The sequence below is a fragment of the Callithrix jacchus genome, chromosome 19 (genome assembly GCF_049354715.1).
Source record: "Callithrix jacchus isolate 240 chromosome 19, calJac240_pri, whole genome shotgun sequence".
NCBI lineage: Eukaryota > Metazoa > Chordata > Mammalia > Primates > Cebidae > Callithrix > Callithrix jacchus.
Genome location: NC_133520.1, coordinates 2,061,762 through 2,205,940, shown reverse-complemented (window position 1 = coordinate 2,205,940; position 144,179 = coordinate 2,061,762).

The following is a 144,179-nucleotide window of genomic DNA, read 5'->3' as shown; positions in this document are numbered from 1 at the left end:
TTGAAGACCGTTCTGTTAGGTAGCTCCGTTTTGGTTTGAGAAGCAGATATTTCTCAATACCGCGTTTGTTTTAATTCACCCGGGTATAACGAAACCAAGCTCCTGGAAGAACCGTGCTTCTCACTCTCTGATTCTGAAGGCGGATTCAACTCCCTTAGCTGAGCGAACACCCAGCAGAACAGTTTACAAGATACGTTCTTTTTGTGTTTTAGACGGAGATTTCCAGCTATTTCTTGAATGCCTGGATTTGGCTGGGAAAATGCGTTTTCCACTTCTTCACAGAAAGGGTTTAGAAACTCCTGCAAACACACATCAGTTTAACTCCGTAAGTTGAATGCACACATTGAAGACCGTTCTGTTAGGTGGCTCCGTTTTGGTTTTAGAAGCAGATATTTCTCAATACCGCGTTTGTTCCAATGCACCCGGGTATAACGAAACCCAGCTCCTGGAAGAACCGTGCTTCTCACTCTCTGATTCTGAAGGCGGATTCAACTCCCTTAGCTGAGCGAACACCCAACAGAGCAGTTTGCAAGATACGTTCTTTTTGTGTTTTAGACGGAGATTTCCAGCTATTTCTTGAATGCCTGGATTTGGCTGGGAAAATGCGTTTTCCACTTCTTCACAGAAAGGGTTTAGAAACTCCTGCAAACACACATCAGTTTAACTCCGTAAGTTGAATGAACACATTGAAGACCGTTCTGTTAGGTAGCTCCGTTTTGGTTTTAGAAGCAGATATTTCTCAATACCGCGTTTGTTCCAATTCACCCGGGTATAACGAAACCAAGCTCCTGGAAGAACCGTGCTTCTCACTCTCTGATTCTGAAGGCGGATTCAACTCCCTTAGCTGAGCGAACACCCAGCAGAACAGTTTGCAAGATACGTTCTTTTTGTGTTTTAGACGGAGATTTCCAGCTATTTCTTGAATGCCTGGATTTGGCTGGGAAAATGCGTTTTCCACTTCTTCACAGAAAGGGTTTAGAAACTCCTGCAAACACACATCAGTTTAACTCCGTAAGTCGAATGCACACATTGAATACCGTTCTGTTAGGTAGCTCCGTTTTGGTTTTAGAAGCAGATATTTCTCAATACCGCGTTTGTTCCAATTCACCCGGGTATTACGAAACCCAGCTCCTGGAAGAACCGTGCTTCTCACTCTCTGATTCTGAAGGCGGATTCAACTCCCTTAGCTGAGCGAACACCCAGCAGAGCAGTTTGCAAGATACGTTCTTTTTGTGTTTTAGACGGAGATTTCCAGCTATTTCTTGAATGCCTGGATTTGGCTGGGAAAATGCGTTTTCCACTTCTTCACAGAAAGGGTTTAGAAACTCCTGCAAACACACATCAGTTTAACTCCGTAAGTTGAATGCACACATTGAAGACCGTTCTGTTAGGTAGCTCCGTTTTGGTTTTAGAAGCAGATATTTCTCAATACCGCGTTTGTTCCAATGCACCCTGGTATAACGAAACCCAGCTCCTGGAAGAACCGTGCTTCTCACTCTCTGATTCTGAAGGCGGATTCAACTCCCTTAGCTGAGCGAACACCCAGCAGAGCAGTTTGCAAGATACGTTCTTTTTGTGTTTTAGACGGAGATTTTCAGCTATTTCTTGAATGCCTGGATTTGGCTGGGAAAATGCGTTTTCCACTTCTTCACAGAAAGGGTTTAGAAACTCCTGCAAACACACATCAGTTGAACTCCTTAAGTTGAATGAACACATTGAAGAGCGTTCTGTTAGGTAGCTCCGTTTTGGTTTTAGAAGCAGATATTTCTCAATACCGCGTTTGTTCCAATTCACCCGGGTATAACGAAACCAAGCTCCTGGAAGAACCTTGCTTCTCACTCTCTGATTCTGAAGGCGGATTCAACTCCCTTAGCTGAGCGAACACCCAGCAGAACAGTTTGCAAGATACGTTCTTTTTGTGTTTTAGACGGAGATTTCCAGCTATTTCTTGAATGCCTGGATTTGGCTGGGAAAATGCGTTTTCCACTTCTTCACAGAAAGGGTTTAGAAACTCCTGCAAACACACATCAGTTTAACTCCGTAAGTTGAATGCACACATTGAAGACCGTTCTGTTAGGTAGCTCCGTTTTGGTTTTAGAAGCAGATATTTCTCAATACCGCGTTTGTTCCAATTCACCCGGGTATTAAGAAACCCAGCTCCTGGAAGAACCGTGCTTCTCACTCTCTGATTCTGAAGGCGGATTCAACTCCCTTAGCTGAGCGAACACCCAGCAGAGCAGTTTGCAAGATACGTTCTTTTTGTGTTTTAGACGGAGATTTCCAGCTATTTCTTGAATGCCTGGATTTGGCTGGGAAAATGCGTTTTCCACTTCTTCACAGAAAGGGTTTAGAAACTCCTGCAAACACACATCAGTTTAACTCCGTAAGTTGAATGAACACATTGAAGACCGTTCTGTTAGATAGCTCCGTTTTGGTTTTAGAAGCAGATATTTCTCAATACCGCGTTTGTTCCAATTCACCCGGGTATAACGAAACCAAGCTCCTGGAAGAACCGTGCTTCTCACTCTCTGATTCTGAAGGCGGATTCAACTCCCTTAGCTGAGCGAACACCCAGCAGAACAGTTTGCAAGATACGTTCTTTTTGTGTTTTAGACGGAGATTTCCAGCTATTTCTTGAATGCCTGGATTTGGCTGGGAAAATGCGTTTTCCACTTCTTCACAGAAAGGGTTTAGAAACTCCTGCAAACACACATCAGTTTAACTCCGTAAGTTGAATGCACACATTGAAGACCGTTCTGTTAGGTAGCTCCGTTTTGGTTTTAGAAGCAGATATTTCTCAATACCGCGTTTGTTCCAATGCACCCGGGTATAACGAAACCCAGCTCCTGGAAGAACCGTGCTTCTCACTCTCTGATTCTGAAGGCGGATTCAACTCCCTTAGCTGAGCGAACACACAGCAGAGCAGTTTGCAAGATACGTTCTTTTGTGTTTTAGACGGAGATTTCCAGCTATTTCTTGAATGCCTGGATTTGGCTGGGAAAATGCGTTTTCCACTTCTTCACAGAAAGAGTTTAGAAACTCCTGAAAACACACATCAGTTTAACTCCGTAAGTTGAATGAACACATTGAAGACCGTTCTGTTAGGTAGCTCCGTTTTGGTTTTAGAAGCAGATATTTCTCAATACCGCGTTTGTTCCAATTCACCCGGGTATAACGAAACCAAGCTGCTGGAAGAACCGTGCTTCTCACTCTCTGATTCTGAAGGCGGATTGAACTCCCTTAGCTGAGCGAACACCCAGCAGAACAGTTTGCAAGATACGTTCTTTTTGTGTTTTAGACGGAGATTTCCAGCTATTTCTTGAATGCCTGGATTTGGCTGGGAAAATGCGTTTTCCACTTCTTCACAGAAAGGGTTTAGAAACTCCTGCAAACACACATCAGTTTAACTCCGTAAGTTGAATGCACACATTGAAGACCGTTCTGTTAGGTAGCTCCGTTTTGGTTTTAGAAGCAGATATTTCTCAATACCGCGTTTGTTCGAATTCACCCGGGTATTACGAAACCCAGCTCCTGGAAGAACCGTGCTTCTCACTCTCTGATTCTGAAGGCGGATTCAACTCCCTTAGCTGAGCGAACACCCAGCAGAGCAGTTTGCAAGATACGTTCTTTTTGTGTTTTAGACGGAGATTTCCAGCTATTTCTTGAATGCCTGGATTTGGCTGGGAAAATGCGTTTTCCACTTCTTCACAGAAAGGGTTTAGAAACTCCTGCAAACACACATCAGTTTAACTCCGTAAGTTGAATGAACACATTGAAGACCGTTCTGTTAGGTAGCTCCGTTTTGGTTTTAGAAGCAGATATTTCTCAATACCGCGTTTGTTCCAATTCACCCGGGTATAACGAAACCAAGCTCCTGGAAGAACCGTGCTTCTCACTCTCTGATTCTGAAGGCGGATTCAACTCCCTTAGCTGAGCGAACACCCAGCAGAACAGTTTGCAAGATACGTTCTTTTTGTGTTTTAGACGGAGATTTCCAGCTATTTCTTGAATGCCTGGATTTGGCTGGGAAAATGGGTTTTCCACTTCTTCACAGAAAAGGTTTAGAAACTCTTGCAAACACACATCAGTTTAACTCCGTAAGTTGAATGCACACATTGAAGACCGTTCTGTTAGGTAGCTCCGTTTTGGTTTTAGAAGCAGATATTTCTCAATACCGCGTTTGTTCCAATGCACCCGGGTATAACGAAACCCAACTCCTGGAAGAACCGTGCTTCTCACTCTCTGATTCTGAAGGCGGATTCAACTCCCTTAGCTGAGCGAACACCCAGCAGAGCAGTTTGCAAGATACGTTCTTTTTGTGTTTTAGACGGAGATTTCCAGCTATTTCTTGAATGCCTGGATTTGGCTGGGAAAATGCGTTTTCCACTTCTTCACAGAAAGGGTTTAGAAACTCCTGCAAACACACATCAGTTTAACTCCGTAAGTTGAATGCACACATTGAAGACCGTTCTGTTAGGTAGCTCCGTTTTGGTTTTAGAAGCAGATATTTCTCAATACCGCGTTTGTTCGAATTCACCCGGGTATTACGAAACCCAGCTCCTGGAAGAACCGTGCTTCTCACTCTCTGATTCTGAAGGCGGATTCAACTCCCTTAGCTGAGCGAACACCCAGCAGAGCAGTTTGCAAGATACGTTCTTTTTGTGTTTTAGACGGAGATTTCCAGCTATTTCTTGAATGCCTGGATTTGGCTGGGAAAATGCGTTTTCCACTTCTTCACAGAAAGGGTTTAGAAACTCCTGCAAACACACATCAGTTTAACTCCGTAAGTTGAATGCACACATTGAAGACCGTTCTGTTAGGTAGCTCCGTTTTGGTTTTGGAAGCAGATATTTCTCAATACCGCGTTTGTTCCAATTCACCCGAGTATTACGAAACCCAGCTCCTGGAAGAACCGTGCTTCTCACTCTCTGATTCTGAAGGCGGATTCAACTCCCTTAGCTGAGCGAACACCCAGCAGAGCAGTTTGCAAGATACGTTCTTTTTGTGTTTTAGACGGAGATTTCCAGCTATTTCTTGAATGCCTGGATTTGGCTGGGAAAATGCGTTTTCCACTTCTTCACAGAAAGGGTTTAGAAACTCCTGCAAACACACATCAGTTTAACTCCGTAAGTTGAATGAACACATTGAAGACCGTTCTGTTAGGTAGCTCCGTTTTGGTTTTAGAAGCAGATATTTCTCAATACCGCGTTTGTTCCAATTCACCCGGGTATAACGAAACCAAGCTCCTGGAAGAACCGTGCTTCTCACTCTCTGATTCTGAAGGCGGATTCAACTCCCTTAGCTGAGCGAACACCCAGCAGAACAGTTTGCAAGATACGTTCTTTTTGTGTTTTAGACGGAGATTTCCAGCTATTTCTTGAATGCCTGGATTTGGCTTGGAAAATGCGTTTTCCACTTCTTCACAGAAAGGGTTTAGAAACTCCTGCAAACACACATCAGTTTAACTCCGTAAGTTGAATGCACACATTGAAGACCGTTCTGTTAGGTAGCTCCGTTTTGGTTTTAGAAGCAGATATTTCTCAATACCGCGTTTGTTCCAATTAACCCGGGTATTACGAAACCCAGCTCCTGGAAGAACCGTGCTTCTCACTCTCTGATTCTGAAGGCGGATTCAACTCCCTTAGCTGAGCGAACACCCAGCAGAGCAGTTTGCAAGATACGTTCTTTTTGTGTTTTAGACAAAGATTTTCAGCTATTTCTTGAATGCCTGGATTTTGCTGGGAAAATGCGTTTTCCACTTCTTCACAGAAAGGGTTTAGAAACTCCTGCAAACACACATCAGTTTAACTCCGTAAGTTGAAGGCACACGTTGAAAACCGTTCTGTTAGGTAGCTCCGTTTTGGTTTTAGAAGCAGATATTCCTCAATACCGCGTTTGTTCCAATGCACCCGGGTATAACGAAACCCAGCTCCTGGAAGAACCGTGCTTCTCACTCTCTGATTCTGAAGGCGGATTCAACTCCCTTAGCTGAGCGAACAGCCAGCAGAGCAGGTTGCAAGATACGTTCTTTTTGTGTTTTAGACGGAGATTTCCAGCTATTTCTTGAATGCCTGGATTTGGCTGAAAAAATGCGTTTTCCACTTCTTCACAGAAAGGGTTTAGAAACTCCTGCAAACACACATCAGGTTAACTCCGTAAGTTGAATGCACACGTTGAAGACCGTTCTGTTAGGTAGCTCCGTTTTGGTTTTAGAAGCAGATATTTCTCAATACCGCGTTTGTTCCAATTCACCCGGGTATAACGAAACCCAGCTCCTGGAAGAACCGTGCTTCTCACTATCTGATTCTGAAGGCGGATTCAACTTTCTTAGCTGAGCGAACAGCCAGCAGAGCAGTTTGCAAGATACGTTCTTTTTGTGTTTTAGACGGAGATTTCCAGCTATTTCTTGAATGCCTGGATTTGGCTGGGAAACTGCGTTTTCCACTTCTTTACAGAAAGGGTTTAGAAACTCCTGCAAACACACATCAGTTTAACTCCGTAAGTTGAATGCACACGTTGAAGACCGTTCTGTTAGGTAGCTCCGTTTTGGTTTTAGAAGCAGATATTTCTCAATACCGCGTTTGTTCCAATGCACCCGGGTATAACGAAACCCAGCTCCTGGAAGAACCGTGCTTCTCACTCTCTGATTCTGAAGGCGGATTCAACTCCCTTAGCTGAGCGAACACCCAGCACAGCAGTTTGCAAGATACGTTCTTTTTGTGTTTTAGACGGAGATTTCCAGCTATTTCTTGAATGCCTGGATTTGGCTGGGAAAATGCGTTTTCCACTTCTTCACAGAAAGGGTTTAGAAACTCCTGCAAACACACATCAGTTTAACTCCGTAAGTTGAATGAACACTTTGAAGACCGTTCTGTTAGGTAGCTCCGTTTTGGTTTTAGAAGCAGATATTTCTCAATACCGCGTTTGTTCCAATTCACCCGGATATAACGAAACCAAGCTCCTGGAAGAACCGTGCTTCTCACTCTCTGATTCTGAAGGCGGATTCAACTCCCTTAGCTGAGCGAACACCCAGCAGAACAGTTTGCAAGATACGTTCTTTTTGTGTTTTAGACGGAGATTTCCAGCTGTTTCTTGAATGCCTGGATTTGGCTGGGAAAATGCGTTTTCCACTTCTTCACAGGAAGGGTTTAGAAACTCCTGCAAACACACATCAGTTTAACCCCGTAAGTTGAATGCACACATTGAAGACCGTTCTGTTAGGTAGCTCCGTTTTGGTTTTAGAAGCAGATATTTCTCAATACCGCGTTTGTTCCAATGCACCCGGGTATAACGAAACCCAGCTCCTGGAAGAACCGTGCTTCTCACTCTCTGATTCTGAAGGCGGATTCAAATCCCTTAGCTGAGCGAACACCCAGCAGAGCAGTTTGCAAGATACGTTGTTTTTGTGTTTTAGACGGAGATTTCCAGCTATTTCTTGAATGCCTGGATTTGGCTAAACAAATGCGTTTTCCACTTCTTCACAGAAAGGGTTTAGAGACTCCTGCAAACAGACATCAGTTTAACTCCGTAAGTTGAATGCACACATTGAAGACCGTTCTGTTAGGTAGCTCCGTTTTGGTTTTAGAAGCAGATATTTCTCAATACCGCGTTTGTTCCAATTCACCCGGGTATTACGAAACCCAGGTCCTGGAAGAACCGTGCTTCTCACTCTCTGATTCTGAAGGCGGATTCAACTCCCTTAGCTGAGCGAACACTTAGCAGAGCAGTTTGCAAGATACGTTCTTTCTGTGTTTTAGACGAAGATTTTCAGCTATTTCTTGAATGCCTGGAATTTGCTGGGAAAATGCGTTTTCCACTTCTTCACAGAAAGGGTTTAGAAGCTCCTGCAAACACACATCAGTTTAACTCTGTAAGTTGAATGCACACATTGAAGACCGTTCTGTTAGGTAGCTCCGTTTTGGTTTTAGAAGCAGATATTTCTCAATACCGCATTTGTTCCAATTCACCCGGGTATAACGAAACCCAGCTCCTGAAAGAGCTGTGCTTCTCACTCTCTGATTCTGAAGGCGGATTCAACTCCCTTAGCTGAGCGAACAGCCAGCAGAGCAGGATGCAAGACACGTTCTTTTTGTGTTTTAGACGGAGATTTCCAGCTATTTCTTGAATGCCTGGATTTGGCTGGGAAAATGCGTTTTCCACTTCTTCACAGAAAGGGTTTAAAAACTCCTGTAAAGACACATCAGGTTAACTCCGTAAGTTGAATGCACACGTTGAAAACCGTTCTGTTAGGTAGCTCCGTTTTGGTTTTAGAAGCAGATATTCCTCAATACCGCGTTTGTTCCAATGCACCCGGGTATAACGAAACCCAGCTCCTGGAAGAACCGTGCTTCTCACTCTCTGATTCTGAAGGCGGATTCAACTCCCTTAGCTGAGCGAACAGCCAGCAGAGCAGGTTGCAAGATACGTTCTGTTTGTGTTTTAGACGGAGATTTCCAGCTATTTCTTGAATGCCTGGATTTGGCTGGGGAAATGCGTTTTCCACTTCTTCACAGAAAGGGTTTAGAAACTCCTGCAAACACACATCAGTTTAACTCCGTAAGTTGAATGCACACGTTGAAGACCGTTCTGTTAGGTAGCTCCGTTTTGGTTTTAGAAGCAGATATTTCTCAATACCGCGTTTGTTCCAATTCACCCGGGTATAACGAAACCCAGCTCCTGGAAGAACCGTGCTTCTCACTTTCTGATTCTGAAGGCGGATTCAACTCCCTGAGCTGAGCGAACAGCCAGCAGAGCAGTTTGCAAGATACGTTCTTTTTGTGTTTTAGACGGAGATTTCCAGCTATTTCTTGAATGCCTGGATTTGGCTGGGAAAATGCGTTTTCCACTTCTTCACAGAAAGGGTTTAGAAACTCCTGCAAACACACATCAGTTTAACTCCGTAAGTTGAATGCACACATTGAAGACCGTTCTGTTAGGTAGCTCCGTTTTGGTTTTAGAAGCAGATATTTCTCAATACCGCGTTTGTTCCAATTCACCCGGGTATAACGAAACCCAGCTCCTGGAAGAACCGTGCTTCTCACTCTCGGATTCTGAAGGCGGATTCAACTCCCTTAGCTGAGCGAACACCCAGCAGAACAGTTTGCAAGATACGTTCTTTTTGTGTTTTAGACGGAGATTTCCAGCTATTTCTTGAATGCCTGGATTTGGCTTGGAAAATGCGTTTTCCACTTCTTCACAGAAAGGGTTTAGAAACTCCTGCAAACACACATCAGTTTAACTCCGTAAGTTGAATGCACACATTGAAGACCGTTCTGTTAGGTAGCTCCGTTTTGGTTTTAGAAGCAGATATTTCTCAATACCGCGTTTGTTCCAATTAACCCGGGTATTACGAAACCCAGCTCCTGGAAGAACCGTGCTTCTCACTCTCTGATTCTGAAGGCGGATTCAACTCCCTTAGCTGAGCGAACACCCAGCAGAGCAGTTTGCAAGATACGTTCTTTTTGTGTTTTAGACAAAGATTTTCAGCTATTTCTTGAATGCCTGGATTTTGCTGGGAAAATGCGTTTTCCACTTCTTCACAGAAAGGGTTTAGAAACTCCTGCAAACACACATCAGTTTAACTCCGTAAGTTGAAGGCACACGTTGAAAACCGTTCTGTTAGGTAGCTCCGTTTTGGTTTTAGAAGCAGATATTCCTCAATACCGCGTTTGTTCCAATGCACCCGGGTATAACGAAACCCAGCTCCTGGAAGAACCGTGCTTCTCACTCTCTGATTCTGAAGGCGGATTCAACTCCCTTAGCTGAGCGAACAGCCAGCAGAGCAGGTTGCAAGATACGTTCTTTTTGTGTTTTAGACGGAGGTTTCCAGCTATTTCTTGAATGCCTGGATTTGGCTGAAAAAATGCGTTTTCCACTTCTTCACAGAAAGGGTTTAGAAACTCCTGCAAACACACATCAGGTTAACTCCGTAAGTTGAATGCACACGTTGAAGACCGTTCTGTTAGGTAGCTCCGTTTTGGTTTTAGAAGCAGATATTTCTCAATACCGCGTTTGTTCCAATTCACCCGGGTATAACGAAACCCAGCTCCTGGAAGAACCGTGCTTCTCACTATCTGATTCTGAAGGCGGATTCAACTTTCTTAGCTGAGCGAACAGCCAGCAGAGCAGTTTGCAAGATACGTCCTTTTTGTGTTTTAGACGGAGATTTCCAGCTATTTCTTGAATGCCTGGATTTGGCTGGGAAACTGCGTTTTCCACTTCTTCACAGAAAGGGTTTAAAAACTCCTGTAAAGACACATCAGGTTAACTCCGTAAGTTGAATGCACACGTTGAAAACCGTTCTGTTAGGTAGCTCCGTTTTGGTTTTAGAAGCAGATATTCCTCAATACCGCGTTTGTTCCAATGCACCCGGGTATAACGAAACCCAGCTCCTGGAAGAACCGTGCTTCTCACTCTCTGATTCTGAAGGCGGATTCAACTCCCTTAGCTGAGCGAACAGCCAGCAGAGCAGGTTGCAAGATACGTTCTGTTTGTGTTTTAGACGGAGATTTCCAGCTATTTCTTGAATGCCTGGATTTGGCTGGGGAAATGCGTTTTCCAATTCTTCACAGAAAGGGTTTAGAAACTCCTGCAAACACACATCAGTTTAACTCCGTAAGTTGAATGCACACGTTGAAGACCGTTCTGTTAGGTAGCTCCGTTTTGGTTTTAGAAGCAGATATTTCTCAATACCGCGTTTGTTCCAATTCACCCGGGTATAACGAAACCCAGCTCCTGGAAGAACCGTGCTTCTCACTTTCTGATTCTGAAGGCGGATTCAACTCCCTGAGCTGAGCGAACAGCCAGCAGAGCAGTTTGCAAGATACGTTCTTTTTGTGTTTTAGACGGAGATTTCCAGCTATTTCTTGAATGCCTGGATTTGGCTGGGAAAATGCGTTTTCCACTTCTTCACAGAAAGGGTTTAGAAACTCCTGCAAACACACATCAGTTTAACTCCGTAAGTTGAATGCACACATTGAAGACCGTTCTGTTAGGTAGCTCCGTTTTGGTTTTAGAAGCAGATATTTCTCAATACCGCGTTTGTTCCAATTCACCCGGGTATAACGAAACCCAGCTCCTGGAAGAACCGTGCTTCTCACTCTCGGATTCTGAAGGCGGATTCAACTCCCTTAGCTGAGCGAACACCCAGCAGAACAGTTTGCAAGATACGTTCTTTTTGTGTTTTAGACGGAGATTTCCAGCTATTTCTTGAATGCCTGGATTTGGCTTGGAAAATGCGTTTTCCACTTCTTCACAGAAAGGGTTTAGAAACTCCTGCAAACACACATCAGTTTAACTCCGTAAGTTGAATGCACACATTGAAGACCGTTCTGTTAGGTAGCTCCGTTTTGGTTTTAGAAGCAGATATTTCTCAATACCGCGTTTGTTCCAATTAACCCGGGTATTACGAAACCCAGCTCCTGGAAGAACCGTGCTTCTCACTCTCTGATTCTGAAGGCGGATTCAACTCCCTTAGCTGAGCGAACACCCAGCAGAGCAGTTTGCAAGATACGTTCTTTTTGTGTTTTAGACAAAGATTTTCAGCTATTTCTTGAATGCCTGGATTTTGCTGGGAAAATGCGTTTTCCACTTCTTCACAGAAAGGGTTTAGAAACTCCTGCAAACACACATCAGTTTAACTCCGTAAGTTGAAGGCACACGTTGAAAACCGTTCTGTTAGGTAGCTCCGTTTTGGTTTTAGAAGCAGATATTCCTCAATACCGCGTTTGTTCCAATGCACCCGGGTATAACGAAACCCAGCTCCTGGAAGAACCGTGCTTCTCACTCTCTGATTCTGAAGGCGGATTCAACTCCCTTAGCTGAGCGAACAGCCAGCAGAGCAGGTTGCAAGATACGTTCTTTTTGTGTTTTAGACGGAGATTTCCAGCTATTTCTTGAATGCCTGGATTTGGCTGAAAAAATGCGTTTTCCACTTCTTCACAGAAAGGGTTTAGAAACTCCTGCAAACACACATCAGGTTAACTCCGTAAGTTGAATGCACACGTTGAAGACCGTTCTGTTAGGTAGCTCCGTTTTGGTTTTAGAAGCAGATATTTCTCAATACCGCGTTTGTTCCAATTCACCCGGGTATAACGAAACCCAGCTCCTGGAAGAACCGTGCTTCTCACTATCTGATTCTGAAGGCGGATTCAACTTTCTTAGCTGAGCGAACAGCCAGCAGAGCAGTTTGCAAGATACGTTCTTTTTGTGTTTTAGACGGAGATTTCCAGCTATTTCTTGAATGCCTGGATTTGGCTGGGAAACTGCGTTTTCCACTTCTTCACAGAAAGGGTTTAGAAACTCCTGCAAACACACATCAGTTTAACTCCGTAAGTTGAATGCACACGTTGAAGACCGTTCTGTTAGGTAGCTCCGTTTTGGTTTTAGAAGCAGATATTTCTCAATACCGCGTTTGTTCCAATGCACCCGGGTATAACGAAACCCAGCTCCTGGAAGAACCGTGCTTCTCACTCTCTGATTCTGAAGGCGGATTCAACTCCCTTAGCTGAGCGAACACCCAGCACAGCAGTTTGCAAGATACGTTCTTTTTGTGTTTTAGACGGAGATTTCCAGCTATTTCTTGAATGCCTGGATTTGGCTGGGAAAATGCGTTTTCCACTTCTTCACAGAAAGGGTTTAGAAACTCCTGCAAACACACATCAGTTTAACTCCGTAAGTTGAATGAACACTTTGAAGACCGTTCTGTTAGGTAGCTCCGTTTTGGTTTTAGAAGCAGATATTTCTCAATACCGCGTTTGTTCCAATTCACCCGGATATAACGAAACCAAGCTCCTGGAAGAACCGTGCTTCTCACTCTCTGATTCTGAAGGCGGATTCAACTCCCTTAGCTGAGCGAACACCCAGCAGAACAGTTTGCAAGATACGTTCTTTTTGTGTTTTAGACGGAGATTTCCAGCTGTTTCTTGAATGCCTGGATTTGGCTGGGAAAATGCGTTTTCCACTTCTTCACAGGAAGGGTTTAGAAACTCCTGCAAACACACATCAGTTTAACCCCGTAAGTTGAATGCACACATTGAAGACCGTTCTGTTAGGTAGCTCCGTTTTGGTTTTAGAAGCAGATATTTCTCAATACCGCGTTTGTTCCAATGCACCCGGGTATAACGAAACCCAGCTCCTGGAAGAACCGTGCTTCTCACTCTCTGATTCTGAAGGCGGATTCAAATCCCTTAGCTGAGCGAACACCCAGCAGAGCAGTTTGCAAGATACGTTGTTTTTGTGTTTTAGACGGAGATTTCCAGCTATTTCTTGAATGCCTGGATTTGGCTAAACAAATGCGTTTTCCACTTCTTCACAGAAAGGGTTTAGAGACTCCTGCAAACAGACATCAGTTTAACTCCGTAAGTTGAATGCACACATTGAAGACCGTTCTGTTAGGTAGCTCCGTTTTGGTTTTAGAAGCAGATATTTCTCAATACCGCGTTTGTTCCAATTCACCCGGGTATTACGAAACCCAGGTCCTGGAAGAACCGTGCTTCTCACTCTCTGATTCTGAAGGCGGATTCAACTCCCTTAGCTGAGCGAACACTTAGCAGAGCAGTTTGCAAGATACGTTCTTTCTGTGTTTTAGACGAAGATTTTCAGCTATTTCTTGAATGCCTGGAATTTGCTGGGAAAATGCGTTTTCCACTTCTTCACAGAAAGGGTTTAGAAGCTCCTGCAAACACACATCAGTTTAACTCTGTAAGTTGAATGCACACATTGAAGACCGTTCTGTTAGGTAGCTCCGTTTTGGTTTTAGAAGCAGATATTTCTCAATACCGCATTTGTTCCAATTCACCCGGGTATAACGAAACCCAGCTCCTGAAAGAGCTGTGCTTCTCACTCTCTGATTCTGAAGGCGGATTCAACTCCCTTAGCTGAGCGAACAGCCAGCAGAGCAGGATGCAAGACACGTTCTTTTTGTGTTTTAGACGGAGATTTCCAGCTATTTCTTGAATGCCTGGATTTGGCTGGGAAAATGCGTTTTCCACTTCTTCACAGAAAGGGTTTAAAAACTCCTGTAAAGACACATCAGGTTAACTCCGTAAGTTGAATGCACACGTTGAAAACCGTTCTGTTAGGTAGCTCCGTTTTGGTTTTAGAAGCAGATATTCCTCAATACCGCGTTTGTTCCAATGCACCCGGGTATAACGAAACCCAGCTCCTGGAAGAACCGTGCTTCTCACTCTCTGATTCTGAAGGCGGATTCAACTCCCTTAGCTGAGCGAACAGCCAGCAGAGCAGGTTGCAAGATACGTTCTGTTTGTGTTTTAGACGGAGATTTCCAGCTATTTCTTGAATGCCTGGATTTGGCTGGGGAAATGCGTTTTCCACTTCTTCACAGAAAGGGTTTAGAAACTCCTGCAAACACACATCAGTTTAACTCCGTAAGTTGAATGCACACGTTGAAGACCGTTCTGTTAGGTAGCTCCGTTTTGGTTTTAGAAGCAGATATTTCTCAATACCGCGTTTGTTCCAATTCACCCGGGTATAACGAAACCCAGCTCCTGGAAGAACCGTGCTTCTCACTTTCTGATTCTGAAGGCGGATTCAACTCCCTGAGCTGAGCGAACAGCCAGCAGAGCAGTTTGCAAGATACGTTCTTTTTGTGTTTTAGACGGAGATTTCCAGCTATTTCTTGAATGCCTGGATTTGGCTGGGAAAATGCGTTTTCCACTTCTTCACAGAAAGGGTTTAGAAACTCCTGCAAACACACATCAGTTTAACTCCGTAAGTTGAATGCACACATTGAAGACCGTTCTGTTAGGTAGCTCCGTTTTGGTTTTAGAAGCAGATATTTCTCAATACCGCGTTTGTTCCAATTCACCCGGGTATAACGAAACCCAGCTCCTGGAAGAACCGTGCTTCTCACTCTCGGATTCTGAAGGCGGATTCAACTCCCTTAGCTGAGCGAACACCCAGCAGAGCAGTTTGCAAGATACGTTCTTTTTGTGTATTAGACGGAGATTTCCAGCTATTTCTTGAATGCCTGGATTTGGCTGGGAAAATGCGTTTTCCACTTCTTCACAGAAAGGGTTTAGAGACTCCTGCAAACACACATCAGTTTAACTCCGTAAGTTGAATGCACACATTGAAGACCGTTCTGTTAGGTAGCTCCGTTTTGGTTTTAGAAGCAGATATTTCTCAATACCGCGTTTGTTCCAATTCACCCGGGTATTACGAAACCCAGCTCCTGGAAGAACCGTGCTTCTCACTCTCTGATTCTGAAGGCGGATTCAACTCCCTTAGCTGAGCGAACACCCAGCAGAGCAGTTTGCAAGATACGTTCTTTTTGTGTTTTAGACGGAGATTTTCAGCTATTTCTTGAATGCCTGGATTTCGCTGGGAAAATGCGTTTTCCACTTCTTCACAGAAAGGGTTTAGAAACTCCTGCAAACACACATCAGTTTAACTCCATAAGTTGAATGCACACATTGAAGACCGTTCTGTTAGGTAGCTCCGTTTTGGTTTTAGAAGCAGATATTTCTCAATACCGCGTTTGTTCCAATTCACCCGGGTATAACGAAACCCAGCTCTTTAAAGAACCGTGCTTCTCACTCTTAGATTCTGAAGGCGGATTCAACTCCCTTAGCTGAGCGAACAGCCAGCAGAGCAGGTTGCAAGATACGTTCTTTTTGTGTTTTAGACGGAGATTTCCAGCTATTTCTTGAATGCCTGGATTTGGCTGGGAAAATGCGTTTTCCACTTCTTCACAGAAAGGGTTTAGGAACTCCTGCAAACACACATCAGTTTAACTCCGTAAGTTGAATGCACACGTTGAAGACCGTTCTGTTAGGTAGCTCCGTTTTGGTTTTAGAAGCAGATATTCCTCAATACCGCGTTTGTTCCAATGCACCCGGGTATAACGAAACCCAGCTCCTGGAAGAACCGTGCTTCTCACTCTCTGATTCTGAAGGCGGATTCGACTCCCTTAGCGGAGCGAACAGCCAGCAGAGCAGGTTGCAAGATACGTTCTTTTTGTGTTTTAGACGGAGATTTCCAGCTATTTCTTGAATGCCTGGATTTGGCTGGGAAAATGCGTTTTCCACTTCTTCACAGAAAGGGTTTAGAAACTCCTGCAAACACACATCAGGTTAACTCCGTAAGTTGAATGGACACGTTGAAGACCGTTCTGTTAGGTAGCTCCGTTTTGGTTTTAGAAGCAGATATTTCTCAATACCGCGTTTGTTCCAATTCACCCGGGTATAACGAAACCCAGCTCCTGGAAGAACCGTGCTTCTCACTATCTGATTCTGAAGGCGGATTCAACTCCCTTAGCTGAGCGACAGCCAGCAGAGCAGTTTGCAAGATACGTTCTTTTTGTGTTTTAGACGGAGATTTCCAGCTATTTCTTAAATGCCTGGATTTGGCTGGGAAACTGCGTTTTCCACTTCTTTACAGAAAGGGTTTAGAAACTCCTGCAAACACACATCAGTTTAACTCCGTAAGTTGAATGCACACATTGAAGACCGTTCTGTTAGGTAGCTCCGTTTTGGTTTTAGAAGCAGATATTTCTCAATACCGCGTTTGTTCCAATTCACCCGGGTATAACGAAACCCAGCTCCTGGAAGAACCGTGCTTCTCACTCTCTGATTCTGAAGGCGGATTCAACTCCCTTAGCTGAGCGAACACCCAGCAGAGCAGTTTGCAAGATACGTTCTTTTTGTTTTTTAGACGGAGATTTCCAGCTATTTCTTGAATGCCTGGATTTGGCTGGGAAAATGCGTTTTCCACTTCTTCACAGAAAGGGTTTAGAAACTCCTGCAAACACACATCAGTTTAACTCGGTAAGTTGAATGCACACATTGAAGACCGTTCTGTTAGGTAGCTCCGTTTTGGTTTTAGAAGCAGATATTTCTCAATACCGCGTTTGTTCCAATGCACCCGGGTATAACGAAACCCAGCTCCTGGAAGAACCGTGCTTCTCACTCTCTGATTCTGAAGGCGGATTCAACTCCCTTAGCTGAGCGAACACCCAGCAGAGCAGTTTGCAAGATACGTTCTTTTTGTGTTTTAGACGGAGATTTCCAGCTATTTCTTGAATGCCTGGATTTGGCTGGGAAATTGCGTTTTCCACTTCTTCACAGAAAGGGTTTAGAGACTCCTGCAAACACACATCAGTTTAACTCCGTAAGTTGAATGCACACATTGAAGACCGTTCTGTTAGGTAGCTCCGTTTTGGTTTTAGAAGCAGATATTTCTCAATACCGCGTTTGTTCCAATTCACCCGGGTATTACGAAACCCAGCTCCTGGAAGAACCGTGCTTCTCACTCTCTGATTCTGAAGGCGGATTCAACTCCCTTAGCTGAGCGAACACCCAGCAGAGCAGTTTGCAAGATACGTTCTTTTTGTGTTTTAGACGGAGATTTTCAGCTATTTCTTGAATGCCTGGATTTCGCTGGGAAAATGCGTTTTCCACTTCTTCACAGAAAGGGTTTAGAAACTCCTGCAAACACACATCAGTTTAACTCCATAAGTTGAATGCACACATTGAAGACCGTTCTGTTAGGTAGCTCCGTTTTGGTTTTAGAAGCAGATATTTCTCAATACCGCGTTTGTTCCAATTCACCCGGGTATAACGAAACCCAGCTCTTTAAAGAACCGTGCTTCTCACTCTCTGATTCTGAAGGCGGATTCAACTCCCTTAGCTGAGCGAACAGCCAGCAGAGCAGGTTGCAAGATACGTTCTTTTTGTGTTTTAGACGGAGATTTCCAGCTATTTCTTGAATGCCTGGATTTGGCTGGGAAAATGCGTTTTCCACTTCTTCACAGAAAGGGTTTAGGAACTCCAGGAAACACACATCAGTTTAACTCCGTAAGTTGAATGCACACGTTGAAGACCGTTCTGTTAGGTAGCTCCGTTTTGGTTTTAGAAGCAGATATTCCTCAATACCGCGTTTGTTCCAATGCACCCGGGTATAACGAAACCCAGCTCCTGGAAGAACCGTGCTTCTCACTCTCTGATTCTGAAGGCGGATTCGACTCCCTTAGCTGAGCGAACAGCCAGCAGAGCAGGTTGCAAGATACGTTCTTTTTGTGTTTTAGACGGAGATTTCCAGCTATTTCTTGAATGCCTGGATTTGGCTGGGAAAATGCGTTTTCCACTTCTTCACAGAAAGGGTTTAGAAACTCCTGCAAACACACATCAGGTAAACTCCGTAAGTTGAATGCACACGTTGAAGACCGTTCTGTTAGGTAGCTCCGTTTTGGTTTTAGAAGCAGATATTTCTCAATACCGCGTTTGTTCCAATTCACCCGGGTATAACGAAACCCAGCTCCTGGAAGAACCGTGCTTCTCACTATCTGATTCTGAAGGCGGATTCAACTCCCTTAGCTGAGCGACAGCCAGCAGAGCAGTTTGCAAGATACGTTCTTTTTGTGTTTTAGACGGAGATTTCCAGCTATTTCTTGAATGCCTGGATTTGGCTGGGAAAATGCGTTTTCCACTTCTTCACAGAAAGGGTTTAGAAACTCCTGCAAACACACATCAGTTTAACTCCGTAAGTTGAATGCACACATTGAAGACCGTTCTGTTAGGTAGCTCCGTTTTGGTTTTAGAAGCAGATATTTCTCAATACCGCGTTTGTTCCAATTCACCCGGGTATAACGAAACCCAGCTCCTGGAAGAACCGTGCTTCTCACTCTCTGATTCTGAAGGCGGATTCAAATCCCTTAGCTGAGCGAACACCCAGCAGAGCAGTTTGCAAGATACGTTCTTTTTGTGTTTTAGACGGAGATTTCCAGCTATTTCTTGAATGCCTGGATTTGGCTGGGAAAATGCGTTTTCCACTTCTTCACAGAAAGGGTTTAGAAACTCCTGCAAACACACATCAGTTTAACTCCGTAAGTTGAATGCACACATTGAAGACCGTTCTGTTAGGTAGCTCCGTTTTGGTTTTAGAAGCAGATATTTCTCAATACCGCATTTGTTCCAATGCACCCGGGTATAACGAAACCCAGCTCCTGGAAGAACCGTGCTTCTCACTCTCTGATTCTGAAGGCGGATTCAACTCCCTTAGCTGAGCGAACACCCAGCAGAGCAGTTTGCAAGATACGTTCTTTTTGTGTTTTAGACGGAGATTTCCAGCTATTTCTTGAATGCCTGGATTTGGCTGGGAAAATGCGTTTTCCACTTCTTCACAGAAAGGGTTTAGAAACTCCTGCACACACACATCAGTTTAACTCCGTAAGTTGAATGCACACATTGAAGACCGTTCTGTTAGGTAGCTCCGTTTTGGTTTTAGAAGCAGATATTTCTCAATACCGCGTTTGTTCCAATTCACCCGGGTATAACGAAACCAAGCTCCTGGAAGAACCGTGCTTCTCACTCTCTGATTCTGAAGGCGGATTCAACTCCCTTAGCTGAGCGAACACCCAGCAGAACAGTTTGCAAGATACGTTCTTTTTGTGTTTTAGACGGAGATTTCCAGCTATTTCTTGAATGCCTAAATTTGGCTGGTAAAATGCGTTTTCCACTTCTTCACAGAAAGGGTTTAGAGACTCCTGCAAACACACATCAGTTTAACTCCGTAAGGTGAATGCACACATTGAAGACCGTTCTGTTAGGTAGCTCCGTTTTGGTTTTAGAAGCAGATATTTCTCAATACCGCGTTTGTTCCAATTCACCCGGGTATTACGAAACCCAGCTCCTGGAAGAACCGTGCTTCTCACTCTCTGATTCTGAAGGCGGATTCAACTCCCTTAGCTGAGCGAACACCCAGCAGAGCAGTTTGCAAGATACGTTCTTTTTGTGTTTTAGACGGAGATTTTCAGCTATTTCTTGAATGCCTGGATTTTGCTGGGAAAATGCGTTTTCCACTTCTTCACAGAAAGGGTTTAGAAACTCCTGCAAACACACATCAGATTAACTCCGTAAGTTGAATGCACACATTGAAGACCGTTCTGTTAGGTAGCTCCGTTTTGGTTTTAGAAGCAGATATTTCTCAATACCGCGTTTGTTCCAATTCACCCGGGTATAACGAAACCCAGCTCTTGAAAGAACCGTGCTTCTCACTCTCTGATTTTGAAGGCGGATTCAACTCCCTTACCTGAGCGAACAGCCAGCAGAGTAGGTTGCAAGATACGTTCTTTTTGTGTTTTAGACGGAGATTTCCAGCTATTTCTTGAATGCCTGGATTTGGCTGGGAAAATGCGTTTTCCACTTCTTCACAGAAAGGGTTTATTAACTCCAGCAAACACACATCAGGTTAACTCCGTAAGTTGAATGCACACGTTGAAAACCGTTCTGTTAGGTAGCTCCGTTTTGGTTTTAGAAGCAGATATTCCTCAATACCGCGTTTGTTCCAATGCACCCGGGTATAACGAAACCCAGCTCCTGGAAGAACCGTGCTTCTCACTCTCTGATTCTGAAGGCGGATTCAACTCCCTTAGCTGAGCGAACAGCCAGCAGAGCAGGTTGCAAGATACGTTCTTTTTGTGTTTTAGACGGAGATTTCCAGCTATTTCTTGAATGCCTGGATTTGGCTGGGAAAATTCGTTTTCCACTTCTTCACAGAAAGGGTTTAGAAACTCCTGCAAACACACATCAGGTTAACTCCGTAAGTTGAATGCACACGTTGAAGACCGTTCTGTTAGGTAGCTCCGTTTTGGTTTTAGAAGCAGATATTTCTCAATACCGCGTTTGTTCCAATTCACCCGGGTATAACGAAACCCAGCTCCTGGAAGAACCGTGCTTCTCACTATCTGATTCTGAAGGCGGATTCAACTCCCTTAGCTGAGCGAACAGCCAGCAGAGCAGTTTGCAAGATACGTTCTTTTTGTGTTTTAGACGGAGATTTCCAGCTATTTCTTGAATGCCTGGATTTGGCTGGGAAACTGCGTTTTCCACTTCTTCACAGAAAGGGTTTAGAAACTCCTGCAAACACACATCAGTTTAACTCCGTAAGTTGAATGCACACATTGAAGACCGTTCTGTTAGGTAGCTCCGTTTTGGTTTTAGAAGCAGATATTTCTCAATACCGCGTTTGTTCCAATTCACCCGGGTATAACGAAACCAAGCTCCTGGAAGAACCGTGCTTCTCACTCTCTGATTCTGAAGGCGGATTCAAATCCCTTAGCTGAGCGAACACCCAGCAGAGCAGTTTGCAAGATACGTTCTTTTTGTGTTTTAGACGGAGATTTCCAGCTATTTCTTGAATGCCTGGATTTGGCTGGGAAAATGCGTTTTCCACTTCTTCACAGAAAGGGTTTAGAAACTCCTGCAAACACACATCAGTTTAACTCCGTAAGTTGAATGCACACATTGAAGACCGTTCTGTTAGGTAGCTCCGTTTTGGTTTTAGAAGCAGATATTTCTCAATACCGCGTTTGTTTCAATGCACCCGGGTATAACGAAACCCAGCTCCTGGAAGAACCGTGCTTCTCACTCTCTGATTCTGAAGGCGGATTCAACTCCCTTAGCTGAGCGAACACCCAGCAGAGCAGTTTGCAAGATACGTTCTTTTTGTGTTTTAGACGGAGATTTCCAGCTATTTCTTGAATGCCTGGATTTGGCTGGGAAAATGCGTTTTCCACTTCTTCACAGAAAGGGTTTAGAAACTCCTGCAAACACACATCAGTTTAACTCCGTAAGTTGAATGAACACATTGAAGACCGTTCTGTTAGGTAGCTCCGTTTTGGTTTTAGAAGCAGATATTTCTCAATACCGCGTTTGTTCCAATTCACCCGGGTATAACGAAACCAAGCTCCTGGAAGAACCGTGCTTCTCACTCTCTGATTCTGAAGGCGGATTCAACTCCCTTAGCTGAGCGAACACCCAGCAGAACAGTTTGCAAGATACGTTCTTTTTGTGTTTTAGACGGAGATTTCCAGCTATTTCTTGAATGCCTGGATTTGGCTGGGAAAATGCGTTTTCCACTTCTTCACAGAAAGGGTTTAGAAACTCCTGCAAACACACATCAGTTTAAATCCGTAAGTTGAATGCACACATTGAAGACCGTTCTGTTAGGTAGCTCCGTTTTGGTTTTAGAAGCAGATATTTCTCAATACCGCGTTTGTTCCAATTCACCCGGGTATTACGAAACCCAGCTCCTGGAAGAACCGTGCTTCTCACTCTCTGATTCTGAAGGCGGATTCAACTCCCTTAGCTGAGCGAACACCCAGCAGAGCAGTTTGCAAGATACGTTCTTTTTGTGTTTTAGACGGAGATTTTCAGCTATTTCTTGAATGCCTGGATTTTGCTGGGAAAATGCGTTTTCCACTTCTTCACAGAAAGGGTTTAGAAACTCCTGCAAACACACATCAGTTTAACTCCGTAAGTTGAATGCACACATTGAAGACCGTTCTGTTAGGTAGCTCCGTTTTGGTTTTAGAAGCAGATATTTCTCAATACCGCGTTTGTTCCAATTCACCCGGGTATAACGAAACCCAGCTCCTGGAAGAACCGTGCTTCTCACTATCTGATTCTGAAGGCGGATTCAACTCCCTTAGCTGAGCGAACAGCCAGCAGAGCAGTTTGCAAGATACGTTCTTTTTGTGTTTTAGACGGAGATTTCCAGCTATTTCTTGAATGCCTGGATTTGGCTGGGAAACTGCGTTTTCCACTTCTTCACAGAAAGGGTTTAGAAACTCCTGCAAACACACATCAGTTTAACTCCGTAAGTTGAATGCACACATTGAAGACCGTTCTGTTAGGTAGCTCCGTTTTGGTTTTAGAAGAAGATATTTCTCAATACCGCGTTTGTTCCAATTCACCCGGGTATAACGAAACCCAGCTCCTGGAAGAACCGTGCTTCTCACTCTCTGATTCTGAAGGCGGATTCAAATCCCTTAGCTGAGCGAACACCCAGCAGAGCAGTTTGCAAGATACGTTCTTTTTGTGTTTTAGACGGAGATTTCCAGCTATTTCTTGAATGCCTGGATTTGGCTGGGAAAATGCGTTTTCCACTTCTTCACAGAAAGGGTTTAGAAACTCCTGCAAACACACATCAGTTTAACTCCGTAAGTTGAATGCACACATTGAAGACCGTTCTGTTAGGTAGCTCCGTTTTGGTTTTAGAAGCAGATATTTCTCAATACCGCGTTTGTTCCAATGCACCCGGGTATAACGAAACCCAGCTCCTGGAAGAACCGTGCTTCTCACTCTCTGATTCTGAAGGCGGATTCAACTCCCTTAGCTGAGCGAACACCCAGCAGAGCAGTTTGCAAGATACGTTCTTTTTGTGTTTTAGACGGAGATTTCCAGCTATTTCTTGAATGCCTGGATTTGGCTGGGAAAATGCGTTTTCCACTTCTTCACAGAAAGGGTTTAGAAACTCCTGCAAACACATATCAGTTTAACTCCGTAAGTTGAATGCACACATTGAAGACCGTTCTGTTAGGTAGCTCCGTTTTGGTTTTAGAAGCAGATATTTCTCAATACCGCGTTTGTTCCAATTCACCCGGGTATAACGAAACCCAGCTCTTTAAAGAACCGTGCTTCTCACTCTCTGATTCTGAAGGCGGATTCAACTCCCTTAGCTGAGCGAACAGCCAGCAGAGCAGGTTGCAAGATACGTTCTTTTTGTGTTTTAGACGGAGATTTCCAGCTATTTCTTGAATGCCTGGATTTGGCTGGGAAAATGCGTTTTCCACTTCTTCACAGAAAGGGTTTAGGAACTCCAGGAAACACACATCAGTTTAACTCCGTAAGTTGAATGCACACGTTGAAGACCGTTCTGTTAGGTAGCTCCGTTTTGGTTTTAGAAGCAGATATTCCTCAATACCGCGTTTGTTCCAATGCACCCGGGTATAACGAAACCCAGCTCCTGGAAGAACCGTGCTTCTCACTCTCTGATTCTGAAGGCGGATTCGACTCCCTTAGCTGAGCGAACAGCCAGCAGAGCAGGTTGCAAGATACGTTCTTTTTGTGTTTTAGACGGAGATTTCCAGCTATTTCTTGAATGCCTGGATTTGGCTGGGAAAATGCGTTTTCCACTTCTTCACAGAAAGGGTTTAGAAACTCCTGCAAACACACATCAGGTAAACTCCGTAAGTTGAATGCACACGTTGAAGACCGTTCTGTTAGGTAGCTCCGTTTTGGTTTTAGAAGCAGATATTTCTCAATACCGCGTTTGTTCCAATTCACCCGGGTATAACGAAACCCAGCTCCTGGAAGAACCGTGCTTCTCACTATCTGATTCTGAAGGCGGATTCAACTCCCTTAGCTGAGCGACAGCCAGCAGAGCAGTTTGCAAGATACGTTCTTTTTGTGTTTTAGACGGAGATTTCCAGCTATTTCTTGAATGCCTGGATTTGGCTGGGAAAATGCGTTTTCCACTTCTTCACAGAAAGGGTTTAGAAACTCCTGCAAACACACATCAGTTTAACTCCGTAAGTTGAATGCACACATTGAAGACCGTTCTGTTAGGTAGCTCCGTTTTGGTTTTAGAAGCAGATATTTCTCAATACCGCGTTTGTTCCAATTCACCCGGGTATAACGAAACCCAGCTCCTGGAAGAACCGTGCTTCTCACTCTCTGATTCTGAAGGCGGATTCAAATCCCTTAGCTGAGCGAACACCCAGCAGAGCAGTTTGCAAGATACGTTCTTTTTGTGTTTTAGACGGAGATTTCCAGCTATTTCTTGAATGCCTGGATTTGGCTGGGAAAATGCGTTTTCCACTTCTTCACAGAAAGGGTTTAGAAACTCCTGCAAACACACATCAGTTTAACTCCGTAAGTTGAATGCACACATTGAAGACCGTTCTGTTAGGTAGCTCCGTTTTGGTTTTAGAAGCAGATATTTCTCAATACCGCGTTTGTTCCAATGCACCCGGGTATAACGAAACCCAGCTCCTGGAAGAACCGTGCTTCTCACTCTCTGATTCTGAAGGCGGATTCAACTCCCTTAGCTGAGCGAACACCCAGCAGAGCAGTTTGCAAGATACGTTCTTTTTGTGTTTTAGACGGAGATTTCCAGCTATTTCTTGAATGCCTGGATTTGGCTGGGAAAATGCGTTTTCCACTTCTTCACAGAAAGGGTTTAGAAACTCCTGCACACACACATCAGTTTAACTCCGTAAGTTGAATGAACACATTGAAGACCGTTCTGTTAGGTAGCTCCGTTTTGGTTTTAGAAGCAGATATTTCTCAATACCGCGTTTGTTCCAATTCACCCGGGTATAACGAAACCAAGCTCCTGGAAGAACCGTGCTTCTCACTCTCTGATTCTGAAGGCGGATTCAACTCCCTTAGCTGAGCGAACACCCAGCAGAACAGTTTGCAAGATACGTTCTTTTTGTGTTTTAGACGGAGATTTCCAGCTATTTCTTGAATGCCTAAATTTGGCTGGTAAAATGCGTTTTCCACTTCTTCACAGAAAGGGTTTAGAGACTCCTGCAAACACACATCAGTTTAACTCCGTAAGGTGAATGCACACATTGAAGACCGTTCTGTTAGGTAGCTCCGTTTTGGTTTTAGAAGCAGATATTTCTCAATACCGCGTTTGTTCCAATTCACACGGGTATTACGAAACCCAGCTCCTGGAAGAACCGTGCTTCTCACTCTCTGATTCTGAAGGCGGATTCAACTCCCTTAGCTGAGCGAACACCCAGCAGAGCAGTTTGCAAGATACGTTCTTTTTGTGTTTTAGACGGAGATTTTCAGCTATTTCTTGAATGCCTGGATTTTGCTGGGAAAATGCGTTTTCCACTTCTTCACAGAAAGGGTTTAGAAACTCCTGCAAACACACATCAGTTTAACTCCGTAAGTTGAATGCACACATTGAAGACCGTTCTGTTAGGTAGCTCCGTTTTGGTTTTAGAAGCAGATATTTCTCAATACCGCGTTTGTTCCAATTCACCCGGGTATAACGAAACCCAGCTCTTGAAAGAACCGTGCTTCTCACTCTCTGATTTTGAAGGCGGATTCAACTCCCTTAGCTGAGCGAACAGCCAGCAGAGTAGGTTGCAAGATACGTTCTTTTTGTGTTTTAGACGGAGATTTCCAGCTATTTCTTGAATGCCTGGATTTGGCTGGGAAAATGCGTTTTCCACTTCTTCACAGAAAGGGTTTAGGAACTCCAGCAAACACACATCAGGTTAACTCCGTAAGTTGAATGCACACGTTGAAAACCGTTCTGTTAGGTAGCTCCGTTTTGGTTTTAGAAGCAGATATTCCTCAATACCGCGTTTGTTCCAATGCACCCGGGTATAACGAAACCCAGCTCCTGGAAGAACCGTGCTTCTCACTCTCTGATTCTGAAGGCGGATTCAACTCCCTTAGCTGAGCGAACAGCCAGCAGAGCAGGTTGCAAGATACGTTCTTTTTGTGTTTTAGACGGAGATTTCCAGCTATTTCTTGAATGCCTGGATTTGGCTGGGAAAATTCGTTTTCCACTTCTTCACAGAAAGGGTTTAGAAACTCCTGCAAACACACATCAGGTTAACTCCGTAAGTTGAATGCACACGTTGAAGACCGTTCTGTTAGGTAGCTCCGTTTTGGTTTTAGAAGCAGATATTTCTCAATACCGCGTTTGTTCCAATTCACCCGGGTATAACGAAACCCAGCTCCTGGAAGAACCGTGCTTCTCACTATCTGATTCTGAAGGCGGATTCAACTCCCTTAGCTGAGCGAACAGCCAGCAGAGCAGTTTGCAAGATACGTTCTTTTTGTGTTTTAGACGGAGATTTCCAGCTATTTCTTGAATGCCTGGATTTGGCTGGGAAACTGCGTTTTCCACTTCTTCACAGAAAGGGTTTAGAAACTCCTGCAAACACACATCAGTTTAACTCCGTAAGTTGAATGCACACATTGAAGACCGTTCTGTTAGGTAGCTCCGTTTTGGTTTTAGAAGCAGATATTTCTCAATACCGCGTTTGTTCCAATTCACCCGGGTATAACGAAACCAAGCTCCTGGAAGAACCGTGCTTCTCACTCTGTGATTCTGAAGGCGGATTCAAATCCCTTAGCTGAGCGAACACCCAGCAGAGCAGTTTGCAAGATACGTTCTTTTTGTGTTTTAGACGGAGATTTCCAGCTATTTCTTGAATGCCTGGATTTGGCTGGGAAAATGCGTTTTCCACTTCTTCACAGAAAGGGTTTAGAAACTCCTGCAAACACACATCAGTTTAACTCCGTAAGTTGAATGCACACATTGAAGACCGTTCTGTTAGGTAGCTCCGTTTTGGTTTTAGAAGCAGATATTTCTCAATACCGCGTTTGTTTCAATGCACCCGGGTATAACGAAACCCAGCTCCTGGAAGAACCGTGCTTCTCACTCTCTGATTCTGAAGGCGGATTCAACTCCCTTAGCTGAGCGAACACCCAGCAGAGCAGTTTGCAAGATACGTTCTTTTTGTGTTTTAGACGGAGATTTCCAGCTATTTCTTGAATGCCTGGATTTGGCTGGGAAAATGCGTTTTCCACTTCTTCACAGAAAGGGTTTAGAAACTCCTGCAAACACACATCAGTTTAACTCCGTAAGTTGAATGAACACATTGAAGACCGTTCTGTTAGGTAGCTCCGTTTTGGTTTTAGAAGCAGATATTTCTCAATACCGCGTTTGTTCCAATTCACCCGGGTATAACGAAACCAAGCTCCTGGAAGAACCGTGCTTCTCACTCTCTGATTCTGAAGGCGGATTCAACTCCCTTAGCTGAGCGAACACCCAGCAGAACAGTTTGCAAGATACGTTCTTTTTGTGTTTTAGACGGAGATTTCCAGCTATTTCTTGAATGCCTGGATTTGGCTGGGAAAATGCGTTTTCCACTTCTTCACAGAAAGGGTTTAGAAACTCCTGCAAACACACATCAGTTTAACTCCGTAAGTTGAATGCACACATTGAAGACCGTTCTGTTAGGTAGCTCCGTTTTGGTTTTAGAAGCAGATATTTCTCAATACCGCATTTGTTCCAATTCACCCGGGTATAACGAAACCCAGCTCCTGAAAGAGCTGTGCTTCTCACTCTCTGATTCTGAAGGCGGATTCAACTCCCTTAGCTGAGCGAACAGCCAGCAGAGCAGGATGCAAGACACGTTCTTTTTGTGTTTTAGACGGAGATTTCCAGCTATTTCTTGAATGCCTGGATTTGGCTGGGAAAATGCGTTTTCCACTTCTTCACAGAAAGGGTTTAAAAACTCCTGTAAAGACACATCAGGTTAACTCCGTAAGTTGAATGCACACGTTGAAAACCGTTCTGTTAGGTAGCTCCGTTTTGGTTTTAGAAGCAGATATTCCTCAATACCGCGTTTGTTCCAATGCACCCGGGTATAACGAAACCCAGCTCCTGGAAGAACCGTGCTTCTCACTCTCTGATTCTGAAGGCGGATTCAACTCCCTTAGCTGAGCGAACAGCCAGCAGAGCAGGTTGCAAGATACGTTCTGTTTGTGTTTTAGACGGAGATTTCCAGCTATTTCTTGAATGCCTGGATTTGGCTGGGGAAATGCGTTTTCCACTTCTTCACAGAAAGGGTTTAGAAACTCCTGCAAACACACATCAGTTTAACTCCGTAAGTTGAATGCACACGTTGAAGACCGTTCTGTTAGGTAGCTCCGTTTTGGTTTTAGAAGCAGATATTTCTCAATACCGCGTTTGTTCCAATTCACCCGGGTATAACGAAACCCAGCTCCTGGAAGAACCGTGCTTCTCACTTTCTGATTCTGAAGGCGGATTCAACTCCCTGAGCTGAGCGAACAGCCAGCAGAGCAGTTTGCAAGATACGTTCTTTTTGTGTTTTAGACGGAGATTTCCAGCTATTTCTTGAATGCCTGGATTTGGCTGGGAAAATGCGTTTTCCACTTCTTCACAGAAAGGGTTTAGAAACTCCTGCAAACACACATCAGTTTAACTCCGTAAGTTGAATGCACACATTGAAGACCGTTCTGTTAGGTAGCTCCGTTTTGGTTTTAGAAGCAGATATTTCTCAATACCGCGTTTGTTCCAATTCACCCGGGTATAACGAAACCCAGCTCCTGGAAGAACCGTGCTTCTCACTCTCGGATTCTGAAGGCGGATTCAACTCCCTTAGCTGAGCGAACACCCAGCAGAGCAGTTTGCAAGATACGTTCTTTTTGTGTATTAGACGGAGATTTCCAGCTATTTCTTGAATGCCTGGATTTGGCTGGGAAAATGCGTTTTCCACTTCTTCACAGAAAGGGTTTAGAGACTCCTGCAAACACACATCAGTTTAACTCCGTAAGTTGAATGCACACATTGAAGACCGTTCTGTTAGGTAGCTCCGTTTTGGTTTTAGAAGCAGATATTTCTCAATACCGCGTTTGTTCCAATTCACCCGGGTATTACGAAACCCAGCTCCTGGAAGAACCGTGCTTCTCACTCTCTGATTCTGAAGGCGGATTCAACTCCCTTAGCTGAGCGAACACCCAGCAGAGCAGTTTGCAAGATACGTTCTTTTTGTGTTTTAGACGGAGATTTTCAGCTATTTCTTGAATGCCTGGATTTCGCTGGGAAAATGCGTTTTCCACTTCTTCACAGAAAGGGTTTAGAAACTCCTGCAAACACACATCAGTTTAACTCCATAAGTTGAATGCACACATTGAAGACCGTTCTGTTAGGTAGCTCCGTTTTGGTTTTAGAAGCAGATATTTCTCAATACCGCGTTTGTTCCAATTCACCCGGGTATAACGAAACCCAGCTCTTTAAAGAACCGTGCTTCTCACTCTTAGATTCTGAAGGCGGATTCAACTCCCTTAGCTGAGCGAACAGCCAGCAGAGCAGGTTGCAAGATACGTTCTTTTTGTGTTTTAGACGGAGATTTCCAGCTATTTCTTGAATGCCTGGATTTGGCTGGGAAAATGCGTTTTCCACTTCTTCACAGAAAGGGTTTAGGAACTCCTGCAAACACACATCAGTTTAACTCCGTAAGTTGAATGCACACGTTGAAGACCGTTCTGTTAGGTAGCTCCGTTTTGGTTTTAGAAGCAGATATTCCTCAATACCGCGTTTGTTCCAATGCACCCGGGTATAACGAAACCCAGCTCCTGGAAGAACCGTGCTTCTCACTCTCTGATTCTGAAGGCGGATTCGACTCCCTTAGCGGAGCGAACAGCCAGCAGAGCAGGTTGCAAGATACGTTCTTTTTGTGTTTTAGACGGAGATTTCCAGCTATTTCTTGAATGCCTGGATTTGGCTGGGAAAATGCGTTTTCCACTTCTTCACAGAAAGGGTTTAGAAACTCCTGCCAACACACATCAGGTTAACTCCGTAAGTTGAATGGACACGTTGAAGACCGTTCTGTTAGGTAGCTCCGTTTTGGTTTTAGAAGCAGATATTTCTCAATACCGCGTTTGTTCCAATTCACCCGGGTATAACGAAACCCAGCTCCTGGAAGAACCGTGCTTCTCACTATCTGATTCTGAAGGCGGATTCAACTCCCTTAGCTGAGCGACAGCCAGCAGAGCAGTTTGCAAGATACGTTCTTTTTGTGTTTTAGACGGAGATTTCCAGCTATTTCTTAAATGCCTGGATTTGGCTGGGAAACTGCGTTTTCCACTTCTTTACAGAAAGGGTTTAGAAACTCCTGCAAACACACATCAGTTTAACTCCGTAAGTTGAATGCACACATTGAAGACCGTTCTGTTAGGTAGCTCCGTTTTGGTTTTAGAAGCAGATATTTCTCAATACCGCGTTTGTTCCAATTCACCCGGGTATAACGAAACCCAGCTCCTGGAAGAACCGTGCTTCTCACTCTCTGATTCTGAAGGCGGATTCAACTCCCTTAGCTGAGCGAACACCCAGCAGAGCAGTTTGCAAGATACGTTCTTTTTGTTTTTTAGACGGAGATTTCCAGCTATTTCTTGAATGCCTGGATTTGGCTGGGAAAATGCGTTTTCCACTTCTTCACAGAAAGGGTTTAGAAACTCCTGCAAACACACATCAGTTTAACTCGGTAAGTTGAATGCACACATTGAAGACCGTTCTGTTAGGTAGCTCCGTTTTGGTTTTAGAAGCAGATATTTCTCAATACCGCGTTTGTTCCAATGCACCCGGGTATAACGAAACCCAGCTCCTGGAAGAACCGTGCTTCTCACTCTCTGATTCTGAAGGCGGATTCAACTCCCTTAGCTGAGCGAACACCCAGCAGAGCAGTTTGCAAGATACGTTCTTTTTGTGTTTTAGACGGAGATTTCCAGCTATTTCTTGAATGCCTGGATTTGGCTGGGAAATTGCGTTTTCCACTTCTTCACAGAAAGGGTTTAGAGACTCCTGCAAACACACATCAGTTTAACTCCGTAAGTTGAATGCACACATTGAAGACCGTTCTGTTAGGTAGCTCCGTTTTGGTTTTAGAAGCAGATATTTCTCAATACCGCGTTTGTTCCAATTCACCCGGGTATTACGAAACCCAGCTCCTGGAAGAACCGTGCTTCTCACTCTCTGATTCTGAAGGCGGATTCAACTCCCTTAGCTGAGCGAACACCCAGCAGAGCAGTTTGCAAGATACGTTCTTTTTGTGTTTTAGACGGAGATTTTCAGCTATTTCTTGAATGCCTGGATTTCGCTGGGAAAATGCGTTTTCCACTTCTTCACAGAAAGGGTTTAGAAACTCCTGCAAACACACATCAGTTTAACTCCATAAGTTGAATGCACACATTGAAGACCGTTCTGTTAGGTAGCTCCGTTTTGGTTTTAGAAGCAGATATTTCTCAATACCGCGTTTGTTCCAATTCACCCGGGTATAACGAAACCCAGCTCTTTAAAGAACCGTGCTTCTCACTCTCTGATTCTGAAGGCGGATTCAACTCCCTTAGCTGAGCGAACAGCCAGCAGAGCAGGTTGCAAGATACGTTCTTTTTGTGTTTTAGACGGAGATTTCCAGCTATTTCTTGAATGCCTGGATTTGGCTGGGAAAATGCGTTTTCCACTTCTTCACAGAAAGGGTTTAGGAACTCCAGGAAACACACATCAGTTTAACTCCGTAAGTTGAATGCACACGTTGAAGACCGTTCTGTTAGGTAGCTCCGTTTTGGTTTTAGAAGCAGATATTCCTCAATACCGCGTTTGTTCCAATGCACCCGGGTATAACGAAACCCAGCTCCTGGAAGAACCGTGCTTCTCACTCTCTGATTCTGAAGGCGGATTCGACTCCCTTAGCTGAGCGAACAGCCAGCAGAGCAGGTTGCAAGATACGTTCTTTTTGTGTTTTAGACGGAGATTTCCAGCTATTTCTTGAATGCCTGGATTTGGCTGGGAAAATGCGTTTTCCACTTCTTCACAGAAAGGGTTTAGAAACTCCTGCAAACACACATCAGGTAAACTCCGTAAGTTGAATGCACACGTTGAAGACCGTTCTGTTAGGTAGCTCCGTTTTGGTTTTAGAAGCAGATATTTCTCAATACCGCGTTTGTTCCAATTCACCCGGGTATAACGAAACCCAGCTCCTGGAAGAACCGTGCTTCTCACTATCTGATTCTGAAGGCGGATTCAACTCCCTTAGCTGAGCGACAGCCAGCAGAGCAGTTTGCAAGATACGTTCTTTTTGTGTTTTAGACGGAGATTTCCAGCTATTTCTTGAATGCCTGGATTTGGCTGGGAAAATGCGTTTTCCACTTCTTCACAGAAAGGGTTTAGAAACTCCTGCAAACACACATCAGTTTAACTCCGTAAGTTGAATGCACACATTGAAGACCGTTCTGTTAGGTAGCTCCGTTTTGGTTTTAGAAGCAGATATTTCTCAATACCGCGTTTGTTCCAATTCACCCGGGTATAACGAAACCCAGCTCCTGGAAGAACCGTGCTTCTCACTCTCTGATTCTGAAGGCGGATTCAAATCCCTTAGCTGAGCGAACACCCAGCAGAGCAGTTTGCAAGATACGTTCTTTTTGTGTTTTAGACGGAGATTTCCAGCTATTTCTTGAATGCCTGGATTTGGCTGGGAAAATGCGTTTTCCACTTCTTCACAGAAAGGGTTTAGAAACTCCTGCAAACACACATCAGTTTAACTCCGTAAGTTGAATGCACACATTGAAGACCGTTCTGTTAGGTAGCTCCGTTTTGGTTTTAGAAGCAGATATTTCTCAATACCGCATTTGTTCCAATGCACCCGGGTATAACGAAACCCAGCTCCTGGAAGAACCGTGCTTCTCACTCTCTGATTCTGAAGGCGGATTCAACTCCCTTAGCTGAGCGAACACCCAGCAGAGCAGTTTGCAAGATACGTTCTTTTTGTGTTTTAGACGGAGATTTCCAGCTATTTCTTGAATGCCTGGATTTGGCTGGGAAAATGCGTTTTCCACTTCTTCACAGAAAGGGTTTAGAAACTCCTGCACACACACATCAGTTTAACTCCGTAAGTTGAATGCACACATTGAAGACCGTTCTGTTAGGTAGCTCCGTTTTGGTTTTAGAAGCAGATATTTCTCAATACCGCGTTTGTTCCAATTCACCCGGGTATAACGAAACCAAGCTCCTGGAAGAACCGTGCTTCTCACTCTCTGATTCTGAAGGCGGATTCAACTCCCTTAGCTGAGCGAACACCCAGCAGAACAGTTTGCAAGATACGTTCTTTTTGTGTTTTAGACGGAGATTTCCAGCTATTTCTTGAATGCCTAAATTTGGCTGGTAAAATGCGTTTTCCACTTCTTCACAGAAAGGGTTTAGAGACTCCTGCAAACACACATCAGTTTAACTCCGTAAGGTGAATGCACACATTGAAGACCGTTCTGTTAGGTAGCTCCGTTTTGGTTTTAGAAGCAGATATTTCTCAATACCGCGTTTGTTCCAATTCACCCGGGTATTACGAAACCCAGCTCCTGGAAGAACCGTGCTTCTCACTCTCTGATTCTGAAGGCGGATTCAACTCCCTTAGCTGAGCGAACACCCAGCAGAGCAGTTTGCAAGATACGTTCTTTTTGTGTTTTAGACGGAGATTTTCAGCTATTTCTTGAATGCCTGGATTTTGCTGGGAAAATGCGTTTTCCACTTCTTCACAGAAAGGGTTTAGAAACTCCTGCAAACACACATCAGATTAACTCCGTAAGTTGAATGCACACATTGAAGACCGTTCTGTTAGGTAGCTCCGTTTTGGTTTTAGAAGCAGATATTTCTCAATACCGCGTTTGTTCCAATTCACCCGGGTATAACGAAACCCAGCTCTTGAAAGAACCGTGCTTCTCACTCTCTGATTTTGAAGGCGGATTCAACTCCCTTACCTGAGCGAACAGCCAGCAGAGTAGGTTGCAAGATACGTTCTTTTTGTGTTTTAGACGGAGATTTCCAGCTATTTCTTGAATGCCTGGATTTGGCTGGGAAAATGCGTTTTCCACTTCTTCACAGAAAGGGTTTATTAACTCCAGCAAACACACATCAGGTTAACTCCGTAAGTTGAATGCACACGTTGAAAACCGTTCTGTTAGGTAGCTCCGTTTTGGTTTTAGAAGCAGATATTCCTCAATACCGCGTTTGTTCCAATGCACCCGGGTATAACGAAACCCAGCTCCTGGAAGAACCGTGCTTCTCACTCTCTGATTCTGAAGGCGGATTCAACTCCCTTAGCTGAGCGAACAGCCAGCAGAGCAGGTTGCAAGATACGTTCTTTTTGTGTTTTAGACGGAGATTTCCAGCTATTTCTTGAATGCCTGGATTTGGCTGGGAAAATTCGTTTTCCACTTCTTCACAGAAAGGGTTTAGAAACTCCTGCAAACACACATCAGGTTAACTCCGTAAGTTGAATGCACACGTTGAAGACCGTTCTGTTAGGTAGCTCCGTTTTGGTTTTAGAAGCAGATATTTCTCAATACCGCGTTTGTTCCAATTCACCCGGGTATAACGAAACCCAGCTCCTGGAAGAACCGTGCTTCTCACTATCTGATTCTGAAGGCGGATTCAACTCCCTTAGCTGAGCGAACAGCCAGCAGAGCAGTTTGCAAGATACGTTCTTTTTGTGTTTTAGACGGAGATTTCCAGCTATTTCTTGAATGCCTGGATTTGGCTGGGAAACTGCGTTTTCCACTTCTTCACAGAAAGGGTTTAGAAACTCCTGCAAACACACATCAGTTTAACTCCGTAAGTTGAATGCACACATTGAAGACCGTTCTGTTAGGTAGCTCCGTTTTGGTTTTAGAAGCAGATATTTCTCAATACCGCGTTTGTTCCAATTCACCCGGGTATAACGAAACCAAGCTCCTGGAAGAACCGTGCTTCTCACTCTCTGATTCTGAAGGCGGATTCAAATCCCTTAGCTGAGCGAACACCCAGCAGAGCAGTTTGCAAGATACGTTCTTTTTGTGTTTTAGACGGAGATTTCCAGCTATTTCTTGAATGCCTGGATTTGGCTGGGAAAATGCGTTTTCCACTTCTTCACAGAAAGGGTTTAGAAACTCCTGCAAACACACATCAGTTTAACTCCGTAAGTTGAATGCACACATTGAAGACCGTTCTGTTAGGTAGCTCCGTTTTGGTTTTAGAAGCAGATATTTCTCAATACCGCGTTTGTTTCAATGCACCCGGGTATAACGAAACCCAGCTCCTGGAAGAACCGTGCTTCTCACTCTCTGATTCTGAAGGCGGATTCAACTCCCTTAGCTGAGCGAACACCCAGCAGAGCAGTTTGCAAGATACGTTCTTTTTGTGTTTTAGACGGAGATTTCCAGCTATTTCTTGAATGCCTGGATTTGGCTGGGAAAATGCGTTTTCCACTTCTTCACAGAAAGGGTTTAGAAACTCCTGCAAACACACATCAGTTTAACTCCGTAAGTTGAATGAACACATTGAAGACCGTTCTGTTAGGTAGCTCCGTTTTGGTTTTAGAAGCAGATATTTCTCAATACCGCGTTTGTTCCAATTCACCCGGGTATAACGAAACCAAGCTCCTGGAAGAACCGTGCTTCTCACTCTCTGATTCTGAAGGCGGATTCAACTCCCTTAGCTGAGCGAACACCCAGCAGAACAGTTTGCAAGATACGTTCTTTTTGTGTTTTAGACGGAGATTTCCAGCTATTTCTTGAATGCCTGGATTTGGCTGGGAAAATGCGTTTTCCACTTCTTCACAGAAAGGGTTTAGAAACTCCTGCAAACACACATCAGTTTAAATCCGTAAGTTGAATGCACACATTGAAGACCGTTCTGTTAGGTAGCTCCGTTTTGGTTTTAGAAGCAGATATTTCTCAATACCGCGTTTGTTCCAATTCACCCGGGTATTACGAAACCCAGCTCCTGGAAGAACCGTGCTTCTCACTCTCTGATTCTGAAGGCGGATTCAACTCCCTTAGCTGAGCGAACACCCAGCAGAGCAGTTTGCAAGATACGTTCTTTTTGTGTTTTAGACGGAGATTTTCAGCTATTTCTTGAATGCCTGGATTTTGCTGGGAAAATGCGTTTTCCACTTCTTCACAGAAAGGGTTTAGAAACTCCTGCAAACACACATCAGTTTAACTCCGTAAGTTGAATGCACACATTGAAGACCGTTCTGTTAGGTAGCTCCGTTTTGGTTTTAGAAGCAGATATTTCTCAATACCGCGTTTGTTCCAATTCACCCGGGTATAACGAAACCCAGCTCCTGGAAGAACCGTGCTTCTCACTATCTGATTCTGAAGGCGGATTCAACTCCCTTAGCTGAGCGAACAGCCAGCAGAGCAGTTTGCAAGATACGTTCTTTTTGTGTTTTAGACGGAGATTTCCAGCTATTTCTTGAATGCCTGGATTTGGCTGGGAAACTGCGTTTTCCACTTCTTCACAGAAAGGGTTTAGAAACTCCTGCAAACACACATCAGTTTAACTCCGTAAGTTGAATGCACACATTGAAGACCGTTCTGTTAGGTAGCTCCGTTTTGGTTTTAGAAGAAGATATTTCTCAATACCGCGTTTGTTCCAATTCACCCGGGTATAACGAAACCCAGCTCCTGGAAGAACCGTGCTTCTCACTCTCTGATTCTGAAGGCGGATTCAAATCCCTTAGCTGAGCGAACACCCAGCAGAGCAGTTTGCAAGATACGTTCTTTTTGTGTTTTAGACGGAGATTTCCAGCTATTTCTTGAATGCCTGGATTTGGCTGGGAAAATGCGTTTTCCACTTCTTCACAGAAAGGGTTTAGAAACTCCTGCAAACACACATCAGTTTAACTCCGTAAGTTGAATGCACACATTGAAGACCGTTCTGTTAGGTAGCTCCGTTTTGGTTTTAGAAGCAGATATTTCTCAATACCGCGTTTGTTCCAATGCACCCGGGTATAACGAAACCCAGCTCCTGGAAGAACCGTGCTTCTCACTCTCTGATTCTGAAGGCGGATTCAACTCCCTTAGCTGAGCGAACACCCAGCAGAGCAGTTTGCAAGATACGTTCTTTTTGTGTTTTAGACGGAGATTTCCAGCTATTTCTTGAATGCCTGGATTTGGCTGGGAAAATGCGTTTTCCACTTCTTCACAGAAAGGGTTTAGAAACTCCTGCAAACACATATCAGTTTAACTCCGTAAGTTGAATGCACACATTGAAGACCGTTCTGTTAGGTAGCTCCGTTTTGGTTTTAGAAGCAGATATTTCTCAATACCGCGTTTGTTCCAATTCACCCGGGTATAACGAAACCCAGCTCTTTAAAGAACCGTGCTTCTCACTCTCTGATTCTGAAGGCGGATTCAACTCCCTTAGCTGAGCGAACAGCCAGCAGAGCAGGTTGCAAGATACGTTCTTTTTGTGTTTTAGACGGAGATTTCCAGCTATTTCTTGAATGCCTGGATTTGGCTGGGAAAATGCGTTTTCCACTTCTTCACAGAAAGGGTTTAGGAACTCCAGGAAACACACATCAGTTTAACTCCGTAAGTTGAATGCACACGTTGAAGACCGTTCTGTTAGGTAGCTCCGTTTTGGTTTTAGAAGCAGATATTCCTCAATACCGCGTTTGTTCCAATGCACCCGGGTATAACGAAACCCAGCTCCTGGAAGAACCGTGCTTCTCACTCTCTGATTCTGAAGGCGGATTCGACTCCCTTAGCTGAGCGAACAGCCAGCAGAGCAGGTTGCAAGATACGTTCTTTTTGTGTTTTAGACGGAGATTTCCAGCTATTTCTTGAATGCCTGGATTTGGCTGGGAAAATGCGTTTTCCACTTCTTCACAGAAAGGGTTTAGAAACTCCTGCAAACACACATCAGGTAAACTCCGTAAGTTGAATGCACACGTTGAAGACCGTTCTGTTAGGTAGCTCCGTTTTGGTTTTAGAAGCAGATATTTCTCAATACCGCGTTTGTTCCAATTCACCCGGGTATAACGAAACCCAGCTCCTGGAAGAACCGTGCTTCTCACTATCTGATTCTGAAGGCGGATTCAACTCCCTTAGCTGAGCGACAGCCAGCAGAGCAGTTTGCAAGATACGTTCTTTTTGTGTTTTAGACGGAGATTTCCAGCTATTTCTTGAATGCCTGGATTTGGCTGGGAAAATGCGTTTTCCACTTCTTCACAGAAAGGGTTTAGAAACTCCTGCAAACACACATCAGTTTAACTCCGTAAGTTGAATGCACACATTGAAGACCGTTCTGTTAGGTAGCTCCGTTTTGGTTTTAGAAGCAGATATTTCTCAATACCGCGTTTGTTCCAATTCACCCGGGTATAACGAAACCCAGCTCCTGGAAGAACCGTGCTTCTCACTCTCTGATTCTGAAGGCGGATTCAAATCCCTTAGCTGAGCGAACACCCAGCAGAGCAGTTTGCAAGATACGTTCTTTTTGTGTTTTAGACGGAGATTTCCAGCTATTTCTTGAATGCCTGGATTTGGCTGGGAAAATGCGTTTTCCACTTCTTCACAGAAAGGGTTTAGAAACTCCTGCAAACACACATCAGTTTAACTCCGTAAGTTGAATGCACACATTGAAGACCGTTCTGTTAGGTAGCTCCGTTTTGGTTTTAGAAGCAGATATTTCTCAATACCGCGTTTGTTCCAATGCACCCGGGTATAACGAAACCCAGCTCCTGGAAGAACCGTGCTTCTCACTCTCTGATTCTGAAGGCGGATTCAACTCCCTTAGCTGAGCGAACACCCAGCAGAGCAGTTTGCAAGATACGTTCTTTTTGTGTTTTAGACGGAGATTTCCAGCTATTTCTTGAATGCCTGGATTTGGCTGGGAAAATGCGTTTTCCACTTCTTCACAGAAAGGGTTTAGAAACTCCTGCACACACACATCAGTTTAACTCCGTAAGTTGAATGAACACATTGAAGACCGTTCTGTTAGGTAGCTCCGTTTTGGTTTTAGAAGCAGATATTTCTCAATACCGCGTTTGTTCCAATTCACCCGGGTATAACGAAACCAAGCTCCTGGAAGAACCGTGCTTCTCACTCTCTGATTCTGAAGGCGGATTCAACTCCCTTAGCTGAGCGAACACCCAGCAGAACAGTTTGCAAGATACGTTCTTTTTGTGTTTTAGACGGAGATTTCCAGCTATTTCTTGAATGCCTAAATTTGGCTGGTAAAATGCGTTTTCCACTTCTTCACAGAAAGGGTTTAGAGACTCCTGCAAACACACATCAGTTTAACTCCGTAAGGTGAATGCACACATTGAAGACCGTTCTGTTAGGTAGCTCCGTTTTGGTTTTAGAAGCAGATATTTCTCAATACCGCGTTTGTTCCAATTCACACGGGTATTACGAAACCCAGCTCCTGGAAGAACCGTGCTTCTCACTCTCTGATTCTGAAGGCGGATTCAACTCCCTTAGCTGAGCGAACACCCAGCAGAGCAGTTTGCAAGATACGTTCTTTTTGTGTTTTAGACGGAGATTTTCAGCTATTTCTTGAATGCCTGGATTTTGCTGGGAAAATGCGTTTTCCACTTCTTCACAGAAAGGGTTTAGAAACTCCTGCAAACACACATCAGTTTAACTCCGTAAGTTGAATGCACACATTGAAGACCGTTCTGTTAGGTAGCTCCGTTTTGGTTTTAGAAGCAGATATTTCTCAATACCGCGTTTGTTCCAATTCACCCGGGTATAACGAAACCCAGCTCTTGAAAGAACCGTGCTTCTCACTCTCTGATTTTGAAGGCGGATTCAACTCCCTTAGCTGAGCGAACAGCCAGCAGAGTAGGTTGCAAGATACGTTCTTTTTGTGTTTTAGACGGAGATTTCCAGCTATTTCTTGAATGCCTGGATTTGGCTGGGAAAATGCGTTTTCCACTTCTTCACAGAAAGGGTTTAGGAACTCCAGCAAACACACATCAGGTTAACTCCGTAAGTTGAATGCACACGTTGAAAACCGTTCTGTTAGGTAGCTCCGTTTTGGTTTTAGAAGCAGATATTCCTCAATACCGCGTTTGTTCCAATGCACCCGGGTATAACGAAACCCAGCTCCTGGAAGAACCGTGCTTCTCACTCTCTGATTCTGAAGGCGGATTCAACTCCCTTAGCTGAGCGAACAGCCAGCAGAGCAGGTTGCAAGATACGTTCTTTTTGTGTTTTAGACGGAGATTTCCAGCTATTTCTTGAATGCCTGGATTTGGCTGGGAAAATTCGTTTTCCACTTCTTCACAGAAAGGGTTTAGAAACTCCTGCAAACACACATCAGGTTAACTCCGTAAGTTGAATGCACACGTTGAAGACCGTTCTGTTAGGTAGCTCCGTTTTGGTTTTAGAAGCAGATATTTCTCAATACCGCGTTTGTTCCAATTCACCCGGGTATAACGAAACCCAGCTCCTGGAAGAACCGTGCTTCTCACTATCTGATTCTGAAGGCGGATTCAACTCCCTTAGCTGAGCGAACAGCCAGCAGAGCAGTTTGCAAGATACGTTCTTTTTGTGTTTTAGACGGAGATTTCCAGCTATTTCTTGAATGCCTGGATTTGGCTGGGAAACTGCGTTTTCCACTTCTTCACAGAAAGGGTTTAGAAACTCCTGCAAACACACATCAGTTTAACTCCGTAAGTTGAATGCACACATTGAAGACCGTTCTGTTAGGTAGCTCCGTTTTGGTTTTAGAAGCAGATATTTCTCAATACCGCGTTTGTTCCAATTCACCCGGGTATAACGAAACCAAGCTCCTGGAAGAACCGTGCTTCTCACTCTGTGATTCTGAAGGCGGATTCAAATCCCTTAGCTGAGCGAACACCCAGCAGAGCAGTTTGCAAGATACGTTCTTTTTGTGTTTTAGACGGAGATTTCCAGCTATTTCTTGAATGCCTGGATTTGGCTGGGAAAATGCGTTTTCCACTTCTTCACAGAAAGGGTTTAGAAACTCCTGCAAACACACATCAGTTTAACTCCGTAAGTTGAATGCACACATTGAAGACCGTTCTGTTAGGTAGCTCCGTTTTGGTTTTAGAAGCAGATATTTCTCAATACCGCGTTTGTTTCAATGCACCCGGGTATAACGAAACCCAGCTCCTGGAAGAACCGTGCTTCTCACTCTCTGATTCTGAAGGCGGATTCAACTCCCTTAGCTGAGCGAACACCCAGCAGAGCAGTTTGCAAGATACGTTCTTTTTGTGTTTTAGACGGAGATTTCCAGCTATTTCTTGAATGCCTGGATTTGGCTGGGAAAATGCGTTTTCCACTTCTTCACAGAAAGGGTTTAGAAACTCCTGCAAACACACATCAGTTTAACTCCGTAAGTTGAATGAACACATTGAAGACCGTTCTGTTAGGTAGCTCCGTTTTGGTTTTAGAAGCAGATATTTCTCAATACCGCGTTTGTTCCAATTCACCCGGGTATAACGAAACCAAGCTCCTGGAAGAACCGTGCTTCTCACTCTCTGATTCTGAAGGCGGATTCAACTCCCTTAGCTGAGCGAACACCCAGCAGAACAGTTTGCAAGATACGTTCTTTTTGTGTTTTAGACGGAGATTTCCAGCTATTTCTTGAATGCCTGGATTTGGCTGGGAAAATGCGTTTTCCACTTCTTCACAGAAAGGGTTTAGAAACTCCTGCAAACACACATCAGTTTAACTCCGTAAGTTGAATGCACACATTGAAGACCGTTCTGTTAGGTAGCTCCGTTTTGGTTTTAGAAGCAGATATTTCTCAATACCGCGTTTGTTCCAATTCACCCGGGTATTACGAAACCCAGCTCCTGGAAGAACCGTGCTTCTCACTCTCTGATTCTGAAGGCGGATTCGACTCCCTTAGCTGAGCGAACACCCAGCAGAGCAGTTTGCAAGATACGTTCTTTTTGTGATTTAGACGGAGATTTTCAGCTATTTCTTGAATGCCTGGATTTTGCTGGGAAAATGCGTTTTCCACTTCTTCACAGAAAGGGTTTAGAAACTCCTGCAAACACACATCAGTTTAACTCCGTAAGTTGAATGCACACATTGAAGACCGTTCTGTTAGGTAGCTCCGTTTTGGTTTTAGAAGCAGATATTTCTCAATACCGCGTTTGTTCCAATTCACCCGGGTATAACGAAACCCAGCTCCTGGAAGAACCGTGCTTCTCACTATCTGATTCTGAAGGCGGATTCAACTCCCTTAGCTGAGCGAACAGCCAGCAGAGCAGTTTGCAAGATACGTTCTTTTTGTGTTTTAGACGGAGATTTCCAGCTATTTCTTGAATGCCTGGATTTGGCTGGGAAACTGCGTTTTCCACTTCTTCACAGAAAGGGTTTAGAAACTCCTGCAAACACACATCAGTTTAACTCCGTAAGTTGAATGCACACATTGAAGACTGTTCTGTTAGGTAGCTCCGTTTTGGTTTTAGAAGAAGATATTTCTCAATACCGCGTTTGTTCCAATTCACCCGGGTATAACGAAACCCAGCTCCTGGAAGAACCGTGCTTCTCACTCTCTGATTCTGAAGGCGGATTCAAATCCCTTAGCTGAGCGAACACCCAGCAGAGCAGTTTGCAAGATACGTTCTTTTTGTGTTTTAGACGGAGATTTCCAGCTATTTCTTGAATGCCTGGATTTGGCTGGGAAAATGCGTTTTCCACTTCTTCACAGAAAGGGTTTAGAAACTCCTGCAAACACACATCAGTTTAACTCCGTAAGTTGAATGCACACATTGAAGACCGTTCTGTTAGGTAGCTCCGTTTTGGTTTTAGAAGCAGATATTTCTCAATACCGCGTTTGTTCCAATGCACCCGGGTATAACGAAACCCAGCTCCTGGAAGAACCGTGCTTCTCACTCTCTGATTCTGAAGGCGGATTCAACTCCCTTAGCTGAGCGAACACCCAGCAGAGCAGTTTGCAAGATACGTTCTTTTTGTGTTTTAGACGGAGATTTCCAGCTATTTCTTGAATGCCTGGATTTGGCTGGGAAAATGCGTTTTCCACTTCTTCACAGAAAGGGTTTAGAAACTCCTGCAAACACACATCAGTTTAACTCCGTAAGTTGAATGCACACATTGAAGACCGTTCTGTTAGGTAGCTCCGTTTTGGTTTTAGAAGCAGATATTTCTCAATATTGCGTTTGTTCCAATGCACCCGGGTATAACGAAACCCAGCTCCTGGAAGAACCGTGCTTCTCACTCTCTGATTCTGAAGGCGGATTCAACTCCCTTAGCTGAGCGAACACCCAGCAGAGCAGTTTGCAAGATACGTTCTTTTTGTGTTTTAGACGGAGATTTCCAGCTATTTCTTGAATGCCTGGATTTGGCTGGGAAAATGCGTTTTCCACTTCTTCACAGAAAGGGTTTAGAAACTCCTGCAAACACACATCAGTTTAACTCCGTAGGTTGAATGCACACATTGAAGACCGTTCTGTTAGGTAGCTCCGTTTTGGTTTTAGAAGCAGATATTTCTCAATACCGCGTTTGTTCCAATTCACCCGGGTATTACGAAACCCAGCTCCTGGAAGAACCGTGCTTCTCACTCTCTGATTCTGAAGGCGGATTCAACTCCCTTAGCTGAGCGAACACCCAGCAGAGCAGTTTGCAAGATACGTACTTTTTGTGTTTTAGACGGAGATTTCCAGCTATTTCTTGAATGCCTGGATTTGGCTGGGAAAATGCGTTTTCCACTTCTTCACAGAAAGGGTTTAGAAACTCCTGCAAACACACATCAGTTTAACTCCGTAAGTTGAATGCACACATTGAAGACCGTTCTGTTAGGTAGCTCCGTTTTGGTTTTAGAAGCAGATATTTCTCAATACCGCGTTTGTTCCAATTCACCCGGGTATTACGAAACCCAGCTCCTGGAAGAACCGTGCTTCTCACTCTCTGATTCTGAAGGCGGATTCAACTCCCTTGCTGAGCGAACACCCAGCAGAGCAGTTTGCAAGATACGTTCTTTTTGTGTTTTAGACGGAGATTTCCAGCTATTTCTTGAATGCCTGGATTTGGCTGGGAAAATGCGTTTTCCACTTCTTCACAGAAAGGGTTTAGAAACTCCTGCAAAAACACATCAGTTTAACTCCGTAAGTTGAATGCACACATTGAAGACCGTTCTGTTAGGTAGCTCCGTTTTGGTTTTAGAAGGAGATATTTCTCAATACCGCGTTTGTTCCAATGCACCCGGGTATAACGAAACCCAGCTCCTGGAAGAACCGTGCTTCTCACTCTCTGATTCTGAAGGCGGATTCAACTCCCTTAGCTGAGCGAACACCCAGCAGAGCAGTTTGCAAGATACGTTCTTTTTGTGTTTTAGACGGAGATTTCCAGCTATTTCTTGAATGCCTGGATTTGGCTGGGAAAATGCGTTTTCCACTTCTTCACAGAAAGGGTTTAGAAACTCCTGCAAACACACATCAGTTTAACTCCGTAAGTTGAATGCACACATTGAAGACCGTTCTGTTAGGTAGCTCCGTTTTGGTTTTAGAAGCAGATATTTCTCAATACCGCGTTTGTTCCAATTCACCCGGGTATAACGAAACCAAGCTCCTGGAAGAACCGTGCTTCTCACTCTCTGATTCTGAAGGCGGATTCAACTCCCTTAGCTGAGCGAACACCCAGCAGAACAGTTTGCAAGATACGTTCTTTTTGTGTTTTAGACGGAGATTTCCAGCTATTTCTTGAATGCCTGGATTTGGCTGGGAAAATGGGTTTTCCACTTCTTCACAGGAAGGGTTTAGAAACTCCTGCAAACACACATCAGTTTAACTCCGTAAGTTGAATGCACACATTGAAGACCGTTCTGTTAGGTAGCTCCGTTTTGGTTTTAGAAGCAGATATTTCTCAATACCGCGTTTGTTCCAATTCACCCGGGTATTACGAAACCCAGCTCCTGGAAGAACCGTGCTTCTCACTCTCTGATTCTGAAGGCGGATTCAACTCCCTTAGCTGAGCGAACACCCAGCAGAGCAGTTTGCAAGATACGTTCTTTTTGTGTTTTAGACGGAGATTTCCAGCTATTTCTTGAATGCCTGGATTTGGCTGGGAACATGCGTTTTCCACTTCTTCACAGAAAGGGTTTAGAAACTCCTGCAAACACACATCAGTTTATCTCCGTAAGTTGAATGCACACATTGAAGACCGTTCTGTTAGGTAGCTCCGTTTTTGTTTTAGAAGCTGATATTTCTCAATACCGCGTTTGTTCCAATTCACCCGGGTATTACGAAACCCAGCTCCTGGAAGAACCGTGCTTCTCACTCTCTGATTCTGAAGGCGGATTCAACTCCCGTAGCTGAGCGAACACCCAGCAGAGCAGTTTGCAAGATACGTTCTTTTTGTGTTTTAGACGGAGATTTCCAGCTATTTCTTGAATGCCTGGATTTGGCTGGGAAAATGCATTTTCGACTTCTTCACAGAAAGGGTTTAGAAACTCCTGCTAACACACATCAGTTTAACTCCGTAAGTTGAATGCACACATTGAAGACCGTTCTGTTAGGTAGCTCCGTTTTCGTTTTAGAAGCAGATATTTCTCAATACCGCGTTTGTTCCAATTCACCCGAATATAACGAAACCCAGCTCTTGAAAGAACCGTGCTTCTCACTCTCTGATTCTGAAGGCGGATTCAACTCCCTTAGCTGAGCGAACAGCCAGCAGAGCAGGTTGCAAGATACGTTCTTTTTGTGTTTTAGACGGAGATTTCCAGCTATTTCTTGAATGCCTGGATTTGGCTGGGAAAATGCGTTTTCCACTTCTTCACAGAAAGGGTTTAGGAACTCCAGCAAACACACATCAGGTTAACTCCGTAAGTTGAATGCACACGTTGAAAACCGTTCTGTTAGGTAGCTCCGTTTTGGTTTTAGAAGCAGATATTCCTCAATACCGCGTTTGTTCCAATGCACCCGGGTATAACGAAACCCAGCTCCTGGAAGAACCGTGCTTCTCACTCTCTGATTCTGAAGGCGGATTCAACTCCCTTAGCTTAGCGAACAGCCAGCAGAGCAGGTTGCAAGATACGTTCTTTTTGTGTTTTAGACGGAGATTTCCAGCTATTTCTTGAATGCCTGGATTTGGCTGGGAAAATGCGTTTTCCACTTCTTCACAGAAAGGGTTTAGAAACTCCTGCAAACACACATCAGGTTAACTCCGTAAGTTGAATGCACACGTTGAAGGCCGTTCTGTTAGGTAGCTCCGTTTTGGTTTTAGAAGCAGATATTTCTCAATACCGCGTTTGTTCCAATTCACCCGGGTATAACGAAACCCAGCTCCTGGAAGAACCGTGCTTCTCACTATCTGATTCTGAAGGCGGATTCAACTCCCTTAGCTGAGCGAACAGCCAGCAGAGCAGTTTGCAAGATACGTTCTTTTTGTGTTTTAGACGGAGATTTCCAGCTATTTCTTGAATGCCTGGATTTGGCTGGGAAACTGCGTTTTCCACTTCTTCACAGAAAGGGTTTAGAAACTCCTGCAAACACACATCAGTTTAACTCCGTAAGTTGAATGCACACATTGAAGACCGTTCTGTTAGGTAGCTCCGTTTTGGTTTTAGAAGCAGATATTTCTCAATACCGCGTTTGTTCCAATTCACCCGGGTATAACGAAACCCAGCTCCTGGAAGAACCGTGCTTCTCACTCTCTGATTCTGAAGGCGGATTCAAATCCCTTACCTGAGCGAACACCCAGCAGAGCAGTTTGCAAGATACGTTCTTTTTGTGTTTTAGACGGAGATTTCCAGCTATTTCTTGAATGCCTGGATTTGGCTGGGAAAATGCGTTTTCCACTTCTTCACAGAAAGGGTTTAGAAACTCCTGCAAACACACATCAGTTTAACTCCGTAAGTTGAATGCACACATTGAAGACCGTTCTGTTAGGTAGCTCCGTTTTGGTTTTAGAAGCAGATATTTCTCAATACCGCGTTTGTTCCAATGCACCCGGGTATAACGAAACCCAGCTCCTGGAAGAACCGTGCTTCTCACTCTCTGATTCTGAAGGCGGATTCAACTCCCTTAGCTGAGCGAACACCCAGCAGAGCAGTTTGCAAGATACGTTCTTTTTGTGTTTTAGACGGAGATTTCCAGCTATTTCTTGAATGCCTGGATTTGGCTGGGAAAATGCGTTTTCCACTTCTTCACAGAAAGGGTTTAGAAACTCCTGCAAACACACATCAGTTTAACTCCGTAAGTTGAATGCACACATTGAAGACCGTTCTGTTAGGTAGCTCCGTTTTGGTTTTAGAAGCAGATATTTCTCAATACCGCGTTTGTTCCAATTCACCCGGGTATAACGAAACCCAGCTCCTGGAAGAACCGTGCTTCTCACTCTCTGATTCTGAAGGCGGATTCAACTGCCTTAGCTGAGCGAACACCCAGCAGAACAGTTTGCAAGATACGTTCTTTTTGTGTTTTAGACAGAGATTTCCAGCTATTTCTTGAATGCCTGGATTTGGCTGGGAAAATGGGTTTTCCACTTCTTCACAGGAAGGGTTTAGAAACTCCTGCAAACACATATCAGTTTACATCCGTAAGTTGAATGCACACATTGAAGACCGTTCTGTTAGGTAGCTCCGTTTTGGTATTAGAAGCAGATATTTCTCAATATTGCGTTTGTTCCAATGCACCCGGGTATAACGAAACCCAGCTCCTGGAAGAACCGTGCTTCTCACTCTCTGATTCTGAAGGCGGATTCAACTCCCTTAGCTGAGCGAACACCCAGCAGAGCAGTTTGCAAGATACGTTCTTTTTGTGTTTTAGACGGAGATTTCCAGCTATTTCTTGAATGCCTGGATTTGGCTGGGAAAATGCATTTTCCACTTCTTCACAGAAAGGGTTTAGAAACTCCTGCAAACACACATCAGTTTAACTCCGTAAGTTGAATGAACACATTGAAGACCGTTCTGTTAGGTAGCTCCGTTTTGGTTTTAGAAGCAGATATTTCTCAATACCGCGTTTGTTCCAATGCACCCGGGTATAACGAAACCCAGCTTCTGGAAAAACCGTGCTTCTCACTCTCTGATTCTGAAGGCGGATTCAACTCCCTTAGCTGAGCGAACACCCAGCAGAGCAGTTTGCAAGATACGTTCTTTTTGTGTTTTAGACGGAGATTTCCAGCTATTTCTTGAATGCCTGGATTTGGCTGGGAAAATGCGTTTTCCACTTCTTCACAGAAAGGGTTTAGAAACTCCTGCAAACACACATCAGTTTAACTCCGTAAGTTGAATGCACACATTGAAGACCGTTCTGTTAGGTAGCTCCGTTTTGGTTTTAGAAGCAGATATTTCTCAATACCGCGTTTGTTCCAATTCACCCGGGTATGACGAAACCCAGCTCCTGGAAGAACCGTGCTTCTCACTCTCTGATTCTGAAGGCGGATTCCACTCCCTTAGCTGAGCGAACACCCAGCAGAGCAGTTTGCAAGATACGTTCTATTTGTGTTTTAGACGGAGATTTCCAGCTATTTCTTGAATGCCTGTATTTGGCTGGGAAAATGCGTTTTCCACTTCTTCACAGAAAGGGTTTAGAAACTCCTGCAAACACACATCAGTTTAACTCCGTAAGTTGAATGCACACATTGAAGACCGTTCTGTTAGGTAGCTCCGTTTTGGTTTTAGAAGCAGATATTTCTCAATACCGCGTTTGTTCCAATTCACCCGGGTATAACGAAACCAAGCTCCTGGAAGAACCGTGCTTCTCACTCTCTGATTCTGAAGGCGGATTCAACTCCCTTAGCTGAGCGAACACCCAGCAGAACAGTTTGCAAGATACGTTCTTTTTGTGTTTTAGACGGAGATTTCCAGCTATTTCTTGAATGCCTGGATTTGGCTGGGAAAATGTGTTTTCCACTCCTTCACAGGAAGGGTTTAGGAACTCCTGCAAACACACATCAGTTTAACTCCGTAAGTTGAATGCACACATTGAAGACCTTTCTGTTAGTTAGCTCCGTTTTGGTTTTAGAAGCAGATATTTCTCAATACCGCGTTTGTTCCAATTCACCCGGGTATTACGAAACCCAGCTCCTGGAAGAACCGTGCTTCTCACTCTCTGATTCTGAAGGCGGATTCAACTCCCTTAGCTGAGCGAACACCCAGCAGAGCAGTTTGCAAGATACGTTCTTTTTGTGTTTTAGACGGAGATTTCCAGCTATTTCTTGAATGCCTGGATTTGGCTGGGAAAATGCGTTTTCCACTTCTTCACAGAAAGGGTTTAGAAACTCCTGCAAACACACATCAGTTTAACTCCGTAAGTTGAATGCACACATTGAAGACCGTTCTGTTAGGTAGCTCCGTTTTGGTTTTAGAAGCAGATATTTCTCAATACCGCGTTTGTTCCAATTCACCCGGGTATAACGAAACCCAGCTCCTGGAAGAACCGTGCTTCTCACTATCTGATTCTGAAGGCGGATTCAACTCCCTTAGCTGAGCGAACAGCCAGCAGAGCAGTTTGCAAGATACGTTCTTTTTGTGTTTTAGACGGAGATTTCCAGCTATTTCTTGAATGCCTGGATTTGGCTGGGAAACTGCGTTTTCCACTTCTTCACAGAAAGGGTTTAGAAACTCCTGCAAACACACATCAGTTTAACTCCGTAAGTTGAATGCACACATTGAAGACCGTTCTGTTAGGTAGCTCCGTTTTGGTTTTAGAAGCAGATATTTCTCAATACCGCGTTTGTTCCAATTCACCCGGGTATAACGAAACCCAGCTCCTGGAAGAACCGTGCTTCTCACTCTCTGATTCTGAAGGCGGATTCAAATCCCTTAGCTGAGCGAACACCCAGCAGAGCAGTTTGCAAGATACGTCCTTTTTGTGTTTTAGACGGAGATTTCCAGCTATTTCTTGAATGCCTGGATTTGGCTGGGAAAATGCGTTTTCCACTTCTTCACAGAAAGGGTTTAGAAACTCCTGCAAACACACATCAGTTTAACTCCGTAAGTTGAATGCACACATTGAAGACCGTTCTGTTAGGTAGCTCCGTTTTGGTTTTAGAAGCAGATATTTCTCAATACCGCGTTTGTTCCAATGCACCCGGGTATAACGAAACCCAGCTCCTGGAAGAACCGTGCTTCTCACTCTCTGATTCTGAAGGCGGATTCAACTCCCTTAGCTGAGCGAACACCCAGCAGAGCAGTTTGCAAGATACGTTCTTTTTGTGTTTTAGACGGAGATTTCCAGCTATTTCTTGAATGCCTGGATTTGGCTGGGAAAATGCGTTTTCCACTTCTTCACAGAAAGGGTTTAGAAACTCCTGCAAACACACATCAGTTTAACTCCGTAAGTTGAATGCACACATTGAAGACCGTTCTGTTAGGTAGCTCCGTTTTGGTTTTAGAAGCAGATATTTCTCAATACCGCGTTTGTTCCAATTCACCCGGGTATAACGAAACCCAGCTCCTGGAAGAACCGTGCTTCTCACTATCTGATTCTGAAGGCGGATTCAACTCCCTTAGCTGAGCGAACAGCCAGCAGAGCAGTTTGCAAGATACGATCTTTTTGTGTTTTAGACGGAGATTTTCAGCTATTTCTTGAATGCCTGGATTTGGCTGGGAAACTGCGTTTTCCACTTCTTCACAGAAAGGGTTTAGAAACTCCTGCAAACACACATCAGTTTAACTCCGTAAGTTGAATGCACACATTGAAGACCGTTCTGTTAGGTAGCTCCGTTTTGGTTTTAGAAGCAGATATTTCTCAATACCGCGTTTGTTCCAATTCACCCGGGTATAACGAAACCCAGCTCCTGGAAGAACCGTGCTTCTCACTCTCTGATTCTGAAGGCGGATTCAAATCTTTTAGCTGAGCGAACACCCAGCAGAGCAGTTTGCAAGATACGTTCTTTTTGTGTTTTAGACGGAGATTTCCAGCTATTTCTTGAATGCCTGGATTTGGCTGGGAAAATGCGTTTTCCACTTCTTCACAGAAAGGGTTTAGAAACTCCTGCAAACACACATCAGTTTAACTCCGTAAGTTGAATGCACACATTGAAGACCGTTCTGTTAGGTAGCTCCGTTTTGGTTTTAGAAGCAGATATTTCTCAATACCGCGTTTGTTCCAATGCACCCGGGTATAACGAAACCCAGCTCCTGGAAGAACCGTGCTTCTCACTCTCTGATTCTGAAGGCGGATTCAACTCCCTTAGCTGAGCGAACACCCAGCAGAGCAGTTTGCAAGATACGTTCTTTTTGTGTTTTAGACGGAGATTTCCAGCTATTTCTTGAATGCCTGGATTTGGCTGGGAAAATGCGTTTTCCACTTCTTCACAGAAAGGGTTTAGAAACTCCTGCAAACACACATCAGTTTAACTCCGTAAGTTGAATGCACACATTGAAGACCGTTCTGTTAGGTAGCTCCGTTTTGGTTTTAGAAGCAGATATTTCTCAATACCGCGTTTGTTCCAATTCACCCGGGTATAACGAAACCCAGCTCCTGGAAGAACCGTGCTTCTCACTCTCTGATTCTGAAGGCGGATTCAAATCCCTTAGCTGAGCGAACACCCAGCAGAGCAGTTTGCAAGATACGTTCTTTTTGTGTTTTAGACGGAGATTTCCAGCTATTTCTTGAATGCCTGGATTTGGCTGGGAAAATGCGTTTTCCACTTCTTCACAGAAAGGGTTTAGAAACTCCTGCAAACACACATCAGTTTAACTCCGTAAGTTGAATGCACACATTGAAGACCGTTCTGTTAGGTAGCTCCGTTTTGGTTTTAGAAGCAGATATTTCTCAATACCCCGTTTGTTCCAATGCACCCGGGTATAACGAAACCCAGCTCCTGGAAGAACCGTGCTTCTCACTCTCTGATTCTGAAGGCGGATTCAACTCCCTTAGCTGAGCGAACACCCAGCAGAGCAGTTTGCAAGATACGTTCTTTTTGTGTTTTAGACGGAGATTTCCAGCTATTTCTTGAATGCCTGGATTTGGCTGGGAAATTGCGTTTTCCACTTCTTCACAGAAAGGGTTTAGAAACTCCTGCAAACACACATCAGTTTAACTCCGTAAGGTGAATGAACACATTGAAGACCGTTCTGTTAGGTAGCTCCGTTTTGGTTTTAGAAGCAGATATTTCTCAATACCGCGTTTGTTCCAATTCACCCGGGTATAACGAAACCAAGCTCCTGGAAGAACCGTGCTTCTCACTCTCTGATTCTGAAGGCGGATTCAACTCCCTTAGCTGAGCGAACACCCAGCAGAACAGTTTGCAAGATACGTTCTTTTTGTGTTTTAGACGGAGATTTCCAGCTATTTCTTGAATGCCTGGATTTGGCTGGGAAAATGCGTTTTCCACTTCTTCACAGAAAGTGTTTAGAAACTCCTGCAAACACACATCAGTTTAACTCCGTAAGTTGAATGCACACATTGAAGACCGTTCTGTTAGGTAGCTCCGTTTTGGTTTTAGAAGCAGATATTTCTCAATACCGCGTTTGTTCCAATTCACCCGGGTATTACGAAACCCAGCTCCTGGAAGAACCGTGCTTCTCACTCTCTGATTCTGAAGGCGGATTCAACTCCCTTAGCTGAGCGAACACCCAGCAGAGCAGTTTGCAAGATACGTTCTTTTTGTGTTTTAGACGGAGATTTCCAGCTATTTCTTGAATGCCTGGATTTGGCTGGGAAAATGCGTTTTCCACTTCTTCACAGAAAGGGTTTAGAAACTCCTGCAAACACACATCAGTTTAACTCCGTAAGTTGAATGCACACATTGAAGACCGTTCTGTTAGGTAGCTCCGTTTTGGTTTTAGAAGCAGATATTTCTCAATACCGCGTTTGTTCCAATTCACCCGGTTATAACGAAACCCAGCTCCTGGAAGAACCGTGCTTCTCACTCTCTGATTCTGAAGGCGGATTCAACTGCCTTAGCTGAGGGAACACCCAGCAGAACAGTTTGCAAGATACGTTCTTTTTGTGTTTTAGACGGAGATTTCCAGCTATTTCTTGAATGCCTGGATTTGGCTGGGAAAATGGGTTTTCCACTTCTTCACAGGAAGGGTTTAGAAACTCCTGCAAACACATATCAGTTTAAATCCGTAAGTTGAATGCACACAGTGAAGACCGTTCTGTTAGGTAGCTCCGTTTTGGTTTTAGAAGCAGATATTTCTCAATATTGCGTTTGTTCCAATTCACCCGGGTATAACGAAACCCAGCTCCTGGAAGAACCGTGCTTCTCACTCTCTGATTCTGAAGGCGGATTCAACTCCCTTAGCTGAGCGAACACCCAGCAGAGCAGTTTGCAAGATACGTTCTTTTTGTGTTTTAGACGGAGATTTCCAGCTATTTCTTGAATGCCTGGATTTGGCTGGGAAAATGCGTTTTCCACTTCTTCACAGGAAGGGTTTAGAAACTCCTGCAAAAACACATCAGTTTAACTCCGTAAGTTGAATGCACACATTGAAGACCGTTCTGTTAGGTAGCTCCGTTTTGGTTTTAGAAGCAGATATTTCTCAATACCGCGTTTGTTCCAATGCACCCGGGTTTAACGAAACCCAGCCCCTGGAAGAACCGTGCTTCTCACTCTCTGATTCTGAAGGCGGATTCAACTACCTTAGCTGAGCGAACACCCAGCAGAGCAGTTTGCAAGATACGTTCTTTTTGTGTTTTAGACGGAGATTTCCAGCTATTTCTTGAATGCCTGGATTTGGCTGGGAAAATGCGTTTTCCACTTCTTCACAGAAAGGGTTTAGAAACTCCTGCAAACACACATCAGTTTAACTCCGTAAGTTGAATGCACACATTGAAGACCGTTCTGTTAGGTAGCTCCGTTTTGGTTTTAGAAGCAGATATTTCTCAATACCGCGTTTGTTCCAATTCACCCGGGTATTACGAAACCCAGCTCCTGGAAGAACCGTGCTTCTCACTCTCTGATTCTGAAGGCGGATTCAACTCCCTTAGCTGAGCGAACACCCAGCAGAGCAGTTTGCAAGATACGTTCTTTTTGTGTTTTAGACGGAGATTTCCAGCTATTTCTTGAATGCCTGGATTTGGGTGGGAAAATGCGTTTTCCACTTCTTCACAGAAAGGGTTTAGAAACTCCTGCAAACACACATCAGTGTAACTCCGTAAGTTGAATGCACACATTGAAGACCGTTCTGTTAGGTAGCTCCGTTTTGGTTTTAGAAGCAGATATTTCTCAATACCGCGTTTGTTCCAATTCACCCGAATATAACGAAACCCAGCTCTTGAAAGAACCGTGCTTCTCACTCTCTGATTCTGAAGGCGGATTCAACTCCCTTAGCTGAGCGAACAGCCAGCAGAGCAGGTTGCAAGATACGTTCTTTTTGTGTTTTAGACGGAGATTTCCAGCTATTTCTTGAATGCCTGGATTTGGCTGGGAAACTGCGTTTTCCACTTCTTCACAGAAAGGGTTTAGAAACTCCTGCAAACACACATCAGTTTAACTCCGTAAGTTGAATGCACACATTGAAGACCGTTCTGTTAGGTAGCTCCGTTTTGGTTTTAGAAGCAGATATTTCTCAATACCGCGTTTGTTCCAATTCACCCGGGTATAACGAAACCCAGCTCCTGGAAGAACCGTGCTTCTCACTCTCTGATTCTGAAGGCGGATTCAAATCCCTTAGCTGAGCGAACACCCAGCAGAGCAGTTTGCAAGATACGTTCTTTTTGTGTTTTAGACGGAGATTTCCAGCTATTTCTTGAATGCCTGGATTTGGCTGGGAAAATGCGTTTTCCACTTCTTCACAGAAAGGGTTTAGAAACTCCTGCAAACACACATCAGTTTAACTCCGTAAGTTGAATGCACACATTGAAGACCGTTCTGTTAGGTAGCTCCGTTTTGGTTTTAGAAGCAGATATTTCTCAATACCGCGTTTGTTCCAATGCACCCGGGTATAACGAAACCCAGCTCCTGGAAGAACCGTGCTTCTCACTCTCTGATTCTGAAGGCGGATTCAACTCCCTTAGCTGAGCGAACACCCAGCAGAGCAGTTTGCAAGATACGTTCTTTTTGTGTTTTAGACGGAGATTTCCAGCTATTTCTTGAATGCCTGGATTTGGCTGGGAAAATGCGTTTTCCACTTCTTCACAGAAAGGGTTTAGAAACTCCTGCAAACACACATCAGTTCAACTCCGTAAGTTGAATGAACACATTGAAGACCGTTCTGTTAGGTAGCTCCGTTTTGGTTTTAGAAGCAGATATTTCTCAATACCGCGTTTGTTCCAATTCACCCGGGTATAACGAAACCAAGCTCCTGGAAGAACCGTGCTTCTCACTCTCTGATTCTGAAGGCGGATTCAACTCCCTTAGCTGAGCGAATACCCAGCAGAACAGTTTGCAAGATACGTTCTCTTTGTGTTTTAGACGGAGATTTCCAGCTATTTCTTGAATGCCTGGATTTGGCTGGGAAAATGCGTTTTCCACTTCTTCACAGAAAGGGTTTAGAAACTCCTGCAAACACACATCAGTTTAACTCCGTAAGTTGAATGCACACATTGAAGACCGTTCTGTTAGGTAGCTCCGTTTTGGTTTTAGAAGCAGATATTTCTCAATACCGCGTTTGTTCCAATTCACCCGGGTATTACGAAACCCAGCTCCTGGAAGAACCGTGCTTCTCACTCTCTGATTCTGAAGGCGGATTCAACTCCCTTAGCTGAGCGAACACCCAGCAGAGCAGTTTGCAAGATACGTTCTTTTTGTGTTTTAGACGGAGATTTCCAGCTATTTCTTGAATGCCTGGATTTGGCTGGGAATATGCGTTTTCCACTTCTTCACAGAAAGGGTTTAGAAACTCCTGCAAAAACACATCAGTTTAACTCCGTAAGTTGAATGCACACATTGAAGACCGTTCTGTTAGGTAGCTCCGTTTTGGTTTTAGAAGCAGATATTTCTCAATACCGCGTTTGTTCCAATGCACCCGGGTATAACGAAACCCACCTCCTGGAAGAACCGTGCTTCTCACTCTCTGATTCTGAAGGCGGATTCAAATCCCTTAGCTGAGCGAACACCCAGCAGAGCAGTTTGCAAGATACGTTCTTTTTGTGTTTTAGACGGAGATTTCCAGCTATTTCTTGAATGCCTGGATTTGGCTGGGAAAATGCGTTTTCCACTTCTTCACAGAAAGGGTTTAGAAACTCCTGCAAACACACATCAGTTTAACTCCGTAAGTTGAATGCACACATTGAAGACCGTTCTGTTAGGTAGCTCCGTTTTGGTTTTAGAAGGAGATATTTCTCAATACCGCGTTTGTTCCAATGCACCCGGGTATAACGAAACCCAGCTCCTGGAAAAACCGTGCTTCTCACTCTCTGATTCTGAAGGCGGATTCAACTCCCTTAGCTGAGCGAACACCCAGCAGAGCAGTTTGCAAGAAACGTTCTTTTTGTGTTTTAGACGGAGATTTCCAGCTATTTCTTGAATGCCTGGATTTGGCTGGGAAAATGCGTTTTCCACTTCTTCACAGAAAGGGTTTAGAAACTCCTGCAAACACACATTAGTTTAACTCCGTAAGTTGAATGAACACATTGAAGACCGTTCTGTTAGGTAGCTCCGTTTTGGTTTTAGAAGCAGATATTTCTCAATACCGCGTTTGTTCCAATTCACCCGGGTATAACGAAACCAAGCTCCTGGAAGAACCGTGCTTCTCACTCTCTGATTCTGAAGGCGGATTCAACTCCCTTAGCTGAGCGAACACCCAGCAGAACAGTTTGCAAGATACGTTCTTTTTTTGTTTTAGACGGAGATTTCCAGCTATTTCTTGAATGCCTGGATTTGGCTGGGAAAATGCGTTTTCCACTTCTTCACAGAAAGTGTTTAGAAACTCCTGCAAACACACATCAGTTTAACTCCGTAAGTTGAATGCACACATTGAAGACCGTTCTGTTAGGTAGCTCCGTTTTGGTTTTAGAAGCAGATATTTCTCAATACCACGTTTGTTCCAATTCACCCGGGTATTACGAAACCCAGCTCCTGGAAGAACCGTGCTTCTCACTCTCTGATTCTGAAGGCGGATTCAACTCCCTCAGCTGAGCGAACACCCAGCAGAGCAGTTTGCAAGATACGTTCTTTTTGTGTTTTAGACGGAGATTTCCAGCTATTTCTTGAATGCCTGGATTTGGCTGGGAAAATGCGTTTTCCACTTCTTCACAGAAAGGGTTTAGAAACTCCTGCAAACACACATCAGTTTAACTCCGTAAGTTGAATGCACACATTGAAGACCGTTCTGTTAGGTAGCTCCGTTTTGGTTTTAGAAGCAGATATTTCTCAATACCGCGTTTGTTCCAATTCACCCCTGTATAACGAAACCCAGCTCCTGGAAGAACCGTGCTTCTCACTCTCTGATTCTGAAGGCGGATTCAACTGCCTTAGCTGAGCGAACACCCAGCAGAACAGTTTGCAAGATACGTTCTTTTTGTGTTTTAGACGGAGATTTCCAGCTATTTCTTGAATGCCTGGATTTGGCTGGGAAAATGGGTTTTCCACTCCTTCACAGGAAGGGTTTAGAAACTCCTGCAAACACATATCAGTTTAAATCCGTAAGTTGAATGCACACATTGAAGACCGTTCTGTTAGGTAGCTCCGTTTTGGTTTTAGAAGCAGATATTTCTCAATATTGCGTTTGTTCCAATGCACCCGGGTATAACGAAACCCAGCTCCTGGAAGAACCGTGCTTCTCACTCTCTGATTCTGAAGGCCGATTCAACTCCCTTAGCTGAGCGAACACCCAGCAGAGCAGTTTGCAAGATACGTTCTTTTTGTGTTTTAGACGGAGATTTCCAGCTATTTCTTTAATGCCTGGATTTGGCTGGGAAAATGCGTTTTCCACTTCTTCACAGAAAGGGTTTAGAAACTCCTGCAAACACACATCAGTTTAACTCCGTAGGTTGAATGCACACATTGAAGACCGTTCTGTTAGGTAGCTCCGTTTTGGTTTTAGAAGCAGATATTTCTCAATACCGCGTTTGTTCCAATTCACCCGGGTATTACGAAACCCAGCTCCTGGAAGAACCGTGCTTCTCACTCTCTGATTCTGAAGGCGGATTCAACTCCCTTAGCTGAGCGAACACCCAGCAGAACAGTTTGCAAGATACGTTCTTTTTGTGTTTTAGACGGAGATTTCCAGCTATTTCTTGAATGCCTGGATTTGGCTGGGAAAATGCGTTTTCCACTTCTTCACAGAAAGTGTTTAGAAACTCCTGCAAACACACATCAGTTTAACTCCGTAGGTTGAATGCACACATTGAAGACCGTTCTGTTAGGTAGCTCCGTTTTGGTTTTAGAAGCAGATATTTCTCAATACCGCGTTTGTTCCAATTCACCCGGGTATTACGAAACCCAGCTCCTGGAAGAACCGTGCTTCTCACTCTCTGATTCTGAAGGCGGATTCAACTCCCTCAGCTGAGCGAACACCCAGCAGAGCAGTTTGCAAGATACGTTCTTTTTGTGTTTTAGACGGAGATTTCCAGCTATTTCTTGAATGCCTGGATTTGGCTGGGAAAATGGGTTTTCCACTCCTTCACAGGAAGGGTTTAGAAACTCCTGCAAACACATATCAGTTTAAATCCGTAAGTTGAATGCACACATTGAAGACCGTTCTGTTAGGTAGCTCCGTTTTGGTTTTAGAAGCAGATATTTCTCAATATTGCGTTTGTTCCAATGCACCCGGGTATAACGAAACCCAGCTCCTGGAAGAACCGTGCTTCTCACTCTCTGATTCTGAAGGCCGATTCAACTCCCTTAGCTGAGCGAACACCCAGCAGAGCAGTTTGCAAGATACGTTCTTTTTGTGTTTTAGACGGAGATTTCCAGCTATTTCTTTAATGCCTGGATTTGGCTGGGAAAATGCGTTTTCCACTTCTTCACAGAAAGGGTTTAGAAACTCCTGCAAACACACATCAGTTTAACTCCGTAGGTTGAATGCACACATTGAAGACCGTTCTGTTAGGTAGCTCCGTTTTGGTTTTAGAAGCAGATATTTCTCAATACCGCGTTTGTTCCAATTCACCCGGGTATTACGAAACCCAGCTCCTGGAAGAACCGTGCTTCTCACTCTCTGATTCTGAAGGCGGATTCAACTCCCTTAGCTGAGCGAACACCCAGCAGAACAGTTTGCAAGATACGTTCTTTTTGTGTTTTAGACGGAGATTTCCAGCTATTTCTTGAATGCCTGGATTTGGCTGGGAAAATGCGTTTTCCACTTCTTCACAGAAAGTGTTTAGAAACTCCTGCAAACACACATCAGTTTAACTCCGTAGGTTGAATGCACACATTGAAGACCGTTCTGTTAGGTAGCTCCGTTTTGGTTTTAGAAGCAGATATTTCTCAATACCGCGTTTGTTCCAATTCACCCGGGTATTACGAAACCCAGCTCCTGGAAGAACCGTGCTTCTCACTCTCTGATTCTGAAGGCGGATTCAACTCCCTCAGCTGAGCGAACACCCAGCAGAGCAGTTTGCAAGATACGTTCTTTTTGTGTTTTAGACGGAGATTTCCAGCTATTTCTTGAATGCCTGGATTTGGCTGGGAAAATGCGTTTTCCACTTCTTCACAGAAAGGGTTTAGAAACTCCTGCAAACACACATCAGTTTAACTCCGTAAGTTGAATGCACACATTGAAGACCGTTCTGTTAGGTAGCTCCGTTTTGGTTTTAGAAGCAGATATTTCTCAATACCCCGTTTGTTCCAATGCACCCGGGTATAACGAAACCCAGCTCCTGGAAGAACCGTGCTTCTCACTCTCTGATTCTGAAGGCGGATTCAACTCCCTTAGCTGAGCGAACACCCAGCAGAGCAGTTTGCAAGATACGTTCTTTTTGTGTTTTAGACGGAGATTTCCAGCTATTTCTTGAATGCCTGGATTTGGCTGGGAAAATGCGTTTTCCACTTCTTCACAGAAAGGGTTTAGAAACTCCTGCAAACACACATCAGTTTAACTCCGTAAGGTGAATGAACACATTGAAGACCGTTCTGTTAGGTAGCTCCGTTTCGGTTTTAGAAGCAGATATTTCTCAATACCGCGTTTGTTCCAATTCACCCGGGTATAACGAAACCAAGCTCCTGGAAGAACCGTGCTTCTCACACTCTGATTCTGAAGGCGGATTCAACTCCCTTAGCTGAGCGAACACCGAGCAGAACAGTTTGCAAGATACGTTCTTTTTGTGTTTTAGACGGAGATTTCCAGCTATTTCTTGAATGCCTGGATTTGGCTGGGAAAATGCGTTTTCCACTTCTTCACAGAAAGTGTTTAGAAACTCCTGCAAACACACATCAGTTTAACTCCGTAAGTTGAATGCACACATTGAAGACCGTTCTGTTAGGTAGCTCCGTTTTGGTTTTAGAAGCAGATATTTCTCAATACCGCGTTTGTTCCAATTCACCCGGGTATTACGAAACCCAGCTCCTGGAAGAAATGTGCTTCTCACTCTCTGATTCTGAAGGCGGATTCAACTCCCTTAGCTGAGCGAACACCCAGCAGAGCAGTTTGCAAGATACGTTCTTTTTGTGTTTTAGACGGAGATTTCCAGCTATTTCTTGAATGCCTGGATTTGGCTGGGAAAATGCGTTTTCCACTTCTTCACAGAAAGGGTTTAGAAACTCCTGCAAACACACATCAGTTTAACTCCGTAAGTTGAATGCACACATTGAAGACCGTTCTGTTAGGTAGCTCCGTTTTGGTTTTAGAAGCAGATATTTCTCAATACCGCGTTTGTTCCAATTCACCCGGGTATAACGAAACCCAGCTCCTGGAAGAACCGTGCTTCTCACTCTCTGATTCTGAAGGCGGATTCAACTGCCTTAGCTGAGCGAACACCCAGCAGAACAGTTTGCAAGATACGTTCTTTTTGTGTTTTAGACGGAGATTTCCAGCTATTTCTTGAATGCCTGGATTTGGCTGGGAAAATGGGTTTTCCACTTCTTCACAGGAAGGGTTTAGAAACTCCTGCAAACACATATCAGTTTAAATCCGTAAGTTGAATGCACACATTGAAGACCGTTCTGTTAGGTAGCTCCGTTTTGGTTTTAGAAGCAGATATTTCTCAATATTGCGTTTGTTCCAATTCACCCGGGTATAACGAAACCCAGCTCCTGGAAGAACCGTGCTTCTCACTCTCTGATTCTGAAGGCGGATTCAACTCCCTTAGCTGAGCGAACACCCAGCAGAGCAGTTTGCAAGATACGTTCTTTTTGTGTTTTAGACGGAGATTTCCAGCTATTTCTTGAATGCCTGGATTTGGCTGGGAAAATGCGTTTTCCACTTCTTCACAGAAAGGGTTTAGAAACTCCTGCAAACACACATCAGTTTAACTCCGTAAGTTGAATGGACACATTGAAGACCGTTCTGTTAGGTAGCTCCGTTTTGGTTTTAGAAGCAGATATTTCTCAATACCGCGTTTGTTCCAATTCACCCGGGTATTAAGAAACCCAGCTCCTGGAAGAACCGTGCTTCTCACTCTCTGATTCTGAAGGCGGATTCAACTCCCTTAGCTGAGCGAACACCCAGCAGAGCAGTTTGCAAGATACGTACTTTTTGTGTTTTAGACGGAGATTTCCAGCTATTTCTTGAATGCCTGGATTTGGCTGGGAAAATGCGTTTTCCACTTCTTCACAGAAAGGGTTTAGAAACTCCTGCAAACACACATCAGTTTAACTCCGTAAGTTGAATGCACACATTGAAGACCGTTCTGTTAGGTAGCTCCGTATTGGTTTTAGAAGCAGATATTTCTCAATACCGCGTTTGTTCCAATTCACCCGGGTATTACGAAACCCAGCTCCTGGAAGAACCGTGCTTCTCACTCTCTGATTCTGAAGGCGGATTCAACTCCCTTAGCTGAGCGAACACCCAGCAGAGCAGTTTGCAAGATACGTTCTTTTTGTGTTTTAGACGGAGATTTCCAGCTATTTCTTGAATGCCTGGGTTTGGCTGGGAAAATGCGTTTTCCACTTCTTCACAGGAAGGGTTTAGAAACTCCTGCAAAAACACATCAGTTTAACTCCGTAAGTTGAATGCACACATTGAAGACCGTTCTGTTAGGTAGCTCCGTTTTGGTTTTAGAAGCAGATATTTCTCAATACCGCGTTTGTTCCAATGCACCCGGGTTTAACGAAACCCAGCTCCTGGAAGAACCGTGCTTCTCACTCTCTGATTCTGAATGCGGATTCAACTACCTTAGCTGAGCGAACACCCAGCAGAGCAGTTTGCAAGATACGTTCTTTTTGTGTTTTAGACGGAGATTTCCAGCTATTTCTTGAATGCCTGGATTTGGCTGGGAAAATGCGTTTTCCACTTCTTCACAGAAAGGGTTTAGAAACTCCTGCAAACACACATCAGTTTAACTCCGTAAGTTGAATGCACACATTGAAGACCGTTCTGTTAGGTAGCTCCGTTTTGGTTTTAGAAGCAGATATTTCTCAATACCGCGTTTGTTCCAATTCACCCGGGTATTACGAAACCCAGCTCCTGGAAGAACCGTGCTTCTCACTCTCTGATTCTGAAGGCGGATTCAACTGCCTTAGCTGAGCGAACACCCAGCAGAACAGTTTGCAAGATACGTTCTTTTTGTGTTTTAGACGGAGATTTCCAGCTATTTCTTGAATGCCTGGATTTGGCTGGGAAAATGGGTTTTCCACTTCTTCACAGGAAGGGTTTAGAAACTCCTGCAAACACATATCAGTTTAAATCCGTAAGTTGAATGCACACATTGAAGACCGTTCTGTTAGGTAGCTCCGTTTTGGTTTTAGAAGCAGATATTTCTCAATATTGCGTTTGTTCCAATTCACCCGGGTATAACGAAACCCAGCTCCTGGAAGAACCGTGCTTCTCACTCTCTGATTCTGAAGGCGGATTCAACTCCCTTAGCTGAGCGAACACCCAGCAGAGCAGTTTGCAAGATACGTTCTTTTTGTGTTTTAGACGGAGATTTCCAGCTATTTCTTGAATGCCTGGATTTGGCTGGGAAAATGCGTTTTCCACTTCTTCACAGAAAGGGTTTAGAAACTCCTGCAAACACACATCAGTTTAACTCCGTAAGTTGAATGGACACATTGAAGACCGTTCTGTTAGGTAGCTCCGTTTTGGTTTTAGAAGCAGATATTTCTCAATACCGCGTTTGTTCCAATTCACCCGGGTATTAAGAAACCCAGCTCCTGGAAGAACCGTGCTTCTCACTCTCTGATTCTGAAGGCGGATTCAACTCCCTTAGCTGAGCGAACACCCAGCAGAGCAGTTTGCAAGATACGTACTTTTTGTGTTTTAGACGGAGATTTCCAGCTATTTCTTGAATGCCTGGATTTGGCTGGGAAAATGCGTTTTCCACTTCTTCACAGAAAGGGTTTAGAAACTCCTGCAAACACACATCAGTTTAACTCCGTAAGTTGAATGCACACATTGAAGACCGTTCTGTTAGGTAGCTCCGTATTGGTTTTAGAAGCAGATATTTCTCAATACCGCGTTTGTTCCAATTCACCCGGGTATTACGAAACCCAGCTCCTGGAAGAACCGTGCTTCTCACTCTCTGATTCTGAAGGCGGATTCAACTCCCTTAGCTGAGCGAACACCCAGCAGAGCAGTTTGCAAGATACGTTCTTTTTGTGTTTTAGACGGAGATTTCCAGCTATTTCTTGAATGCCTGGGTTTGGCTGGGAAAATGCGTTTTCAACTTCTTCACAGGAAGGGTTTAGAAACTCCTGCAAAAACACATCAGTTTAACTCCGTAAGTTGAATGCACACATTGAAGACCGTTCTGTTAGGTAGCTCCGTTTTGGTTTTAGAAGCAGATATTTCTCAATACCGCGTTTGTTCCAATGCACCCGGGTTTAACGAAACCCAGCTCCTGGAAGAACCGTGCTTCTCACTCTCTGATTCTGAAGGCGGATTCAACTACCTTAGCTGAGCGAACACCCAGCAGAGCAGTTTGCAAGATACGTTCTTTTTGTGTTTTAGACGGAGATTTCCAGCTATTTCTTGAATGCCTGGATTTGGCTGGGAAAATGCGTTTTCCACTTCTTCACAGAAAGGGTTTAGAAACTCCTGCAAACACACATCAGTTTAACTCCGTAAGTTGAATGCACACATTGAAGACCGTTCTGTTAGGTAGCTCCGTTTTGGTTTTAGAAGCAGATATTTCTCAATACCGCGTTTGTTCCAATTCACCCGGGTATTACGAAACCCAGCTCCTGGAAGAACCGTGCTTCTCACTCTCTGATTCTGAAGGCGGATTCAACTACCTTAGCTGAGCGAACACCCAGCAGAGCAGTTTGCAAGATACGTTCTTTTTGTGTTTTAGACGGAGATTTCCAGCTATTTCTTGAATGCCTGGATTTGGCTGGGAAAATGCGTTTTCCACTTCTTCACAGAAAGGGTTTAGAAACTCCTGCAAACACACATCAGTGTAACTCCGTAAGTTGAATGCACACATTGAAGACCGTTCTGTTAGGTAGCTCCGTTTTGGTTTTAGAAGCAGATATTTCTCAATACCGCGTTTGTTCCAATTCACCCGAATATAACGAAACCCAGCTCTTGAAAGAACCGTGCTTCTCACTCTCTGATTCTGAAGGCGGATTCAACTCCCTTAGCTGAGCGAACAGCCAGCAAAGCAGGTTGCAAGATACGTTCTTTTTGTGTTTTAGACGGAGATTTCCAGCTATTTCTTGAATGCCTGGATTTGGCTGGGAAACTGCGTTTTCCACTTCTTCACAGATAGGGTTTAGAAACTCCTGCAAACACACATCAGTTTAACTCCGTAAGTTGAATGCACACATTGAAGACCGTTCTGTTAGGTAGCTCCATTTTGGTTTTAGAAGCAGATATTTCTCAATACCGCGTTTGTTCCAATTCACCCGGGTATAACGAAACCCAGCTCCTGGAAGAACCGTGCTTCTCACTCTCTGATTCTGAAGGCGGATTCAAATCCCTTAGCTGAGCGAACACCCAGCAGAGCAGTTTGCAAGATACGTTCTTTTTGTGTTTTAGACGGAGATTTCCAGCTATTTCTTGAATGCCTGGATTTGGCTGGGAAAATGCGTTTTCCACTTCTTCACAGAAAGGGTTTAGAAACTCCTGCAAACACACATCAGTTTAACTCCGTAAGTTGAATGCACACATTGAAGACCGTTCTGTTAGGTAGCTCCGTTTTGGTTTTAGAAGCAGATATTTCTCAATACCGCGTTTGTTCCAATTCACCCGGGTATTACGAAACCCAGCTCCTGGAAGAACCGTGCTTCTCACTCTCTGATTCTGAAGGCGGATTCAACTCCCTTAGCTGAGCGAACACCCAGCAGAGCAGTTTGCAAGATACGTACTTTTTGTGTTTTAGACGGAGATTTCCAGCTATTTCTTGAATGCCTGGATTTGGCTGGGAAAATGCGTTTTCCACTTCTTCACAGAAAGGGTTTAGAAACTCCTGCAAACACACATCAGTTTAACTCCGTAAGTTGAATGCACACATTGAAGACCGTTCTGTTAGGTAGCTCCGTTTTGGTTTTAGAAGCAGATATTTCTCAATACCGCGTTTGTTCCAATTCACCCGGGTATTACGAAACCCAGCTCCTGGAAGAACCGTGCTTCTCACTCTCTGATTCTGAAGGCGGATTCAACTCCCTTAGCTGAGCGAACACCCAGCAGAGCAGTTTGCAAGATACGTTCTTTTTGTGTTTTAGACGGAGATTTCCAGCTATTTCTTGAATGCCTGGATTTGGCTGGGAAAATGCGTTTTCCACTTCTTCACAGGAAGGGTTTAGAAACTCCTGCAAAAACACATCAGTTTAACTCCGTAAGTTGAATGCACACATTGAAGACCGTTCTGTTAGGTAGCTCCGTTTTGGTTTTAGAAGCAGATATTTCTCAATACCGCGTTTGTTCCAATGCACCCGGGTTTAACGAAACCCAGCTCCTGGAAGAACCGTGCTTCTCACTCTCTGATTCTGAAGGCGGATTCAACTACCTTAGCTGAGCGAACACCCAGCAGAGCAGTTTGCAAGATACGTTCTTTTTGTGTTTTAGACGGAGATTTCCAGCTATTTCTTGAATGCCTGGATTTGGCTGGGAAAATGCGTTTTCCACTTCTTCACAGAAAGGGTTTAGAAACTCCTGCAAACACACATCAGTTTAACTCCGTAAGTTGAATGCACACATTGAAGACCGTTCTGTTAGGTAGCTCCGTTTTGGTTTTAGAAGCAGATATTTCTCAATACCGCGTTTGTTCCAATTCACCCGGGTATTACGAAACCCAGCTCCTGGAAGAACCGTGCTTCTCACTCTCTGATTCTGAAGGCGGATTCAACTACCTTAGCTGAGCGAATACCCAGCAGAGCAGTTTGCAAGATACGTTCTTTTTGTGTTTTAGACGGAGATTTCCAGCTATTTCTTGAATGCCTGGATTTGGCTGGGAAAATGCGTTTTCCACTTCTTCACAGAAAGGGTTTAGAAACTCCTGCAAACACACATCAGTGTAACTCCGTAAGTTGAATGCACACATTGAAGACCGTTCTGTTAGGTAGCTCCGTTTTGGTTTTAGAAGCAGATATTTCTCAATACCGCGTTTGTTCCAATTCACCCGAATATAACGAAACCCAGCTCTTGAAAGAACCGTGCTTCTCACTCTCTGATTCTGAAGGCGGATTCAACTCCCTTAGCTGAGCGAACAGCCAGCAGAGCAGGTTGCAAGATACGTTCTTTTTGTGTTTTAGACGGAGATTTCCAGCTATTTCTTGAATGCCTGGATTTGGCTGGGAAACTGCGTTTTCCACTTCTTCACAGAAAGGGTTTAGAAACTCCTGCAAACACACATCAGTTTAACTCCGTAAGTTGAATGCACACATTGAAGACCGTTCTGTTAGGTAGCTCCATTTTGGTTTTAGAAGCAGATATTTCTCAATACCGCGTTTGTTCCAATTCACCCGGGTATAACGAAACCCAGCTCCTGGAAGAACCGTGCTTCTCACTCTCTGATTCTGAAGGCGGATTCAAATCCCTTAGCTGAGCGAACACCCAGCAGAGCAGTTTGCAAGATACGTTCTTTTTGTGTTTTAGACGGAGATTTCCAGCTATTTCTTGAATGCCTGGATTTGGCTGGGAAAATGCGTTTTCCACTTCTTCACAGAAAGGGTTTAGAAACTCCTGCAAACACACATCAGTTTAACTCCGTAAGTTGAATGCACACATTGAAGACCGTTCTGTTAGGTAGCTCCGTTTTGGTTTTAGAAGCAGATATTTCTCAATACCGCGTTTGTTCCAATTCACCCGGGTATTACGAAACCCAGCTCCTGGAAGAACCGTGCTTCTCACTCTCTGATTCTGAAGGCGGATTCAACTCCCTTAGCTGAGCGAACACCCAGCAGAGCAGTTTGCAAGATACGTTCTTTTTGTGTTTTAGACGGAGATTTCCAGCTATTTCTTGAATGCCTGGATTTGGCTGGGAATATGCGTTTTCCACTTCTTCACAGAAAGGGTTTAGAAACTCCTGCAAACACACATCAGTTTAACTCCGTAAGTTGAATGCACACATTGAAGACCGTTCTGTTAGGTAGCTCCGTTTTGGTTTTAGAAGGAGATATTTCTCAATACCGCGTTTGTTCCAATGCACCCGGGTATAACGAAACCCAGCTCCTGGAAAAACCGTGCTTCTCACTCTCTGATTCTGAAGGCGGATTCAACTCCCTTAGCTGAGCGAACACCCAGCAGAGCAGTTTGCAAGATACGTTCTTTTTGTGTTTTAGACGGAGATTTCCAGCTATTTCTTGAATGCCTGGATTTGGCTGGGAAAATGCGTTTTCCACTTCTTCACAGAAAGGGTTTAGAAACTCCTGCAAACACACATCAGTTTAACTCCGTAAGTTGAATGAACACATTGAAGACCGTTCTGTTAGGTAGCTCCGTTTTGGTTTTAGAAGCAGATATTTCTCAATACCGCGTTTGTTCCAATTCACCCGGGTATAACGAAACCAAGCTCCTGGAAGAACCGTGCTTCTCACTCTCTGATTCTGAAGGCGGATTCAACTCCCTTAGCTGAGCGAACACCCAGCAGAACAGTTTGCAAGATACGTTCTTTTTTTGTTTTAGACGGAGATTTCCAGCTATTTCTTGAATGCCTGGATTTGGCTGGGAAAATGCGTTTTCCACTTCTTCACAGAAAGTGTTTAGAAACTCCTGCAAACACACATCAGTTTAACTCCGTAAGTTGAATGCACACATTGAAGACCGTTCTGTTAGGTAGCTCCGTTTTGGTTTTAGAAGCAGATATTTCTCAATACCGCGTTTGTTCCAATTCACCCGGGTATTACGAAACCCAGCTCCTGGAAGAACCGTGCTTCTCACTCTCTGATTCTGAAGGCGGATTCAACTCCCTTAGCTGAGCGAACACCCAGCAGAGCAGTTTGCAAGATACGTTCTATTTGTGTTTTAGACGGAGATTTCCAGCTATTTCTTGAATGCCTGGATTTGGCTGGGAAAATGCGTTTTCCACTTCTTCACAGAAAGAGTTTAGAAACTCCTGCAAACACACATCAGTTTAACTCCGTAAGTTGAATGCACACATTGAAGACCGTTCTGTTAGGTAGCTCCGTTTTGGTTTTAGAAGCAGATATTTCTCAATACCGCGTTTGTTCCAATTCACCCGGGTATTACGAAACCCAGCTCCTGGAAGAACCGTGCTTCTCACTCTCTGATTCTGAAGGCGGATTCAACTCCCTTAGCTGAGCGAACACCCAGCAGAACAGTTTGCAAGATACGTCCTTTTTGTGTTTTAGACGGAGATTTCCAGCTATTTCTTGAATGCCTGGATTTGGCTGGGAAAATGCGTTTTCCACTTCTTCACAGAAAGTGTTTAGAAACTCCTGCAAACACACATCAGTTTAACTCCGTAGGTTGAATGCAAACATTGAAGACCGTTCTGTTAGGTAGCTCCGTTTTGGTTTTAGAAGCAGATATTTCTCAATACCGCGTTTGTTCCAATTCACCCGGGTATTACGAAACCCAGCTCCTGGAAGAACCGTGCTTCTCACTCTCTGATTCTGAAGGCGGATTCAACTCCCTCAGCTGAGCGAACACCCAGCAGAGCAGTTTGCAAGATACGTTCTTTTTGTGTTTTAGACGGAGATTTCCAGCTATTTCTTGAATGCCTGGATTTGGCTGGGAAAATGCGTTTTCCACTTCTTCACAGAAAGGGTTTAGAAACTCCTGCAAACACACATCAGTTTAACTCCGTAAGTTGAATGCACACATTGAAGACCGTTCTGTTAGGTAGCTCCGTTTTGGTTTTAGAAGCAGATATTTCTCAATACCGCGTTTGTTCCAATTCACCCGGGTATTACGAAACCCAGCTCCTGGAAGAACCGTGCTTCTCACTCTCTGATTCTGAAGGCGGATTCAACTCCCTTAGCTGAGCGAACACCCAGCAGAGCAGTTTGCAAGATACGTTCTTTTTGTGTTTAGACGGAGATTTCCAGCTATTTCTTGAATGCCTGGATTTGGCTGGGAAAATGCGTTTTCCACTTCTTCACAGAAAGGGTTTAGAAACTCCTGCAAACACACATCAGTTTAACTCCGTAAGTTGAATGCACACATTGAAGACCGTTCTGTTAGGTAGCTCCGTTTTGGTTTTAGAAGCAGATATTTCTCAATACCGCATTTGTTACAATGCACCCGGGTATAACGAAACCCAGCTCCTGGAAAAACCGTGCTTCTCACTCTCTGATTCTGAAGGCGGATTCAACTCTCTTAGCTGAGCGAACACCCAGCAGAGCAGTTTGCAAGATACGTTCTTTTTGTGTTTTAGACGGAGATTTCCAGCTATTTCTTGAATGCCTGGATTTGGCTGGGAAAATGCGTTTTCCACTTCTTCACAGGAAGGGTTTAGAAACTCCTGCAAACACACATCAGTTTAACTCCGTAAGTTGAATGCACACATTGAAGACCGTTCTGTTAGGTAGCTCCGTTTTGGTTTTAGAAGCAGATATTTCTCAATACCGCGTTTGTTCCAATTCACCCGGGTATTACGAAACCCAGCTCCTGGAAGAACCGTGCTTCTCACTCTCTGATTCTGAAGGCGGATTCAACTCCCTTAGCTGAGCGAACACCCAGCAGAGCAGTTTGCAAGATACGTTCTTTTTGTGTTTTAGACGGAGATTTCCAGCTATTTCTTGAATGCCTGGATTTGGCTGGGAATATGCGTTTTCCACTTCTTCACAGAAAGGGTTTAGAAACTCCTGCAAACACACATCAGTTTAACTCCGTAAGTTGAATGCACACATTGAAGACCGTTCTGTTAGGTAGCTCCGTTTTGGTTTTTAGAAGCAGATATTTCTCAATACCGCGTTTGTTCCAATTCACCCGGGTATTACGAAACCCAGCTCCTGGAAGAACCGTGCTTCTCACTCTCTGATTCTGAAGGCGGATTCAACTCCCTTAGCTGAGCGAACACCCAGCAGAGCAGTTTGCAAGATACGTTCTTTTTGTGTTTTAGACGGAGATTTCCAGCTATTTCTTGAATGCCTGGATTTGGCTGGGAATATGCGTTTTCCACTTCTTCACAGAAAGGGTTTAGAAACTCCTGCAAACACACATCAGTTTAACTCCGTAAGTTGAATGCACACATTGAAGACCGTTCTGTTAGGTAGCTCCGTTTTGGTTTTAGAAGCAGATATTTCTCAATACCGCGTTTGTTCCAATGCACCCGGGTATAACGAAACCCAGCTCCTGGAAAAACCGTGCTTCTCACTCTCTGATTCTGAAGGCGGATTCAACTCCCTTAGCTGAGCGAACACCCAGCAGAGCAGTTTGCAAGATACGTTCTTTTTGTGTTTTAGACGGAGATTTCCAGCTATTTCTTGAATGCCTGGATTTGGCTGGGAAAATGCGTTTTCCACTTCTTCACAGAAAGGGTTTAGAAACTCCTGCAAACACACATCAGTTTAACTCCGTAAGTTGAATGCACACATTGAAGACCGTTCTGTTAGGTAGCTCCGTTTTGGTTTTAGAAGCAGATATTTCTCAATACCGCGTTTGTTCCAATTCATCCGGGTATTACGAAACCCAGCTCCTGGAAGAACCGTGCTTCTCACTCTCTGATTCTGAAGGCGGATTCAACTCCCGTAGCTGAGCGAACACCCAGCAGAGCAGTTTGCAAGATACGTTCTTTTTGTGTTTTAGACGGAGATTTCCAGCTATTTCTTGAATGCCTGGATTTGGCTGGGAAAATGCGTTTTCCACTTCTTCACAGGAAGGGTTTAGAAACTCCTGCAAACACACATCAGTTTAACTCCGTAGGTTGAATGCAAACATTGAAGACCGTTCTGTTAGGTAGCTCCGTTTTGGTTTTAGAAGCAGATATTTCTCAATACCGCGTTTGTTCCAATTCACCCGGGTATTACGAAACCCAGCTCCTGGAAGAACCGTGCTTCTCACTCTCTGATTCTGAAGGCGGATTCAACTCCCTCAGCTGAGCGAACACCCAGCAGAGCAGTTTGCAAGATACGTTCTTTTTGTGTTTTAGACGGAGATTTCCAGCTATTTCTTGAATGCCTGGATTTGGCTGGGAAAATGCGTTTTCCACTTCTTCACAGAAAGGGTTTAGAAACTCCTGCAAACACACATCAGTTTAACTCCGTAAGTTGAATGCACACATTGAAGACCGTTCTGTTAGGTAGCTCCGTTTTGGTTTTAGAAGCAGATATTTCTCAATACCGCGTTTGTTCCAATTCACCCGGGTATTACGAAACCCAGCTCCTGGAAGAACCGTGCTTCTCACTCTCTGATTCTGAAGGCGGATTCAACTCCCTTAGCTGAGCGAACACCCAGCAGAGCAGTTTGCAAGATACGTTCTTTTTGTGTTTAGACGGAGATTTCCAGCTATTTCTTGAATGCCTGGATTTGGCTGGGAAAATGCGTTTTCCACTTCTTCACAGAAAGGGTTTAGAAACTCCTGCAAACACACATCAGTTTAACTCCGTAAGTTGAATGAACACATTGAAGACCGTTCTGTTAGGTAGCTCCGTTTTGGTTTTAGAAGCAGATATTTCTCAATACCGCGTTTGTTCCAATGCACCCGGGTATAACGAAACCCAGCTCCTGGAAAAACCGTGCTTCTCACTCTCTGATTCTGAAGGCGGATTCAACTCCCTTAGCTGAGCGAACACCCAGCAGAGCAGTTTGCAAGATACGTTCTTTTTGTGTTTTAGACGGAGATTTCCAGCTATTTCTTGAATGCCTGGATTTGGCTGGGAAAATGCGTTTTCCACTTCTTCACAGAAAGGGTTTAGAAACTCCTGCAAACACACATCAGTTTAACTCCGTAAGTTGAATGAACACATTGAAGACCGTTCTGTTAGGTAGCTCCGTTTTGGTTTTAGAAGCAGATATTTCTCAATACCGCGTTTGTTCCAATTCACCCGGGTATAACGAAACCAAGCTCCTGGAAGAACCGTGCTTCTCACTCTCTGATTCTGAAGGCGGATTCAACTCCCTTAGCTGAGCGAACACCCAGCAGAACAGTTTGCAAGATACGTTCTTTTTTTGTTTTAGACGGAGATTTCCAGCTATTTCTTGAATGCCTGGATTTGGCTGGGAAAATGCGTTTTCCACTTCTTCACAGAAAGTGTTTAGAAACTCCTGCAAACACACATCAGTTTAACTCCGTAAGTTGAATGCACACATTGAAGACCGTTCTGTTAGGTAGCTCCGTTTTGGTTTTAGAAGCAGATATTTCTCAATACCGCGTTTGTTCCAATTCACCCGGGTATTACGAAACCCAGCTCCTGGAAGAACCGTGCTTCTCACTCTCTGATTCTGAAGGCGGATTCAACTCCCTTAGCTGAGCGAACACCCAGCAGAGCAGTTTGCAAGATACGTTCTATTTGTGTTTTAGACGGAGATTTCCAGCTATTTCTTGAATGCCTGGATTTGGCTGGGAAAATGCGTTTTCCACTTCTTCACAGAAAGAGTTTAGAAACTCCTGCAAACACACATCAGTTTAACTCCGTAAGTTGAATGCACACATTGAAGACCGTTCTGTTAGGTAGCTCCGTTTTGGTTTTAGAAGCAGATATTTCTCAATACCGCGTTTGTTCCAATTCACCCGGGTATTACGAAACCCAGCTCCTGGAAGAACCGTGCTTCTCACTCTCTGATTCTGAAGGCGGATTCAACTCCCTTAGCTGAGCGAACACCCAGCAGAACAGTTTGCAAGATACGTCCTTTTTGTGTTTTAGACGGAGATTTCCAGCTATTTCTTGAATGCCTGGATTTGGCTGGGAAAATGCGTTTTCCACTTCTTCACAGAAAGTGTTTAGAAACTCCTGCAAACACACATCAGTTTAACTCCGTAGGTTGAATGCAAACATTGAAGACCGTTCTGTTAGGTAGCTCCGTTTTGGTTTTAGAAGCAGATATTTCTCAATACCGCGTTTGTTCCAATTCACCCGGGTATTACGAAACCCAGCTCCTGGAAGAACCGTGCTTCTCACTCTCTGATTCTGAAGGCGGATTCAACTCCCTCAGCTGAGCGAACACCCAGCAGAGCAGTTTGCAAGATACGTTCTTTTTGTGTTTTAGACGGAGATTTCCAGCTATTTCTTGAATGCCTGGATTTGGCTGGGAAAATGCGTTTTCCACTTCTTCACAGAAAGGGTTTAGAAACTCCTGCAAACACACATCAGTTTAACTCCGTAAGTTGAATGCACACATTGAAGACCGTTCTGTTAGGTAGCTCCGTTTTGGTTTTAGAAGCAGATATTTCTCAATACCGCGTTTGTTCCAATTCACCCGGGTATTACGAAACCCAGCTCCTGGAAGAACCGTGCTTCTCACTCTCTGATTCTGAAGGCGGATTCAACTCCCTTAGCTGAGCGAACACCCAGCAGAGCAGTTTGCAAGATACGTTCTTTTTGTGTTTAGACGGAGATTTCCAGCTATTTCTTGAATGCCTGGATTTGGCTGGGAAAATGCGTTTTCCACTTCTTCACAGAAAGGGTTTAGAAACTCCTGCAAACACACATCAGTTTAACTCCGTAAGTTGAATGCACACATTGAAGACCGTTCTGTTAGGTAGCTCCGTTTTGGTTTTAGAAGCAGATATTTCTCAATACCGCATTTGTTACAATGCACCCGGGTATAACGAAACCCAGCTCCTGGAAAAACCGTGCTTCTCACTCTCTGATTCTGAAGGCGGATTCAACTCTCTTAGCTGAGCGAACACCCAGCAGAGCAGTTTGCAAGATACGTTCTTTTTGTGTTTTAGACGGAGATTTCCAGCTATTTCTTGAATGCCTGGATTTGGCTGGGAAAATGCGTTTTCCACTTCTTCACAGGAAGGGTTTAGAAACTCCTGCAAACACACATCAGTTTAACTCCGTAAGTTGAATGCACACATTGAAGACCGTTCTGTTAGGTAGCTCCGTTTTGGTTTTAGAAGCAGATATTTCTCAATACCGCGTTTGTTCCAATTCACCCGGGTATTACGAAACCCAGCTCCTGGAAGAACCGTGCTTCTCACTCTCTGATTCTGAAGGCGGATTCAACTCCCTTAGCTGAGCGAACACCCAGCAGAGCAGTTTGCAAGATACGTTCTTTTTGTGTTTTAGACGGAGATTTCCAGCTATTTCTTGAATGCCTGGATTTGGCTGGGAATATGCGTTTTCCACTTCTTCACAGAAAGGGTTTAGAAACTCCTGCAAACACACATCAGTTTAACTCCGTAAGTTGAATGCACACATTGAAGACCGTTCTGTTAGGTAGCTCCGTTTTGGTTTTTAGAAGCAGATATTTCTCAATACCGCGTTTGTTCCAATTCACCCGGGTATTACGAAACCCAGCTCCTGGAAGAACCGTGCTTCTCACTCTCTGATTCTGAAGGCGGATTCAACTCCCTTAGCTGAGCGAACACCCAGCAGAGCAGTTTGCAAGATACGTTCTTTTTGTGTTTTAGACGGAGATTTCCAGCTATTTCTTGAATGCCTGGATTTGGCTGGGAATATGCGTTTTCCACTTCTTCACAGAAAGGGTTTAGAAACTCCTGCAAACACACATCAGTTTAACTCCGTAAGTTGAATGCACACATTGAAGACCGTTCTGTTAGGTAGCTCCGTTTTGGTTTTAGAAGCAGATATTTCTCAATACCGCGTTTGTTCCAATGCACCCGGGTATAACGAAACCCAGCTCCTGGAAAAACCGTGCTTCTCACTCTCTGATTCTGAAGGCGGATTCAACTCCCTTAGCTGAGCGAACACCCAGCAGAGCAGTTTGCAAGATACGTTCTTTTTGTGTTTTAGACGGAGATTTCCAGCTATTTCTTGAATGCCTGGATTTGGCTGGGAAAATGCGTTTTCCACTTCTTCACAGAAAGGGTTTAGAAACTCCTGCAAACACACATCAGTTTAACTCCGTAAGTTGAATGCACACATTGAAGACCGTTCTGTTAGGTAGCTCCGTTTTGGTTTTAGAAGCAGATATTTCTCAATACCGCGTTTGTTCCAATTCATCCGGGTATTACGAAACCCAGCTCCTGGAAGAACCGTGCTTCTCACTCTCTGATTCTGAAGGCGGATTCAACTCCCGTAGCTGAGCGAACACCCAGCAGAGCAGTTTGCAAGATACGTTCTTTTTGTGTTTTAGACGGAGATTTCCAGCTATTTCTTGAATGCCTGGATTTGGCTGGGAAAATGCGTTTTCCACTTCTTCACAGGAAGGGTTTAGAAACTCCTGCAAACACACATCAGTTTAACTCCGTAGGTTGAATGCAAACATTGAAGACCGTTCTGTTAGGTAGCTCCGTTTTGGTTTTAGAAGCAGATATTTCTCAATACCGCGTTTGTTCCAATTCACCCGGGTATTACGAAACCCAGCTCCTGGAAGAACCGTGCTTCTCACTCTCTGATTCTGAAGGCGGATTCAACTCCCTCAGCTGAGCGAACACCCAGCAGAGCAGTTTGCAAGATACGTTCTTTTTGTGTTTTAGACGGAGATTTCCAGCTATTTCTTGAATGCCTGGATTTGGCTGGGAAAATGCGTTTTCCACTTCTTCACAGAAAGGGTTTAGAAACTCCTGCAAACACACATCAGTTTAACTCCGTAAGTTGAATGCACACATTGAAGACCGTTCTGTTAGGTAGCTCCGTTTTGGTTTTAGAAGCAGATATTTCTCAATACCGCGTTTGTTCCAATTCACCCGGGTATTACGAAACCCAGCTCCTGGAAGAACCGTGCTTCTCACTCTCTGATTCTGAAGGCGGATTCAACTCCCTTAGCTGAGCGAACACCCAGCAGAGCAGTTTGCAAGATACGTTCTTTTTGTGTTTAGACGGAGATTTCCAGCTATTTCTTGAATGCCTGGATTTGGCTGGGAAAATGCGTTTTCCACTTCTTCACAGAAAGGGTTTAGAAACTCCTGCAAACACACATCAGTTTAACTCCGTAAGTTGAATGCACACATTGAAGACCGTTCTGTTAGGTAGCTCCGTTTTGGTTTTAGAAGCAGATATTTCTCAATACCGCATTTGTTACAATGCACCCGGGTATAACGAAACCCAGCTCCTGGAAAAACCGTGCTTCTCACTCTCTGATTCTGAAGGCGGATTCAACTCTCTTAGCTGAGCGAACACCCAGCAGAGCAGTTTGCAAGATACGTTCTTTTTGTGTTTTAGACGGAGATTTCCAGCTATTTCTTGAATGCCTGGATTTGGCTGGGAAAATGCGTTTTCCACTTCTTCACAGGAAGGGTTTAGAAACTCCTGCAAACACACATCAGTTTAACTCCGTAAGTTGAATGCACACATTGAAGACCGTTCTGTTAGGTAGCTCCGTTTTGGTTTTAGAAGCAGATATTTCTCAATACCGCGTTTGTTCCAATTCACCCGGGTATAACGAAACCAAGCTCCTGGAAGAACCGTGCTTCTCACTCTCTGATTCTGAAGGCGGATTCAACTCCCTTAGCTGAGCGAACACCCAGCAGAACAGTTTGCAAGATACGTTCTTTTTGTGTTTTAGACGGAGATTTCCAGCTATTTCTTGAATGCCTGGATTTGGCTGGGAAAATGGGTTTTCCACTTCTTCACAGAAAGGGTTTAGAAACTCCTGCAAACACACATCAGTTTAACTCCGTAAGTTGAATGCACACATTGAAGACCTTTCTGTTAGGTAGCTCCGTTTTGGTTTTAGAAGCAGATATTTCTCAATACCGCGTTTGTTCCAATTCACCCGGGTATTACGAAACCCAGCTCCTGGAAGAACCGTGCTTCTCACTCTCTGATTCTGAAGGCGGATTCAACTCCCTTAGCTGAGCGAACACCCAGCAGAGCAGTTTGCAAGATACGTTCTTTTTGTGTTTTAGACGGAGATTTCCAGCTATTTCTTGAATGCCTGGATTTGGCTGGGAAAATGCGTTTTCCACTTCTTCACAGGAAGGGTTTAGAAACTCCTGCAAACACACATCAGTTTAACTCCGTAAGTTGAATGCACACATTGAAGACCGTTCTGTTAGGTAGCTCCGTTTTGGTTTTAGAAGCAGATATTTCTCAATACCGCGTTTGTTCCAATGCACCCGGGTTTAACGAAACCCAGCTCCTGGAAGAACCGTGCTTCTCACTCTCTGATTCTGAAGGCGGATTCAACTCCCTTAGCTGAGCGAACACCCAGCAGAGCAGTTTGCAAGATACGTTCTTTTTGTGTTTTAGATGGAGATTTCCAGCTATTTCTTGAATGCCTGGATTTGGCTGGGAAAATGCGTTTTCCACTTCTTCACAGAAAGGGTTTAGAAACTCCTGCAAACACACATCAGTTTAACTCCGTAAGTTGAATGCACACATTGAAGACCGTTCTGTTAGGTAGCTCCGTTTTGGTTTTAGAAGCAGATATTTCTCAATACCGCGTTTGTTCCAATTCACCCGGGTATTACGAAACCCAGCTCCTGGAAGAACCGTGCTTCTCACTCTCTGATTCTGAAGGCGGATTCAACTCCCTTAGCTGAGCGAACACCCAGCAGAGCAGTTTGCAAGATACGTTCTTTTTGTGTTTTAGACGGAGATTTCCAGCTATTTCTTGAATGCCTGGATTTGGCTGGGAAAATGCGTTTTCCACTTCTTCACAGAAAGGGTTTAGAAACTCCTGCAAACACACATCAGTTTAACTCCGTAAGTTGAATGCACACATTGAAGACCGTTCTGTTAGGTAGCTCCGTTTCGGTTTTAGAAGCAGATATTTCTCAATACCGCATTTGTTACAATGCACCCGGGTATAACGAAACCCAGCTCCTGGAAAAACCGTGCTTCTCACTCTCTGATTCTGAAGGCGGATTCAACTCTCTTAGCTGAGCGAACACCCAGCAGAGCAGTTTGCAAGATACGTTCTTTTTGTGTTTTAGACGGAGATTTCCAGCTATTTCTTGAATGCCTGGATTTGGCTGGGAAAATGCGTTTTCCACTTCTTCACAGAAAGGGTTTAGAAACTCCTGCAAACACACATCAGTTTAACTCCGTAAGTTGAATGCACACATTGAAGACCGTTCTGTTAGGTAGCTCCGTTTTGGTTTTAGAAGCAGATATTTCTCAATACCGCGTTTGTTCCAATTCACCAGGGTATTACGAAACCCAGCTCCTGGAAGAACCGTGCTTCTCACTCTCTGATTCTGAAGGGGGATTCAACTCCCTTAGCTGAGCGAACACCCAGCAGAGCAGTTTGCAAGATACGTTCTTTTTGTGTTTTAGACGGAGATTTCCAGCTACTTCTTGAATGCCTGGATTTGGCTGGGAAAATGCGTTTTCCACTTCTTCACAGAAAGGGTTTAGAAACACCTGCAAACACACATCAGTTTAACTCCGTAAGTTGAATGCACACATTGAAGACCGTTCTATTAAGTAGCTCCGTTTTGGTTTTAGAAGCAGATATTTCTGAATAGCGCGTTTGTTCCAATTCACCCGGGTATAACGAAACCAAGCTCCTGGAAGAACCGTGCTTCTCACTCTCTGATTCTGAAGGCGGATTCAACTCCCTTAGCTGAGCGAACACCCAGCAGAGCAGTTTGCAAGATACGTTCTTTTTGTGTTTTAGACGGAGATTTCCAGCTATTTCTTGAATGCCTGGATTTGGCTGGGAAAATGCGTTTTCCACTTCTTCACAGAAAGGGTTTAGAAACTCCTGCAAACACACATCAGTTTAACTCCGTAAGTTGAGTGCACACATTGAAGACCGTTCTGTTAGGTAGCTCCGTTTTGGTTTTAGAAGCAGATATTTCTCAATACCGCGTTTGTTCCAATTCACCCGGGTATAACGAAACCAAGCTCCTGGAAGAACCGTGCTTCTCACTCTCTGATTCTGAAGGCGGATTGAACTCCCTTAGCTGAGCGAACACCCAGCAGAGCAGTTTGCAAGATACGTTCTTTTTGTGTTTTAGACGGAGATTTCCAGCTATTTCTTGAATGCCTGGATTTGGCTGGGAAAATGCGTTTTCCACTTCTTCACAGAAAGGGTTTAGAAACTCCTGCAAACACACATCAGTTTAACTCCGTAAGTTGAGTGCACACATTGAAGACCGTTCTGTTAGGTAGCTCCGTTTTGGTTTTAGAAGCAGATATTTCACAATACCGCGTTTGTTCCAATTCACCCGGGTATAACGAAACCAAGCTCCTGGAAGAACCGTGCTTCTCACTCTCTGATTCTGAAGGCGGATTCAACTCCCTTAGCTGAGCGAAGACCCAGCAGAACAGTTTGCAAGATACGTTCTTTTTGTGTTTTAGACGGAGATTTCCAGCTATTTCTAGAATGCCTGGATTTGGCCGGGAAAATGGGTTTTCCACTTCTTCACAGGAAGGGTTTAGAAACTCCTGCACACACACATCAGTTTAACTCCGTAAGTGGAATGCACACATTGAAGACCGTTCTGTTAGGTAGCTCCGTTTTGGTTTTAGAAGCAGATATTTCTCAGTACCGCGTTTGTTCCAATTCACCCGGGTATTACGAAACCCAGCTCCTGGAAGAACCGTGCTTCTCACTCTCTGATTCTGAAGGCGGATTCAACTCCCTTAGCTGAGCGAACACCCAGCAGAGCAGTTTGCAAGATACGTTCTTTTTGTGTTTTAGACGGAGATTTCCAGCTATTTCTTGAATGCCTGGATTTGGCTGGGAAAATGCGTTTTCCACTTCTTCACAGAAAGGGTTTAGAAACTCCTGCAAACACACATCAGTTTAACTCCGTAAGTTGAATGCACACATTGAAGACCGTTCTGTTAGGTAGCTCCGTTTTGGTTTTAGAAGCAGATATTTCTCAATACCGCATTTGTTCCAATTCACCCGGGTATTACGAAACCCAGCTCCTGGAAAAACCGTGCTTCTCACTCTCTGATTCTGAAGGCGGATTCAACTCCCTTAGCTGAGCGAACACCCAGCAGAGCAGTTTGCAAGATACGTTCTTTTTGTGTTTTAGACGGAGATTTCCAGCTATTTCTTGAATGCCTGGATTTGGCTGGGAAAATGGGTTTTCCACTTCTTCACAGGAAGGGTTTAGAAACTCCTGCAAACACACATCAGTTTAACTCCGTAAGTTGAATGCACACATTGAAGACCGTTCTGTTAGGTAGCTCCGTTTTGGTTTTAGAAGCAGATATTTCTCAATACCGCGTTTGTTCCAATGCACCCGGGTTTAACGAAACCCAGCTCCTGGAAGAACCGTGCTTCTCACTCTCTGATTCTGAAGGCGGATTCAACTCCCTTAGCTGAGCTCACACCCAGCAGAGCAGTTTGCAAGATACGTTCTTTTTGTGTTTTAGACGGAGATTTCCAGCTATTTCTTGAATGCCTGGATTTGGCTGGGAAAATGCGTTTTCCACTTCTTCACAGAAAGGGTTTAGAAACTCCTGCAAACACACATCAGTTTAACTCCGTAAGTTGAATGCACACATTGAAGACCGTTCTGTTAGGTAGCTCCGTTTTGGTTTTAGAAGCAGATATTTCTCAATACCGCGTTTGTTCAAATTCACCCGGGTATTACGAAACCCAGCTCCTGGAAGAACCGTGCTTCTCACTCTCTGATTCTGAAGGCGGATTCAACTCCCTTAGCTGAGCGAACACCCAGCAGAGCAGTTTGCAAGATACGTTCTTTTTGTGTTTTAGACGGAGATTTCCAGCTATTTCTTGAATGCCTGGATTTGGCTGGGAAAATGCGTTTTCCACTTCTTCACAGAAAGGGTTTAGAAACTCCTGCAAACACACATCAGTTTAACTCCGTAAGTTGAATGCACACATTGAAGACCGTTCTGTTAGGTAGCTCCGTTTTGGTTTTAGAAGCAGATATTTCTCAATACCGCGTTTGTTCCAATTCACCCGGGTATTACGAAACCCAGCTCCTGGAAGAACCGTGCTTCTCACTCTCTGATTCTGAAGGCGGATTCAACTCCCTTAGCTGAGCGAACACCCAGCAGAGCAGTTTGCAAGATACGTTCTTTTTGTGTTTTAGACGGAGATTTCCAGCTATTTCTTGAATGCCTGGATTTGGCTGGGAAAATGCGTTTTCCACTTCTTCACAGAAAGGGTTTAGAAACTCCTGCAAACACACATCAGTTTAACTCCGTAAGTTGAATGCACACATTGAAGACCGTTCTGTTAGGTAGCTCCGTTTTGGTTTTAGAAGCAGATATTTCTCAATACCGCGTTTGTTCCAATTCACCCGGGTATAACGAAACCAAGCTCCTGGAAGAACCGTGCTTCTCACTCTCTGATTCTGAAGGCGGATTCAACTCCCTTAGCTGAGCGAACACCCAGCAGAACAGTTTGCAAGATACGTTCTTTTTGTGTTTTAGACGGAGATTTCCAGCTATTTCTTGAATGCCTGGATTTGGCTGGGAAAATGGGTTTTCCACTTCTTCACAGGAAGGGTTTAGAAACTCCTGCAACACACATCAGTTTAACTCCGTAAGTTGAATGCACACATTGAAGACCGTTCTGTTAGGTAGCTCCGTTTTGGTTTTAGAAGCAGATATTTCTCAATACCGCGTTTGTTCCAATGCACCCGGGTATAACGAAACCAAGCTCCTGGAAGAACCGTGCTTCTCACTCTCTGATTCTGAAGGCGGATTCAACTCCCTTAGCTGAGCGAACACCCAGCAGAGCAGTTTGCAAGATACGTTCTTTTTGTGTTTTAGACGGAGATTTCCAGCTATTTCTTGAATGCCTGGATTTGGCTGGGAAAATGCGTTTTCCACTTCTTCACAGAAAGGGTTTAGAAACTCCTGCAAACACACATCAGTTTAACTCCGTAAGTTGAATGCACACATTGAAGACCGTTCTGTTAGGTAGCTCCGTTTTGGTTTTAGAAGCAGATATTTCTCAATACCGCGTTTGTTCCAATGCACCCGGGTATAACGAAACCAAGCTCCTGGAAGAACCGTGCTTCTCACTCTCTGATTCTGAAGGCGGATTCAACTCCCTTAGCTGAGCGAACACCCAGCAGAGCAGTTTGCAAGATACGTTCTTTTTGTGTTTTAGACGGAGATTTCCAGCTATTTCTTGAATGCCTGGATTTGGCTGGGAAAATGCGTTTTCCACTTCTTCACAGAAAGGGTTTAGAAACTCCTGCAAACACACATCAGTTTAACTCCGTAAGTTGAATGAACACATTGAAGACCGTTCTGTTAGGTAGCTCCGTTTTGGTTTTAGAAGCAGATATTTCTCAATACCGCGTTTTTTCCAATTCACCCGGGTATAACGAAACCAAGCTCCTGGAAGAACCGTGCTTCTCACTCTCTGATTCTGAAGGCGGATTCAACTCCCTTAGCTGAGCGAACACCCAGCAGAGCAGTTTGCAAGATACGTTCTTTTTGTGTTTTAGACGGAGATTTCCAGCTATTTCTTGAATGCCTGGATTTGGCTGGGAAAATGCGTTTTCCACTTCTTCACAGAAAGGGTTTAGAAACTCCTGCAAACACACATCAGTTTAACTCCGTAAGTTGAATGAACACATTGAAGACCGTTCTGTTAGGTAGCTCCGTTTTGGTTTTAGAAGCAGATATTTCTCAATACCGCGTTTTTTCCAATTCACCCGGGTATAACGAAACCAAGCTCCTGGAAGAACCGTGCTTCTCACTCTCTGATTCTGAAGGCGGATTCAACTCCCTTAGCTGAGCGAACACCCAGCAGAGCAGTTTGCAAGATACGTTCTTTTTGTGTTTTAGACGGAGATTTCCAGCTATTTCTTGAATGCCTGGATTTGGCTGGGAAAATGGGTTTTCCACTTCTTCACAGGAAGGGTTTAGAAACTCCTGCAACACACATCAGTTTAACTCCGTAAGTTGAATGCACACATTGAAGACCGTTCTGTTAGGTAGCTCCGTTTTGGTTTTAGAAGCAGATATTTCTCAATACCGCGTTTGTTCCAATGCACCCGGGTATAACGAAACCCAGCTCCTGGAAGAACCGTGCTTCTCACTCTCTGATTCTGAAGGCGGATTCAACTCCCTTAGCTGAGCGAACACCCAGCAGAGCAGTTTGCAAGATACGTTCTTTTTGTGTTTTAGACGGAGATTTCCAGCTATTTCTTGAATGCCTGGATTTGGCTGGGAAAATGCGTTTTCCACTTCTTCACAGAAAGGGTTTAGAAACTCCTGCAAACACACATCAGTTTAACTCCGTAAGTTGAATGAACACATTGAAGACCGTTCTGTTAGGTAGCTCCGTTTTGGTTTTAGAAGCAGATATTTCTCAATACCGCGTTTTTTCCAATTCACCCGGGTATAACGAAACCAAGCTCCTGGAAGAACCGTGCTTCTCACTCTCTGATTCTGAAGGCGGATTCAACTCCCTTAGCTGAGCGAACACCCAGCAGAGCAGTTTGCAAGATACGTTCTTTTTGTGTTTTAGACGGAGATTTCCAGCTATTTCTTGAATGCCTGGATTTGGCTGGGAAAATGCGTTTTTTACTTCTTCACAGAAAGGGTTTAGAAACTCCTGCAAACACACATCAGTTTAACTCCGTAAGTTGAATGCACACATTGAAGACCGTTCTGTTAGGTAGCTCCGTTTTGGTTTTAGAAGCAGATATTTCTCAATACCGCGTTTGTTCCAATGCACCCGGGTATAACGAAACCCAGCTCCTGGAAAAACCGTGCTTCTCACTCTCTGATTCTGAAGGCGGATTCAACTCCCTTAGCTGAGCGAACACCCAGCAGAGCAGTTTGCAAGATACGTTCTTTTTGTGTTTTAGACGGAGATTTCCAGCTATTTCTTGAATGCCTGGATTTGGCTGGGAAAATGCGTTTTCCACTTCTTCACAGAAAGGGTTTAGAAACTCCTGCAAACACACATCAGTTTAACTCCGTAAGTTGAATGCACACATTGAAGACCGTTCTGTTAGGTAGCTCCGTTTAGGTTTTAGAAGCAGATATTTCTCAATACCGCGTTTGTTCCAATTCACCCGGGTATTACGAAACCCAGCTCCTGGAAGAACCGTGCTTCTCACTCTCTGATTCTGAAGGCGGATTCAACTCCCTTAGCTGAGCGAACACCCAGCAGAGCAGTTTGCAAGATACGTTCTTTTTGTGTTTTAGACGGAGATTTCCAGCTATTTCTTGAATGCCTGGATTTGGCTGGGAAAATGCGTTTTCCACTTCTTCACAGAAAGGGTTTAGAAACTCCTGCAAACACACATCAGTTTAACTCCGTAAGTTGAATGCACACATTGAAGACCGTTCTGTTAGGTAGCTCCGTTTTGGTTTTAGAAGCAGATATTTCTCAATACCGCGTTTGTTCCAATTCACCCGGGTATTACGAAACCCAGCTCCTGGAAGAACCGTGCTTCTCACTCTCTGATTCTGAAGGCGGATTCAACTCCCTTAGCTGAGCGAACACCCAGCAGAGCAGTTTGCAAGATACGTTCTTTTTGTGTTTTAGACGGAGATTTCCAGCTATTTCTTGAATGCCTGGATTTGGCTGGGAAAATGCGTTTTCCACTTCTTCACAGAAAGGGTTTAGAAACTCCTGCAAACACACATCAGTTTAAATCCGTAAGTTGAATGAACACATTGAAGACCGTTCTGTTAGGTAGCTCCGTTTTGGTTTTAGAAGCAGATATTTCTCAATACCGCGTTTTTTCCAATTCACCCGGGTATAACGAAACCAAGCTCCTGGAAGAACCGTGCTTCTCACTCTCTGATTCTGAAGGCGGATTCAACTCCCTTAGCTGAGCGAACACCCAGCAGAGCAGTTTGCAAGATACGTTCTTTTTGTGTTTTAGACGGAGATTTCCAGCTATTTCTTGAATGCCTGGATTTGGCTGGGAAAATGCGTTTTCCACTTCTTCACAGAAAGGGTTTAGAAACTCCTGCAAACACACATCAGTTTAACTCCGTAAGTTGAATGCACACATTGAAGACCGTTCTGTTAGGTAGCTCCGTTTTGGTTTTAGAAGCAGATATTTCTCAATACCGCGTTTGTTCCAATGCACCCGGGTATAACGAAACCCAGCTCCTGGAAAAACCGTGCTTCTCACTCTCTGATTCTGAAGGCGGATTCAACTCCCTTAGCTGAGCGAACACCCAGCAGAGCAGTTTGCAAGATACGTTCTCTTTTTAGTTTTAGACGGAGATTTCCAGCTATTTCTTGAATGCCTGGATTTGGCTGAGAAAATGCGTTTTCCACTTCTTCACAGAAAGGGTTTAGAAACTCCTGCAAACACACATCAGTTTAACTCCGTAAGTTGAATGCACACATTGAAGACCGTTCTGTTAGGTAGCTCCGTTTTGGTTTTAGAAGCAGATATTTCTCAATACCGTGTTTGTTCCAATTCACCCGGGTATTACGAAACCCAGCTCCTGGAAGAACCGTGCTTCTCACTCTCTGATTCTGAAGGCGGATTCAACTCCCTTAGCTGAGCGAACACCCAGCAGAGCAGTTTGCAAGATACGTTCTTTTTGTGTTTTAGACGGAGATTTCCAGCTATTTCTTGAATGCCTGCATTTGGCTGGGAAAATGCGTTTTCCACTTCTTCACAGAAAGGGTTTAGAAACTCCTGCAAACACACATCAGTTTAACTCCGTAAGTTGAATGCACACATTGAAGACCGTTCTGTTAGGTAGCTCCGTTTTGGTTTTAGAAGCAGATATTTCTCAATACCGCGTTTGTTCCAATGCACCCGGGTATAACGAAACCCAGCTCCTGGAAGAACCGTGCTTCTCACTCTCTGATTCTGAAGGCGGATTCAACTCCCTTAGCTGAGCGAACACCCAGCAGAGCAGTTTGCAAGATACGTTCTTTTTGTGTTTTAGACGGAGATTTCCAGCTATTTCTTGAATGCCTGGATTTGGCTGGGAAAATGCGTTTTCCACTTCTTCACAGAAAGGGCTTAGAAACTCCTGCAAACACACATCAGTTTAACTCCGTAAGTTGAATGCACACATTGAAGACCGTTCTGTTAGGTAGCTCCGTTTTGGTTTTAGAAGCAGATATTTCTCAATACCGCGTTTGTTCCAATTCACCCGGGTATTACGAAACCCAGCTCCTGGAAGAACCGTGCTTCTCACTCTCTGATTCTGAAGGCGGATTCAACTCCCTTAGCTGAGCGAACACCCAGCAGAGCAGTTTGCAAGATACGTTCTTTTTGTGTTTTAGACGGAGATTTCCAGTTATTTCTTGAATGCCTGGATTTGGCTGGGAAAATGCGTTTTCCACTTCTTCACAGAAAGGGTTTAGAAACTCCTGCAAACACACATCAGTTTAACTCCGTAAGTTGAATGCACACATTGAAGACCGTTCTGTTAGGTAGCTCCGTTTAGGTTTTAGAAGCAGATATTTCTCAATACCGCGTTTGTTCCAATTCACCCGGGTATTACGAAACCCAGCTCCTGGAAGAACCGTGCTTCTCACTCTCTGATTCTGAAGGCGGATTCAACTCCCTTAGCTGAGCGAACACCCAGCAGAGCAGTTTGCAAGATACGTTCTTTTTGTGTTTTAGACGGAGATTTCCAGCTATTTCTTGAATGCCTGGATTTGGCTGGGAAAATGCGTTTTCCACTTCTTCACAGAAAGGGTTTAGAAACTCCTGCAAACACACATCAGTTTAACTCCGTAAGTTGAATGCACACATTGAAGACCGTTCTGTTAGGTAGCTCCGTTTTGGTTTTAGAAGCAGATATTTCTCAATACCGCGTTTGTTCCAATTCACCCGGGTATTACGAAACCCAGCTCCTGGAAGAACCGTGCTTCTCACTCTCTGATTCTGAAGGCGGATTCAACTCCCTTAGCTGAGCGAACACCCAGCAGAGCAGTTTGCAAGATACGTTCTTTTTGTGTTTTAGACGGAGATTTCCAGCTATTTCTTGAATGCCTGGATTTGGCTGGGAAAATGCGTTTTCCACTTCTTCACAGAAAGGGTTTAGAAACTCCTGCAAACACACATCAGTTTAACTCCGTATGTTGAATGCACACATTGAAGACCGTTCTGTTAGGTAGCTCCGTTTAGGTTTTAGAAGCAGATATTTCTCAATACCGCGTTTGTTCCAATTCACCCGGGTATTACGAAACCCAGCTCCTGGAAGAACCGTGCTTCTCACTCTCTGATTCTGAAGGCGGATTCAACTCCCTTAGCTGAGCGAACACCCAGCAGAGCAGTTTGCAAGATACGTTCTTTTTGTGTTTTAGACGGAGATTTCCAGCTATTTCTTGAATGCCTGGATTTGGCTTGGAAAATGCGTTTTCCACTTCTTCAAAGAAAGGGTTTAGAAACTCCTGCAAACACACATCAGTTTAACTCCGTAAGTTGAATGCACACATTGAAGACCGTTCTGTTTAGGTAGCTCCGTTTTTGTTTTAGAAGCAGATATTTCTCAATACCGCGTTTGTTCCAATTCACCCGGGTATTACGAAACCCAGCTCCTGGAAGAACCGTGCTTCTCACTCTCTGATTCTGAAGGCGGATTCAACTCCCTTAGCTGAGCGAACACCCAGCAGAGCAGTTTGCAAGATACGTTCTTTTTGTGTTTTAGACGGAGATTTCCAGCTATTTCTTGAATGCCTGGATTTGGCTGGGAAAATGCGTTTTCCACTTCTTCACAGAAAGGGTTTAGAAACTCCTGCAAACACACATCAGTTTAACTCCGTAAGTTGAATGCACACATTGAAGACCGTTCTGTTAGGTAGCTCCGTTTAGGTTTTAGAAGCAGATATTTCTCAATACCGCGTTTGTTCCAATTCACCCGGGTATTACGAAACCCAGCTCCTGGAAGAACCGTGCTTCTCACTCTCTGATTCTGAAGGCGGATTCAACTCCCTTAGCTGAGCGAACACCCAGCAGAGCAGTTTGCAAGATACGTTCTTTTTGTGTTTTAGACGGAGATTTCCAGCTATTTCTTGAATGCCTGGATTTGGCTGGGAAAATGCGTTTTCCACTTCTTCACAGAAAGGGTTTAGAAACTCCTGCAAACACACATCAGTTTAACTCCGTAAGTTGAATGCACACATTGAAGACCGTTCTGTTAGGTAGCTCCGTTTTGGTTTTAGAAGCAGATATTTCTCAATACCGCGTTTGTTCCAATTCACCCGGTTATTACGAAACCCAGCTCCTGGAAGAACCGTGCTTCTCACTCTCTGATTCTGAAGGCGGATTCAACTCCCTTAGCTGAGCGAACACCCAGCAGAGCAGTTTGCAAGATACGTTCTTTTTGTGTTTTAGACGGAGATTTCCAGCTATTTCTTGAATGCCTGGATTTGGCTGGGAAAATGCGTTTTCCACTTCTTCACAGAAAGGGTTTAGAAACTCCTGCAAACACACATCAGTTTAACTCCGTAAGTTGAATGCACACATTGAAGACCGTTCTGTTAGGTAGCTCCGTTTAGGTTTTAGAAGCAGATATTTCTCAATACCGCGTTTGTTCCAATTCACCCGGGTATTACGAAACCCAGCTCCTGGAAGAACCGTGCTTCTCACTCTCTGATTCTGAAGGCGGATTCAACTCCCTTAGCTGAGCGAACACCCAGCAGAGCAGTTTGCAAGATACGTTCTTTTTGTGTTTTAGACGGAGATTTCCAGCTATTTCTTGAATGCCTGGATTTGGCTTGGAAAATGCGTTTTCCACTTCTTCACAGAAAGGGTTTAGAAACTCCTGCAAACACACATCAGTTTAACTCCGTAAGTTGAATGCACACATTGAAGACCGTTCTGTTTAGGTAGCTCCGTTTTTGTTTTAGAAGCAGATATTTCTCAATACCGCGTTTGTTCCAATTCACCCGGGTATTACGAAACCCAGCTCCTGGAAGAACCGTGCTTCTCACTCTCTGATTCTGAAGGCGGATTCAACTCCCTTAGCTGAGCGAACACCCAGCAGAGCAGTTTGCAAGATACGTTCTTTTTGTGTTTTAGACGGAGATTTCCAGCTATTTCTTGAATGCCTGGATTTGGCTGGGAAAATGCGTTTTCCACTTCTTCACAGAAAGGGTTTAGAAACTCCTGCAAACACACATCAGTTTAACTTTGTAAGTTGAATGCACACATTGAAGACCGTTCTGTTAGGTAGCTCCGTTTTGGTTTTAGAAGCAGATATTTCTCAATACCGCGTTTGTTCCAATTCACCCGGGTATTACGAAACCCAGCTCCTGGAAGAACCGTGCTTCTCACTCTCTGATTCTGAAGGCGGATTCAACTCCCTTAGCTGAGCGAACACCCAGCAGAGCAGTTTGCAAGATACGTTCTTTTTGTGTTTTAGACGGAGATTTCCAGCTATTTCTTGAATGCCTGGATTTGGCTGGGAAAATGCGTTTTCCACTTCTTAACAGAAAGGGTTTAGAAACTCCTGCAAACACACATCAGTTTAACTCCGTAAGTTGAATGCACACATTGAAGACCGTTCTGTTAGGTAGCTCCGTTTTGGTTTTAGAAGCAGATATTTCTCAATACCGCGTTTGTTCCAATTCACCCGGGTATTACGAAACCCAGCTCCTGGAAGAACCGTGCTTCTCACTCTCTGATTCTGAAGGCGGATTCAACTCCCTTAGCTGAGCGAACACCCAGCAGAGCAGTTTGCAAGATACGTTCTTTTTGTGTTTTAGACGGAGATTTCCAGCTATTTCTTGAATGCCTGGATTTGGCTGGGAAAATGCGTTTTCCACTTCTTCACAGAAAGGGTTTAGAAACTCCTGCAAACACACATCAGTTTAACTCCGTAAGTTGAATGCACACATTGAAGACCGTTCTGTTAGGTAGCTCCGTTTTGGTTTTAGAAGCAGATATTTCTCAATACCGCGTTTGTTCCAATTCACCCGGGTATTACGAAACCCAGCTCCTGGAAGAACCGTGCTTCTCACTCTCTGATTCTGAAGGCGGATTCAACTCCCTTAGCTGAGCGAACACCCAGCAGAGCAGTTTGCAAGATACGTTCTTTTTGTGTTTTAGACGGAGATTTCCAGCTATTTCTTGAATGCCTGGATTTGGCTGGGAAAATGCGTTTTCCACTTCTTCACAGAAAGGGTTTAGAAACTCCTGCAAACACACATCAGTTTAACTCCGTAAGTTGAATGCACACATTGAAGACCGTTCTGTTAGGTAGCTCCGTTTAGGTTTTAGAAGCAGATATTTCTCAATACCGCGTTTGTTCCATTTCACCCGGGTATTACGAAACCCAGCTCCTGGAAGAACCGTGCTTCTCACTCTCTGATTCTGAAGGCGGATTCAACTCCCTTAGCTGAGCGAACACCCAGCAGAGCAGTTTGCAAGATACGTTCTTTTTGTGTTTTAGACGGAGATTTCCAGCTATTTCTTGAATGCCTGGATTTGGCTTGGAAAATGCGTTTTCCACTTCTTCACAGAAAGGGTTTAGAAACTCCTGCAAACACACATCAGTTTAACTCCGTAAGTTGAATGCACACATTGAAGACCGTTCTGTTTAGGTAGCTCCGTTTTTGTTTTAGAAGCAGATATTTCTCAATACCGCGTTTGTTCCAATTCACCCGGGTATTACGAAACCCAGCTCCTGGAAGAACCGTGCTTCTCACTCTCTGATTCTGAAGGCGGATTCAACTCCCTTAGCTGAGCGAACACCCAGCAGAGCAGTTTGCAAGATACGTTCTTTTTGTGTTTTAGACGGAGATTTCCAGCTATTTCTTGAATGCCTGGATTTGGCTGGGAAAATGCGTTTTCCACTTCTTCACAGAAAGGGTTTAGAAACTCCTGCAAACACACATCAGTTTAACTCCGTAAGTTGAATGCACACATTGAAGACCGTTCTGTTAGGTAGCTCCGTTTTGGTTTTAGAAGCAGATATTTCTCAATACCGCGTTTGTTCCAATTCACCCGGGTATTACGAAACCCAGCTCCTGGAAGAACCGTGCTTCTCACTCTCTGATTCTGAAGGCGGATTCAACTCCCTTAGCTGAGCGAACACCCAGCAGAGCAGTTTGCAAGATACGTTCTTTTTGTGTTTTAGACGGAGATTTCCAGCTATTTCTTGAATGCCTGGATTTGGCTGGGAAAATGCGTTTTCCACTTCTTCACAGAAAGGGTTTAGAAACTCCTGCAAACACACATCAGTTTAACTCCGTAAGTTGAATGCACACATTGAAGACCGTTCTGTTAGGTAGCTCCGTTTTGGTTTTAGAAGCAGATATTTCTCAATACCGCGTTTGTTCCAATTCACCCGGGTATTACGAAACCCAGCTCCTGGAAGAACCGTGCTTCTCACTCTCTGATTCTGAAGGCGGATTCAACTCCCTTAGCTGAGCGAACACCCAGCAGAGCAGTTTGCAAGATACGTTCTTTTTGTGTTTTAGACGGAGATTTCCAGCTATTTCTTGAATGCCTGGATTTGGCTGGGAAAATGCGTTTTCCACTTCTTCACAGAAAGGGTTTAGAAACTCCTGCAAACACACATCAGTTTAACTTTGTAAGTTGAATGCACACATTGAAGACCGTTCTGTTAGGTAGCTCCGTTTTGGTTTTAGAAGCAGATATTTCTCAATACCGCGTTTGTTCCAATTCACCCGGGTATTACGAAACCCAGCTCCTGGAAGAACCGTGCTTCTCACTCTCTGATTCTGAAGGCGGATTCAACTCCCTTAGCTGAGCGAACACCCAGCAGAGCAGTTTGCAAGATACGTTCTTTTTGTGTTTTAGACGGAGATTTCCAGCTATTTCTTGAATGCCTGGATTTGGCTGGGAAAATGCGTTTTCCACTTCTTCACAGAAAGGGTTTAGAAACTCCTGCAAACACACATCAGTTTAACTCCGTAAGTTGAATGCACACATTGAAGACCGTTCTGTTAGGTAGCTCCGTTTTGGTTTTAGAAGCAGATATTTCTCAATACCGCGTTTGTTCCAATTCACCCGGGTATTACGAAACCCAGCTCCTGGAAGAACCGTGCTTCTCACTCTCTGATTCTGAAGGCGGATTCAACTCCCTTAGCTGAGCGAACACCCAGCAGAGCAGTTTGCAAGATACGTTCTTTTTGTGTTTTAGACGGAGATTTCCAGCTATTTCTTGAATGCCTGGATTTGGCTGGGAAAATGCGTTTTCCACTTCTTCACAGAAAGGGTTTAGAAACTCCTGCAAACACACATCAGTTTAACTCCGTAAGTTGAATGCACACATTGAAGACCGTTCTGTTAGGTAGCTCCGTTTTGGTTTTAGAAGCAGATATTTCTCAATACCGCGTTTGTTCCAATTCACCCGGGTATTACGAAACCCAGCTCCTGGAAGAACCGTGCTTCTCACTCTCTGATTCTGAAGGCGGATTCAACTCCCTTAGCTGAGCGAACACCCAGCAGAGCAGTTTGCAAGATACGTTCTTTTTGTGTTTTAGACGGAGATTTCCAGCTATTTCTTGAATGCCTGGATTTGGCTGGGAAAATGCGTTTTCCACTTCTTCACAGAAAGGGTTTAGAAACTCCTGCAAACACACATCAGTTTAACTCCGTAAGTTGAATGAACACATTGAAGACCGTTCTGTTAGGTAGCTCCGTTTTGGTTTTAGAAGCAGATATTTCTCAATACCGCGTTTGTTCCAATTCACCCGGGTATAACGAAACCAAGCTCCTGGAAGAACCGTGCTTCTCACTCTCTGATTCTGAAGGCGGATTCAACTCCCTTAGCTGAGCGAACACCCAGCAGAGCAGTTTGCAAGATACGTTCTTTTTGTGTTTTAGACGGAGATTTCCAGCTATTTCTTGAATGCCTGGATTTGGCTGGGAAAATGCGTTTTCCACTTCTTCACAGAAAGGGTTTAGAAACTCCTGCAAACACACATCAGTTTAACTCCGTAAGTTGAATGCACACATTGAAGACCGTTCTGTTAGGTAGCTCCGTTTTGGTTTTAGAAGCAGATATTTCTCAATACCGTGTTTGTTCCAATTCACCCGGGTATTACGAAACCCAGCTCCTGGAAGAACCGTGCTTCTCACTCTCTGATTCTGAAGGCGGATTCAACTCCCTTAGCTGAGCGAACACCCAGCAGAGCAGTTTGCAAGATACGTTCTTTTTGTGTTTTAGACGGAGATTTCCAGCTATTTCTTGAATGCCTGGATTTGGCTGGGAAAATGCGTTTTCCACTTCTTCACAGAAAGGGTTTAGAAACTCCTGCAAACACACATCAGTTTAACTCCGTAAGTTGAATGCACACATTGAAGACCGTTCTGTTAGGTAGCTCCGTTTTGGTTTTAGAAGCAGATATTTCTCAATACCGCGTTTGTTCCAATTCACCCGGGTATTACGAAACCCAGCTCCTGGAAGAACCGTGCTTCTCACTCTCTGATTCTGAAGGCGGATTCAACTCCCTTAGCTGAGCGAACACCCAGCAGAGCAGTTTGCAAGATACGTTCTTTTTGTGTTTTAGACGGAGATTTCCAGCTATTTCTTGAATGCCTGGATTTGGCTGGGAAAATGCGTTTTCCACTTCTTCACAGAAAGGGTTTAGAAACTCCTGCAAACACACATCAGTTTAACTCCGTAAGTTGAATGCACACATTGAAGACCGTTCTGTTAGGTAGCTCCGTTTTGGTTTTAGAAGCAGATATTTCTCAATACCGCGTTTGTTCCAATGCACCCGGGTATAACGAAACCCAGCTCCTGGAAAAACCGTGCTTCTCACTCTCTGATTCTGAAGGCGGATTCAACTCCCTTAGCTGAGCGAACACCCAGCAGAGCAGTTTGCAAGATACGTTCTTTTTGTGTTTTAGACGGAGATTTCCAGCTATTTCTTGAATGCCTGGATTTGGCTGGGAAAATGCGTTTTCCACTTCTTCACAGAAAGGGTTTAGAAACTCCTGCAAAGACACATCAGTTTAACTCCGTAAGTTGAATGCACACATTGAAGACCGTTCTGTTAGGTAGCTCCGTTTTGGTTTTAGAAGCAGATATTTCTCAATACCGCGTTTGTTCCAATGCACCCGGGTATAACGAGACCCAGCTCCTGGAAGAACCGTGCTTCTCACTCTCTGATTCTGAAGGCGGATTCAACTCCCTTAGCTGAGCGAACACCCAGCAGAGCAGTTTGCAAGATACGTTCTTTTTGTGTTTTAGACGGAGATTTCCAGCTATTTCTTGAATGCCTGGATTTGGCTGGGAAAATGCGTTTTCCACTTCTTCACAGAAAGGGTTTAGAAACTCCTGCAAACACAAATCAGTTTAACTCCGTAAGTTGAATGCACACATTGAAGACCGTTCTGTTAGGTAGCTCCGTTTTGGTTTTAGAAGCAGATATTTCTCAATACCGCGTTTGTTCCAATGCACCCGGATATAACGAAACCCAGCTCTTGGAAGAACCGTGCTTCTCACTCTCTGATTCTGAAGGCGGATTCAACTCCCTTAGCTGAGCGAACACCCAGCAGAGCAGTTTGCAAGATACGTTCTTTTTGTGTTTTAGACGGAGATTTCCAGCTATTTCTTGAATGCCTGGATTTGGCTGGGAAAATGCGTTTTCCACTTCTTCACAGAAAGGGCTTAGAAACTCCTGCAAACACACATCAGTTTAACTCCGTAAGTTGAATGCACACATTGAAGACCGTTCTGTTAGGTAGCTCCGTTTTGGTTTTAGAAGCAGATATTTCTCAATACCGCGTTTGTTCCAATTCACCCGGGTATTACGAAACCCAGCTCCTGGAAGAACCGTGCTTCTCACTCTCTGATTCTGAAGGCGGATTCAACTCCCTTAGCTGAGTGAACACTTAGCAGAGCAGTTTGCAAGATACGTTCTTTTTGTGTTTTAGACGGAGATTTCCAGTTATTTCTTGAATGCCTGGATTTGGCTGGGAAAATGCGTTTTCCACTTCTTCACAGAAAGGGTTTAGAAACTCCTGCAAACACACATCAGTTTAACTCCGTAAGTTGAATGAACACATTGAAGACCGTTCTGTTAGGTAGCTCCGTTTTGGTTTTAGAAGCAGATATTTCTCAATACCGCGTTTGTTCCAATTCACCCGGGTATAACGAAACCAAGCTCCTGGAAGAACCGTGCTTCTCACTCTCTGATTCTGAAGGCGGATTCAACTACCTTAGCTGAGCGAACACCCAGCAGAACAGTTTGCAAGATACGTTCTTTTTGTGTTTTAGACGGAGATTTCCAGCTATTTCTTGAATGCCTGGATTTGGCTGGGAAAATGGGTTTTCCACTTCTTCACAGGAAGGGTTTAGAAACTCCTGCAAACACACATCAGTTTAACTCCGTAAGTTGAATGCACACATTGAAGACCGTTCTGTTAGGTAGCTCCGTTTTGGTTGTAGTAGCAGATATTTCTCAATACCGCGTTTGTTCCAATTCACCCGGGTATAACGAAAGCAAGCTCCTGGAAGAACCGTGCTTCTCACTCTCTGATTCTGAAGGCGGATTAAACTCCCTTAGCTGAGCGAACACCCAGCAGAACAGTTTGCAAGATACGTTCTTTTTGTGTTTTAGACGGAGATTTCCAGCTATTTCTTGAATGCCTGGATTTGGCTGGGAAAATGCGTTTTCCACTTCTTCACAGAAAGGGTTTAGAAACTCCTGCAAACACACATCAGTTTAACTCCGTAAGTTGAATGCACACATTGAAGACCGTTCTGTTAGGTAGCTCCGTTTTGGTTTTAGAAGCAGATATTTCTCAATACCGCGTTTGTTCCAATTCACCCGGGTATTACGAAACCCAGCTCCTGGAAGAACCGTGCTTCTCACTCTCTGATTCTGAAGGCGGATTCAACTCCCTTAGCTGAGCGAACACCCAGCAGAGCAGTTTGCAAGATACGTTCTTTTTGTGTTTTAGACGGAGATTTCCAGCTATTTCTTGAATGCCTGGATTTGGCTGGGAAAATGCGTTTTCCACTTCTTCACAGAAAGGGTTTAGAAACTCCTGCAAACACACATCAGTTTAACTCCGTAAGTTGAATGCACACATTGAAGACCGTTCTGTTAGGTAGTTCCGTTTTGGTTTTAGAAGCAGATATTTCTCAATACCGCGTTTGTTCCAATTCACCCGAGTATAACGAAACCCAGCTCCTGGAAGAACCGTGCTTCTCACTCTCTGATTCTGAAGGCGGATTCAAATCCCTTAGCTGAGCGAACACCCAGCAGAGCAGTTTGCAAGATACGTTCTTTTTGTGTTTTAGACGGAGATTTCCAGCTATTTCTTGAATGCCTGGATTTGGCTGGGAAAATGCGTTTTCCACTTCTTCACAGAAAGGGTTTAGAAACTCCTGCAAACACACATCAGTTTAACTCCGTAAGTTGAATGCACACATTGAAGACCGTTCTGTTAGGTAGCTCCGTTTTGGTTTTAGAAGCAGATATTTCTCAATACCGCGTTTGTTCCAATGCACCCGGGTATAACGAAACCCAGCTCCTGGAAAAACCGTGCTTCTCACTCTCTGATTCTGAAGGCGGATTCAACTCCCTTAGCTGAGCGAACACCCAGCAGAGCAGTTTGCAAGATACGTTCTTTTTGTGTTTTAGACGGAGATTTCCAGCTATTTCTTGAATGCCTGGAGTTGGCTGGGAAAATGCGTTTTCCACTTCTTCACAGAAAGGGTTTAGAAACTCCTGCAAACACACATCAGTTTAACTCCGTAAGTTGAATGCACACATTGAAGACCGTTCTGTTAGGTAGCTCCGTTTTGGTTTTAGAAGCAGATATTTCTCAATACCGCGTTTGTTCCAATGCACCCGGGTATAACGAAACCCAGCTCCTGGAAGAACCGTGCTTCTCACTCTCTGATTCTGAAGGCGGATTCAACTCCCTTAGCTGAGCGAACACCCAGCAGAGCAGTTTGCAAGATACGTTCTTTTTGTGTTTTAGACGGAGATTTCCAGCTATTTCTTGAATGCCTGCATTTGGCTGGGAAAATGCATTTTCCACTTCTTCACAGAAAGGGTTTAGAAACTCCTGCAAACACAAATCAGTTTAACTCCGTAAGTTGAATGAACACATTGAAGACCGTTCTGTTAGGTAGCTCCGTTTTGGTTTTAGAAGCAGATATTTCTCAATACCGCGTTTGTTCCAATGCACCCGGGTATAACGAAACCAAGCTCCTGGAAGAACCGTGCTTCTCACTCTCTGATTCTGAAGGCGGATTCAACTCCCTTAGCTGAGCGAACACCCAGCAGAACAGTTTGCAAGATACGTTCTTTTTGTATTTTAGACGGAGATTTCCAGCTATTTGTTGAATGCCTGGATTTGGCTGGGAAAATGCGTTTTCCACTTCTTCACAGAAAGGGTTTAGAAACTCCTGCAAACACACATCAGTTTAACTCCGTAAGTTGAATGCACACATTGAAGACCGTTCTGTTAGGTAGCTCCGTTTTGGTTTTAGAAGCAGATATTTCTCAATACCGCGTTTGTTCCAATTCACCCGGGTATTACGAAACCCAGCTCCTGGAAGAACCGTGCTTCTCACTCTCTGATTCTGAAGGCGGATTCAACTCCCTTAGCTGAGCGAACACCCAGCAGAGCAGTTTGCAAGATACGTTCTTTTTGTGTTTTAGACGGAGATTTCCAGCTATTTCTTGAATGCCTGGATTTGGCTGGGAAAATGCGTTTTCCACTTCTTCACAGAAAGGGTTTAGAAACTCCTGCAAACACACATCAGTTTAACTCCGTAAGTTGAATGCACACATTGAAGACCGTTCTGTTAGGTAGCTCCGTTTTGGTTTTAGAAGCAGATATTTCTCAATACCGTGTTTGTTCCAATGCACCCGGGTATAACGAAACCCAGCTCCTGGACAAACCGTGCTTCTCACTCTCTGATTCTGAAGGCGGATTCAACTCCCTTAGCTGAGCGAACACCCAGCAGAGCAGTTTGCAAGATACGTTCTTTTTGTGTTTTAGACGGAGATTTCCAGCTATTTCTTGAATGCCTGGATTTGGCTGGGAAAATGCGTTTTCCACTTCTTCACAGAAAGGGTTTAGAAACTCCTGCAAACACACATCAGTTTAACTCCGTAAGTTGAATGCACACATTGAAGACCGTTCTGTTAGGTAGCTCCGTTTTGGTTTTAGAAGCAGATATTTCTCAATACCGCGTTTGTTCCAATTCACCCGGGTATTACGAAACCCAGCTCCTGGAAGAACCGTGCTTCTCACTCTCTGATTCTGAAGGCGGATTCAACTCCCTTAGCTGAGCGAACACCCAGCAGAGCAGTTTGCAAGATACGTTCTTTATGTGTTTTAGACGGAGATTTCCAGCTATTTCTTGAATGCCTGGATTTGGCTGGGAAAATGCGTTTTCCACTTCTTCACAGAAAGGGTTTAGAAACTCCTGCAAACACACATCAGTTTAACTCCGTAAGTTGAATGCACACATTGAAGACCGTTCTGTTAGGTAGCTCCGTTTTGGTTTTAGAAGCAGATATTTCTCAATACCGCGTTTGTTCCAATGCACCCGGGTATAACGAAACCCAGCTCCTGGAAGAACCGTGCTTCTCACTCTCTGATTCTGAAGGCGGATTCAACTCCCTTAGCTGAGCGAACAGCCAGCAGAGCAGGTTGCAAGATACGTTCTTTTTGTGTTTTAGACGGAGATTTCCAGCTATTTCTTGAATGCCTGGATTTGGCTGGGAAAATGCGTTTTCCACTTCTTCACAGAAAGGGTTTAGAAACTCCTGCAAACACACATCAGTTTAACTCCGTAGGTTGAATGCACACATTGAAGACCGTTCTGTTAGGTAGCTCCGTTTTGGTTTTAGAAGCAGATATTTCTCAATACCGCGTTTGTTCCAATTCACCCGGGTATTACGAAACCCAGCTCCTGGAAGAACCGTGCTTCTCACTCTCTGATTCTGAAGGCGGATTCAACTCCCTTAGCTGAGCGAACACCCAGCAGAGCAGTTTGCAAGATACGTTCTTTTTGTGTTTTAGACGGAGATTTCCAGCTATTTCTTGAATGCCTGGATTTGGCTGGGAAAATGCGTTTTCCACTTCTTCACAGAAAGGGTTTAGAAACTCCTGCAAACACACATCAGTTTAACTTTGTAAGTTGAATGCACACATTGAAGACCGTTCTGTTAGGTAGCTCCGTTTTGGTTTTAGAAGCAGATATTTCTCAATACCGCATTTGTTCCAATGCACCCGGGTATAACGAAACCCAGCTCCTGGAAAAACCGTGCTTCTCACTCTCTGATTCTGAAGGCGGATTCAACTCCCTTAGCTGAGCGAACACCCAGCAGAGCAGTTTGCAAGATACGTTCTTTTTGTGTTTTAGACGGAGATTTCCAGCTATTTCTTGAATGCCTGGATTTGGCTGGGAAAATGCGTTTTCCACTTCTTCACAGAAAGGGTTTAGAAACTCCTGCAAACACACATCAGTTTAACTCCGTAAGTTGAACGCACACATTGAAGACCGTTCTGTTAGGTAGCTCCGTTTTGGTTTTAGAAGCAGATATTTCTCAATACCGCGTTTGTTCCAATTCACCCGGGTATTACGAAACCCAGCTCCTGGAAGAACCGTGCTTCTCACTCTCTGATTCTGAAGGCGGATTAAACTCCCTTAGCTGAGCGAACACCCAGCAGAGCAGTTTGCAAGATACGTTCTTTTTGTGTTTTAGACGGAGATTTCCAGCTATTTCTTGAATGCCTGGATTTGGCTGGGAAAATGCGTTTTCACTTCTTCACAGAAAGGGTTTAGAAACTCCTGCCAACACACATCAGTTTAACTCCGTAACTTGAATGCACACATTGAAGACCGTTCTGTTAGGTAGCTCCGTTTTGGTTTTAGAAGCAGATATTTCTCAATACCGCGTTTGTTCCAATTCACCCGGGTATTACGAAACCCAGCTCCTGGAAGAACCGTGCTTCTCACTCTCTGATTCTGAAGGCGGATTCAACTCCCTTAGCTGAGCGAAAACCCAGCAGAGCAGTTTGCAAGATACGTTCTTTTTGTGTTTTAGACGGAGATTTCCAGCTATTTCTTGAATGCCTGGAATTGGCTGGGAAAATGAGTTTTCCACTTCTTCACAGAAAGAATTTAGAAACTCCTGCAAACACACATCAGTTTAATTCCGTAAGTTGAATGAACACATTGAAGACCGTTCTGTTAGGTAGCTCCGTTTTGGTTTTAGAAGCAGATATTTCTCAATACCGCGTTTGTTCCAATTCACCCGGGTATAACGAAACCAAGCTCCTGGAAGAACCGTGCTTCTCACTCTCTGATTCTGAAGGCGGATTCAACTTTCTGAGCTGAGCGAACAGCCAGCAGAACAGTTTGCAAGATACGTTCTTTTTGTGTTTTAGACGGAGATTTCCAGCTGTTTCTTGAATGCCGGGATTTGGCTGGGAAAATGGGTTTTCCACTTCTTCACAGAAAGGGTTTAGAAACTCCTGCAAACACACATCAGTTTAACTCCGTAAGTTGAATGCACACATTGAAGACCGTTCTGTTAGGTAGCTCCGTTTTGGTTTTAGAAGCAGATATTTCCCAATACCGCGTTTGTTCCAATGCACCCGGGTATGACGAAACCCAGCTCCTGGAAGAACCGTGCTTCTCACTCTCTGATTCTGAAGGCGGATTCAACTCCCTTAGTTGAGCGAACACCCAGCAGAGCAGTTTGCAAGATACGTTCTTTTTGTGTTTTAGACGGAGATTTCCAGCTATTTCTTGAATGCATGAATTTGGCTGGGAAAATGCGTTTTCCACTTCTTCACAGAAAGGGTTTAGAAACTCCTGCAAACACACATCAGTTTATCTCCGTAAGTTGAATGCACACACTGAAGACCGTTCTGTTAGGTAGCTCCGTTTTGGTTTTAGAAGCAGATATTTCTCAATACCGCGTTTGTTCCAATTCACCCGGGTATTACGAAGCCCAGCTCCTGGAAGAACCGTGCTTCTCACTCTCTGATTCTGAAGGCGGATTCAACTCCCTTAGCTGAGCGAACACCCAGCAGAGCAGTTTGCAAGATACGTTCTTTTTGTGTTTTAGACGGAGATTTCCGGCTATTTCCTGAATGCCTGGATTTGGCTGGGAAAATGCGTTTTCCACTTCTTCACAGAAAGGGTTTAGAAACTCCTGCAAACACACATCAGTTTAACTCCGTAAGTTGAATGCACACATTGAAGACCGTTCTGTTAGGTAGCTCCGTCTTGGTTTTGGAAGCAGATATTTCTCAATACCGCGTTTGTTCCAATTAACCCGGGTATTACGAAACCCAGCTCCTGGAAGAACCGTGCTTTTCACTCTCTGATTCTGAAGGCGGATTCAACTCCCTTAGCTGAGCGAACACCCAGCAGAGCAGTTTGCAAGATACGTTCTTTTTGTGTTTTAGACGGAGATTTCCAGCTATTTCTTGAATGCCTGGATTTGGCTGGGAAAATGCGTTTTCCACTTCTTCACAGAAAGGGTTTAGAAACTCCTGCAAACACACATCAGTTTAACTCCGTAAGTTGAATGCACACATTGAAGACCGTTCTGTTAGGTAGCTCCGTTTTGGTTTTAGAAGCAGATATTTCTCAATACCGCGTTTGTTCCAGTTCACCCGGGTATTACGAAACCCAGCTCCTGGAAGAACCGTGCTTCTCACTCTCTGATTCTGAAGGCGGATTCAACTCCCTTAGCTGAGCGAACACCCAGCAGAGCAGTTTGCAAGACACGTTCTTTTTGTGTTTTAGACGGAGATTTCCAGCTATTTCTTGAATGCCTTGATTTGGCTGGGAAAATGCGTTTTCCACTTCTTCACAGAAAGGGTTTAGAAACTCCTGCAAACACAAATCAGTTTAACTCCGTAAGTTGAAGGCACACATTGAAGACCGTTCTGTTAGGTAGCTCCGTTTTGGTTTTAGAAGCAGATATTTCTCAATACCGCGTTTGTTCCAATGCACCCGGGTATAACGAAACCCAGCTCCTGGAAGAACCGTGCTTCTCACTCTCTGATTCTGAAGGCGGATTCAACTCCCTTAGCTGAGCGAACACACAGCAGAGCAGTTTGCAAGATACGTTCTTTTTGTGTTTTAGACGGAGATTTCCAGCTATTTCTTGAATGCCTGGATTTGGCTGGGAAAATGCGTTTTCCACTTCTTCACAGAAAGGGTTTAGAAACTCCTGCAAACACACATCAGTTTAACTCCGTAAGTTGAATGCACACATTGAAGACCGTTCTGTTAGGTAGCTCCGTTTTGGTTTTAGAAGCAGATATTTCTCAATACCGCGTTTGTTCCAATTCACCCGGGTATTACGAAACCCAGCTCCTGGAAGAATCGTGCTTCTCACTCTCTGATTCTGAAGGCGGATTCAACTCCCTTAGCTGAGCGAACACCCAGCAGAGCAGTTTGCAAGATACGTTCTTTTTGTGTTTTAGACGGAGATTTCCAGCTATTTCTTGAATGCCTGGATTTGGCTGGGAAAATGCGTTTTCCACTTCTTCACAGAAAGGGTTTAGAAACTCCTGCAAACACACATCAGTTTAACTCCGTAAGTTGAATGCACACATTGAAGACCGTTCTGTTAGGTAGCTCCGTTTTGGTTTTAGAAGCAGATATTTCTCAATACCGCGTTTGTTCCAATTCACCCAGGTATAACGAAACCCAGCTCCTGGAAGAACCGTGCTTCTCACTCTCTGATTCTGAAGGCGGATTCAACTCCCTTAGCTGAGCGAACACCCAGCAGAGCAGTTTGCAAGACACGTTCTTTTTTTATTTTAGAGGGAGATTTCCAGCTCTATCTTGAATGCCTGGATTTGGCTGGGAATATGCGTTTTACACTTCTTCACAGAAAGGGTTTAGAAACTCCTGCAAACACACATCAGTTTAACTTCGTAAGTTGAATGCACACATTGAAGACCGTTCTGTTAGGTAGCTCCGTTTTGGTTTTAGAAGCAGATATTTCTCAATACCGCGTTTGTTCCAATTCACCCGGGTATAACGAAACCCAGCTCCTGGAAGAACCGTGCTTCTCACTCTCTGATTCTGAAGGCGGATTCAACTCCCTTAGCTGAGCGAACACCCAGCAGAGCAGTTTGCAAGATACGTTCTTTTTGTATTTTAGAGGGAGATTTCCAGCTATATCTTGAATGCCTGGATTTGGCTGGGAATATGGGTTTTACACTTCTTCACAGAAAGGGTTTAGAAACTCCTGCAAACACACATCAGTTTAACTTCGTAAGTTGAATGCACACATTGAAGACCGTTCTGTTAGGTAGCTCCGTTTTGGTTTTAGAAGCAGATATTTCTCAATACTGCGTTTGTTCCAATTCACCCGGGTATAAAGAAACCCAGCTCCTGGAAGAACCGTGCTTCTCACTCTCTGATTCTGAAGGCGGATTCAACTCCCTTAGCTGAGCGAACAGTTTGCAAGATACGTTCTTTTTGTGTTTTAGACGGAGATTTCCTGCTATTTCTTGAATGCCTGCATTTGGCTGGGAAAATGCGTTTTCCACTTCTTCACAGAAAGGGTTTAGAAACTCCTGCAAACACACATCAGTTTAACTACGTAAGTTGAATGCACACATTGAAGACCGTTCTGTTAGGTAGCTCCGTTTTGGTTTTAGAAGCAGATATTTCTCAATATTGGGTTTGTACCCATTCACCCGGGTATAACGAAACACAGCTCCTGGAAGAACCGTGCTTCTCACTCTCTTATTCTGAAGGCGGATTCAACTCCCTTAGCTGAGCGAACACCCAGCAGGGCAGTTTACAAGATACGTTCTTTTTGTATTTTAGAGGGAGATTTCCAGCTATTTCTTGAATGCCTGCATTTGGCTTGGAAAATGCGTTTTCCACTACTTCACAGAAAGGGTTTAGAAACTCCTGCAAACACACATCAGTTTAACTCCGTAACTTGAATGCATACGTTGAAGACCGTTCTGTTAGGTAGCTCCGTTTTGGTGTTAGAAGCAGATATTTCTCAATATTGCGTTTGCACCAATTCACCCGGGTATAACGAAACACAGCTCCTGGAAGAACCGTGCTTCTCACTCTCTGATTCTGAAGGCGGATTCAACTCCCTTGGCTGAGCGAACACCCAGCAGAGCAGTTTACAAGATACGTTCTTTTTGTATTTTAGATGGAGATTTCCAGCTATTTCTTGAATGCCTGCATTTGGCTGGGAAAATGCGTTTTCCACTTCTTCACAGAAAGGGTTTAGAAACTCCTGCAAACACACATCAGTTTAACTCCATAAGTTGAATGCATACATTGAACGCCGTTCTGTTATGTAGCTCCGTTTTGGGTTTAGAAGCAGATATTTCTCAATATTGCGTTTGCAACCATTCACCCGGGTATAACGAAACACAGCTCCTGGAAGAACCGTGCTTCTCACTCTCTGATTCTGAAGGCGGAATCAACTCCCTTAGCTGAGCGAACACTCAGCAGAGCAGTTTGCAAGATACGTTCTTTTTGTGTTTTAGACGGAGATTTCCTGCTATTTATTGAAGCCTGCATTTGGCTGGGAAAATGCGGTTTCCACTACTTCACAGAAAGGGTTTAGAAACTCCTGCAAACACACATCAGTTTAACTCCGTAAGTTGAATGCACACATTGAAGCCCGTTCTCTTAGGTAGCTCCGTTTTGGTTTTAGAAGCAGATATTTCTCAATACAGCGTTTGTTCCAATGCACCCGGGTATAACGAAATTCAGCTCCTGGAAGAAACGTGCTTCTCACTCTCTGATTCTGAAGGCGGATTCAACTCCCTTAGCTGAGCGAACACCCAGCAGAGCAGTTTGCAAGATACGTTCTTTTTGTGTTTTAGACGGAGATTTCCTGCTATTTCTTGAATGCCTGCATTTGCCTGGGAAAATGCGTTTTCCACTTCTTCACAGAAAGGGTTTAGAAACTCCTGCAAACACACATCAGTTTAACTACGTAAGTTGAATGCACACATTGAAGACCGTTCTGTTAGGTAGCTCCCTTTTGGTTTTAGAAGCAGATATTTCTCAATAGTGGGTTTGTACCCATTCACCCGGGTATAACGAAACACAGCTCCTGGAAGAACCGTGCTTCTCACTCTCTTATTCTGAAGGCGGATTCAACTCCCTTAGCTGAGCGAACACCCAGCAGGGCAGTTTACAAGATACGTTTTTTTTGTATTTTAGACGGAGATTCCCAGCTATTTCTTGAATGCCTGCATTTGGCTTGGAAAATGCGTTTTCCACTACTTCACAGAAAGGGTTTAGAAACTCCTGCAAACACACATCAGTTTAACTCCGTAAGTTGAATGCACACATTGAAGACCGTTCTGTTAGGTAGCTCCGTTTTGGTTTTAGAAGCAGATATTTCTCAATACCGCGTTTGTTCCAATTCACCCGGGTATAACGAAACACAGCTCCTGGAAGAACCGTGCTTCTCACTCTCTGATTCTGAAGGCGGATTCAACTTTCTTAGCTGAGCGAACACCCAGCAGAGCAGTTTGCATGATACGTTCTTTTTGTATTTTAGACGCAGATTTCCAGCTATATCTTGAATGCCTGGATTTGGCTGGGAAAATTCGTTTTTGACTTCTTCACAGAAAGAGTTTAGAAACTCCTGCAAACACACATCAGTTTAACTCCGTAAGTTGAATGCACACATTGAAGACCGTTCTGTTAGGTAGCTCCGTTTTGGTTTTAGAAGCAGATATTTCTCAATACCGCGTTTGTTCCAATTCACCCGGGTATAACGAAACCCAGCTCCTGGAAGAACCGTGCTTCTCACTCTCTGATTCTGAAGGCGGATTCAACTTTCTGAGCTGAGCGAACAGCCAGCAGAACAGTTTGCAAGATACGTTCTTTTTGTGTTTTAGACGGAGATTTCCAGCTATTTCTTGAATGCCTGGAATTGGCTGGGAAAATGAGTTTTCCACTTCTTCACAGAAAGAATTTAGAAACTCCTGCAAACACACATCAGTTTAATTCCGTAAGTTGAATGAACACATTGAAGACCGTTCTGTTAGGTAGCTCCGTTTTGGTTTTAGAAGCAGATATTTCTCAATACCGCGTTTGTTCCAATTCACCCGGGTATAACGAAACCAAGCTCCTGGAAGAACCGTGCTTCTCACTCTCTGATTCTGAAGGCGGATTCAACTTTCTGAGCTGAGCGAACAGCCAGCAGAACAGTTTGCAAGATACGTTCTTTTTGTGTTTTAGACGGAGATTTCCAGCTGTTTCTTGAATGCCGGGATTTGGCTGGGAAAATGGGTTTTCCACTTCTTCACAGAAAGGGTTTAGAAACTCCTGCAAACACACATCAGTTTAACTCCGTAAGTTGAATGCACACATTGAAGACCGTTCTGTTAGGTAGCTCCGTTTTGGTTTTAGAAGCAGATATTTCCCAATACCGCGTTTGTTCCAATGCACCCGGGTATGACGAAACCCAGCTCCTGGAAGAACCGTGCTTCTCACTCTCTGATTCTGAAGGCGGATTCAACTCCCTTAGTTGAGCGAACACCCAGCAGAGCAGTTTGCAAGATACGTTCTTTTTGTGTTTTAGACGGAGATTTCCAGCTATTTCTTGAATGCATGAATTTGGCTGGGAAAATGCGTTTTCCACTTCTTCAAAGAAAGGGTTTAGAAACTCCTGCAAACACACATCAGTTTATCTCCGTAAGTTGAATGCACACACTGAAGACCGTTCTGTTAGGTAGCTCCGTTTTGGTTTTAGAAGCAGATATTTCTCAATACCGCGTTTGTTCCAATTCACCCGGGTATTACGAAGCCCAGCTCCTGGAAGAACCGTGCTTCTCACTCTCTGATTCTGAAGGCGGATTCAACTCCCTTAGCTGAGCGAACACCCAGCAGAGCAGTTTGCAAGATACGTTCTTTTTGTGTTTTAGACGGAGATTTCCGGCTATTTCTTGAATGCCTGGATTTGGCTGGGAAAATGCGTTTTCCACTTCTTCACAGAAAGGGTTTAGAAACTCCTGCAAACACACATCAGTTTAACTCCGTAAGTTGAATGCACACATTGAAGACCGTTCTGTTAGGTAGCTCCGTCTTGGTTTTGGAAGCAGATATTTCTCAATACCGCGTTTGTTCCAATTAACCCGGGTATTACGAAACCCAGCTCCTGGAAGAACCGTGCTTCTCACTCTCTGATTCTGAAGGCGGATTCAACTCCCTTAGCTGAGCGAACACCCAGCAGAGCAGTTTGCAAGATACGTTCTTTTTGTGTTTTAGACGGAGATTTCCAGCTATTTCTTGAATGCCTGGATTTGGCTGGGAAAATGCGTTTTCCACTTCTTCACAGAAAGGGTTTAGAAACTCCTGCAAACACACATCAGTTTAACTCCGTAAGTTGAATGCACACATTGAAGACCGTTCTGTTAGGTAGCTCCGTTTTGGTTTTAGAAGCAGATATTTCTCAATACCGCGTTTGTTCCAGTTCACCCGGGTATTACGAAACCCAGCTCCTGGAAGAACCGTGCTTCTCACTCTCTGATTCTGAAGGCGGATTCAACTCCCTTAGCTGAGCGAACACCCAGCAGAGCAGTTTGCAAGACACGTTCTTTTTGTGTTTTAGACGGAGATTTCCAGCTATTTCTTGAATGCCTTGATTTGGCTGGGAAAATGCGTTTTCCACTTCTTCACAGAAAGGGTTTAGAAACTCCTGCAAACACAAATCAGTTTAACTCCGTAAGTTGAAGGCACACATTGAAGACCGTTCTGTTAGGTAGCTCCGTTTTGGTTTTAGAAGCAGATATTTCTCAATACCGCGTTTGTTCCAATGCACCCGGGTATAACGAAACCCAGCTCCTGGAAGAACCGTGCTTCTCACTCTCTGATTCTGAAGGCGGATTCAACTCCCTTAGCTGAGCGAACACCCAGCAGAGCAGTTTGCAAGATACGTTCTTTTTGTGTTTTAGACGGAGATTTCCAGCTATTTCTTGAATGCCTGGATTTGGCTGGGAAAATGCGTTTTCCACTTCTTCACAGAAAGGGTTTAGAAACTCCTGCAAACACACATCAGTTTAACTCCGTAAGTTGAATGCACACATTGAAGACCGTTCTGTTAGGTAGCTCCGTTTTGGTTTTAGAAGCAGATATTTCTCAATACCGCGTTTGTTCCAATTCACCCGGGTATTACGAAACCCAGCTCCTGGAAGAATCGTGCTTCTCACTCTCTGATTCTGAAGGCGGATTCAACTCCCTTAGCTGAGCGAACACCCAGCAGAGCAGTTTGCAAGATACGTTCTTTTTGTGTTTTAGACGGAGATTTCCAGCTATTTCTTGAATGCCTGGATTTGGCTGGGAAAATGCGTTTTCCACTTCTTCACAGAAAGGGTTTAGAAACTCCTGCAAACACACATCAGTTTAACTCCGTAAGTTGAATGCACACATTGAAGACCGTTCTGTTAGGTAGCTCCGTTTTGGTTTTAGAAGCAGATATTTCTCAATACCGCGTTTGTTCCAATTCACCCAGGTATAACGAAACCCAGCTCCTGGAAGAACCGTGCTTCTCACTCTCTGATTCTGAAGGCGGATTCAACTCCCTTAGCTGAGCGAACACCCAGCAGAGCAGTTTGCAAGACACGTTCTTTTTTTATTTTAGAGGGAGATTTCCAGCTCTATCTTGAATGCCTGGATTTGGCTGGGAATATGCGTTTTACACTTCTTCACAGAAAGGGTTTAGAAACTCCTGCAAACACACATCAGTTTAACTTCGTAAGTTGAATGCACACATTGAAGACCGTTCTGTTAGGTAGCTCCGTTTTGGTTTTAGAAGCAGATATTTCTCAATACCGCGTTTGTTCCAATTCACCCGGGTATAACGAAACCCAGCTCCTGGAAGAACCGTGCTTCTCACTCTCTGATTCTGAAGGCGGATTCAACTCCCTTAGCTGAGCGAACACCCAGCAGAGCAGTTTGCAAGATACGTTCTTTTTGTATTTTAGAGGGAGATTTCCAGCTATATCTTGAATGCCTGGATTTGGCTGGGAATATGGGTTTTACACTTCTTCACAGAAAGGGTTTAGAAACTCCTGCAAACACACATCAGTTTAACTTCGTAAGTTGAATGCACACATTGAAGACCGTTCTGTTAGGTAGCTCCGTTTTGGTTTTAGAAGCAGATATTTCTCAATACTGCGTTTGTTCCAATTCACCCGGGTATAAAGAAACCCAGCTCCTGGAAGAACCGTGCTTCTCACTCTCTGATTCTGAAGGCGGATTCAACTCCCTTAGCTGAGCGAACAGTTTGCAAGATACGTTCTTTTTGTGTTTTAGACGGAGATTTCCTGCTATTTCTTGAATGCCTGCATTTGGCTGGGAAAATGCGTTTTCCACTTCTTCACAGAAAGGGTTTAGAAACTCCTGCAAACACACATCAGTTTAACTACGTAAGTTGAATGCACACATTGAAGACCGTTCTGTTAGGTAGCTCCGTTTTGGTTTTAGAAGCAGATATTTCTCAATATTGGGTTTGTACCCATTCACCCGGGTATAACGAAACACAGCTCCTGGAAGAACCGTGCTTCTCACTCTCTTATTCTGAAGGCGGATTCAACTCCCTTAGCTGAGCGAACACCCAGCAGGGCAGTTTACAAGATACGTTCTTTTTGTATTTTAGAGGGAGATTTCCAGCTATTTCTTGAATGCCTGCATTTGGCTTGGAAAATGCGTTTTCCACTACTTCACAGAAAGGGTTTAGAAACTCCTGCAAACACACATCAGTTTAACTCCGTAACTCAAATGCATACGTTGAAGACCGTTCTGTTAGGTAGCTCCGTTTTGGTGTTAGAAGCAGATATTTCTCAATATTGCGTTTGCACCAATTCACCCGGGTATAACGAAACACAGCTCCTGGAAGAACCGTGCTTCTCACTCTCTGATTCTGAAGGCGGATTCAACTCCCTTGGCTGAGCGAACACCCAGCAGAGCAGTTTACAAGATACGTTCTTTTTGTATTTTAGATGGAGATTTCCAGCTATTTCTTGAATGCCTGCATTTGGCTGGGAAAATGCGTTTTCCACTTCTTCACAGAAAGGGTTTAGAAACTCCTGCAAACACACATCAGTTTAACTCCATAAGTTGAATGCATACATTGAACGCCGTTCTGTTATGTAGCTCCGTTTTGGGTTTAGAAGCAGATATTTCTCAATATTGCGTTTGCAACCATTCACCCGGGTATAACGAAACACAGCTCCTGGAAGAACCGTGCTTCTCACTCTCTGATTCTGAAGGCGGAATCAACTCCCTTAGCTGAGCGAACACTCAGCAGAGCAGTTTGCAAGATACGTTCTTTTTGTGTTTTAGACGGAGATTTCCTGCTATTTATTGAAGCCTGCATTTGGCTGGGAAAATGCGGTTTCCACTACTTCACAGAAAGGGTTTAGAAACTCCTGCAAACACACATCAGTTTAACTCCGTAAGTTGAATGCACACATTGAAGCCCGTTCTCTTAGGTAGCTCCGTTTTGGTTTTAGAAGCAGATATTTCTCAATACAGCGTTTGTTCCAATGCACCCGGGTATAACGAAATTCAGCTCCTGGAAGAAACGTGCTTCTCACTCTCTGATTCTGAAGGCGGATTCAACTCCCTTAGCTGAGCGAACACCCAGCAGAGCAGTTTGCAAGATACGTTCTTTTTGTGTTTTAGACGGAGATTTCCTGCTATTTCTTGAATGCCTGCATTTGCCTGGGAAAATGCGTTTTCCACTTCTTCACAGAAAGGGTTTAGAAACTCCTGCAAACACACATCAGTTTAACTACGTAAGTTGAATGCACACATTGAAGACCGTTCTGTTAGGTAGCTCCCTTTTGGTTTTAGAAGCAGATATTTCTCAATAGTGGGTTTGTACCCATTCACCCGGGTATAACGAAACACAGCTCCTGGAAGAACCGTGCTTCTCACTCTCTTATTCTGAAGGCGGATTCAACTCCCTTAGCTGAGCGAACACCCAGCAGGGCAGTTTACAAGATACGTTTTTTTTGTATTTTAGACGGAGATTCCCAGCTATTTCTTGAATGCCTGCATTTGGCTTGGAAAATGCGTTTTCCACTACTTCACAGAAAGGGTTTAGAAACTCCTGCAAACACACATCAGTTTAACTCCGTAAGTTGAATGCACACATTGAAGACCGTTCTGTTAGGTAGCTCCGTTTTGGTTTTAGAAGCAGATATTTCTCAATACCGCGTTTGTTCCAATTCACCCGGGTATAACGAAACACAGCTCCTGGAAGAACCGTGCTTCTCACTCTCTGATTCTGAAGGCGGATTCAACTTTCTTAGCTGAGCGAACACCCAGCAGAGCAGTTTGCATGATACGTTCTTTTTGTATTTTAGACGCAGATTTCCAGCTATATCTTGAATGCCTGGATTTGGCTGGGAAAATTCGTTTTTGACTTCTTCACAGAAAGAGTTTAGAAACTCCTGCAAACACACATCAGTTTAACTCCGTAAGTTGAATGCACACATTGAAGACCGTTCTGTTAGGTAGCTCCGTTTTGGTTTTAGAAGCAGATATTTCTCAATACCGCGTTTGTTCCAATTCACCCGGGTATAACGAAACCCAGCTCCTGGAAGAACCGTGCTTCTCACTCTCTGATTCTGAAGGCGGATTCAACTCCCTTAGCTGAGCGAACACCCAGCAGAGCAGTTTGCAAGATACGTTCTTTTTGTGTTTTAGACGGAGATTTCCAGCTATTTCTTGAATGACTTGATTTGGCTGGATAAATGCGTTTTCCACTTCTTCACAGAAAGGGTTTAGAAACTCCTGCAAACGCACATCAGTTTAACTCCGTAAGTTGAATGCACACATTGAAGGCCGTTCTGTTAGGTAGCTCCGTTTTGGTTTTAGAAGCAGATATTTCTCAATACCGCCTTTGTTCCAATTCACCCGGGTATAACGAAACCCAGCTCCTGGAAGAACCGTGCTTCTCACTCTCTGACTCTGAAGGCGGATTCAACTCCCTTAGATGAGCGAACACCCAGCAGAGCAATTTGCAAGATACGTCGTTCTTTTTGTATTTTAGACGGAGATTTCCAACTATATCTTGAATGCCTTGATTTGGCTGGGAATATGCGTTTTCCACTTCTTCACAGAAAGGGTTTAGAAACTCCTGCAAAAACACATCAGTTTAACTCCGTAAGTTGAATGCACACATTGAAGACCGTTCTGTTAGGTAGCTCCGTTTTGCTTTTAGAAGCAGATATTTCTCGATACTGCGTTTGTTCCAATTCACCCGGGTATAACAAAACCCAGCTCCTGGAAGAACCGTGCTTCTCACTCTCTGATTCTGAAGGCGGATTCAACTCCCTTAGCTGAGCGAACACCCAGCAGAGCAGTTTGCAAGATACGTTCTTTTTGTGTTTTAGACGGAGATTTCCAGCTATTTCTTGAATACCTGGATTTGGCTGGGAAAATGCGTTTTCCACTTCTTCACAGAAAGGGTTTAGAAACTCCTGCAAACAACATCAGTTTAACTCCGTAAGTTGAATGGACACATTGAAGACCGTTCTGTTAGGTAGCTCCGTTTTGGTTTTAGAAGCAGATATTTCTCAATATCGCGTTTGTTACAATGCACTCGGGTATAACAAAACCCAGCTCCTGGAAGAACCGTGCTTCTCACTCTCTGATTCTGAAGGCGGATTCAACTCCCTTAGCTGACCGAACACCCAGCAGAGCAGTTTGCAAGATACGTTCTTTTTGTGTTTTAGACGGATATATCCAGCTATTTCTTGAATGCCTGGATTTGGCTGGGAAAATGCGTTTTCCACTTCTTCACAGAAAGGGTTTAGAAACTCCTGCAAACACACGTCAGTTTAACTCCGTAAGTTGAATGCACACATTGAAGACCGTTCTGTTAGGTAGCTTCGTTTTGGTTTTAGAAGCAGATATTTCTCAATATCGTGTTTGTTCCAATGCACTCGGGTATAACGAAACCCAGCTCCTGGAAGAATCGTGCTTCTCACACTCTGATTCTGAAGGCGGATTCAACTCTCTTAGCTGACCCAACACCCAGCAGAGGAGTTTGCAAGAAACGTTCTTTTTGTGTTTTAGACGGAGATTTCCAGCTATTTCTTGAATGCCTGGATTTGGCTGGGAAAATGCGTTTTCCACTTCTTCACAGAAAGGGTTTAGAAACTCCTGCAAACACACATCAGTTTAACTCCGTAAGTTGAATGCACACATTGAAGACCGTTCTGTTAGGTAGCTCCGTTTTGGTTTTAGAAGCAGATATTTCTCAATACCGCGTTTGTTCCAATTCACCCGGGTATAACGAAACCCAGCTCCTGGAAGAACCGTGCTTCTCACTCTCTTATTCTGAAGGCGGATTAAACTCCCTTAGCTGAGCGAACACCCAGCAGAGCAGTTTGCAAGATACGTTCTTTTTGTGTTTTAGACGGAGATTTCCAGCTATTTCTTGAATGAGTTGATTTGGCTGGGAAAATGCGTTTTCCACTTCTTCACAGAAAGGGTTTAGAAACTCCTGCAAACACACATCAGTTTAACTCCGTAAGTTGAATGCACACATTGAAGACCGTTCTGTTAGGTAGCTCCGTTTTGGTTTTAGAAGCAGATATTTCTCAATACCGCGTTTGTTCCAATTCACCCGGGTATAACGAAACCCAGCTCCTGGAAGAACCGTGCTTCTCACTCTCTGATTCTGAAGGCGGATTCAACTCCCTTAGCTGAGCGAACACCCAGCAGAGCAGTTTGCAAGATACGTTCTTTTTGTATTTTAGAGGGAGATTTCCAGCTATATCTTGAATGCCTGGATTTGGCTGGGAATATGGGTTTTACACTTCTTCACAGAAAGGGTTTAGAAACTCCTGCAAACACACATCAGTTTAACATCGTAAGTTGAATGCACACATTGAAGACCGTTCTGTTAGGTAGCTCCGTTTTGGTTTTAGAAGCAGATATTTCTCAATACTGCGTTTGTTCCAATTCACCCGGGTATAAAGAAACCCAGCTCCTGGAAGAACCGTGCTTCTCACTCTCTGATTCTGAAGGCGGATTCAACTCCCTTAGCTGAGCGAACAGTTTGCAAGATACGTTCTTTTTGTGTTTTAGACGGAGATTTCCTGCTATTTCTTGAATGCCTGCATTTGGCTGGGAAAATGCGTTTTCCACTTCTTCACAGAAAGGGTTTAGAAACTCCTGCAAACACACATCAGTTTAACTACGTAAGTTGAATGCATACGTTTAAGACCGTTCTGTTAGGTAGCTCGGTTTTGGTTTTAGAAGCAGATATTTCTCAATACCGCGTTTGTTCCAATTCACCCGGGTATAACGAAACCCAGCTCCTGGAAGAACCGTGCTTCTCACTCTCTGACTCTGAAGGCGGATTCAACTCCCTTAGATGAGCGAACACCCAGCAGAGCAGTTTGCAAGATACGTCGTTCTTTTTGTATTTTAGACGGAGATTTCCAACTATATCTTGAATGCCTTGATTTGGCTGGGAATATGCGTTTTCCACTTCTTCACAGAAAGGGTTTAGAAACTCCTGCAAAAACACATCAGTTTAACTCCGTAAGTTGAATGCACACATTGAAGACCGTTCTGTTAGGTAGCTCCGTTTTGGTTTTAGAAGCAGATATTTCTCGATACTGCGTTTGTTCCAATTCACCCGGGTATAACAAATCCCAGCTCCTGGAAGAACCGTGCTTCTCACTCTCTGATTCTGAAGGCGGATTCAACTCCCTTAGCTGAGCGAACACCCAGCAGTGCAGTTTGCAAGATACGTTCTTTTTGTGTTTTAGACGGAGATTTCCAGCTATTTCTTGAATGCCTGGATTTGGCTGGGAAAATGCGTTTTCCACTTCTTCACAGAAAGGGTTTAGAAACTCCTGCAAACAACATCAGTTTAACTCCGTAAGTTGAATGGACACATTGAAGACCGTTCTGTTAGGTAGCTCCGTTTTGGTTTTAGAAGCAGATATTTCTCAATATCGCGTTTGTTACAATGCACTCGGGTATAACAAAACCCAGCTCCTGGAAGAACCGTGCTTCTCACTCTCTGATTCTGAAGGCGGATTCAACTCCCTTAGCTGACCGAACACCCAGCAGAGCAGTTTGCAAGATACGTTCTTTTTGTGTTTTAGACGGATATATCCAGCTATTTCTTGAATGCCTGGATTTGGCTGGGAAAATGCGTTTTCCACTTCTTCACAGAAAGGGTTTAGAAACTCCTGCAAACACACGTCAGTTTAACTCCGTAAGTTGAATGCACACATTGAAGACCGTTCTGTTAGGTAGCTCCGTTTTGGTTTTAGAAGCAGATATTTCTCAATATCGCGTTTGTTCCAATGCACTCGGGTATAACGAAACCCAGCTCCTGGAAGAATCGTGCTTCTCACACTCTGATTCTGAAGGCGGATTCAACTCTCTTAGCTGACCCAACACCCAGCAGAGCAGTGTGCAAGATACGTTCTTTTTGTGTTTTAGACGGAGATTTCCAGCTATTTCTTGAATGCCTGGATTTGGCTGGGAAAATGCGTTTTCCACTTCTTCACAGAAAGGGTTTAGCAACTCCTGCAAACACACATCAGTTTAACTCCGTAAGTTGAATGCACACATTGAAGACCGTTCTGTTAGGTAGCTCCGTTTTGGTTTTAGAAGCAGATATTTCTCTATACCGCGTTTGTTCCAATTCAGCCGGGTATAATGAAACCCAGCTCCTGGAAGAACCGTGCTTCTCACTCTCTGATTCTGAAGGCGCATTCAACTCCCTTAGCTGAGCAAACACCCAGCAAAGGAGTTTGCAAGAAACGTTCTTTTTGTGTTTTAGACGGAGATTTCCAGCTATTTCTTGAATGCCTGGATTTGGCTGGGAAAATGCGTTTTCCACTTCTTCACAGAAAGGGTTTAGAAACTCCTGCAAACACACATCAGTTTAACTCCGTAAGTTGAATGCACACATTGAAGACCGTTCTGTTAGGTAGCTCCGTTTTGGTTTTAGAAGCAGATATTTCTCAATACCGCGTTTGTTCCAATTCACCCGGGTATAACGAAACCCAGCTCCTGGAAGAACCGTGCTTCTCACTCTCTTATTCTGAAGGCGGATTAAACTCCCTTAGCTGAGCGAACACCCAGCAGAGCAGTTTGCAAGATACGTTCTTTTTGTGTTTTAGACGGAGATTTCCAGCTATTTCTTGAATGCCTGGATTTGGCTGGGAATATGCGTTTTCCACTCCTTCACAGAAAGGGTTTAGAAACTCCTGCAAACACAAATCAGTTTACCTCCGTAAGTTGAATGCACACATTGAAGACCGTTCTGTTAGGTAGCTCCGTTTTGGTTTTAGAAGCAGATATTTCTCAATACCGCGTTTGTTCCAATTCACCCGGGTATAACGAAACCCAGCTTCTGGAAGAACCGTGCTTCTCACTCTCTGATTCTGAAGGCGGATTCAACTCCCTTAGCTGAGCGAACACCCAGCAGAGCAGTTTGCAAGATAGGTTCTTTTTGTGTTTTAGACGGAGATTTCCAGCTATTTCTTGAATGAGTTGATTTGGCTGGGAAATTGCGTTTTCCACTTCTTCACAGAAATGGTTTAGAAACTCCTGCAAACACACATCAGTTTAACTCCGTAAGTTGAATGCACACATTGAAGACCGTTCTGTTAGGTAGCTCCGTTTTGGTTTTAGAAGCAGATATTTCTCAATACCGCGTTTGTTCCAATTCACCCGGGTATAACGAAACCCAGCTCCTGGAAGAACCGTGCTTCTCACTCTCTGATTCTGAAGGCGGATTCAACTCCCTTAGCTGAGCGAACACCCAGCAGAGCAGTTTGCAAAATACGTTCTTTTTGTATTTTAGAGGGAGATTTCCAGCTATATCTTGAATGCCTGGATTTGGCTGGGAATATGGGTTTTACACTTGTTCACAGAAAGGGTTTAGAAACTCCTGCAAACACACATCAGTTTAACATCGTAAGTTGAATGCACACATTGAAGACCGTTCTGTTAGGTAGCTCCGTTTTGGTTTTAGAAGCAGATATTTCTCAATACTGCGTTTGTTCCAATTCACCCGGGTATAAAGAAACCCAGCTCCTGGAAGAACCGTGCTTCTCACTCTCTGATTCTGAAGGCGGATTCAACTCCCTTAGCTGAGCGAACAGTTTGCAAGATACGTTCTTTTTGTGTTTTAGACGGAGATTTCCTGCTATTTCTTGAATGCCTGCATTTGGCTGGGAAAATGCGTTTTCCACTTCTTCACAGAAAGGGTTTAGAAACTCCTGCAAACACACATCAGTTTAACTACGTAAGTTGAATGCACACATTGAAGACCGTTCTGTTAGGTAGCTCCGTTTTGGTTTTAGAAGCAGATATTTCTCAATATTGGGTTTGTACCCATTCACCCGGGTATAACGAAACACAGCTCCTGGAAGAACCGTGCTTCTCACTCTCTTATTCTGAAGGCGGATTCAACTCCCTTAGCTGAGCGAACACCCAGCAGGGCAGTTTACAAGATACGTTCTTTTTGTATTTTAGACGGAGATTTCCAGCTATTTCTTGAATGCCTGCATTTGGCTTGGAAAATGCGTTTTCCACTACTTCACAGAAAGGGTTTAGAAACTCCTGCAAACACACATCAGTTTAACTCCGTAAGTTGAATGCATACGTTTAAGACCGTTCTGTTAGGTAGCTCGGTTTTGGTTTTAGAAGCAGATATTTCTCAATATTGCGTTTGCACCAATTCACCCGGGTATAACGAAACACAGCTCCTGGAAGAACCGTGCTTCTCACTCTCTGATTCTGAAGGCGGATTCAACTCCCTTAGCTGAGCGAACACCCAGCAGAGCAGTTTACAGGATACGTCCTTTTTGTATTTTAGACGGAGATTTCCAGCTATATCTTGAATGCCTGGATTTGGGTGGGAATATGCGTTTTCCACTTCTTCAGAGAAAGGGTTTAGAAACTCCTGCAAACACACATCAGTTTAACTCCGTAAGTTGAATGCACGCATTGAAGACCGTTCTGTTAGGTAGCTCCGATTTGGTTTTAGAAGCAGATATTTCTCAATACCGCGTTTGTTCCAATTCACCCGGGTATAACGAAACCCAGCTCCTTGAAGAACCGTGCTTCTCACTCTCTGATTCTGAAGGCGGATTCAACTCCCTTAGCTGAGCGAACACCCAGCAGAGCAGTTTGCAAGATACGTTCTTTTTGTGTTTTAGACGGAGATTTCCAGCTATTTCTTGAATGCCTGGATTTGGCTGGGAAAATGCGTTTGCCACTTCTTCACAGAAAGGGTTTAGAAACTCCTGCAAACACACATCAGTTTAACTCCGTAAGTTGAATGCACACATTGAAGACCGGTCTGTTAGGTTACTCCGTTTTGGTTTTAGAAGCATATATTTCTCAATACCGCGTTTGTTCCAATTCACCCGGGTATAACGAAACCCAGCTCCTGGAAGAACCGTGCTTCTCACTCTCTGATTCTGAAGGCGGATTCAACTCCCTTAGCTGAGCGAACACCCAGCAGAGCAGTTTGCAAGATACGTTCTTTTTGTGTTTTAGACGGAGATTTCCAGCTATTTCTTGAATGCCTGGATTTGGCTGGGAAAATGCGTTTTCCACTTCTTCACAGAAAGGGTTTAGAAACTCCTGCAAACACACATCACTTTAACTCCGTAAGTCGAATGCACACATTGAAGACCGTTCTGTTAGGTAGCTCCGTTTTGGTTTTAGAAGCAGATATTTCTCAATATTGGGTTTGTACCCATTCACCCGGGTATAACGAAACACAGCTCCTGGAAGAACCGTGCTTCTCACTCTCTGATTCTGGAGGCGGATTCAACTCCCTTAGCTGAGCGAACACGCAGCAGAGCAGTTTACAAGATACGTTCTTTTTGTATTTTAGACGGAGATTTCCATCTATTTCTTGAATGCCTGCATTTGGTTGGGAAAATGCGTTTTCCACTTCTTCACAGAAAGGGTTTAGAAACTCCTGCAAACACACATCAGTTTGACTCCGTAACTTGAATGCATACGTTGAAGACCGTTCTGTTAGGTAGCTCCGTTTTGGTGTTAGAAGCAGATATTTCTCAATATTGCGTTTGCACCAATTCACCCGGGTATAACGAAACCCAGCTCCTGGAAGAACCGTGCTTCTCACTCTCTGATTCTGAAGGCGGATTCAACTCCCTTGGCTGAGCGAACACCCAGCAGAGCAGTTTACAAGATACGTGCTTTTTGTATTTTAGATGGAGATTTCCAGCTATTTCTTGAATGCCTGCATTTGGCTGGGAAAATGCGTTTTCCACTTCTTCACAGAAAGGGTTTAGAAACTCCTGCAAACACACATCAGTTTAACTCCGTAAGTTGAATGCATACATTGAACGCCGTTCTGTTATGTAGCTCCGTTTAGGGTTTAGAAGCAGATATTTCTCAATATTGCGTTTGCAACCATTCACCCGGGTATAACAAAACACAGCTCCTGGAAGAACCGTGCTTCTCACTCTCTGATTCTGAAGGCGGATTCAACTTCCTTAGCTGAGCGAACACTCAGCAGAGCAGTTTGCAAGATACGTTCTTTTTGTGTTTTAGACGGAGATTTTCTGCTATTTATTGAAGCCTGCATTTGGCTGGGAAAATGCGGTTTCCACTACTTCACAGAAAGGGTTTAGAAACTCCTGCAAACACACATCAGTTTAACTCCGTAAGTTGAATGCACACATTGAAGCCCGTTCTCTTAGGTAGCTCCGTTTTGGTTTTAGAAGCAGATATTTCTCAATACAGCGTTTGTTCCAATGCACCCGGGTATAACGAAATTCAGCTCCTGGAAGAAACGTGCTTCTCACTCTCTGATTCTGAAGGCGGATTCAACTCCCTTAGCTGAGCGAACACCCAGCAGAGCAGTTTGCAAGATACGTTCTTTTTATGTTTTAGACGGAGATTTCCAGCTATTTCTTGAATGCCTGGATTTGGCTGGGAAAATGCGTTTTCCACTTCTTCACAGAAAGGGTTTAGAAACTCCTGCAAACACACATCAGTTTAACTCCGTAAGTTGAATGCACACATTGAAGACCGTTCTGTTAGGTAGCTCCGTTTTGGTTTTAGAAGCAGATATTTCTCAATACAGCGTTTGTTCCAATTCACCCGGGTATAACGAAACCCAGCTCCTGGAAGAACCGTGCTTCTCACTCTCTGATTCTGAAGGCGGATTCAACTCCCTTAGCTGAGCGAACACCCAGCAGAGCAGTTTGCAAGATACGTTCTTTTTGTGTTTTAGACGGAGATTTCCAGCTATTTATTGAATGACTTGATTTGGCTGGATAAATGCGTTTTCCACTTCTTCACAGAAAGGGTTTAGAAACTCCTGCAAACACACATCAGTTTAACTCCGTAAGTTGAATGCACACATTGAAGACCGTTCTGTTAGTTAGCTGTGTTTTGGTTTTAGAAGCAGATATTTCTCAATACCGCGTTTGTTCCAATGCACCCGGGTAAAACGAAACCAAGCTCCTGGAAGAACCGTGCTTCTCACTCTCTGATTCTGAAGGCGGATTCAACTCACTTAGCTGAGCGAACACCCAGCAGAGCAGTTTACAAGATACGTTCTTTTTGTGTTTTAGACGGAGATTTCCAGCTATTTCTTGAATGCCTGGATTTGGCTGGGAAAATGCGTTTTCCACTTCTTCACAGAAAGGGTTTAGAAACTCCTGCAAACACACATCAGTTTAACTCCGTAAGTTGAATGCACACATTGAAGACCGTTCTGTTAGGTAGCTCCGTTTTGGTTTTAGAAGCAGATATTTCTCAATACCGCGTTTGTTCCAATTCACCCAGGTATAACGAAACCCAGCTCCTGGAAGAACCGTGCTTCTCACTCTCTGATTCTGAAGGCGGATTCAACTCCCTTAGCTGAGCGAACACCCAGCAGAGCAGTTTGCAAGATACGTTCTTTTTGTGTTTTAGACGGAGATTTTCAGCTATTTCTTGAATGCCTGGATTTGGCTGGGAAAATGCGTTTTCCACTTCTTCACAGAAAGGGTTTAGAAACTCCTGCAAACACACATCAGTTTAACTCCGTAAGTTGAATGCACACATTGAATACCGTTCTGTTAGGTAGCTCCGTTTTGGTTTTAGAAGCAGATATTTCTCAATACCGCGTTTTTTCCAATTCACCCGGGTATAACGAAACCAAGCTTCTGAAAGAACCGTGCTTCTCACTCTCTGATTCTGAAGGCGGATTCAACTCCCTTAGCTGAGCGAACAGCCAGCAGAGCAGTTTGCAAGATACGTTCTTTTTGTGTTTTAGACCGAGATTTCCAGCTATTTTTTGAATGCCTGGATTTGGCTGGGAAAATGCGTTTTCCACTTCTTCACAGAAAGGGTTTAGAAACTCCTGCAAACACACATCAGTTTAACTCCGTAAGTTGAATGCACAAATTGAAGACCGTTCTGTTAGGTATCTCCGTTTTGGTTTTAGAAGCAGATATTTCTCAATACCGCGTTTGTTGCAATTCACCCGGGTATAACGAAACCAAGCTCCTGGAAGAACCGTGCTTCTCACTCTCTGATTCTGAAGGCGGATTCAACTCCCTTAGCTGAGCGAACAGCCAGCAGAGCAGTTTGCAAGATACGTTCTTTTTGTGTTTTAGACCGAGATTTCCAGCTATTTCTTGAATGCCTGGATTTGGCTGGGAAAATGTGTTTTCCACTTCTTCACAGAAAGGGTTTAGAAACTCCTCCAAACACACATCAGTTTAACTCCGTAAGTTGAATGCACACATTGAAGACCGTTCTGTTAGGTAGCTCCGTTTTGGTTTTAGAAGCAGATATTTCTCAATACCGCGTTTGTTCCAATTCACCCGGTTATAACGAAACCAAGCTCCTGGAAGAACCGTGCTTCTCACTCTCTGATTCTGAAGGCGGATTCAACTCCCTTAGCTGAGCGAACACCCAGCAGAACAGTTTGCAAGATACGTTCTTTTTGTGTTTTAGACGGAGATTTCCAGCTATTTCTAGAATGCCTGGATTTGGCTGGGAAAATGCGTTTTCCACTTCTTCACAGAAAGGGTTTAGAAACTCCTGCAAACACACATCAGTTTAACTCCGTAAGTTGAATGCACACATTGAAGACCGTTCTGTTAGGTAGCTCCGTTTTGGTTTTAGAAGCAGATATTTCTCAATACCGCGTTTGTTCCAATGCACCCGGGTATAACGAAACCAAGCTCCTGGAAGAACCGTGCTTCTCACTCTCTGATTCTGAAGGCGGATTCAACTCCCTTAGCTGAGCGAACACCCAGCAGAGCAGTTTGCAAGATACGTTCTTTTTGTGTTTTAGACGGAGATTTCCAGCTATTTCTTGAATGCCTGGATTTGGCTGGGAAAATGCGTTTTCCACTTCTTCACAGAAAGGGTTTAGAAACTCCTGCAAACACACATCAGTTTAACTCCGTAAGTTGAATGCACACATTGAAGACCGTTCTGTTAGGTAGCTCCGTTTTGGTTTTAGAAGCAGATATTTCTCAATACCGCGTTTGTTCCAATTCACCCAAGTATAACGAAACCCAGCTCCTGGAAGAACCGTGCTTCTCACTCTCTGATTCTGAAGGCGGATTCAACTCCCTTAGCTGAGCGAACACCCAGCAGAGCAGTTTGCAAGATACGTTCTTTTTGTGTTTTAGACGGAGATTTCCAGCTATTTCTTGAATGCCTGGATTTGGCTGGGAAAATGCGTTTTCCAGTTCTTCACAGAAAGGGTTTAGAAACTCCTGCAAACACACATCAGTTTAACTCCGTAAGTTGAATGCACACATTGAAGACCGTTCTGTTAGGTAGCTCCGTTTTGGTTTTAGAAGCAGATATTTCTCAATACCGCGTTTGTTCCAATTCACCCGGGTATTACGAAACCCAGCTCCTGGAAGAACCGTGCTTCTCACTCTCTGATTCTGAAGGCGGATTCAACTCCCTTAGCTGAGCGAACACCCAGCAGAACAGTTTGCAAGAGACGTTCTTTTTGTGTTTTAGACGGAGATTTCCAGCTATTTCTAGAATGCCTGGATTTGGCTGGGAAAATGCGTTTTCCAGTTCTTCACAGAAAGGGTTTAGAAACTCCTGCAAACACACATCAGTTTAACTCCGTAAGTTGAATGCACACATTGAAGACCGTTCTGTTAGTTAGCTCCGTTTTGGTTTTAGAAGCAGATATTTCTCAATACCGCGTTTGTTCCAATGCACCCGGGTATAACGAAACCAAGCTCCTGAAAGAACCGTGCTTCTCACTCTCTGATTCTGAAGGCGGATTCAACTCACTTAGCTGAGCGAACACCCAGCAGAGCAGTTTACAAGATACGTTCTTTTTGTGTTTTAGACGGAGATTTCCAGCTATTTCTTGAATGCCTGGATTTGGCTGGGAAAATGCGTTTTCCACTTCTTCACAGAAAGGGTTTAGAAACTCCTGCAAACACACATCAGTTTAACTCCGTAAGTTGAATGCACACATTGAAGACCGTTCTGTTAGGTAGCTCCGTTTTGGTTTTAGAAGCAGATATTTCTCAATACCGCGTTTGTTCCAATTCACCCAGGTATAACGAAACCCAGCTCCTGGAAGAACCGTGCTTCTCACTCTCTGATTCTGAAGGCGGATTCAACTCCCTTAGCTGAGCGAACACCCAGCAGAGCAGTTTGCAAGATACGTTCTTTTTGTGTTTTAGACGGAGATTTTCAGCTATTTCTTGAATGCCTGGATTTGGCTGGGAAAATGCGTTTTCCACTTCTTCACAGAAAGGGTTTAGAAACTCCTGCAAACACACATCAGTTTAACTCCGTAAGTTGAATGCACACATTGAATACCGTTCTGTTAGGTAGCTCCGTTTTGGTTTTAGAAGCAGATATTTCTCAATACCGCGTTTTTTCCAATTCACCCGGGTATAACGAAACCAAGCTTCTGAAAGAACCGTGCTTCTCACTCTCTGATTCTGAAGGCGGATTCAACTCCCTTAGCTGAGCGAACAGCCAGCAGAGCAGTTTGCAAGATACGTTCTTTTTGTGTTTTAGACCGAGATTTCCAGCTATTTTTTGAATGCCTGGATTTGGCTGGGAAAATGCGTTTTCCACTTCTTCACAGAAAGGGTTTAGAAACTCCTGCAAACACACATCAGTTTAACTCCGTAAGTTGAATGCACAAATTGAAGACCGTTCTGTTAGGTATCTCCGTTTTGGTTTTAGAAGCAGATATTTCTCAATACCGCGTTTGTTGCAATTCACCCGGGTATAACGAAACCAAGCTCCTGGAAGAACCGTGCTTCTCACTCTCTGATTCTGAAGGCGGATTCAACTCCCTTAGCTGAGCGAACAGCCAGCAGAGCAGTTTGCAAGATACGTTCTTTTTGTGTTTTAGTCCGAGATTTCCAGCTATTTCTTGAATGCCTGGATTTGGCTGGGAAAATGTGTTTTCCACTTCTTCACAGAAAGGGTTTAGAAACTCCTGCAAACACACATCAGTTTATCTCCGTAAGTTGAATGCACACATTGAAGACCGTTCTGTTAGGTAGCTCCGTTTTGGTTTTAGAAGCAGATATTTCTCAATACCGCGTTTGTTCCAATTCACCCGGTTATAACGAAACCAAGCTCCTGGAAGAACCGTGCTTCTCACTCTCTGATTCTGAAGGCGGATTCAACTCCCTTAGCTGAGCGAACACCCAGCAGAACAGTTTGCAAGATACGTTCTTTTTGTGTTTTAGACGGAGATTTCCAGCTATTTCTAGAATGCCTGGATTTGGCTGGGAAAATGCGTTTTCCACTTCTTCACAGAAAGGGTTTAGAAACTCCTGCAAACACACATCAGTTTAACTCCGTAAGTTGAATGCACACATTGAAGACCGTTCTGTTAGGTAGCTCCGTTTTGGTTTTAGAAGCAGATATTTCTCAATACCGCGTTTGTTCCAATGCACCCGGGTATAACGAAACCAAGCTCCTGGAAGAACCGTGCTTCTCACTCTCTGATTCTGAAGGCGGATTCAACTCCCTTAGCTGAGCGAACACCCAGCAGAGCAGTTTGCAAGATACGTTCTTTTTGTGTTTTAGACGGAGATTTCCAGCTATTTCTTGAATGCCTGGATTTGGCTGGGAAAATGCGTTTTCCACTTCTTCACAGAAAGGGTTTAGAAACTCCTGCAAACACACATCAGTTTAACTCCGTAAGTTGAATGCACACATTGAAGACCGTTCTGTTAGGTAGCTCCGTTTTGGTTTTAGAAGCAGATATTTCTCAATACCGCGTTTGTTCCAATTCACCCAAGTATAACGAAACCCAGCTCCTGGAAGAACCGTGCTTCTCACTCTCTGATTCTGAAGGCGGATTCAACTCCCTTAGCTGAGCGAACACCCAGCAGAGCAGTTTGCAAGATACGTTCTTTTTGTGTTTTAGACGGAGATTTCCAGCTATTTCTTGAATGCCTGGATTTGGCTGGGAAAATGCGTTTTCCACTTCTTCACAGAAAGGGTTTAGAAACTCCTGCAAACACACATCAGTTTAACTCCGTACGTTGAATGCACACATTGAAGACCGTTCTGTTAGGTAGCTCCGTTTTGGTTTTAGAAGCAGATATTTCTCAATACCGCGTTTGTTCCAATTCACCCGGGTATTACGAAATCCAGCTCCTGGAAGAACCGTGCTTCTCACTCTCTGATTCTGAAGGCGGATTCAACTCCCTTAGCTGAGCGAACACCCAGCAGAGCAGTTTGCAAGATACGTTCTTTTTGTGTTTTATACGGAGATTTCCAGCTATTTCTTGAATGCCTGGATTTGGCTGGGAAAATGCGTTTTCCACTTCTTCACAGAAAGGGTTTAGAAACTCCTGCAAACACACATCAGTTTAACTCCGTAAGTTGAATGCACACATTGAAGACCGTTCTGTTAGGTAGCTCCGTTTTGGTTTTAGAAGCAGATATTTCTCAATACCGCGTTTGTTCCAATTCACCCGGGTATAACGAAACCAAGCTTCTGGAAGAACCGTGCTTCTCACTCTCTGATTCTGAAGGCGGATTCAACTCCCTTAGCTGAGCGAACAGCCAGCAGAGCAGTTTGCAAGATACGTTCTTTTTGTGTTTTAGACCGAGATTTCCAGCTATTTCTTGAATGCCTGGATTTGGCTGGGAAAATGCGTTTTCCACTTCTTCACAGAAAGGGTTTAGAAACTCCTGCAAACACACATCAGTTTATCTCCGTAAGTTGAATGCACACATTGAAGACCGTTCTGTTAGGTAGCTCCGTTTTGGTTTTAGAAGCAGATATTTCTCAATACCGCGTTTGTTCCAATTCACCCGGTTATAACGAAACCAAGCTCCTGGAAGAACCGTGCTTCTCACTCTCTGATTCTGAAGGCGGATTCAACTCCCTTAGCTGAGCGAACACCCAGCAGAACAGTTTGCAAGATACGTTCTTTTTGTGTTTTAGACGGAGATTTCCAGCTATTTCTAGAATGCCTGGATTTGGCTGGGAAAATGCGTTTTCCACTTCTTCACAGAAAGGGTTTAGAAACTCCTGCAAACACACATCAGTTTAACTCCGTAAGTTGAATGCACACATTGAAGACCGTTCTGTTAGGTAGCTCCGTTTTGGTTTTAGAAGCAGATATTTCTCAATACCGCGTTTGTTCCAATGCACCCGGGTATAACGAAACCAAGCTCCTGGAAGAACCGTGCTTCTCACTCTCTGATTCTGAAGGCGGATTCAACTCCCTTAGCTGAGCGAACACCCAGCAGAGCAGTTTGCAAGATACGTTCTTTTTGTGTTTTAGACGGAGATTTCCAGCTATTTCTTGAATGCCTGGATTTGGCTGGGAAAATGCGTTTTCCACTTCTTCACAGAAAGGGTTTAGAAACTCCTGCAAACACACATCAGTTTAACTCCGTAAGTTGAATGCACACATTGAAGACCGTTCTGTTAGGTAGCTCCGTTTTGGTTTTAGAAGCAGATATTTCTCAATACCGCGTTTGTTCCAATTCACCCAAGTATAACGAAACCCAGCTCCTGGAAGAACCGTGCTTCTCACTCTCTGATTCTGAAGGCGGATTCAACTCCCTTAGCTGAGCGAACACCCAGCAGAGCAGTTTGCAAGATACGTTCTTTTTGTGTTTTAGACGGAGATTTCCAGCTATTTCTTGAATGCCTGGATTTGGCTGGGAAAATGCGTTTTCCACTTCTTCACAGAAAGGGTTTAGAAACTCCTGCAAACACACATCAGTTTAACTCCGTACGTTGAATGCACACATTGAAGACCGTTCTGTTAGGTAGCTCCGTTTTGGTTTTAGAAGCAGATATTTCTCAATACCGCGTTTGTTCCAATTCACCCGGGTATTACGAAATCCAGCTCCTGGAAGAACCGTGCTTCTCACTCTCTGATTCTGAAGGCGGATTCAACTCCCTTAGCTGAGCGAACACCCAGCAGAGCAGTTTGCAAGATACGTTCTTTTTGTGTTTTATACGGAGATTTCCAGCTATTTCTTGAATGCCTGGATTTGGCTGGGAAAATGCGTTTTCCACTTCTTCACAGAAAGGGTTTAGAAACTCCTGCAAACACACATCAGTTTAACTCCGTAAGTTGAATGCACACATTGAAGACCGTTCTGTTAGGTAGCTCCGTTTTGGTTTTAGAAGCAGATATTTCTCAATACCGCGTTTGTTCCAATTCACCCGGGTATAACGAAACCAAGCTTCTGGAAGAACCGTGCTTCTCACTCTCTGATTCTGAAGGCGGATTCAACTCCCTTAGCTGAGCGAACAGCCAGCAGAGCAGTTTGCAAGATACGTTCTTTTTGTGTTTTAGACCGAGATTTCCAGCTATTTCTTGAATGCCTGGATTTGGCTGGGAAAATGCGTTTTCCACTTCTTCACAGAAAGGGTTTAGAAACTCCTGCAAACACACATCAGTTTAACTCCGTAAGTTGAATGCACACATTGAAGACCGTTCTGTTAGGTATCTCCGTTTTGGTTTTAGAAGCAGATATTTCTCAATACCGCGTTTGTTCCAATTCACCCGGGTATAACGAAACCAAGCTCCTGGAAGAACCGTGCTTCTCACTCTCTGATTCTGAAGGCGGATTCAACTCCCTTAGCTGAGCGAACAGCCAGCAGAGCAGTTTGCAAGATACGTTCTTTTTGTGTTTTAGACCGAGATTTCCAGCTATTTCTTGAATGCCTGGATTTGGCTGGGAAAATGCGTTTTCCACTTCTTCATAGAAAGGGTTTAGAAACTCCTGCAAACACACATCAGTTTAACTCCGTAAGTTGAATGCACACATTGAAGACCGTTCTGTTAGGTAGCTCCGTTTTGGTTTTAGAAGCAGATATTTCTCAATACCGCGTTTGTTCCAATTCACCCGGTTATAACGAAACCAAGCTCCTGGAAGAACCGTGCTTCTCACTCTCTGATTCTGAAGGCGGATTCAACTCCCTTAGCTGAGCGAACACCCAGCAGAACAGTTTGCAAGATACGTTCTTTTTGTGTTTTAGACGGAGATTTCCAGCTATTTCTAGAATGCCTTGATTTGGCTGGGAAAATGCGTTTTCCACTTCTTCACAGAAAGGGTTTAGAAACTCCTGCAAACACACATCAGTTTAACTCCGTAAGTTGAATGCACACATTGAAGACCGTTCTGTTAGGTAGCTCCGTTTTGGTTTTAGAAGCAGATATTTCTCAATACCGCGTTTGTTCCAGCTCACCCGGGTATTACGAAACCCAGCTCCTGGAAGAACCGTGCTTCTCACTCTCTGATTCTGAAGGCGGATTCAACTCCCTTAGCTGAGCGAAAACCCAGCAGAGCAGTTTGCAAGATACGTTCTTTTTGTGTTTTAGACGGAGATTTCCAGCTATTTCTTGAATGCCTGGATTTGGCTGGGAAAATGCGTTTTCCACTTCTTCACAGAAAGGATTTAGAAACTCCTGCAAACACACATCAGTTTAACTCCGTAAGTTGAATGCACACATTGAAGACCGTTCTGTTAGGTAGCTCCGTTTTGGTTTTAGAAGCAGATATTTCTCAATACCGCGTTTGTTCCAATGCACCCGGGTATAACGAAACCCAGCTCTTGGAAGAACCGTGCTTCTCACTCTCTGATTCTGAAGGCGGATTCAACTCCCTTAGCTGAGCGAACACCCAGCAGAGCAGTTTGCAAGATACGTTCTTTTTGTGTTTTAGACGGAGATTTCCAGCTATTTCTTGAATGCCTGGATTTGGCTGGGAAAATGCGTTTTCCACTTCTTCACAGAAAGGGTTTAGAAACTCCTGCAAACACACATCAGTTTAACTCCATAAGTTGAATGCACACATTGAAGACCGTTCTGTTAGGTAGCTCCGTTTTGGTTTTAGAAGCAGATATTTCTCAATACCGCGTTTGTTCCAATGCACCCGGGTATAACGAAACCCAGCTCTTGGAAGAACCGTGCTTCTCACTCTCTGATTCTGAAGGCGGATTCAACTCCCTTAGCTGAGCGAACACCCAGCAGAGCAGTTTGCAAGATACGTTCTTTTTGTGTTTTAGACGGAGATTTCCAGCTATTTCTAGAATGCCTGGATTTGGCTGGGAAAATGCGTTTTCCACTTCTTCACAGAAAGGGTTTAGAAACTCCTGCAAACACACATCAGTTTAACTCCGTAAGTTGAATGCACACATTGAAGACCGTTCTGTTAGGTAGCTCCGTTTTGGTTTTAGAAGCAGATATTTCTCAATACCGCGTTTGTTCCAATGCACCCGGGTATAACGAAACCAAGCTCCTGGAAGAACCGTGCTTCTCACTCTCTGATTCTGAAGGCGGATTCAACTCCCTTAGCTGAGCGAACACCCAGCAGAGCAGTTTGCAAGATACGTTCTTTTTGTGTTTTAGACGGAGATTTCCAGCTATTTCTTGAATGCCTGGATTTGGCTGGGAAAATGCGTTTTCCACTTCTTCACAGAAAGGGTTTAGAAACTCCTGCAAACACACATTAGTTTAACTCCGTAAGTTGAATGCACACATTGAAGACCGTTCTGTTAGGTAGCTCCGTTTTGGTTTTAGAAGCAGATATTTCTCAATACCGCGTTTGTTCCAATTCACCCAAGTATAACGAAACCCAGCTCCTGGAAGAACCGTGCTTCTCACTCTCTGATTCTGAAGGCGGATTCAACTCCCTTAGCTGAGCGAACACCCAGCAGAGCAGTTTGCAAGATACGTTCTTTTTGTGTTTTAGACGGAGATTTCCAGCTATTTCTTGAATGCCTGGATTTGGCTGGGAAAATGCGTTTTCCAGTTCTTCACAGAAAGGGTTTAGAAACTCCTGCAAACACACATCAGTTTAACTCCGTAAGTTGAATGCACACATTGAAGACCGTTCTGTTAGGTAGTTCCGTTTTGGTTTTAGAAGCAGATATTTCTCAATACCGCGTTTGTTCCAATTCACCCGGGTATTACGAAACCCAGCTCCTGGAAGAACCGTGCTTCTCACTCTCTGATTCTGAAGGCGGATTCAACTCCCTTAGCTGAGCGAACACCCAGCAGAACAGTTTGCAAGAGACGTTCTTTTTGTGTTTTAGACGGAGATTTCCAGCTATTTCTAGAATGCCTGGATTTGGCTGGGAAAATGCGTTTTCCAGTTCTTCACAGAAAGGGTTTAGAAACTCCTGCAAACACACATCAGTTTAACTCCGTAAGTTGAATGCACACATTGAAGACCGTTCTGTTAGTTAGCTCCGTTTTGGTTTCAGAAGCAGATATTTCTCAATACCGCGTTTGTTCCAATGCACCCGGGTATAACGAAACCAAGCTCCTGAAAGAACCGTGCTTCTCACTCTCTGATTCTGAAGGCGGATTCAACTCACTTAGCTGAGCGAACACCCAGCAGAGCAGTTTACAAGATACGTTCTTTTTGTGTTTTAGACGGAGATTTCCAGCTATTTCTTGAATGCCTGGATTTGGCTGGGAAAATGCGTTTTCCACTTCTTCACAGAAAGGGTTTAGAAACTCCTGCAAACACACATCAGTTTAACTCCGTAAGTTGAATGCACACATTGAAGACCGTTCTGTTAGGTAGCTCCGTTTTGGTTTTAGAAGCAGATATTTCTCAATACCGCGTTTGTTCCAATTCACCCAGGTATAACGAAACCCAGCTCCTGGAAGAACCGTGCTTCTCACTCTCTGATTCTGAAGGCGGATTCAACTCCCTTAGCTGAGCGAACACCCAGCAGAGCAGTTTGCAAGATACGTTCTTTTTGTGTTTTAGACGGAGATTTTCAGCTATTTCTTGAATGCCTGGATTTGGCTGGGAAAATGCGTTTTCCACTTCTTCACAGAAAGGGTTTAGAAACTCCTGCAAACACACATCAGTTTAACTCCGTAAGTTGAATGCACACATTGAATACCGTTCTGTTAGGTAGCTCCGTTTTGGTTTTAGAAGCAGATATTTCTCAATACCGCGTTTTTTCCAATTCACCCGGGTATAACGAAACCAAGCTTCTGAAAGAACCGTGCTTCTCACTCTCTGATTCTGAAGGCGGATTCAACTCCCTTAGCTGAGCGAACAGCCAGCAGAGCAGTTTGCAAGATACGTTCTTTTTGTGTTTTAGACCGAGATTTCCAGCTATTTTTTGAATGCCTGGATTTGGCTGGGAAAATGCGTTTTCCACTTCTTCACAGAAAGGGTTTAGAAACTCCTGCAAACACACATCAGTTTAACTCCGTAAGTTGAATGCACAAATTGAAGACCGTTCTGTTAGGTATCTCCGTTTTGGTTTTAGAAGCAGATATTTCTCAATACCGCGTTTGTTGCAATTCACCCGGGTATAACGAAACCAAGCTCCTGGAAGAACCGTGCTTCTCACTCTCTGATTCTGAAGGCGGATTCAACTCCCTTAGCTGAGCGAACAGCCAGCAGAGCAGTTTGCAAGATACGTTCTTTTTGTGTTTTAGACCGAGATTTCCAGCTATTTCTTGAATGCCTGGATTTGGCTGGGAAAATGTGTTTTCCACTTCTTCACAGAAAGGGTTTAGAAACTCCTGCAAACACACATCAGTTTATCTCCGTAAGTTGAATGCACACATTGAAGACCGTTCTGTTAGGTAGCTCCGTTTTGGTTTTAGAAGCAGATATTTCTCAATACCGCGTTTGTTCCAATTCACCCGGTTATAACGAAACCAAGCTCCTGGAAGAACCGTGCTTCTCACTCTCTGATTCTGAAGGCGGATTCAACTCCCTTAGCTGAGCGAACACCCAGCAGAACAGTTTGCAAGATACGTTCTTTTTGTGTTTTAGACGGAGATTTCCAGCTATTTCTAGAATGCCTGGATTTGGCTGGGAAAATGCGTTTTCCACTTCTTCACAGAAAGGGTTTAGAAACTCCTGCAAACACACATCAGTTTAACTCCGTAAGTTGAATGCACACATTGAAGACCGTTCTGTTAGGTAGCTCCGTTTTGGTTTTAGAAGCAGATATTTCTCAATACCGCGTTTGTTCCAATGCACCCGGGTATAACGAAACCAAGCTCCTGGAAGAACCGTGCTTCTCACTCTCTGATTCTGAAGGCGGATTCAACTCCCTTAGCTGAGCGAACACCCAGCAGAGCAGTTTGCAAGATACGTTCTTTTTGTGTTTTAGACGGAGATTTCCAGCTATTTCTTGAATGCCTGGATTTGGCTGGGAAAATGCGTTTTCCACTTCTTCACAGAAAGGGTTTAGAAACTCCTGCAAACACACATCAGTTTAACTCCGTAAGTTGAATGCACACATTGAAGACCGTTCTGTTAGGTAGCTCCGTTTTGGTTTTAGAAGCAGATATTTCTCAATACCGCGTTTGTTCCAATTCACCCAAGTATAACGAAACCCAGCTCCTGGAAGAACCGTGCTTCTCACTCTCTGATTCTGAAGGCGGATTCAACTCCCTTAGCTGAGCGAACCCCCAGCAGAGCAGTTTGCAAGATACGTTCTTTTTGTGTTTTAGACGGAGATTTCCAGCTATTTCTTGAATGCCTGGATTTGGCTGGGAAAATGCGTTTTCCACTTCTTCACAGAAAGGGTTTAGAAACTCCTGCAAACACACATCAGTTTAACTCCGTACGTTGAATGCACACATTGAAGACCGTTCTGTTAGGTAGCTCCGTTTTGGTTTTAGAAGCAGATATTTCTCAATACCGCGTTTGTTCCAATTCACCCGGGTATTACGAAATCCAGCTCCTGGAAGAACCGTGCTTCTCACTCTCTGATTCTGAAGGCGGATTCAACTCCCTTAGCTGAGCGAACACCCAGCAGAGCAGTTTGCAAGATACGTTCTTTTTGTGTTTTATACGGAGATTTCCAGCTATTTCTTGAATGCCTGGATTTGGCTGGGAAAATGCGTTTTCCACTTCTTCACAGAAAGGGTTTAGAAACTCCTGCAAACACACATCAGTTTAACTCCGTAAGTTGAATGCACACATTGAAGACCGTTCTGTTAGGTAGCTCCGTTTTGGTTTTAGAAGCAGATATTTCTCAATACCGCGTTTGTTCCAATTCACCCGGGTATAACGAAACCAAGCTTCTGGAAGAACCGTGCTTCTCACTCTCTGATTCTGAAGGCGGATTCAACTCCCTTAGCTGAGCGAACAGCCAGCAGAGCAGTTTGCAAGATACGTTCTTTTTGTGTTTTAGACCGAGATTTCCAGCTATTTCTTGAATGCCTGGATTTGGCTGGGAAAATGCGTTTTCCACTTCTTCACAGAAAGGGTTTAGAAACTCCTGCAAACACACATCAGTTTAACTCCGTAAGTTGAATGCACACATTGAAGACCGTTCTGTTAGGTATCTCCGTTTTGGTTTTAGAAGCAGATATTTCTCAATACCGCGTTTGTTCCAATTCACCCGGGTATAACGAAACCAAGCTCCTGGAAGAACCGTGCTTCTCACTCTCTGATTCTGAAGGCGGATTCAACTCCCTTAGCTGAGCGAACAGCCAGCAGAGCAGTTTGCAAGATACGTTCTTTTTGTGTTTTAGACCGAGATTTCCAGCTATTTCTAGAATGCCTGGATTTGGCTGGGAAAATGCGTTTTCCACTTCTTCACAGAAAGGGTTTAGAAACTCCTGCAAACACACATCAGTTTAACTCCGTAAGTTGAATGCACACATTGAAGACCGTTCTGTTAGGTAGCTCCGTTTTGGTTTTAGAAGCAGATATTTCTCAATACCGCGTTTGTTCCAGCTCACCCGGGTATTACGAAACCCAGCTCCTGGAAGAACCGTGCTTCTCACTCTCTGATTCTGAAGGCGGATTCAACTCCCTTAGCTGAGCGAAAACCCAGCAGAGCAGTTTGCAAGATACGTTCTTTTTGTGTTTTAGACGGAGATTTCCAGCTATTTCTTGAATGCCTGGATTTGGCTGGGAAAATGCGTTTTCCACTTCTTCACAGAAAGGGTTTAGAAACTCCTGCAAACACACATCAGTTTAACTCCGTAAGTTGAATGCACACATTGAAGACCGTTCTGTTAGGTAGCTCCGTTTTGGTTTTAGAAGCAGATATTTCTCAATACCGCGTTTGTTCCAATGCACCCGGGTATAACGAAACCCCGCTCTTGGAAGAACCGTGCTTCTCACTCTCTGATTCTGAAGGCGGATTCAACTCCCTTAGCTGAGCGAACACCCAGCAGAGCAGTTTGCAAGATACGTTCTTTTTGTGTTTTAGACGGAGATTTCCAGCTATTTCTTGAATGCCTGGATTTGGCTGGGAAAATGCGTTTTCCACTTCTTCACAGAAAGGGTTTAGAAACTCCTGCAAACACACATCAGTTTAACTCCATAAGTTGAATGCACACATTGAAGACCGTTCTGTTAGGTAGCTCCGTTTTGGTTTTAGAAGCAGATATTTCTCAATACCGCGTTTGTTCCAATTCACCCGGGTATTACGAAACCCAGCTCCTGGAAGAACCGTGCTTCTCACTCTCTGATTCTGAAGGCGGATTCAACTCTTTTAGCTGAGCGAACACCCAGCAGAACAGTTTGCAAGATACGTTCTTTTTGTGTTTGAGACGGAGATTTCCAGCTATTTCTAGAATGCCTGGATTTGGCTGGGAAAATGCGTTTTCCAGTTCTTCACAGAAAGGGTTTAGAAACTCCTGCAAACACACATCAGTTTAACTCCGTAAGTTGAATGCACACATTGAAGACCGTTCTGTTAGTTAGCTCCGTTTTGGTTTTAGAAGCAGATATTTCTCAATACCGCGTTTGTTCCAATGCACCCGGGTATAACGAAACCAAGCTCCTGGAAGAACCGTGCTTCTCACTCTCTGATTCTGAAGGCGGATTCAACTTCCTTAGCTGAGCGAACAACCAGCAGAGCAGTTTGCAAGATACGTTCTTTTTGTGTTTTAGACGGAGATTTCCAGCTATTTCTTGAATACCTGGATTTGGCTGATAAAATGCGTTTTCCACTTCTTCACAGAAAGGGTTTAGAAACTCCTGCAAACACACATCAGTTTAACTCCGTAAGTTGAATGCACACATTGAAGACCGTTCTGTTATGTAGCTCCGTTTTGGTTTTAGAAGCAGATATTTCTCAATACCGCGTTTGTTCCAATTCACCAGGGTATTACGAAACCCAGCTCCTGGAAGAACCGTGCTTCTCACTCTCTGATTCTGAAGGCGGATTCAACTCCCTTAGCTGAGCGAACACCCAGCAGAACAGTTTGCAAGATACGTTCTTTTTGTGTTTTAGACGGAGATTTCCAGCTATTTCTAGAATGCCTGGATTTGGCTGGGAAAATGCGTTTTCCAGTTCTTCACAGAAAGGGTTTAGAAACGCCTGCAAACACACATCAGTTTAACTCCGTAAGTTGAATGCACACATTGAAGACCGTTCTGTTAGTTAGCTCCGTTTTGGTTTTAGAAGCAGATATTTCTCAATACCGCGTTTGTTCCAATGCACCCGGGTATAACGAAACCCAGCTCCTGGAAGAACCGTGCTTCTCACTCTCTGATTCTGAAGGCGGATTCAACTCCCTTAGCTGAGCGAACACCCAGCAGAGCAGTTTGCAAGATACGTTCTTTTTTTGTTTTAGACGGAGATTTCCAGCTATTTCTTGAATGCCTGGATTTGGCTGGGAAAATGCGTTTTCCACTTCTTCACAGAAAGGGTTTAGAAACTCCTGCAAACACACATCAGTTTAACTCCGTAAGTTGAATGCACACATTGAAGACCGTTCTGTTAGGTAGCTCCGTTTTGGTTTTAGAAGCAGATATTTCTCAATACCGCGTTTGTTCCAATTCACCCGGGTATAACGAAACCCAGCCCCTGGAAGAACCGTGCTTCTCACTCTCTGATTCTGAAGGCGGATTCAACTCCCTTAGCTGAGCGAACACCCAGCAGAGCAGTTTGCAAGATACGTTCTTTTTGTGTTTTAGACGGAGATTTCCAGCTATTTCTTGAATGCCTGGATTTGGCTGGGAAAATGCGTTTTCCACTTCTTCACAGAAAGGGTTTAGAAACTCCTGCAAACACACATCAGTTTAACTCTGTAAGTTGAATGCACACATTGAAGACCGTTCTGTTAGGTAGCTCCGTTTTGGTTTTAGAAGCAGATATTTCTCAATACCGCGTTTGTTCCAATTCACTCGTGTATTACGAAACCCAGCTCCTGGAAGAACCGTGCTTCTCACTCTCTGATTCTGAAGGCGGATTCAACTCCCTTAGCTGAGCGAACACCCAGCAGAACAGTTTGCCAGACACGTTCTTTTTGTGTTTTAGACGGAGATTTCCTGCTATTTCTAGAATGCCTGGATTTGGCTGGGAAAATGCGTTATCCAGTTCTTCACAGAAAGGGTTTAGAAACTCCTGCAAACACACATCAGTTTAACTCCGTAAGTTGAATGCACACATTGAAGACCGTTCTGTTAGTTAGCTCCGTTTTGGTTTTAGAAGCAGATATTTCTCAATACCGCGTTTGTTCCAATTCACCCGGGTATTACGAAATCCAGCTCCTGGAAGAACCGTGCTTCTCACTCTCTGATTCTGAAGGCGGATTCAACTCCCTTAGCTGAGCGAACACCCAGCAGAGCAGTTTGCAAGATACGTTCTTTTTGTGTTTTAGACGGAGATTTCCAGCTATTTCTTGAATGCCTGGATTTGGCTGGGAAAATGCGTTTTCCACTTCTTCACAGAAAGGGTTTAGAAACTCCTGCAAACACACATCAGTTTAACTCCGTAAGTTGAATGCACACATTGAAGACCGTTCTGTTCGGTAGCTCCGTTTTGGTTTTAGAAGCAGATATTTCTCAATACCGCGTTTGTTCCAATTCAACCGGGTTTTACGAAACCCAGCTCCTGGAAGAACCGTGCTTCTCACTCTCTGATTCTGAAGGCGGATTCAACTCCCTTAGCTGAGCGAACACCCAGCAGAGCAGTTTGCAAGATACGTTCTTTTTGTGTTTTAGACGGAGATTTCCAGCTATTTCTTGAATGCCTGGATTTGGCTGGGAAAATGCGTTTTCCAGTTCTTCACAGAAAGGGTTTAGAAACTCCTGCAAACACACATCAGTTTAACTCCGTAAGTTGAATGCACACATTGAAGACCGTTCTGTTAGGTAGCTCCGTTTTGGTTTTAGAAGCAGATATTTCTCAATACCGCGTTTGTTCCAATTCACCCGGGTATTACGAAACCCAGCTTCTGAAAAAACCGTGCTTCTCACTCTCTGATTCTGAAGGCGGATTCAACTCCCTCAGCTGAGCGAACACCCAGCAGAACAGTTTGCAATATACGTTCTTTTGGTGTTTTAGACGGAGATTTCCAGCTATTTCTAGAATGCCTGGATTTGGATGGGAAAATGCGTTTTCCACTTCTTCACAGAAAGGGTTTAGAAACTTCTGCAAACACACATCAGTTTAACTCCGTAAGTTGAATGCACACATTGAAGACCGTTCTGTTAGGTAGCTCCGTTTTGGTTTTAGAAGCAGATATTTCTCAATACCGCGTTTGTTCCAATGCACCCGGGTATAACGAAACCAAGCTCCTGGAAGAACCGTGCTTCTCACTCTCTGATTCTGAAGGCGGATTCAACTCCCTTAGCTGAGCGAACACCCAGCAGAGCAGTTTGCAAGATACGTTCTTTTTGTGTTTTAGACGGAGATTTCCAGCTATTTCTTGAATGCCTGGATTTGGCTGGGAACATGCGTTTTCCACTTCTTCACAGAAAGGGTTTAGAAACTCCTGCAAACACACATCAGTTTAACTCCGTAAGTTGAATGCACACATTGAAGACCGTTCTGTTAGGTAGCTCCGTTTTGGTTTTAGAAGCAGATATTTCTCAATAACGCGTTTGTTCCAATTCACCCGGGTATTACGAAACCCAGCTCCTGGAAGAACCGTGCTTCTCACTCTCTGATTCTGAAGGCGGATTCAACTCCCTTAGCTGAGCGAACACCCAGCAGAGCAGTTTGCAAGATACGTTCTTTTTGTGTTTTAGACGGAGATTTCCAGCTATTTCTTGAATGCCTGGATTTGGCTGGGAAGATGCGTTTTCCACTTCTTCACAGAAAGGGTTTAGAAACTCCTGCAAACACACATCAGTTTAACTCCGTAAGTTGAATGCACACATTGAAGACCGTTCTGTTAGGTAGCTCCGTCTTGGTTCTAGAAGCAGATATTTCTCAATACCGCGTTTGTTCCAATTCACCCAGGTATAACGAAACCCAGCTCCTGGAAGAACCGTGCTTCTCACTCTCTGATTCTGAAGGCGGATTCAACTCCCTTAGCTGAGCGAACAGCCAGCAGAGCAGTTTGCAAGATACGTTCTTTTTGTGTTTTAGACGGAGATTTCCAGCTATTTCTTGAATGCCTGGATTTAGCTGGGACAATGCGTTTTCCACTTCTTCACAGAAAGGGTTTAGAAACTCCTGCAAACACACGTCAGTTTAACTCCGTAAGTTGAATGCACACATTGAAGACCGTTCTGTTAGGTAGCTCCGTTTTGGTTTTAGAAGCAGATATTTCTCAATACCGCGTTTGTTCCAATTCACCCGGGTATAACGAAACCCAGCTCCTGGAAGAACCGTGCTTCTCACTCTCTGATTCTGAAGGCGGATTCAACTCCCTTAGCTGAGCGAACACCCAGCAGAGCAGTTTGCAAGATACGTTCTTTTTGTGTTTTAGACGGAGATTTCCAGCTATTTCTTGAATGCCTGGATTTGGCTGGGAAAATGCGTTTTCCAGTTCTTCACAGAAAGGGTTTAGAAACCCCTGCAAACACACATCAGTTTAACTCCGTATGTTGAATGCACACATTGAAGACCGTTCTGTTAGGTAGCTCCGTTTTGGTTTTAGAAGCAGATATTTCTCAATACCGCATTTGTTCCATTTCACCCGGGTATAACGAAACCCAGCTTTTGGCAGAACCGTGCTTCTCACTCTCTGATTCTGAAGGCGGATTCAACTCCCTTAGCTGAGCGAACACCCAGCAGAGCAGTTTGCAAGATACGTTCTTTTTGTGTTTTAGACGGAGATTTCCAGCTATTTCTTGAATGCCTGGATTTGGCTGGGAAAATGCGTTTTCCACTTCTTCACAGAAAGGGTTTAGAAACTCCTGCAAACACACATCAGTTTAACTCCGTAAGTTGAATGCACACATTGAAGACCGTTCTGTTAGGTAGCTCCGTTTTGGTTTTAAAAGCAGATATTTCTCAATACCGCGTTTGTTCCAATTCACCCGGGTATTACGAAACCCAGCTCCTGGAAGAACCGTGCTTCTCACTCTCTGATTCTGAAGGCGGATTCAACTCCCTTAGCTGAGCGAACACCCAGCAGAGCAGTTTGCAAGATACGTTCTTTTTGTGTTTTAGACGGAGATTTCCAGCTATTTCGTGAATGCCTGGATTTGGCTGGGAAAATGCGTTTTCCACTTCTTCACAGAAAGGGTTTAGAAACTCCTGCAAACACACATCAGTTTAACTCCGTAAGTTGAATGCACACATTGAAGACCGTTCTGTTAGTTAGCTCCGTTTTGGTTTTAGAAGCAGATATTTCTCAATACCGCGTTTGTTCCAATGCACCCGGGTATAACGAAACCAAGCTCCTGGAAGAACCGTGCTTCTCACTCTCTGATTCTGAAGGCGGATTCAACTCCCTTAGCTGAGCGAACACCCAGCAGAGCAGTTTGCAAGATACGTTCTTTTTGTGTTTTAGACGGAGATTTCCAGCTATTTCTTGAATGCCTGCATTTGGCTGGGAAAATGCGTTTTCCACTTCTTCACAGAAAGGGTTTAGAAACTCCTGCAAACACACATCAGTTTAACTCCGTAAGTTGAATGCACACATTGAAGACCGTTCTGTTAGGTAGCTCCGTTTTGGTTTTAGAAGCAGATATTTCTCAATACCGCGTTTGTTCCAATTCACCCAGGTATAACGAAACCCAGCTCCTGGAAGAACCGTGCTTCTCACTCTCTGATTTTGAAGGCGGATTCAACTCCCTTAGCTGAGCGAACACCCAGCAGAGCAGTTTGCAAGATACGTTCTTTTTGTGTTTTAGACGGAGATTTCCAGCTATTTCTTGAATGCCTGGATTTGGCTGGGAAAATGCGTTTTCCTGTTCTTCACAGAAAGGGTTTAGAAACTCCTGCAAACACACATCAGTTTAACTCCGTAAGTTGAATGCACACATTGAAGACCGTTCTGTTAGGTAGCTCCGTTTTGGTTTTAGAAGCAGATATTTCTCAATACCGCGTTTGTTCCAATGCACCCGGGTATAACGAAACCCAGCTCCTGGAAGAACCGTGCTTCTCACTCTCTGATTCTGAAGGCGGATTCAACTCCCTTAGCTGAGCGAACACCCAGCAGAGCAGTTTGCAAGATACGTTCTTTTTGTGTTTTAGACGGAGATTTCCAGCTATTTCTTGAATGCCTGGATTTGGCTGGGAAAATGCGTTTTCCACTTCTTCACAGAAAGGGTTTAGAAACTCCTGCAAACACACATCAGTTTAACTCCGTAAGTTGAATGCACACATTGAAGACCGTTCTGTTAGTTAGCTCCGTTTTGGTTTTAGAAGCAGATATTTCTCAATACCGCGTTTGTTCCAATGCACCCGGGTATAACGAAACCAAGCTCCTGGAAGAACCGTGCTTCTCACTCTCTGATTCTGAAGGCGGATTCAACTCCCTTAGCTGAGCGAACAGCCAGCAGAGCAGTTTGCAAGATACGTTCTTTTTGTGTTTTAGACCGAGATTTCCAGCTATTTCTTGAATGCCTGGATTTGGCTGGGAAAATGCGTTTTCCACTTCTTCACAGAAAGGGTATAGAAACTCCTGCAAACACACATCAGTTTAACTCCGTAAGTTGAATGCACACATTGAAGACCGTTCTGTTAGGTAGCTCCGTTTTGGTTTTAGAAGCAGATATTTCTCAATACCGCGTTTGTTCCAGTTCACCCGGGTATTACGAAACCCAGCTCCTGGAAGAACCGTGCTTCTCACTCTCTGATTCTGAAGGCGGATTCAACTCCCTTAGCTGAGCGAACACCCAGCAGAGCAGTTTGCAAGATACGTTCTTTTTGTGTTTTAGACGGAGATTTCCAGCTATGTCTTGAATGCCTGGATTTGGCTGGGAAAATGCGTTTTCCACTTCTTCACAGAAAGGGTTCAGAAACTCCTGCAAACACACATCAGTTTAACTCCGTAAGTTGAATGCACACATTGAAGACCGTTCTGTTAGTTAGCTCCGTTTTGGTTTTAGAAGCAGATATTGCTCAATACAGCGTTTGTTCCAATGCACCCGGGTATAACGAAACCAAGCTCCTGGAAGAACCGTGCTTCTCACTCTCTGATTCTGAAGGCGGATTCAACTCCCTTAGCTGAGCGAACACCCAGCAGAGCAGTTTGCAAGATACGTTCTTTTTGTGTTTTAGACGGAGATTTCCAGCTATTTCTTGAATGCCTGGATTTGGCTGGGAAAATGCCTTTTCCACTTCTTCACAGAAAGGGTTTAGAAACTCCTGCAAACACACATCAGTTTAACTCCGTAAGTTGAATGCACACATTGAAAACCGTTCTGTTAGGTAGCTCCGTTTTGGTTTTAGAAGCAGATATTTCTCAATACCGCGTTTGTTCCAATTCACCCGGGTATAACGAAACCCAGCTCCTGGAAGAACCGTGCTTCTCACTCTCTGATTCTGAAGGCGGATTCAACTCCCTTAGCTGAGCGAACACCCAGCAGAGCAGTTTGCAAGATACGTTCTTTTTGTGTTTTAGACGGAGATTTCCAGCTATTTCTTGAATGCCTGGATTTGGCTGGGAAAATGCCTTTTCCACTTCTTCACAGAAAGGGTTTAGAAACTCCTGCAAACACACATCAGTTTAACTCCGTAAGTTGAATGCACACATTGAAAACCGTTCTGTTAGGTAGCTCCGTTTTGGTTTTAGAAGCAGATATTTCTCAATACCGCGTTTGTTCCAATTCACCCGGGTATAACGAAACCCAGCTCCTGGAAGAACCGTGCTTCTCACTCTCTGATTCTGAAGGCGGATTCAACTCCCTTAGCTGAGCGAACACCCAGCAGAGCAGTTTGCAAGATACGTTCTTTTTGTGTTTTAGACGGAGATTTCCAGCTATTTCTTGAATGCCTGGATTTGGCTGGGAAAATGCGTTTTCCACTTCTTCACAGAAAGGGTTTAGAAACTCCTGCAAACACACATCAGTTTAACTCCGTAAGTTGAATGCACACATTGAAGACCGTTCTGTTAGGTAGCTTTGTTTTGGTTTTAGAAGCAGATATTTCTCAATACCGCGTTTGTTCCAATTCACCCGGGTATTACGAAACCCAGCTCCTGGAAGAACCGTGCTTCTCACTCTCTGATTCTGAAGGCGGATTCAACTCCCTTAGCTGAGCGAACACCCAGCAGAGCAGTTTGCAAGATACGTTCTTTTTGTGTTTTAGACGGAGATTTCCAGCTATTTCGTGAATGCCTGGATTTGGCTGGGAAAATGCGTTTTCCACTTTTTCACAGAAAGGGTTTAGAAACTCCTGCAAACACACATCAGTTTAACTCCGTAAGTTGAATGCACACATTGAAGACCGTTCTGTTAGTTAGCTCCGTTTTGGTTTTAGAAGCAGATATTTCTCAATACCGCGTTTGTTCCAATGCACCCGGGTATAACGAAACCAAGCTCCTGGAAGAACCGTGCTTCTCACTCTCTGATTCTGAAGGCGGATTCAACTCCCTTAGCTGAGCGAACACCCAGCAGAGCAGTTTGCAAGATACGTTCTTTTTGTGTTTTAGACGGAGATTTCCAGCTATTTCTTGAATGCCTGGATTTGGCTGGGAAAATGCGTTTTCCACTTCTTCACAGAAAGGGTTTAGAAACTCCTGCAAACACACATCAGTTTAACTCCGTAAGTTGAATGCACACATTGAAGACCGTTCTGTTAGGTAGCTCCGTTTTGGTTTTAGAAGCAGATATTTCTCAATACCGCGTTTGTTCCAATTCACCCAGGTATAACGAAACCCAGCTCCTGGAAGAACCGTGCTTCTCACTCTCTGATTCTGAAGGCGGATTCAACTCCCTTAGCTGAGCGAACACCCAGCAGAGCAGTTTGCAAGATACGTTCTTTTTGTGTTTTAGACGGAGATTTCCAGCTATTTCTTGAATGCCTGGATTTGGCTGGGAAAATGCGTTTTCCACTTCTACACAGAAAGGGTTTAGAAACTCCTGCAAACACACATCAGTTTAACTCCGTAAGTTGAATGCACACATTGAAGACCGTTCTGTTAGTTAGCTCCGTTTTGGTTTTAGAAGCAGATATTTCTCAATACCGCGTTTGTTCCAATGCACCCGGGTATAACGAAACCAAGCTCCTGGAAGAACCGTGCTTCTCACTCTCTGATTCTGAAGGCCGATTCAACTCCCTTAGCTGAGCGAACACCCAGC